This window comes from Talpa europaea, assembly GCF_964194135.1.
Source record: "Talpa europaea genome assembly, chromosome: 13".
Classification (NCBI taxonomy): Eukaryota; Metazoa; Chordata; class Mammalia; order Eulipotyphla; family Talpidae; genus Talpa; species Talpa europaea.
Window position 1 is genome coordinate 45,563,422 of NC_140080.1, and position 144,179 is coordinate 45,707,600.

The following is a 144,179-nucleotide window of genomic DNA, read 5'->3' on the forward strand; positions in this document are numbered from 1 at the left end:
ATCAACGTGGTACCCGGGGGAGGAAGCAGGGGCTTGGTATGGGACAGGGGTACGCGAGGAGTGGAGACAAAGCCAGGATCATAGCCAGTCTCATTTATTCAGGAACATGTACAAGGTTATATAGGGTTCAGAGGGGGAGGTCTCTCGAACAAGGAGAGACCACCAATGCAAACAAGCCACAAGGAGCAAGCAGGGGGAAGGGGTCAGTCGTCACAATAGGAAACTTGAAACCTTCACTCCAGCTAACATTCAGTACCTGCTTCAGGCAAGAACCCGGATGTTCAGGTCTGGGCCCCAGGTCTGGGCCCCGACAGATCCTCCTTTTCTATTATTTCTAATGAGAGAGCGAAAAGACAGAACCCCTCGGGGACTGCGCCTGTCTTAGGTCCTCAGGGGTCACAGACGTGTGGCGATTTAGCACCTCAAGCCATTTTGAGTCTGCCCCCGATCTTACCCGTCATTGGCTGACCAGTCCATCGCACAGGGGAAGGGGGTCTTATTTCTTCAGACTGAGCATACGTCTGAGTAAGAGCCTCCCTTATCTCGTATCTCTGACTTATGATAATGTACCTGAATGGGTTTTGCCTGAAGGGCCTGAATTTGTTGTCTTACAAAGGTGATTATTCTGTTAAAAATGTAAGGACCCACCACAACCAATATCAAAAGGGTTAAGAGGGGACCCATGAGGGGACGAAGATAGGGTAAGAGTCCATTGAGACCAGTCCAGAGTGGATTTTCAGCTAGTTCCTGGCGTCTTCTTTCCAGGTCATCTTGTAACTGTCGGATTTTATTGTGGACGATTCCTGATTTGTTGGCGTAGAAACAGCATTTCTCCTGCAGTGCTTCAGTCAAGGACATTAGTTGGCCTGTGTCTCCGAAGCCGGCGAAGGCCGAGGAGAAAAGTAGCACCTCAGCACAGAAGATGAGCCAGGAAGCGGTCACCATACTGTAACAAATCAAAAGTAAAAGATACCTCAGGGAGGTTGAGTGTCCCTGGGTTGGTGCTTGTGATCAATTTGTCTGACAAGCCGTTCAGGCAACCATCGGGCTGCATCATGAGTCTGTGAGAAGACACATACAGATCCCCTTCCCCAGATCAGAACTGGGTCAGGGGGTACCAAGTATTGTCCAAAGGGTCCTTCCATTTTACCATTGCTAATTGATTTTGCGTTTCCGTATGCCAGAAACGATTGGCCGCACTTTTCGCCTGAGCGTCAAGCCTTAAGAAATTGAGGATGAACAGAGCATGGTTTAGCGTGTTGCGGGGGTTACCTTTAGAGGGGTACCAGGAACCATGTAAAATCTTTTGGATGGTGGTTTTTAATGAAAGATGGGCACGCTCAACTATACCTTGTCCTTGAGGATTATAAGGGATGCCCGTGGCGTGGTGAATGGACAGGGTAGAGCAAAAATTTTTGAAGGCCTTTGCAGTGTAGCATGGGCCATTATCAGTTTTAATACGTTTTGGGATCCCCAAAATGGAGAAACAGTGGAGCAGGTGTGCAATAACATGTCTAGAGGTTTCACCTGTTTGAAGGGTGGCAAGGAGAAACCCACTAAAGGTATCCACAAAAACGTGAATATACTTAAAATTACCGAATTGAGAATTATGGGTTACATCCATTTGCCAGAGGACGCTGGGGACGAGGCCTCTAGGATTAACACCAAAATGAGGCACAGGAAGTCCTGTCTCGCAGGTGGAGCAGGCTTTTACAATTTGTCTGGCTTGGTCACGAGTAATTTTAAATAAAAGCCGTAATGAGCGAGAGTTGAGATGGTGAAGGTCATGAGCAGCCTGTGAGCATTTCAAAAGTCCATGGGTTTCCAGCCCGTTTATTTTCTCGGGCCAGGTCCCTACAGAGATCCTGAAATTTAGTTTTCCAAAATAAATGATCTCCGCTGTCAAGGGCAGCCTTTACTAAAGTTTGCCAATCTAGGGGAGTGAGCCACCCTTCTGCGATAGAATCAAGAACTGTGAGAGTGAAAAGGGCACTAGCACCATACTAGGTAACAGCGGTTTTTAATTCCTTTAAATGTTGAAAATTATGTGGCTGGTGATAGCGGCGGAGGTGGCCTTGAACATCTGGAGCTTCAATAACAGGAAAGACACAAGCCATGGAAAAGGGCTTCTTGGGAGGCGGGAAAGCAGACAAAGTGGCGGGAGCCGGGGGAGGAGTTAAAATGGTGTCCGTGTCAACTCCGCCCCATAAAGGCGGCTTTAAGGTGGTATTGGCGTCACCCCTCCCCCGTAATGGCGGAGCGGGATCTGAGTTGGATGAAGAAGTTAATTGGATCTGTTGAAGCTGAAGGGAAAGTTTATGATAACGAGCCTGTAGGCGCATGCACTCCTCAAGGTGGGCGATTTTGGTTTTAAGGTCGAGATTAGGGTCAGCGAGTTGTGAGGGCGCAGAGGCAACAGCGGCCGTGTAATAAGGAGGAGAGTGGGGATTGTAACGTGCAGCCTCCTCCTCAAGGTTGCTCCAATCTACTTCGCCCGCCTCAGGATCCTTCCCTTTATTGAGAGTGGGGGGAGGTTGCGAAGTAACTTTGATTTCCCTTTTGGAGTTAAGCAGTGGAAAAACTCCGTCCTCTACTTCAGATGAGCAAGGAGGGTTTGTAGCCACAGAAGTAAACTTGCTCAAAGAAGGATAAATTCTGTTTTTCTTTTCTATTTTGGGCCGGTAGGGAGAGGCCCTTTCATTTTTCTCTAAGGGTTCTTTTTGTTCTTCTTTGGATGGATTGTCCTCCGCATCACTGTGAAACGGAATTAAGTCCTCACAGTGATCATTGGGGGATGGGGCCCCTGCCGTGCTGTGGGAAGCACTTCTAAGCAGTTGTTCTGTTTCCCCCACCCTTTTCCATCTTTTTTGATTTATTGTGCCCTTTTGAGGGAACCAAGGACACAGGTCTTGAACAAAATCAAAAAAGTGGAGTAGATCCTTTTTTGTGACCCTGACTCCTCGCGTCCTGAGTGCCTCTTTTAATTGCTTCACATATATCTCATGCTGGCTTATTGCCTGTCCCATGATTCAGACGCTGTACCTGAGCTTACCTTATCCACGACGTAGCAGGATCCCACGTCGGTAAGGCTTCCTCCTGAGCTAGCTAGCTTCCTTTTCGGGTGTCTTCTCCCTCTGTAAGTTCTTCCTGGAAAGTACCCGGGCCCCATGCTGGGCGCCAAATGTCTGGGCCAGCCGGGCAGATCAATGTGAGGTACCCGGGGGAGGAAGCAGGGGCTTGGTATGGGACAGGGGTACGCGAGGAGTGAAGACAAAGCCAGGATCGCCAGTCTCATTTATTCAGGAATGTGTACAATGTTATATAGGGTTCAGAGGAGGAGGTCTCTCGTTATGTCCAACAAGGAGAGACCACCAATGGAAACAAGCCACAAGGAGCAAGCAGGGGGAAGGAGTCAGTTGTCACAATAGGAAACTTGAAACCTTCCCTGGAGCTAACATTCAGTACCTGCTTCAGGCAAGAACCGGGATGTTCAGGTCTGGGCCCCAGGTCTGGGCCCTGACAATAGAGCTACCTTGTCAATTTTTTTAAAAAATAATGTCAATGAAATTTTGTTATCTAGTTGCTCTGGCTATTGCTATGATACTTGAACAGAATAAAAACTCTATTACCAATATGAGCTTACCAGAATACTCTTATATAAAATTGTAAATGAAAATAAAAGTAAAAGGGAAACTGCAAAAGTACTAGTTAAAATTATAGGTGAATTGTTTTATAAGATAAACCAATTATAAGATTAACCAATTAACCATTAAATAAACCAAATAAACAAAGAATTGACTACATAAGAACATACAAGAAAGATTGTTCTTAGAAAGAACAAATTAGAAATAACATATTAGAAATCAGTGTACAAACCCAAGCATAAACAAAATAAAAGGGTACATGTGTGTAGTACCAGGAAGGCACAGAGCAGGCTTTCTATGATCTGAGCAGACCAGACCTGTAAGGGAGAGTCCTGGAGCCCTCCGTGGCTTTCTCAGGCTTTTACATGTAACGCAGCAAACAGTTACAGGGCGGGAGGGTGGCACAGGGCAGGAGGCCAGCCAGCCCCTGGCAAGTCTTCACTCTTTCTGGACTCTCAGGTGCTCTCCTTCTCTCTTACCTCTCTCCTGCCTTTGCTTCTCTTGGTGAATATATCAATATTGCAGCCACGGACCAGAGAAGTAAATAATACAACTGAATATAACAATGTAACAAAATGCAGGTGCCCAGTCAGGCAGGGCAATCCTAATGGCTGAGGGCAGAAAAGCCTGAAAATCATTTACCCTACGTGTGTAATTCACAGCAAAGAAATTTTCTTAACATAGCTGTTTTTACAAAGTAACTTAAAAATGAACTCCCAACTCATAAAATAAATACAATGAGCAAAGAAAATATTAAAAAACAAATGAAAATTGAAACCATTTTAAGAAAATGGGATTTGCGCTTGTAAAAAAAATAATTGGCATAACTTTTTGGGGCAGGTAATTCATAACTTTTTGGGAGGGCAATTTGGTAATATATTTGATATATGTGTAAAACCTTTAAGAAAACACATTTGCTTCCTCTCAACAATAAACTTCCAGGAATTTATTCTGGGGAAATCATTATTCAATTCATGAAAGCATTATATTTATAAGAGAAAGTTGGGAAAGCTGTGATCCATCCATTGGAGGATTTGTTAAATAAATCATTATGAATGAAATAATGGGATAGATTCCTTTATATAAAATGATTAGCATAGCTTTAAGTTTACATATGATGATGTAGAACTAAATTTATTGACATGGAGAGAAGTCACTGAAAACATTAAATGAAAATTCAAGTTAAGAAATAGCCATCAAATGGTAATACACACACTTTTTCCCCCCAAAATACAACTATGTGGTATGGTTTAATATCAGGAATTAGAAACAATTACAAATTTTGACTGGTTTCCTTTGGAGTTAGGGCAGGGTGCATAATGGAGGAGCAGATGACACACACTACCTTCTCTGCTTTCTGTCTTGCCTGAAATAAAGAAACAAGCAAATATTCATTTATAATTTTATTTGTATATTATAAAGATAAATTTATAAAAATAATTTTTATTATCTATAATTATATAATTACATATAAATACATTTACTATTGCACTGTATTCTTTATTTTAATAAATATTATTGTATTGATATGCTATTATTTATGTATGTATTCTAAGTATTGTGTTCATGTACTATTTTTTTTAATTTTTTTAAAAAGATTTATTTATTAATTTATTTATAAATACAAGAACTGGGGTATAGGCCAGAGGTGTGTGGGGGAGTGAGGATTCACCTGAGACAGAGTGGGGAACAGAAAATGTGGAATGACTGAAATACACTGCTGAGGGGAGTGGTGGGTGAGACAGGAGGGGTCTGCTGTGCCATACAGGGGTTAGCTCCCTGACGGGGGATTGAACTCAGACTGTGGCAGTGACAGCGCTGAGTCTTAACCCCTAGGCCACCAGGGAGGCCCCAAATTTTATTTGATATGTGTACATCAAAGTACAATGTGCCCCCTCCAATAATCTGTCTTAAAGTATTTTGTGTAAACAGTAGCTGCTAAAGGCTTCGCTGAGGTTACCTCTAATTTGCATTAATTTGTTCCATGTCCAAACTGGCAAGTGATGAAGAAAATGCCTGTGATGGCTGCTATGAGCCAGATTTCCTCAGGAATGCCTTACAGTTTATTAATATAAGGATAGAGGATTGAGGATTGAATTATAAATAATATGCATGCATAAATTATTGTTAGTTTGATATTTGAGTATACATCCATTAATAAAAATACTGTTGTTTGTATCAATTCTTATGTGATCACCTAAATCACCTAATGAGTTCTTACTTCTGGGACTAATTATTCTCTTGTTCCAAGAAATGAGGATAATTGTTTATTTGGTAGCAAGGGATTCATTACTTTCAGGTCTCCAGAGAATTTCTGCTCCATCTGAAAGTTTGATCTCTTTGAATTCAAATTACAGAGACTCAGTTATTGAAGAAAAAGAAAAATTGAAGAGAGGAACAATATTTTCCCAAGATTTAGGATGGGAGATAGGTGATGGTAGATATGGTTTCCATGTTGGAGAAGTATATTTATGGAGGTAAAAGCACCTTGCCATCACTGATGTGTGGCTGTGAGACCTGAACCTGGCCTTCTGGGAATAGGGAATACTGGCAGGGGCTGAGGGATCACCATAATAAGTCTCATTAACCAGTGTCACTTAGAGTGTTCTCTGGAGGGTTCAATAGAAAACTTTTTAAAAAAATGATATTTACTTTTCTGTGATAATGAAAGCATTCAACAGGGAACTTACAATGGAAGAATCATATTTTTTCAAAAACCAGACTAATCACAGAGTCTCAAGAGAGTAAAACCCTGTGGTTTGTTGATAACTTGGCAACTGATTCAATCAAGATAGATCATGTTAATATATGTCTGTATTCATAGTCATGCACACATACACACTACATATATGCTTACTATTTAGAAAATATTCATATAGAACAAAAAGTTGCCAAAATAACAAAAAAGGTGTATCCTTCAACCAGCCTCTCTTAATGCTAGCATTTTATATGAATAGTACAGTTGTCAAAATAAGGAAGTTAAAGCACAGATCTCACATTTCATAAGCTTTTTCACTGACTTCACAGGATCCCTCCCTGCATTTGAATGACATGTCCTCTTAGTTTCTCTGCATCACAGTCTTTTCTTCTTTTATAACTTTGACACTCTTAAAAGCACCATTTTGTGGCCTAACTTCATGTTTGTTGACTGACTGTTTTCACATTGTTTGGTGATGACATGTATTTTTGGCAAGAATTCCACAGAAGGAATGGTGGGTTCTACTCGGGGGGTACCTGTTTTCCATACATGTTATTATTAATGATGCTAACCTTTATTAGAAAAGATAGGTTTTGAGTTAGGAAATGGTGGGGGGAAATTCACCACCATAAGAGCAATTTCTAGCCTTTTTTAGCCTGTGTGAGTGGTTGGCTGTTGCTTTGGGGAGTCTGTACACTCAGTGCAGTGGGGGGCTTTCCACCATGGGGTCTGGACTGAGCAAAACCCCCATGCCTTCTTCAGGGGTTCAGTGAGGTGGCTGGTCCAATGGAATATACTGGCTTTGGCTTTGTCAATTTTGCTCTCTAAATACATGGTTCTCAAACATTTTTGATCACGACTATAATAATAATAGCAGTAATTAGAATGATAAATGAACAAAATAAATGGCATTGAGCCAAGAATAATACTGAACGTTACACTTAATTAGTTTTAGTCAATTCTCATGCCAGTCTTACAAGGTAGTTACAATTGTTATGTTCACAATTCTTAGATAAAGAGTTGAGAGCTATTGTGATCAAGAAATTTGCTCAAGATCACAAAGCTCTTGAGAAGCAGGGCCAAGATTCATGTCCAGGCTTCTGTCCTGAGTACAGGCCTACATCAGACACCATGCTGCCTCCAACCAACTGAAGGGCAATGAGACTAAATCATGTTGTGAAAGGACCCAGTCTATTTACATACTTACCACACACATTACACATTTATAGTATGTATACCACATACTATACACATACACCACACAAACCACATGCCATGTACACACCACCTCCCCCATATATCATAGACATATCAAATACCACACACGAGCTATACAGACCACACACACAAACCACACATTCTCACATATGGTCACACACACAGATACAAACAAACTCATATAGGTTAAGAGCTGTGCAGAATCATGTAAGTTAAGAGCTGTGCAGAATCTCTGCTGGCATGATGATCTGAAATTTTGTTTTGTTTTCCATTTCATTGTTAAAAGTATTGATTATGCTGACTACATGACTAGAAAGTGGGAAAATACTGCTTGCAATACCCACACTGTCTCCTCTGTGTATCAGCCTTATGCATAATTTTTCAGGAGCTGGACATACTTTGCTACAGACATTTCTGGGAAACTCTGTAATTATGAGTATAGAATATGGATTACGCTTTTTAGGTTTCCCCATGTAAATTTTGAGGATGATTGATTCAGCAATTTATCATCTCTATTGCTTACTAAGAAATGTGCACTCTAATTTGAAGTCATGAGAGAATGGTCTAAGATACTTTTTAAAAGATACTTTTGAAGAAAAGTCCAACTCCTTGCAACCAAAGTCTTTATAATTTGTATTTTTATAGGAGATGATCAACAAAATGAAAACTTCTAAACTCTTTTTTAAAGATTATTTATGCATACAAGAACTGGGGTACAGGCCAGAGGTGCAGGGGGTGAGAGGATTCACCAGAGACAGTGGGGAACAGAATAGGCAGACTGACTGAAATACACCACTGAGAGGAGCAGTGGCGAGTCAGTAGATGTCTGCTGCGCCATGTGGGTAGCTCCCTGGCCTGCAGGGAGATTGAACTCACACTGCAGAAGCTGTGGCTAGTTTCATAGTGCTGTGCTTAACCCTCTGTGCCACCAGGGAGATCCTATAAACTTCTAAACTCTTTGTGAGGAGTTTGCAGTTAGCATTTGACTCAGTAGGTGGGGAATGTCTAAGTCCTATTTACTCCAAAGAAGACCTTGCCTGCCTCCTGGGAGGCATCCTTTAAGTCCTTAAAATACACTGCCTGTTAAGGCATCTTTGTTTATCTGGAGCTTGGGCTATCCCAGATTATTTATGGCAAAATGATTTTTGTTTTGGGCCTTGGGTCATGTGGTATCATCTTAAACTCTGAAGGGATTGGAGAGTAAGGCTGGCCACTCTGGCAGTTTATCATATCTCTGTGAATAACTCCCTGTAGAATTCCTGGACACCAAGGTTCAGGTGAACTTCCCTGCATGACAAGACTCTATCTGTGTCCCATATTGTTGCTGAGAGAACTAAGTGCTGTCTGCTATCCACATGACTTCACTGGGAGAGGATAACTAGAAGCCAGCTCCTTTTTTTTCCTGACCCTGTTTGTTTTACCTTGCAAACTCCCCCATTGTTATTCCTGTTCTATTAAAAATGAATCATTTGAAAGTAACTTGGTGATGGTTACCATACTGTGAGCACATCAGTGCAAGGAAGAGTTCAACTAGAAATTTGTTTTCTCTCTGTATTGTAGAAACTTAAGTTGAATATAGAACTCTGTATTCACTGCTTGAAATTTGTCTGAATTGCCTTGACTTCCTGCCATATCCTGGTGGCAAGTACCCTGTCCTCTCCAGCTTGACAGTGGAGATATGACCTGCATGCACCAGCAAGCATCAAGGTCAGCTTTGGAATCCAAATTTACAGAACAAAGGCCCGTGGCAGGGAGGGCAGGCAGCCTGGAAGGGGCTCCACTCCCACTTTGCAACTCAATCCACTCATCCTCACAGCTGGTTCTCCTACCAAGTCTTACATCCCCTGTTTACTTCTCTAGCCATTACACTTCCTGAACTGCAGACGGCTAGGCTGGCATGTCTGCTAGCCACCTTACACAGAGCAGGTCTCCCTGAACTCCTGATCTTTGCCTCCCCCAATGCTGATATCCTCCTTCCATAGCCATCTTCCTGGTTTTGACTAATGGCACCTTTAGAAATTCCAGTTGCTCAAGACAAAGCCTAAGAATTTAGGATGATCACTTTTGCAATCACAACAGCAAATTTCATCATCTCTACCTTCAAAATATATCTTGAAATCTAGTTCACAGCACCTCCACTACTACCTGGTCCCATCCACTCTCATCTGTCTGGATATCCCTGTAACTACCTCTTTCTTTCCCTGCATCTTCTGTGTGTGTGGTGGTGGTGTCCTGAGACCAGTGTCCAATGTGAGTGTGAGGTAACTTCCTCACACAAACAAGCAATTCTTGAATATCAACAGGATGTTTGTGTCTGAGAATTCAACTAAATTCTGACGCTATCTTCCTGGAGATATGGTCAGGTTTCACAGGTTAAGATGTCAGCCACCCAAGACCATCCTCTACCTTGAATGCAAGATGCAGAACTAGGATACCACCTAGGGTTGGGACCAACCAGCTACAGATGAGAGGTCCCCAAGACCTCTCCCTTAGACTTCATGTGTTTGATGCAAGCCCAGATTATTATCTGTGCTACTAAATGACTGAGTGTAAATCAGACATTCCCAGGACACCCTCCTTAGTTTCCATTCATTTGCTAGAATGGTATACAGAACACAGGAAACCCACTTACTCATTAGATTTATTACTAATTTATTACAAAGATAATAAAGGATGGAAGCCAGGTGGAAGAACGCATTGGACAAGGCATAGGGAAAAGATGCCGAGCTTCCATGCCCTTTCCAGGTGTGTCATTCTCTCCAACTCTCCACATGCTGACCTACCTAGGAGCGTGTCCACCTGGGCTTTTGTAGAGGTGTTACAGGATGTGTTCCCATGGCAGGAGGTGGAGCACTCCCAAGGGTCTGGGAATGAGTGCTATCTTCTCTACTCTCACTTATCCTCTGCCTGCAACTCAGGGGCCTTGGATTACAACTCCCAGCAGGCCATGAACTGGACTTTCTGAAGAGGGAAGGGCTGATGCTGGGAAAGAGGAAAGAAGGAGGTGGCCATTAGTGTGAAAGAGTAAGGAAATAAGGACACGTAGGCAGGCTGCTCCTGATTTTGCTCTTTGCAACTTTAACGCTTTTGGCAGGCAGACTCTTCAGAGACAATGTCAGCTATCATCTTGATATCACGGTGGATTATCCAACTTGGATAGTACACTGTGGATTTTGAGTCTCTGCTTCTCTCTGAGCCCACTGAGGCTTGTCTAACCTCCCAGCCAGGAAGTCCCTCCTTTGCTTTTGGACCTCAGCTGCCCTGCTCTGAGCCTCACCTAATTGGTTGAGCATTTGCGCCCGAGGGGATGAGCGATTGGTAGTTTGACCGACAATCTGCTATTTGAAATCTTTCTCTCCAGTATTCTTTTTCTCTCTTTTTCAAAAATCTTTGAGCACACTACAATCTGATTATTTTCCTTTGTTTGTGGGGGTGGTATGGGCCCTTAGAACAGGCAATATTTTTTTAACCCTTAACCTTTGGGGTCTCTGGGCACACTTGGCTTTGCCTGGTATCAGAGACTTCATAATAGAGGCATAATTAATTAAATCTTTGGCAATTGAACTTAACCTCTAGCACCTCTCCCCTCCCAGGAAATCAGGGAGTGGGAGTGAAAGTCCAGTATTATGTTCTTTACCCTGGCAACCAGTCTCCCTTACTAGGAGCTTTCCAAAAGTTACCTTTATTAACATAAAAAGAGCTATATATTTATTTCTCACAACACTAGGAAAATTTCAAGGCTTTTGGCAACTGTGACCAAATATGTATGAAAAATATGGTTTTTGATCATTTGAATGACCAAAATATGGCAGTGCTCTCCTTTGTTTATTGTCAATATAGCATCTAGAGACCTTATCTCTTTCATGTTTTTACCAAGGCAAGGACACTACATACTATGGGTTGAAGGGCTGATAATTATATTTGAATTTCAGATAATACCTTTGAATATAAGAACATGTACTGAAATATTAAAGGAATGATTTCTTTATGTTCATTGCAACACTTTTATGTGCTATATTTATATAGCATGAAAAAGACATGAAAAAGAATAATTTACTCCTTGTATACCATGTTTCAGTGCATTTCCCCATTTGTATTTGTACTAATATTTATATGTTTAATTTTACATAATATATACCATGTATTATCTTACATAAATATCATGAAGCATATTAATGTAAGTATGTACATTATGTTATTACATAATGCATATTTTGTTTAACTATGCTGATGTTTTTTGTTCCCATGGATATTCTTTATCAACGGTAATTTTTTTTAAGATTTATTTATTTGTTTGTTTGTTTGTTTATACACACACTGGGTACAGTCAGAAGCACGTGAGGGTGAGAGAATTCATCAGAGCCACAGCAGGGAGCAGAACAGGCAGAAGGACCGAAGTACACTGTTGAGCAGAGCAGCGGGCGGCAGGAGAGGTCTGCGTGCCATGTGGGACCCTCACCCGGCAGCCAGGGCTAGAACCGGTGTTTCAGCGGCTGCGGGCAGCTTAGCAACCCAGCGCTCAACTGCTGCGCCACCGGGGAGGCCCAACAATAATTCTTAATGGTTTATAAGATATTAGATTCTTAATCATGTATAATGCCTACTATCAATTCAATTCTCATCATCATGCATATAACATTTAGCATCATACTTTAACAAACAAGCTTCCAAAAACCAGCAACTTCTTGGTTAATGCTCCTCTTCTTGCTCTGAACCCATTAATAGTGGGAACTTCTAGCCTGACACACACTTGACATCTGGCTCATTCTTCAGAGACCTCTTGTCTTAAATCTCCATTCATTTCCTTAAATAAGACATCTTGATGAACAGGTGACTAATATACCTGTGATCCCCATGCAACTGTGGTGTCATGCACATGACATTCTTTTTTTTTTTTTTAATTTATTTATACAAGCACTGGGAACAGTCAGAAACCCAGGAGGGTGAGAGAATTCACCAGAGCCAGAGCGGGGAGCAGAGCAGGCAGAAGGACCGAAGTATGCTGCTAAGGGGAGCAGCGGGCGGCAGGAGAGGTCGGCGCATCTGCGCGCCATGTGGGACCCTCCTCTGGTGGCCGGGGAGCAGCCAGGGATTGAACAGGCGCTGCAGAGGCCACGGGCAGCTTTGCAACCCAGCGCTCAACCGCTGTGCCACCGGGGAGGCCCTGCTATGGTTTATTGAAAGCCTGATGCAATCAAGTAACTTTAGTTGAATATTAATTATCCAAGATCATCAACCATAGAGTGTTATTTAGTCAATTCTGAAGAACAGAAAAGTTTTTTTATGTAAAATTTCACCCACATATATCCATATACCTGTGTACATGTGTACACATGAGATAAACTAAATGATTAAGTAATTAAGTAAAGGTATAGATTTAATCTCTCAAGTCCCTTTTCCTTCTTAAAGACCTCTAACTGCATTTGCATAATCATCATAACAAATTTTTGTCAACCCTCAAAGCTTGTTTATAAAAACAAGTCATTACAAAGTTTATATGAAATTTATTAACTAGATAATAAACATATATTAAGTTGTATTTGTGTTAATTTTGCATAGTAAATACTATGCATAAACATAAAGTACATTATGGGGGGTAGGGAGCGGGGAGGGGAGGGATTGGGGTCAAAATAAGAGGGTCGCAATTTATGGGGTATATAAAAATAAAAAAAAACATAAAGTACATTCATATAATTATTATTGTGTTCTTGATATTATATACTCATGTTTAAACATGTAGACATTTATTGTCCTCATATTCTTTTTTTTAAAGATTTATTTATTTTATGCTTACAAGAACTGGGGTACAGGCCAGAGGTATGGGGCTGAGAGGATTCACCAGAGTGGGGAGCAGAACAGGCAGATCAACAGAAATACACTGCTGAGGGGAACAGTGGGCGAGTCACGAGAGGTCTGCATAGATATTCTTTATCAATAGTAATTTAGGTCTTTTTTTCCAAAATTTTTTTCTTAAAACTTATTTATCTTATTTCTCAATTAATGTCAATTTCAAAACTTTCATTTACACAAAGAATTCTGTTTTTTTTTCCAGATTCCTAATATGTAGGATTTCCCCTCCTTTCCACCCAAAATTTGAAATATTTTTCAAAGATTTGACTTTTAAAAGTTGTTAATGTAGCTTAATTTAAAACAAAGCACTTTATAGATGGGCTCTTTAAACTCCATAAATACTTGATCATTCTATTAACTCTTGATAAAATTACATATGCTAGTTTCCACATTACAATAAGAATGCCTTCTCTAGATCAAAAAGATATGAAAGGAGCAGACACCGAGCACACTATTTATGTAGCTTATCATGCCTTGCTCAATTTACCCCCAGAGAACACAGCAGTAATTAAAAAAAGAGTAAGCAAAAAATGAAGGTTTGACATTTGATTCTTGAGTTCTTTTACCTAAAATCACACACTCCCGCAAACTGGTCCAACCACTATGGAGAGCTGTGTGGAGATTTCTGGACCTACTAAACATAGAGCTTCCATATGATCCAGCAATTCCACTCCTAGGTATTTACCCAAAGGACAGAGAAACATCAATTGCAAAGAGCACCTGCACCCCTATGTTTATAGCAGCACTATTAACAATAGCTAAGCTTTGGAAACAACCCAAATGCCCAAAAATAGATGGCTGGATCAAGCAGATGTGGTACATATAACCATGGAATATTACTCAGCATTCAAAAAAGATGAACACATGCAATTTGCAGCAACATGGATGGAACTGGAAGGGATCATGCTCAGCGAAATAAGCTAGAAAGAAAAAGAAAAATACCAGATGGTCTCACTCATAGCAGGAATCTAGAAAACTTAAATAAGGGACCAGGAAAAAGAATAACTATGTAGGGACAGGAATGGACACAGTGCAGGTTTTCTGATCCCATGCAGACCAGGTAAAGGAGGAGTCAGAGTTCTTAGTGGCTTTTTGCAGGTCTTTTTATTGGGATTTACCTGGTACACAGTAGGCAGGGGTGCTGGGGGGCCTCCCAGCCTCCAGCAAGTCTTCACTCTACTTGGGTTCTCTGGCCTTCTCTCAGCTTCTGCTTCTCTTGCTTCTCTTTGGCTTCTCTTTCGCTTCTGTTCATTCTTGGCTTCTACTGGCGTCCCCGTGACGCCGCCCTTAAAAGCCCAGTCTCAGCCCTGGTGAATCCCATCTACCTATGCCTACACCCTATTCCAGGTGTCCGCCATCAGGCATGCATTCAGGACTTCAAGGATCCATCATCTATCCTGATGGCGGGAGGGCAGAAAAGCCTGACATTTTTCCTTACCCTACAACTATAAGAAAGAAAATATGAAAATCAACAAACAACTATGAACCAGAGGCACTCTATGGGGGTTGGGAGGCAGGGAAAGGAGGGCTTGGGGTCAAAATAAGGGTGTTTAATTGTATGGGGAATATAAAAATAAAATTAAAAAATAAAATAACACACTCCCCTAAATAAGTCACCTCAATGACAGATGATTACTATACCTGTGATCTTACCCAATTGTGGGATTGTGTTATTCTAAGCAGCACACATAAGTGTGACATGCTCGTCAATGTGGTCACATGATTAAATACAATTTGGTATAAAGCATGTTTTAGAGAAGCAAGAGATAAAGTTAAAATTTGACCAAAATTTTATAGTTGACCAAACTATAAAAAGTTCCAGCTGAAATAAAAACAAGCCACAAAAATGACTTCAATATTTTAAAATACATGATATATGGTGTAGGGTAAATGGAAATTGTCAGGTTTTTCCACTCTCCTGCCAATCCACATCTGTGGGCTTACACATGTGCCTGATGGCAGACACCCGGAGTAGGGTGTGTGTGAGCGTGAGTGGGCGCACCTGGGTTGAGAGGCTGGGCATATAAGGGCGGTGTCTTGTGGACGCCAGGAGCAGCAGCAACAGCAACAACGGTAGCAAACAGAGACAACAAGAGAATGCCAGTGAGCCCAGAAAGTGAAGATTCCCCAGGGGTTGGGAAGCCTGCCAGCCTCCCAGACCCCCTGCCTGCTGTGTACCTGGTTGCCATACTACAAATGATGTAAGAGCTCAATAAAAGCCTGAAAAAGCCACTGAGGGCTCCAGGACTCTCCTTTACCCATCTGCTCAGATCATAGAGATCCTGCTCTGTGACTTGCTGGCACTACATATGTGTAGGGTAAATGACTGTCAGGCTTTTCTGCCCTCCCGCCATTAGGATTGATGATGGAACCCTGCGGTCCTGAATGCATGCCTGATGGCGGGCACCTGGAATGGGGTGTGGGCATGAGTAGGTGGATACACCTGGACTGAGACTGGGCTTCTAAGAGTTGTGTCACAGGGAATGGGAGCAGCAAGGGAGAACAAGCAAGAGAAAGAAACAGAAACACAATGTAGGGTAAAGAAAATATCAGGCTTTTCTGCCCTTCCGCCATCAGGATAGATGATGGATCCTTGTCCTGAATGCATGCCTGATGGTGGGCACCTGGAATAGGGTGTGGGCATAGGTAGATGGGATTCAGCTGAGCTAAGATTGTGCTTTTAAGGGCGGCGTCACGGGGACGCCAGCAGCAGCAGCAGCAGCAGCAGCAGCAGCAGCAGCAGCAGCAGCAGCAGCAGCAGCAGCAGTAGCAGTAGAAGCCGAAGCCAAAGCCGAAAGAGAAGCCGAGAAGCAGCAGAACGAACGCTAGAGAGCCTAGATAGAGTGAAGACTTGCTGGGGGCTGGGAGGCCTGCCAGCCCCCCAGCCAGCACCCCTGCCTGCCATATGCCTGGTGAACCCCAAATAAAAAACCTGCAAAACTACTGAGGACTCTGACTCCTCCTTTACCCGGTCTGCATGGGATCAGAAAACCTGCACTGTATCCGGTCCTGCCTTTATACCAGGCACATGGCAGGCAGGGGTGCTGGGGGGCCGGGAGGCTGGCAGGCCTCCCAGCCCCCAGCAAGTCTTCACTCTTTCTGGGCTCTCTGGCATTCTCTGGTGGTCTCTGCTTCTCTTTTGCTCTCTCTGTCGCTCTTGTTCTCTCTGCTTCTCTGCTTTTCTTCTGGTGTCCCTGCAACGTGGCCCTTACAAGCCCAGTCTAAGCCTAGGTGAATCCCATCTACATATGCCCACACCCTATTCCAGGTGCCCGCCATCAGGCATGCATTCAGGACTGCAGATCCATCATCAATCCTAATGGTATGAGGGCAGAAAAGCCTGATATCATTACCCTACAGCCCAGAAAGAGTGAAGACCCAGCACCCCTGCCTGCCATGTACCTGGTAAATCCCAGTAAAAGCCTGCAAAAGCCAATGAGGGCTCCAGGACTCCTCCTTCACCCATCTGCTCGATCATAGAGATCCTTCTCTGGCCCATCTTGCCCCTACAGAGTGGATATATCTTCTGAGATACCAAATATATTCTACAGGGCTAGTTAAAACCTCCAATACCACAAATGAAGTAAGGATTTCTTTATTAAAAAAAAATCCTTTAATGCCTGTAGGGTAAGGTAAAAGTATCAGCTTTTCTGCCTTCCTGCCATTAGGATAGATGACAGAACCCTGCATTCCTGAATGCATGCCTGATGGCGGGCACCTGGAATAGGGTGTGGGCATGTGTAGATGGGATTCACCTGGGCTAAGACTGGGCTTTTAAGGGAGGCATCATGGGGATGCCAGCGGAAGCAGCAAGAAGCAGAATGAATAGTAGAGCAGAGAGAGAACCACAAGAACCAAGAGAAGCAGAGAGACCACCAAAGAACGCTGCAGAGCCCAGAAAGAGTGAAGACTTGCTGGGGACTGGGAGGCCTGCCAGCCTTCTGGCCCCCAGCACCCCTCTCTGTCGTGTACCTGGTAAATTCCAATAAAAGCCTGAAAAGCCAATGAGGACTCCCAGGGCTCTCTCCTCTACTCCATCTGCTTGAGTTACAGAGATCTTGCACAGTGCCCATCCTGCCCCTACAATGCCTCTCAGGGGGCAGTCCATTCAAGGAGAGAACACCTGATACCAAATAAACTCCAAATGGCACTCCATGCTGGCTCCCACAACTTCTTCATTCTCTTTTTTGCTTTCTTCCCCACCTTCTGTCCATCTTTCCATGACTATCCTAATCTTCTATTTTCTTTTAAAGATTTATTTTATTTATGCAAGCACTGGGTACAGTCAGAAGCGCGGGAGGGTGAGAGAATTCACCAGAGTCAGAGCGGAGAGCAGAGCAGGCAGACTGAGGAAGTACACTGCTGAGGGGAACAGCGGGAGGCAGGAGAGGTCTGCGCACCATGTGGGACCCTCACCCATTGGCCGGGGATCGAACTGGCGCTGCAGAGGCTGCAGGCAGCTTTGCAGCCCAGCGCTCAACTGCTGCGCCACTGGGGAGGCCCTAATCTTCTATTTTTGATATATACTTAGTTCTTTATCTCAGGTACCCTTTCCCCAAATCTCTACTGTTTACCTGGTTGCCACACTACAAATGATGTAAGAGGCCCCCACAATAGGGACCTGATAATTCTGGTGATTGCTGTGCTGGTTTATTCTGGAGGAATATTGGCCTCCCATTCTCAGATTTCTCCATCCTCTATCTGGTCATTCGTGAATAAAGAGCCACAGTCTCCAGTGCATATATTGCCAAATGAATAATGAAGTCATTCCACATGTTCTTTCTATTATCTGAGGAGAGAAATTAGGCGTTATAGGGGGAGAGTTTTCAGTGTAATCCCTCTCCAAATTAAATGCTACGAATTAGTGTTGTGCAAGCAGGCACAGAGCAGGTTCACTATGGATTTGGGCAGATGGCTAAAGGAGAGTCCCAGAGCCATCAGTGGATATTTCAGGCTTTAATGCACTCTCAAGGAATCAGGCACACACCAGGCAAGGAGTCAGGCAGGACAGGGCAGGGGGGTGCTGGGAGGCAGGCAGGCATGCAGGCAGGCATCTGAGCCTCCCAGCTCCCCACAAATCTTTACTCTTTCTCTGGCTCTATCATGGTCTTGCTTCTCCTGTAGTCACTTGGCCTCTTGTTCCTGAGTGATGCCGCCCTTATAGCTCTGGCCTCTGGACTCAGGTGTGCACACTTACACATGCCTACACTATATTCCAGGTGTCCACAATTAGGCACACATGCCCTGCACCCATGCTCCCCAGTGCATGCTGCATCAATAAGATCAAGTCCACAAGTGATAGCCATAGAGCCTAGTGGCATAAAAAGCCTGATTAATTCCATTTACCCTACAATTGGCTAGGGGTTGTAAATATTTATATGGGACTGAGGAACCTTAAATTTTGAGCAGAACAATCTATTTTCCAAGCAAGAACTCAGGTTTATCAAGACCACTATAATGCAGGAGAAAATAGCTTAGATGGGGATACTATCTATTCAATAGTAAATAGCATAAAGATGGATATGAATTAAATAGGTGTTAACCAATTTAGAAATGACAAGCCAGAATTTGTTACAGTCACTTCCACTACTTTTCTAAGGCTTGTATAGGGTAAGGAAAAATATCAGGCTTTTCTGCCCTCCCACCATCAGCATAGATGAGGGAACCCTGTGATCCTGAACGCATGCCTGATGGCGGGCACCTGAAGTGGGTACACCTGCGCTAAGACTGTGCTTTTTAAGGGCGGCATCACGGGGACGCTAATAGAAGCAGCAGAAGCTGAAAGAGAAGGCGAGAGAGAAGCAAGAGAAGCAGAAGCAGAGAGAATGCCGGAGAACCCAGATAGAGTGAAGACTTGCTGGGGGCTGGGAGGCCTGCCAGCCTCCCGTGTACCTGGTAATCCCAATAAAGAACCTGCCGAAAACCACTGAGGACTCTGACTCCTCCTTTACCCAGTCTGCATGGGATCAGAAAACCTGCACTGTGTCCTGTTCCTGAACCTATACCTTGTTCCAAAAAGATGAGGATTCTAGCACATGTCTAATATGCCTAACACCAAACTTCTTACTTCCTTTTAAACCTGCTCCTACTGCTGTCTTTTCTGTCTCAGTTGATAACAGTGTTGTTGATAACTTGTAAAGTCCCAAACCATCACTCTTGAGTTCTTTCTGTCATTCTCTATTTAATCTATGAGCAAATCTGCTTGTATTTTACTTTCAAAATATATCCAGAATCCTTCTCTCTGTGTCCACCATGAGCATCCTGTCACTGTCATATCTGGTCTGAACCACTACAGCTCCTGTCCGACTCATTGCTTCTGCTTTAGCCCAGCATGCACTTGTAAAAGCAACATCAGATCATATTCCTTCTCTAATCAAAACCCTGGGAGAAGGCCAAGGCCAGTGGAGATTTACAAGGCCACACACACCTGGCACATTATCACCTCTCAGACTTCATTTCTTTGCTTTTCCTCATTAACTCAGCATTCCTCATGCTGTTCCCCAGAATCTTTCACCTCCTTTTCACCTCAGAATCTTTGAATGTGCCATTCTCCCTTGCCTGTTGTCTTCTACCCTTCCCCCTGAATTCTGCACGTTTTTATCTTTGTATCTTTTATTTTTCTCAAATTTAGTTTTCACAGTGAGACCTTCCCTGACCACACCATTTAAAACTGGATTCACTACCCATCTTCCAAGCTTTGTTATATTTCTGGTAGCACTTTCCTCTTTCACATGCCATGTATTTTACTTGTTTATTGTCTATTTTTCTCACTGGAATGTAGGCACCATGAAGCCAAGAGGTATGTGTGTGTGTGTGTGTGTGTGTGTGTGTGTCCATGTCCCCTTGAATTTTCTAAATGCATTGTGCAGAACAGTGGTTGGGCATAGTGAGCACTGACTAGATAAAAATGTAAGTGGGTCTGAAACAATGGTAAGACGCTGTCTATGGGTTCTTACCAGTTCTTGCACAATTGCAAGGCCACTCAGGCTCGGGGAACAATGGGGATTATTTAACAAATGGGAAACAGACTTTCAAAGGTCATAAGTGGCTGGCTATCTCACCCTAGATATTGTCCACAATGTCCAGAAGTCCCAAATAAAAGGCCGCTCATTCAAGATGGCACCTTCCTGTCAATGAGGGCCTAGAGCTCGTGTCACACCAGCAACCAGTAGCCCAGGATACAACTCATGGTGGCAGCTGGAGGTGCTCACAGGCAGGGCCACTGAGATGATACTGCAGCGGCCCACAGTAATAGTCTGAAGGGTGGACTAGAGAACATTGGACACTGGACTGGACAGAAAAGGAGGCAACAGCATTGGGAGGTAGTGCTGGATGATCAGAAGTGGTGGACAGTACTCAGAGGTGAGCCAGACACAGAGTGTTGGTCAGTGTCAACTATGCTGGATAGTGCTGTTCAGCTGTCTACTACGGCTATAGTGCCAGTTGCTTCTGGTCTCCAGGAGGCAGTGTCAGAGAAACCAGTGTTAACAACTCTGACTCAGACAGAGTGCTGGTAACCCATCAGTGCTGGATAGCACTGTCCAGAAGTACTACTGACCACAAGTCACCAGAAGCCAGTGTCAGAGACAATAGTGTTAAACAGCTCTTTGTGAGTTGTTGGCTTATAACCACAATAAACAACCCTTTGAGACACCAGGCTCAGGGCCTTTGATACTCCTTTTTGGTGATGTCAGAGGGAGGGCCAGAGGCAGGTGCCGCGGCCAGGTCTCTGCAAAGGTCTTCAGCTTCTTCTTTCTTCAGAGGTCAGCTGTTGGATGTTTGTTCTTTCTTTGGATGTCAGCTGCTGATCCATCTTTTTTTGGAGGCCAGGAACAGAGTTCCTAGCTGGCTTCTGCCCTGACTTATATCCTCTTTCAGGGACGCCCACCCCTGAAACCCAATTGGACAATTTTTAATCCTAAGTGACCAGTTGAACTATTTAGGATCAATCAGTCCATTCTTCATTTTTGAATCCAAATAATTAACTAATGAGCTAATTTAAATTGATTGGTTCATTCTATGATCCAGGTGCCAAATATAAAAAGAAAAACTTGATGCCTGCACAGACCCAACCTTCCCTGACCTCAAGGCAGGCTAGTGGGTTCCAAGGACCCCAGCCAGAGCTGGCCTCAATGAGCACAGAGGCGCTCTGCACCTTGTACTCGTCTTCAGTGGGACTGAATATAACCATGAGGGGCAGGGGGCTATAGTAGTGCAGGACATAGGTCCCAGCTGCTGCAGGGTGGGCACCATTGGGAGCCCCCCATGTTGGCCCAGGATTCCACAGACTTCTCTACTGCCAGCACATGGTTAAATGTAGCCCCAAGCTCCTCCCTGGAGCCCTGAACCAGGGTCTCCAAGCTAGTTGCTGCTGCCTATGCCAGAGCAAGCTTGCCACTGCAGCCCCAGTGGGACAGCACGCCCTGCCTAGTAGATGAGCTACTGCTGCCTGCATCGCTGGCCTTTGGTGGTAGCCTGAGCCCCAGTGGGGCCATTGGTAGCAGGCGGTAAAATGTCTGCCAAAGGCTGCCACTCGCACCGCCCACAAGCAACTTATACTTTGGCACTCAAACCTGTTTAGCGTTGGCTGGCCATCAATCCCGGCCCACTGAAATGGGCTTCCATGTAGCTGTCCTAAAGTCTGCAGGATGCCTGTGTGCTACCCAGAAGCAGTGGTCTGGGTGGCCAGTGGGAAACTTCTGCTCAGGAGCCTTAGGGGATCTGGACTCAAACATGGCTGGGGGCGGGGGGGCAGGTAGCAACCCTGGCAAAAGGTGGGAAACTGCCACTTCTACCCTAATGGCTCCTGCTCACAGGCGTCAGTGTTGCCCAACAGCTTGTGCTGTGGGGTTTTGGTTTCAGGTGGGTTGCCAAATGAAATACATGAAATACAAATGAAATACATTTCAAATAAATTCGAAATTTAGATTGAGACAGCCTAAATGAATGAAACTATGAGCTGGTAAGATGTGTTGTCCCAAATCCAATTTGAATAGGCACAGTATATCATGAACTGGCTAGTCCTGTCTAAACATTTTGGCCCACCAACTAACCATGAAGTGCTAGGACAGATAAATGTTAGATCCTGACTAATGGCTTCCTGGAGGGAGAGCTGAGAGCCTGCATGCACAATATAGTCCTCCTGCACATGCTCCCTCCATTGTAGTGTTATAGGACAGGGAGAGGGGCAGCCCAAACCCCGCAAACCTGCCAATTCTAAATGGGTTCTGCCATCCGCCACATCAACACAAAACATATGAGACTTTAATGGGAAGGAACTTTAATAAAACTAGGAAACAATACAGGTAAGGCAAAGAGTCTAGTTTCTAAATGAAGCACCCAAAGTTACCCGTCTCCTCGCGGGTAAAAGTCCATCCATATGGGATCGGCCCAGAGCAAGGCCCCAAAGCCTGCCGCAAGTCTAAAGCATCTTCCAGTGGGGACCCACAGAAAAGGATCAGAAACTACCAGACAAGCCCGGAAGGAAAAGAGCAAAATCAACATCAAGATAAAAGCTGCCATGGTCACCTCCCCACGGGTCTCACCCACATCTGTGTCACCCAGTCCACGACCAAAAGACAAGCACAGTTTCTTCACGTGTCTCTAGGCTCCATGTGCCTCCTCCAGGTCTCCTTCTGGCTCCATCCTGCTTCCTTCCTCAGTCTCTTCTGCTGCTTCTCCTCTTCCTGCTCAGCTCCACCCTCCCTTGGGTGGGGCACGGAACCTCCCCCTTTCCTGGGGACCACCCTGTTACAGTAGCACAACCCAGGACAAGTTTTGATGCATCCTCTTCCTCCTCACCTAGTGGACCTACACTTTAAATATGTCCTCCTAACTCCTTTCAGGGAGCCAGGCTATATTCTCCTTTCCCAAGTGGTCCTTTCATGCATGAGTCTCTCTAATAAAGTCCTGCCTGGTTTAAACATAATTGGTGTTCTTTGGTAAGTTCTTTCCCTAAATGGCAAAGAACCCATTCTTTTGGGGCTGTAACAAAATTACAATTTTAATGGGCGTCCTGTAAATTATCCAGCAACCCTTCCCAAAATACACAAGCTAGGCACCCTACAAAAAGTTATCCCAGCAAAAATGTTTAGCATGTGAAGATTGAGAAACCTAATCACTGAGCAGTGTTTTTTCGCTCAGTTGCATTATAACCACGTTAAGGGCTAATGTGGCACAAACTGCTTGTGCTTGTGCTCAGTATATTTGGGGTGGTTCCCGAAGGATTTGCATTTCTAGTAGGTTCCCAGATGGAGCAGCCCTTGGTTTGGGGAGACACTGGAGAACCACCATGCTGGAGAGAAAAGGATTCCTGCCTTCATGAGTAGGGAGGGGTGAGGAAAGCGTCCAGGGTAACAGAGAGCGGGGCTGGGTGAGTACGATGGAAGCGGGACAGGGGCCTTTCCCGCCGTCCTGCCGCGGCCCGGGCGGCGGCTCAGGGTCCCTCTAGTCAGGGTCCCTCTAGGCGCCGAGGAGGCCCCTCTTCTCCGTGGTGCCGGGATTGGGGCGTGGCCTATGCCGGGGGCGGGGCGCGGAAGGCGCCAGAGGCCGTGTTGCCGGACGTTGCGCCGCCGCGACGCCCAGAGCCCGAGTGGCCGCTGCGCCCTGGACCCGGGGCCGCCTGCGCGGGGCAGCGCGGCTTCCCTGGCTCCCGCCGGTAGCCGCAGGTAGGCGCCCCAAGTCCAGCCGCTCGGCGCCCGCCTTGGGTGCGGGGTCGGCGGGTCCTAGCGTTGCGTTTTCTCAACTTTGTTCGCAGCCAGGCGCCGGCGCCGACGGTGGCGGGGAGGACGCTGACAATAGGCCTCCGGGCGCGTTCCCGCTGGGGTGTCTGAGGACCGGGCTGGCGCGGGGGGAGTGGGGCTGGGGGCGGGGCGGGGACGGGCCGAGGAGGCCGGGCTGGGGGCGGGGGCGGGGCGTGCTCTCGGTTAGTGTGAAGGCTGGGGGGAGGGGGCGCCTGTGGGCGGGGCCAGGGCGGGGCTGAGGCGGGAGGATCATGAGTGGGGCGGGGCCTGCCTGTGCTGTCGACGTGGCCTGGCGAGCGGTGTCGGGTAGACCCTGGGCTGCGGGGGCGGGGCGGGGGCGGGGCGGGGCAACGGCGTGGAGCTGGACTCCTTGCCACGCCCCTCGGGTGGTGGGTGACTGTGCTCCTAGGGGGCTTGGTTGCGGGACTTTTCTGCCAGTTGGCCTGCTTTTGTGATCACTGAGGTTGCCGAGTTTTTGTTTTTGCCTTTTGCTTTTTTTCTTTTGATATGGAGATAGGAAGAAGAAAGGAGGGTACTCATATTTCAAGGCCTTTTCTGAGATATTTTGCTCCTGTCTCACTTTTAGATGCTTATGTTTATGAAATGTATTTTTCGTTTTGAAATAGTGCCACAATTTAAAAATAGAAAACAAAAGCGTGCAAAGAATTTTCATATATTAGTCATCCATATTCTCCGAATGTTAACGTCTTATTTAACAGAACAGCTAGCAAAACCAGGACACTATCACCCACAGCCCTTATTCAGATTTGCCTCCTCCTCAGAGTTATTTCCTTTTTACAGTGGTAGAGGATTCAAGTCAGGAATTTAATTTCATTTAGTTGTTGTCTCACTGGAAAACTTTACATTTTTCTCTTCCTCTCAGTACCCTTCAGACTGGTTCTGGGAGCATCAGGTTTCAGATCACAGAGCCTTTTCATCTAGGTTGGCAGGGCCAAAGGACAGCTTTAGTGGAGATGATCTCTCTCTGCTTTGATCTGTCTACCTCTGGTTGCCCATCCCGTCCTGATTCTCTTCTTACCTCTCAGACTGACCTCCTTCTGCCCTTAGATTGTGACATCAATGAAGATGCTTTTCTTGACCATCTTCTGGACTTCTTTCTTGGTGATCTTTTGTGACTTTGAGGATTCTTATCACACTGAGCATTTAAAACTTCTCAGAAAACTCAGTAGTTTGTTACTCCAGCCCAGACTACTTTTCTGTCCCACACCTGCAGAGTGGCCTACCTGATGCCTTTCTGGTTAATCTTGAAAGCATTTCTGTATCAATATGTGTAAAATGGAGCATTTGTGCACTGACATCTGGGCACCTGCTAGTGCCCCCAGCCTTTATGAATGGTATTGCCCTACTAGCCACTCAGGCCTGAACCTCAGCAGCCTCCCTGATGTACCCTGGCCCTACTCCATTTCCCCAACAATTTAGATTTGTTGATTTACTTTTTGAATCCTCTTTGGGCCTCTCCACAGAATATCTTGCATGCTTGCCTGCTTTGATGCCCTCACTCATTTGTCTATACAATAATCAGAATAAGCTTGTTAAAAAGCAAACCTGGTTGTGTTATACCGTGTCTGGAATTTTTTTCTGTTTCCCCTATGCTCTAGGATAATGTCAAGTTTTTTTTTTTTTTATAATAAATTTTATTGTTATATTCCCCATACAATTGCAGCCCCCCCATTCTGACCCCAATCCCTCCCCTCCCGCCCCCGCCCCCCTAAAAGTGTCTCTGGTTCATAGTTTTTTGTTGATTTTGATTTTCACTTTCTTATAGTTATTCATTTTCCTGGTCCCTTATTTAAGTTTTCTAGATTCCTGCTATGAGTGAGACCATCCGGTATTTTTCTTTTTCTTTTTGGCTTATTTCGCTGAGCATGATCCCTTCTAGCGTCATCCATGTTGCTGCAAATTGCATGTGTTTATCTTTTTTGAATGCTGAGTAATATTCCATGGTGTATATGTACCACATCTTCTTGATCCAGTCATCTATTTTTGGGCATTTGGGTTGTTTCCAAAGCTTAGCTATTGTAAACAGTGCTGCTATAAACATAGGGGTGCAGGTGTTCTTTGGAATTGATGTTTCTGTGTCCTTTGGGTAAATACCTAGGAGTGGAATTGCTGGATCATATGGAAGCTCTATGTTTAGTAGGTCCAGAAATCTCCACACAGCTTTCCACAGTGGTTGGACCAGTTTGCACTCCCACCAACAGTGCAGAAGAGTTCCTTTTTCTCCACACCCTCGCCAGCATTTGTTGTTGCTAGTTTTTTTAATATGTGCCATTCTCACTGGTGTAAGATGGTATCTCATGGTAGTTTTTTTTTTTTTTTTTTTTTATAGAGGCATGTTTTTATTTATTTATTTATTATATTTGTTTGTTTGTTTTGTTTATACATGCACTGGGTATAGTCAGAAGCGCGGGAGGGTGAGAGAATTCACCAGAGCCAGAGCGGGGAGCAGAGCAGGCAGAAGGACCGAAATACACTGCTGAGGGGAGCAGCGGGTGGCAGGAGAGGTCTGCGCACCATGTGGGATCCTCCTCCTGCTGGCCGGGGAGCAGCCGGGGATCGAACCGGCGCCGCAGAGGCCGCAGGCAGCTTCGCAACCCAGCGCTCAACCGCTGCGCCACCGGGGAGGCCCTCTCATGGTAGTTTTGATTTGCATTTCCCTGATGGCAAGTGATGTTGAACATTTTTTCATATGCCTGTTGGCCATTTGCATTTCCTCTTCAGAGAAGTTTCTTTTTAGCTCTTCTGCCCATTTTTTGACTGGATTCTTTTCTTTGTTGTTGTTGAGTCTCATCAGCTCTTTGCAGATTTTTGTGATCAGTCCTTTATCATTAGTGTTGGGTGCAAAAATGTTCTCCCAGTTGGTGGGGTTTCTCTTTGTTTTTGTTATTGTCTCTTTTGCTGTGCAGAAGCTCTTTAATTTGATGTAGTCCCAGCTGTTTATCTTTGCCTTCACTATCACTGCTTTGGGTGATGTGTCTGTAAAGATGTCTTTGATGTGCAAATCACGTAGTGTTTCGCCTATATTTCCTTCTATATATTTTATGGTTTCAGGTCTTATGTCTAGTTCTTTAATCCATTTTGAGTTGATTTTTGTGTATGGTGTGAGGTAGTGGTCAAGCTTCATTCTTTTGCATGTAGCGACCCAGTTTTCCCAGCACCATTTATTGAACAAACTTTCTTTGCTCCAATGCATAGTCTTTGCTCCTTTGTCAAAGATTAGTTGATAATGTCAAGTTTTAACAAGGCATTCTAGGCCCTGAATGGCTGCTCCACTTTCTTGTATGCTTTCTTTTTTGGGTTTCCTGCTGTATAGTGACTGACTTTGTGTTCCCCTTAATTTACTGTTCCCTCTGCCCTGGATTCTGTAGCCTGCCTACTCAGGAAATTCTTATTTTCCCCACATATACCGCTATGTAGTCATTCCTTCCTTCAAGAAGTATTCTGTGACTTCTCTGACTAGGTCCAGGTCCCATTTTGCAAGTCCTGTCTCTTCCCCCTTCTCTCCTTGGTAGCTGTGTTAGAGTGGCAATTTTATACAAACACACCAGCACTTAGTAGACACTTTAGATGTTTGCCAAACAAATGGAGAAGTGGTGGGGGTACTTAATATGACAGCCCAACAAACTCTGGACATTATTCCCCATGAGAATTATTTAGTCGGTAGGGACACTATTTACTCTTTTGTTGGTTCTGTGAGATAGACAGGAAGGATGGAGGGGTCAAGTGGGAAGGGCTAAAGGACTTGAACAAGCAGGACCTTACTCAAGGGCCTTGAGATTTTGATGCAAGCAGAATCTCCATAGGCTTTGAGAGTGGGCTGGTGTTGGGGAATGATGGATTGGGGTAGACATTTTCCAACAAAAGAAAACTTAGAACTTTTTTTTTTTTGGTCCACACTCATAGAATACCAAGATATGCTTGTGGAAACTCATTTTTGTAACACCTGGAGCTTGTGGAATGGTTGGATGATGAGATTTTCTCTTTAGCCATAAAAGAAGTTAAATGTAATGTCGAGTAGTAGAACAGAGAGGAGGTGGGTGGTTGGAGGTGTTGAGAGAATAAGCAAGGTTGCAGGCTTGCTGGGTTTTGAGGGAACTCAGGCTAACACTTTCATAAGGATGTTATAAAGAAATTCTTCATGAGATAATTATATTTGAATTTTCTTCCTTTAACTGTTACATACATGTGCTCTGGAAGACCACAGACTTCTATTTGCCTCTTCATTGTCCCTGAAGATAGTCATATTCCTGATAAGCACTGAGTAGGTCAACTCAGTAGTATTGTTCATGTGGTATGTGCTCAGACACAAAATATGTATTAAAAACTATCAAATGAATAGGAACAGTTAAAAGAAGAATGAAACAACTGAATTCCTCACTCAGTTTAGGAAATAGAACCTTATGAAAACCTTAGAAGCCCTATGTGTCTGTTTGCGTACATGCTCCAATTGCATCTTTTCTCTTCAGAGGTAACCATGGTCCTGAAGTTCTTTTCATCATTTTCTTGCTTTTTTTTAGTTTTACCATGTGTTTGTATATGTCTCCAGATAATATGTTTTTAGTCTTCCTTACATTTTTGGTCTTTATAAAATGAAATCATGTAATAAGTTTTCTTTTTTTCTGGTCTTTCTCTTTTATTTGATATTGAGTGGTGTGTGTGACTGAAATTCTTCATTAGTTTTTTTTCTGTGGTATTACACTGTTTCCATTCTATAATGGGCAAGAGTTAACTTCTTTTCCTGATACAAATCCACATTAAGGTATGGTGCAGGGGCATCCATTTCAAAGAGGGCTAGCTCAAACAAACATGTTATCAGCCACAGACTAATTAAGAGGCTCCCTGCTTCCGCCACTAGGGCAACTTTGATAGATCCTAGTTATAGGTAACTGATCAGTTGGGACTGCCTTGTGAATCTTCCTTTTTCCTTTCTCCTTTCTTTGTCTCTTTCTTAAGCTTTTAATTCCTGCTTGTATTCTTTAAATTTACCAATAAAAGGTAAGTCTGGGAAGCCCTAGAGCCCCCAATACAAGTGTTAAAGTCCCCTAGCCAAAAGAACATGCCCCTTTGCTCTCTAGGGAAAGAATTCACCAGAGAACACTAGGTATAGTTGAACCAGATGAGAAACTTTATTACAGAGACTCATGCATGAGGGAACATGTGTTGAAAAGGACAGTTTAACCTGGCTCCTCAAAGGGAGATAGTGTTATAGAGCAACCCCGATATTGAACGGGTTCACAATAGGAGGAGATATCTAAAGGGTGTTCCTGTTATGGAGCAGCCCCGATGTAAAAACGGGTTGCCTGGCTGTGGGCCCTCACCCACGCACTTAAAAGGGACTTATTTATACTCCGCTACAGGCACACACAAAAGGTTAATAAAAGGTTTATTTAGAAGGGAAAGGGAAATGAGGAAATGTACAACTCAGGGAGAAAATAGGGAAATAAAGTCTTTAATGCGTCCTACCTGATCCGCCGACCTGGAAACCCAAAAAGCACTCTCAGAGCTGGCCGGACTCTGCGAGCTGGCGGAGAGTCAAAATGCGGGACCCCTCCAAAGCCCACGTGTCTGGCTTTATACCAACCTGGCTGCTTAACCCCACCCTCAGGTCCCAGCCACCTTCCCTTTGGTGGTGAAGGGATTTGTCTCTCCCAGTGTCTTTTGGCTTTGGTCTGGAGTGGGGGTGGAGTCCACAAAGCCTGTATGGAATTAGCTTTAGGACATACTTTTCCCCCTAACACTCCCATTGACAGTGTAGTGGAGGGCAGCATTCTAGCTTGTTCATTGCTATACTGGGCAGGAGCATTCCAGCTGTGAATGAGGCTCTTGGCCTTGTGCCTTTAGGATATTGTGAGATCATCTCAACATTTTAGTCTAGTATGGTGTCTTATGCTCAATGTGGCGGGCCCAATTGTTTGGATAGGATTTTGGGACAGCTCATGTTTAGTCAGTCCATCTGTTCAAACAGGACTTCAGGAAACCCTTTGTAGAGTCCAGGAATGGACCAGTGCAGGTTTTCTATGATCCAGCAGACCGGGTAAAGGAGGAGTCAGAGTCCTCAGTGGGTTTTGCAGGTTTTTTATTGGAGTTCACCAGGCATACGGCAGGCAGGGGTGCTGGGGAGCCGTGAGGCTGGCAGGCCAAGTCTTCATTCTATCTGGGCTCGCCTGCATTCTCTCTGCTTCTCTGCTCTTCCGTTCATTCTGCTGCTTCTCTGCTTCTCTCTCAGCTTCTCTTTTGGCTTCTCCTGGCACCCCCCTGATGCTGCCCTTAAAAACACCATCTCAGCCCAGGTGAATCCCATCTACCTCTACTGACACCCTATTCCAGGGGTCCGCCATCAGGCATGCACTCAGGACTGCAGGGATCCATCATCTATCCTGATGGTGGAAGGGCAGAAAAGCCTGACATTTTTCCTTACCCTACACCCTTATCTTACCAGCTTCACAATATCTTCTATCTAGATTGTCTCAAAACAGGAACCCCAGGCCTGTACATGTTTTTTTCTTTTTTTCTACCTGTGTTCTCTCTGTGACCCAGGTGTGCTGTGTAATTTCAGGTCTTTTAAGTAATAATTTTTTATTTTTTTCAAAGTTTGCTGATGATCAATTGTTGATGGACATCTTGCAGTCATAATAAGAACCTCAAGGGCCAGTTAAATCAGACCATTGACGTAAAAGGGGAGATGTCTGTGGGAAACTCACCTGGGCCCAGGTGAGTGCTCCAGGCTTTTCTAGCCATAGTTTATTAATGTACTAAAGCTGACACAAACCTTGTTGTCTGTAGTTTTTGCTACTGATAAAGGAAGACAGGGCTGCAGTGGACAGTGTGTCCTGGTGTAGGGTAAGGAAAAATGTCAGGCTTTTCTGCCCTCCTGCCATCAGAATAGATGATGGATCCTTGCGGTCCTGAATGCATGCCTTATGGCGGGCACCTGGAATAGGGTGTGGGCATAGGTAGATGGGATTCACCTGGGCTAAGACTGGGCTTTTAAGGTCAGCATCACGGGGATGCCAGCAGAAGCCAAGAAGCCAAGAAAGAAGCTGAGAGAGAAGCAAAGAAGCAGAAGCAGAGAATGCCAGAGAGCCCAGAGAGAGTAAAGATTTGCTGGGGGCTGGGAGGCCTGCCAGCCTCCCGGCCCCCCAGCACCCCTGCCTGCCATATGCCGGGTGAACCCCAATAAAAGACCTGCAAAACCCCTGAGGGCTCTGACTCCTCCTTTACCCGGTCTGCATAGGATCAGAAAACCTGCACTGGTCCATTCCTGACCTTACAATTGGCGTAGTTGGCAGGATGATCCATGTAGACAGGTATGGAGCTCTCCAAAGACCTGGAGGACTAAGGAGTAACAGTGTTTGCCTGTGACAATGCTGGAGGCGCTTCCATGTCCAGAAGGTGGACATGGTCCGGGAGCTACAGGACAAGACCTCAGCTGGAGGAGAAGATGCCCGAGAGGACCAGCCAACGACTCCTGAGGCAGCAGGAGTCATCAGGGAGGAGAGAATCACGATTCGGAGCTCGCCAGTGCTGATGCAGGGAGAGGCCAACGGACTTCGACTGATGGACTTGGACTGACAATCCCGCCAGAAGGTGGAGGACCTTGGCAGGTTATGTTTCTTTGGGAATCTCGGGTGGCCAGTGGCCTTGATGGCCAAAAGCAGCCTGTGTATGCCCAGCAGCTAGGCAGAGGAGAAAAGTCAACTGAGAAGGCAAAAGCTGGTGCTGATGCTAAGTTTGGGAAGCCCTGAGTGGCTGTTAAGCACTAAGTAAGCTGAGGAGGGCCAGTGAGTCTCGTAAAATCACCTGTGGGTGATGCCCTGCTCATTCTCGAGTGAGGGTGAGGAGCTGAGGAACCCGTTCTTGGGGGACGGGTGGGGAACATGGCTTGGGGTGGAGCCCAAGCCGAAGAGGGGACCCGAAAGAGGCCACATGTAGACTTTGGATCCCCAACCCATGTGCTTGTGCAGTGGGTTGGCCTGAGTGCAGGGCTCTGCGTGTTGCATTGGTGGCTATGACAGCTGAGTGTTGGAGTGACCGTAGACAGAAACCCTGAGGGTTGGGCGATTACTCCCAAAGAGTAGAGAATCCCCAATCCAGGAGTGAGTGCATCCTGGGGGTGGATGCTGTGTGTGGCTTGTAGCCGAGACTACAGCCAGAAAAGGCCAGGAAGCCTGATGGTTCCTGGTGTGTTACAGTGGATGCCGTGAGTGATTCTCCTCCCTCATATGAGCAGTGCCTTCGGCAGCAGATTTGGTGGCTCGTCTGCTGGTACCAATAATTGTCTTTTGCACTAGGTTGGGACCCTGCCTGGACTTATTTGTGTTCTGTTGTATTTTGTTGTTGTGTTGTGATGTATTTGCTCTTGTGGGCCATGGCTGCAGTGTTTGTTTGCTAAGAAACAAAATTGTATATATGTAGATCGTATGGCAGAAAACCCTGAGGGGGTGGACTGTAGGGTAAGGAAAATGTCAGGCTTTTTCTGCCCTCCCGCCATCAGGATAGATGATGGATCCTTGCGGTCCTGAATGCATGCCTGATGGCGGGCACCTGGAGTAGGGTGTGGGCATAGGTAGTTGGGATTCACCTGGGCTTTTAAGGGTGGCGTCATGGAGACGCCAGCAGAAGACAAGAAGCCGAGAGAGAAGCAAAGAAGCAGAAGCAGAAGCAGAGAATGCCAGAGAGCCCAGAAAGAGTGAAGATTTGCTGGGGGCTGGGAGGCCCCCTGCTTGCCATATGCCTGGTGAACCCCAATAAAAGACCTGCAAAACCCCTGAGGGCTCTGACTCCTCCTTTACCTGGTCTGCATGGGATCAGAAAACCTGCACTGGTCCATTCCTGACCGTACACCTGGCCTCATGGTACACAGGTACAGTTCTTCCAGGTTAGTGTTTCTCAAATGGGGCTGGATGGTAAGGGATAGGGGTGAGAGGAGAATGGGAGGCACTTTTGGTTGTCCTACTTGGGAGGTTGTTTTTAGTGGGTGGAGGCCAGGAATGCTGCTAAGCATCTACAATACACAGTACAGCCCCGCATTTCCTCCAGATCTCCCATATACCAAGGAGTTTTCTGACCTCAATAGCAGTGCTATGGTTGAGAGCCCCTGCTCCAGAGTAAATAGCTGGGGTAGATCTGGAGGAGGGAGGGTTTATGCATTGTCAACTTTACTAGATATTCCCTTCAGCAGTATATGGCTTCTTGTGGTACTCATTGTTCTAACACTTGATAACATCTGCTTTTAAAAATCTGTGCCAACCTGATATCTGAGAAGTGCTATCACATTGTGGTTTTATTTTAATTTCCTGAACAATAGTAAGATTGTGCATCTTTTCATATTTTTCTGTTTGTCTCTTTGCATTTCCTATGAGATTGACTCCTGATAACCTGTAGGGTAAGGAAAAATGTCAGGCTTTTCTGCCCTCCCTCCATCAGGATAGATGATGGATCCCTGCGGTCCTGAATGCATGCCTGATGGCAGGCACCTGGAATAGGGTGTGGGCATGGATAGATGGGATTCACCTGGGCTAAGACTGGACTTTTAAGGACTCTGACTCCTCCTTTACCTGGTCTGCATGGGATCAGAAAACCTGCACTGTGGTCCATTCCTGCCTCTACATAACCCTTTGCCAATTTTCCTATTTTGTTATTCTTAATTATTTTAGGATTTTTTGCACTTACTAGATTCTTTATTTCACTTATATTCTAATCCCTTATTTTAGTTCAGATAACTTCCTCTCATGAGTTTGTTTTGATGAACAAAAAATTTCTTAAGTGTGGTGGTTTATCCCTCATTTTCTTTATGATTAATGCTTTTTATGGACAGGTGTTTCCTGCCTGATCTCTAGGTAGACAAGATTGTCTGACCACTTAAGCAGGACTGGAGCCAGATCACAAGCCTCCTTCAAGGTCCACAACTGTGACTGAGGTCAGCAGGCCTCCCATGGGGGTTTATTTCCCTTTGGTGCCCTGGGAAGGCAAGACTTCCTATGGACTTTGGCAGAGCAGAGCTTGAACTAAGTCTCAGCCACATTGGTACCACTCAGGTAACACTGAGATTGGCAAGCCTGCCACCAAGTGCATAGTCTAATGTCATTGGATCCCTGGGTAAGCAGGACTGAGTGCTTGACTAGAGCTTGGTCACAGGGCTACTTCTGGATCTGTAGTCTGGTCTAAGACTACTGGGCCTGTTACTGATGGATGGACCCATTTCCTCCATGGAACTGGTTGCAAGGCCATGGTGGGCTTGGATGAGCTCATAGTGGGTAGAATTTGCTTTTTACACTTTGTAGGCGGGAAGATGTTTGGTAAGCTTACCACCATAGTGTGGGTTTGCTTTTCGAAGTACCTCCTTGATCTTGGGGTTCATTGGACTTTTGCAACTGTCCACCTTGATTCCAGAGTTCCCACAAAAACATTATTGTCTGTATCAGACTGCCAAATCATTGCTGGGGAAGATGTGAGGTGGGTTCTCCTATTCTGCCATCTTGCTGACTTCACTTCTTATCCTTCCTTAGGATGGATCAAATGTGTCAGTTTTGCTATTCTAGTCTGTTTCATTGTCAGTCACTGAAGAGCTGTGCTGAAGTTTCTCACTACTAAGATGGATTTGTCAATTTCTAAAGTTCTGTTCATTTTTGCTCCTTTTTTTTAAGAATTCTCTTTTTTTTTAAATAAGTTTTGCATAGAAGAACTGGGGCATAGGCCAGAGGTTCAGGGATCGAGAGAACTCAGAAGAGATAGAGTGGGGAGCAGAACAGGCTGATTTTACTGAAATGCACTGCTAAGGGGAGCAGCGGGCAAGACAGGAGAAGTTTGCTGCACCATATGCGGGTTAGCTCCCCAGCTGGGGATCGAACTCAGGCTATAGTAGTGACAGCGTTGAGACTTAACCCTAGGACATCAGGGAGGCCCCTGCTCTGTATTTTAAAATTGTATTGTTAGAAATGATAAGGGAAAAATAATCAATGATCAGAAGAATGCAATTGAGTCCCTAGAGAGGGAAAACAATGGTCAGAAGAAAGAAATTGAGTCCCTAAAGAGGGAAGTAAAAGAAATGCAGGAGATCAAAGAATTAATGGAAGAACTAAAGAATTCTGGGAAAAGCAATGAAAGCAGAATAGATGAAATGGAAGAACGAATAAGTAATCTTGAAGACACAGAAATAAAAAGAACCAAAACAGAAAAGGAAAGAGAAGTACGAAGGAAAAAGAACGAAGAAAGACTTCGGGAACTATCTGACTCCATGAGGAAAGGAAATATAAGAGTTATAGGAATACCAGAAGGAGAGGAGAGAGATGTAGGAACAGAGAAAATATTCAAAGAGATAATTGAAGAGAACTTCCCAAATGTGAAGAAGGAGCTGAAAATTGATATACAAGAAGCAAGAAGAACACCAAACTTCCACGACGAAAGGAAAAATACAGCAAGACACATAATAGTAAAGCTCCCAAGAATCCAGGACAAGGAAAAAATAATGAAGCTGACAAGAGGGAAGAAACAGATAACATTCAAAGGAAAACCAATCAGGCTGACATCAGACTTCTCCGAAGAAACACTACGGGCAAGGAGAGAGTGGAGGGACATAGTCAACAGACTCCAAGAAAACAGATGCCAACCAAGAATACTCTATCCCGCAAAGCTCTCCTTCCTCTTTGAAGAAAGAATATGGACCTTCCCAGACAAACAGAAACTCCGGAATTTCATTGCAACTAAACCCCCACTCCAAAAAATACTACAAGGAGTCCTAAAGCCAGAACCTCAGAGGGACGAATAACAATGAAAGAAGGCCAAAAAAAAAAAAAGTTATTAAAAGAATAAATAAATAAAATCAAAGGAAAGACAAACACAATGGCAAATACAGATGTTAACATATCAATATTAACTCTAAATGTAAATGGACTAAACTCTTCAATAAAAAGACACAGAGTTGCAGCCTGGATTAAGAAACAAAACCCAACCTTTTGCTGTCTCCAGGAAACACATTTAGCTACAAAAGATAAAAATAGGCTCAAAGTTAAAGGATGGAGAACAATCCTACCAGCTAATGGACCAAAAAAGAAAGCAGGAACAGCTATACTTATATCAGATAAAACAGATTTCAAACTCAAAAAGATAAAAAGAGACCCCAGTGGTCACTACATTATGATCAAGGGGACAATACTTCAAGAAGAAATAACACTCATTAACATATACTCACCAAACGAAGGAGCACCAAAATATATCAGACAACTGTTGTCCTCTCTGAAAACAGACATCAGAGAAAACACATATGTAGTGGGAGACTTCAACACACCACTATCAACAATGGATAGATCAACAAGACAAAAAATAAGTAAAGAAACCAAAGCTCTAAATAAGGACCTAGAGCAATTGGGCTTAACAGACATCTATAGAACACTAAACCCCAAAAAAACGGAGTACACATTTTTCTCAAGCGCACACGGATCATTCTCCAGGATCGATCACATACTGGGGCACAAGACAAACATCAACAGATACACCAAGATTGAAATCATATCAACCATCTTTTCTGACCATGAAGGCATCAAACTAGAAATAAACCATAAAAAGAAGGCAAGGAACTTTCCTACCTCATGGAGATTAAAAACCACACTACTGGAAGACCATTGGACTAATGAGGAGATCAAAGAAGAAATTAAAAAATTTTTTGAATTGAACGACAAGGAGGACACCAATATCCTAAATGTATGGGATGCAGCAAAAGCAGTAATAAGAGGAAAATATATAGCAATAGAAGCTCACATCAAGAAACAAGAAAGAACGCAAAGGAACAACCTAATCTCGAAGCTCTAAGATCTAGAAAAAGAACAACAAAAAAACCCCAAAACCAGTAGAAGAAAAGAAATAATAAAAACCAAAGCAGAAATAAATGAAATTGAAACTAAAAAAAACAATCCAAAAGATCAATGAAACCAAGAGCTGGTTCTTTGAAAAAATCAATAAAATAGACAAACCCCTAGCCAGGTTCACAAAGGAAAAAAGGGAGAAAGCACAAATAGGATCATCAATGAAAGAGGAGAAATCACAATGGACACAGCAGAAATCAAAAGAATAATCAGTAACTACTATGAACAGTTATATGGAAACAAGTTTAACAATCTAGAGTAGATGGACAAATTCCTACAACTCTACAATCACCCAAAGCTAGATAAAGAAGAAATAGTACACCTAAACAGACCAATTACAATTAGCGAAATTGAAATGGTAATCAAAAACCTCCCCAAAAACAAAAGCCCAGGACCTGATGGATTTACAAATGAATTCTACCAAACATTCAGAGACGAATTAGTGCCTATCCTTCACAAACTCTTCCAAAAAATTGAGAAGGAAGGGACAATACCAAACACGTTTTATGAAACCAACATTAAACTAATACCAAAACCGAACAAGGACAACACAAAAAAGGAAAACTACAGGCCAATCTCCCTAATGAACACTGATGCAAAAATCCTCAATAAAATTTTAGCTATCAGAATCCAACAATGTATCCATAAGATAATTCACCACGACCAAGTAGGATTCATTCCAGGGACACAAGGATGGTTTAACATCCGAAAATCAATCAACGTTATCCAACACATCAACAAAAAGAAATATAAAAACCATATGATAATATCAATAGATGCTGAGAAAGCTTTCGACAAAGTGCAACACCCATTCATGATAAAAGCCCTTGAAATTCTTGGGATACAAGGAACATACCTCAACATCATAAAGGCCATCTATGACAAGCCAACAGCCAGTATCATTCTCAATGGTGAAAAGTTGAAAGCAATTCCATTAAGATCTGGAACAAGACAAGGATGTCCACTCTCACCACTGCTTTTCAATATAATACTGGATGTCCTAGCCAGGGCAATAAGACAAGAGAAAGACATCCAAGGAATCCAAATAGGAAAAGAAGAATTCAAACTATCACTATTTGCAGACGATATGATATTATACATAGAGAACCCCAAAAACTCCACAGAAAAGCTAATTCAACTCATCAATCAGTTCAGTAAAGTGGCGGGATACAAAATCAACACGCAAAAGTCAGTAGCCTTCCTATACACAAACAATAAATCTGAAGAAGAAGAAATCAAAAAAACCACCCCTTTTGTTATTGAAACAAAATAAAATCAAATATTTGGGCATAAATCTAACAAAAGAGGTAAAGGACCTATACAAAGAAAACTATAAAACACTGTTAAAAGAAATAGAAGAAGACACAAAGAAATGGAGAGACATCCCCTGCTCATGGATTGGAAGAATAAACATTATTAAAATGGCCATCCTTCCAAAAGCAATATACAGATTCAATGCTATTCCAATCAAAATTTCAATGTCATTCTTCAAAGAAATAGAACAATTATTGATGAAATTCATATGGAATCACAAAAAACCCCGAATAGCCAAAGCTCTCCTGAAAAAAAAAGAAGGAAATGGAGGCATCACACTCCCAGACTTCAAACTATACTACAAAGCCATAATCATCAAAACTGCATGGTATTGGAACAAGAACAGACATACAGACCAATAGAATAAAATAGAAAATCCAGAAATAAACCCACAGATTTATGGTCAACTAATCTTTGACAAAGGAGCAAAGAATATGCATTGGAGCAAAGAAAGTTTGTTCAATAAATGGTGTTGGGAAAACTGGGTTGCTACATGCAAAAGAATGAAGCTTGACCACTACCTCACACCATACACAAAAATCAACTCAAAATGGATTAAAGAACTAGACATAAGACCTGAAACCATAAAATATATAGAAGGAAATATAGGCGAAACACTACGTGATTTGCACATCAAAGACATCTTTACAGACACATCACCCAAAGCAGTGATAGTGAAGGCAAAGATAAACAGCTGGGACTACATCAAATTAAAGAGCTTTTGCACAGCAAAAGAGACAATAAGAAAAACAAAGAGAAACCCCACCAACTGGGAGAACATTTTTGCACCCAACACTAATGATAAAGGACTGATCACAAAAATCTGCAAAGAGCTGATGAGACTCAACAACAACAAAGAAAATAATCCAGTCAAAAAATGGGCAGAAGAGCTAAAAAGAAACTTCTCTGAAGAGGAAATGCAAATGGCCAACAGGCATATGAAAAAATGTTCAACATCACTTGTCATCAGGGAAATGCAAATCAAAACTACCATGAGATACCATCTTACACCAGTGAGAATGGCACATATTAAAAAAAACTAGCAACAACAAATGTTGGCGAGGGTGTGGAGAAAAAGGAACTCTTCTGCACTGTTGGTGGGAGTGCAAACTGGTCCAACCACTGTGGAAAGCTGTGTGGAGATTTCTGGACCTACTAAACATAGAGCTTCCATATGATCCAGCAATTCCATTCCTAGGTATTTACCCAAAGGACACAGGAACATCAATTCCAAAGAACACCTGCACCCCTATGTTTATAGCAGCACTATTTACAACAGCTAAGCTTTGGAAACAACCCAAATGCCCAAAAATAGATGACTGGATGAAGAAGATGTGGTACATATATACCATGGAATATTACTCAGCATTCAAAAAAGATAAACACATGCAATTTGCAGCAACATGGATGGCGCTGTAAGGGATCATGCTCAGCGAAATAAGCCAAAAAGAAAAAGAAAAATACCGGATGGTCTCACTCATAGCAGGAATCTAGAAAACTTAAATAAGGGACCAGGAAAATGAATAACTATAAGAAAGTGAAAATCAAAATCAACAAAAAACTATGAACCAGAGACACTTTTAGGGGGCCGGGGGCGGGAGGGGAGGGTTGGGGTCAGAATGGGGGGGCTGCAATTGTATGGGGAATATAACAATAAAATTTATAAAAAAAAATGTATTGTTAGATACATAAAGTTTAAAATCATATCTTTCTCATTAATTAAACTTTTTTTGTGAAATCATCCTTTTTATCTTTGAAAATGCTTCTGATTTTTATCTCATTTTTTTGGTCATTTTTAATGATATTTACAATATATAAAAATAAAATATATAAAATAAAAAATATACATTTTAGTGGTGTTAAATACAGTTGAACCTTGAATAACACAGGTTTGTACTACACTGGTTCACTCATACATTGTTTTTTTTTTTTCTATCCACTGTTTCCCTGTTAATAGGTACAACCAATCTCATGTAGGTTGGTTGAATCTTTGGATTGGGAAGAGGGTCTACTATTAAACATTAGTGGATTTTCAATGCTTGGGACAGTTGATGCCCCTCTTCTCCCTTTTTTGTTCAAGATTCAACTGTATATTGACATTACTGTGCAGCCAATCTACAAAATTTTTGTATCCCTCCACCTACCACTTGTAATCACCATTTGTAATCACCATTCCACAATCTCTTGTAATCACTAATTTTTGTTTTTTATAATTTGACTACTTTAGATCCCTGGTATAAATGGAATCATACAGTATTTGTCTTTTTGTGACTATTTCACTTGGCATCATGTCAGATTTCATCCATGTTATGCCGTGTGACAAGATTTCCTTTGTAAGACTGAATAATATTCCATTACAGGTATGTACAGCATATATTCTTTTGATTGTATTTTTTTATTGAGGTAACATTGATTTATATCACTTTCTGTGATTCAGAGGTATAGGTCCACACCACACCTACCACCAAGGCACCCCCCATCTTTCCCCTCTTTAGTTCATTGGGTCACCTCCCTCCTAGTTCTCTACCTTCCCCCATAAATTTTTTAAATTATTTATTTTTCTTTATGAACTTTGCTACTTTATTAAAATAATCTTTTTAAATCATTTCAATTTTTTAACTTAGATTATATCTATGAAATTATGGGTTATGAAATTATATGATAATATTCATTTTCTAATACACATTAAGAGAAACACAAATATTAAAATTTTAGAGTAGCCTCATAGAATACCAGCAAATTCTATGCTAAATAATGGGGGACATTGACCTGGTCTGTCCCGTTCACTTTAAAGTTATAGTAAGGCTCTTTCAAATTTATGCTGGTTTGTACTTAACACTCTTTGGGCTCTTGTATTATTTAGCAATTGATTTTGTTCAAGTCATAACTCTCCAATTCATCCATCATGGAAGAATGGGTCAAATGTTTTGTTAAAGCAAAGCACTTCATGTCTGTGACTGCCTTTCTCTAGTTAAGTGCTATAAAATATGGTAGGGATTTCTTCAAAAATGCGAAATAGAAGACATTTGTAAACTTTTTTCCTTACTTTATGAGAACAGGTTAAGCACTTGGAGGATTATTTTTAAGTATCCAGGTGGGTTTTAAAAATGAAAAGCAATAGTTGTAATTTTTGACAGCAAGAACTCAAGGAGTAGGATTGAGCACAAACAGCAACATGGGACACTGATTTTCAATACAACCCTCATTAAGTTTTTGCTGTTTATCAACATTGGCTATGCTGATACAGTCATTCCTGAGTATCAATTGTTAGATCATGGTATTCTTCTCAGCATCACCAGTCACTTTTATAGGTGTGGAATGGTTAGGTCTGCGATCTAGACATGTCCACTGCAGCAGAACAGACACCTGAGGTGCTGATCCCCGTGCAGATGAAGAAGAATTAGATTGGCAGGTAAAGCTGGTTCTGTGATGGGTAGTGCCCTTGAAGGAAGTTTGGAAAGGAGGATACCAACCTTGTAGAAACCTCAGTGATATTGAAAGTGGAATTGGGGGATGGGATGGAGGGCTGTTGGTGGGGTGAGAGGAGGCCCAGAAGTAGAGAGGGCAGACATTTCACATTATGGAGGGCTTAGAAGACAGCAAGTAAGACACCATGAATCTGTCAAGACTGAGTCAGGACTCAGTCCTAGCATGGTAGAATCAAGCATGGTAGAGACAGTGTATAGAAGACATAGGGAAATCAAAGCAGAGACCTAGTAACAAGAATTTGGACACATTGGTTAGGAATTGGGAAATGAATAACAGCATCAGAGTTGGAAATCATGCCAGGGGTAATCTAACCAATGGTGCAAGTTGTTGCCAAGCCTATGTTGAGCCATTGTACTTTTCTTTTGTCCCTTACATTCACATCTAGTCAGTGCCTTGATGACAGGTGGGTGAGGTGAGCAGCATCTGCCTCACAGAGGATGTATTTCTGGTCCTCCATGATTGAGAGTCAGATCCTGATATATGGGATCTACCAGTGGTTTGAGATTCTCTATGGCAGAAAAAGCAAACTGACACATCATAAAAGCACCTGCCCTCACTCAGTTTTAAGGTCCATTTCCAGGGGTTGTTTTGGTTGATTTTGTCTGACCCTTTGTTTCTCTATAGTCCCATGAGTGAAAACCATCAATATATACCTGTCTCTTGACTTACTATGCTTAGCATAACCCCTTCCAGTTCCATCCATGTCATAAATGGCGAGTTCATCTTTTTTTTTAATAACTGAGTAGTATTCTATTATGTATATATGTCACTTTTTCTTTCATTTATTATTTTATTTTATATTTTTAACATAATTTTTCATTTTTGAACAGTGTATACGTTTTCATCTCAGTTATAGTCCCCATGAAATTCCCACCAGCCATTCACCTGTGAACTATCACCATGGTTCCTTTGATCTTCCCACCCCTGTTTTGATCCTATTCCCTTCTCTCCACCAGCAGAATGTCTCTGGTTTATAGTTGCCTGTTGATTTTGATTTGTACTTTATTATCATTACTTTTTTTTCCTGATCCCTTATTTGGATCCTCTATTTTCCTCCTTAAGTGAGACAATCCAACATTTTTTCTTTTTTTTTTTCTGGCTTATTTCACTAAGTATGATCCCTTCCAGCTCCATCCAGGTTGCTGCGAATGGCAAGACTTTTTATCTTTTTTGATTGTTGAGTAATATTCAATTATGTATACATATGTACATCTTCTTGAGCCAGTCATTTATTTTTTTGGCATTTGGATTGTTTCCATAGCTTACCTATTGTAAAATAGTGCTGCAATAAACATAGGGGTGCAGGTGTCATTTTGAATAAATGTTTTTGTGTCATTTGGGTAGATACCTAGGAGTGGAATTGCTGGATCATATGGAAACTCCATTTTTAGCAGTTTGAGGAATCTCCAGACAGCTTTCCATAGTGGTTGGAGTTTTTGCATCTTTCAGGTAGAAACCTAGCAGTCAAATTGCTGGGTCATATGGTAGATAGATCTATTTTTAATATTTTACAAAACCTCCATATTCTTTTCTGTAGAGGTTGGACCAGTCTACATTCTTAGCAACAGTGTTCTACGAGGAATTCTGTTTTCCACACTACGGCTAGCATTGTTGTTTCTTATCTTTTCAGTATGTGCCATTCTCACAGGTGTGAGATGGTATTTCATTGTGATGTTGACTTGCATTTACTTGGTGATAAGTGATGATGAGCATTATTACATGTACCTATTGTTTATGTATTTTTTTGAAAAGTGTATAGATCTCTTCCCATTTTTTGATTGGGTTATTTCCTTTTTGTCAAATGTGTGATGTGCAGATATTTTCTCCAATTCAGTAGGATGTCTGTTTTGTTGGGATTTTTATTTTTCTGTGCAGAAGTTTTAGGTTTGATGTACTCTTCCCAATTATTTATTTTGTTTTCTTCCCTTAACATTGGAATTCGAGACCACAGGACATCCCTGAAGCCAATGTTATGGAGTGTTTTGCCTATGTTTTCTTCATTGTATTTTATAGTTTCAGGCATTACATCCAATATTTTAATCCATTTTGAGTTAACTTTTTTATACAGTGTGAGATAGTGGTCTAATTTTATTCATTTGCATATGATGGTCCAGTTTTCCCGACACCATTTGAGACTTTCCTTTCTTCAGTGTTTACTTTTGACTACTTTGTCATAGGTTCACTGATGTTTGGATTTGTTTCTGGGCTTTCAATTCTATTTCATTGGTCTCTGGGTCTATTTTTATTCTAGTACCATGTTGTCTTGTTTACTGTAACATTATAGTATAGATTGATGTCTGGGTGTGTGATAACCTGTCCTTTTTTTTTTCTTTTTTTAAGATTTATTTATTTATTTATACAAGAACCGGGGTATAGGCCAGATTCACGGGAGGGTGAGAGGATTCACCAGAGACAGAGTGGGGAACAGAACAGGCAGATTGACGAAATGCACTGCTGAGGGGAGAAGCAGGAGAGACAGGAGAGGTCTGCCGCGCCATGTGGGACCCTTGCCGGCCAGCTGGGATCTAACCCATGCTGCAGAGGCTGCGGACAGCTTCACAGCTGCGCTCAATCTCCTGTGCTACCAGAGGGGGCCCTTTTTTTTTTCTTTTTAGTTTTAGCTACCATTTATTTTTTATTTTTGAAATTTATATTTTACATCATTGTTCAATTTTTAAACAGTATTTGCCCCCCCCCCCCGCCCCGGGTTTAGTCCTCATAGAATTTCCTTCACCAGTGCACCTGTGCACCATCACCACAGTCCCCTGTGCTCCTGTCCTTTTTTGTTGGGATTGTTTTGGCTATTTTGTGTCTTTTGATAGGGATTGCATTGAATCTGTATATTGCTTTGGGTGAAGCAGCTATTTTAACAATGTTAGTTTTTCAAATCCATATGCAGGGGATATTTTCCATACTTTTGTGTCTCCTATTGTTTATAATAGTGTTTTATAGTTTTCCTTGTATAATTCCTTTACCTCTGTTGTTAAGGTTTTTCCTTGGTATTTAATTAACTCTTTGTAATGCAATAATAAATGGGATTATTTTTCTTCTGGTTTATTGTTTGCTTTTAGGAACACAGTCAATTTTTGTATATTGATTTTGTACTCTGCCACTTTGCTGCACTGATTTTTTTTTTCTAATAGCTTTTTTAGCCAAGTATTTAGGATTTTTCTATGTGTATTATCATGTAATCTTCAAATAGTGTTAATTTTACTTCATTCCCTATTTTGATTACTTTTATATCTTTTTCTTGTGTGATTGCTCTAGCTAGGGCTTCCAATACAATGTTGAATAATAATGGTGAGAGTGGATACCCTTGTCTTACGCCTGATCATAGAGGAATAGTTATGATTCTACTTTTATTTATTTGTATTTATTTTTTAAATTAAATTAATTTATTTTTAATTGAGGTAATATTTGGATACCCCCATCAGGTATTACCACATAGTGCACCCACCACCAAATTGCCCATACGATAGCCTATTGTTATTTTATTTTTGTTAATAGATGCTTTATATATTTTGATGTTCTTACATTTAATGCGTTTATATTGACAAGTGTTAAATCTTCCTGTTGTATTGATTTTAATCATAATACAATTTTCCACCCTTGTTACTTACTACCATATTTAGTTGAATGTCTGATTTAGCTAATATTATTGTGGCGTTCCTTACCTTTTTTTCAGCCCCATTTGCTTGTATAATTGGTATCTGAAGATTTATTTTATTTTAATTTATTTATTTTTTAAAGATTTATGTATTTATTTATTTTATTTATTTTATTATTATGCGCGGGAGGGTGAGAGAATTCACCAGAGCTGGGAGCAGAGCAGGCAGAAGGACTGAAGTACACTGCTGAGGGGAGTAGCGGGCGGCAGGAGAGGTTTGCGGGCCATGTGGGACCCTCCTCTGGTGGCCAGGGAACAGCTGGGGATCGAACCGGCACTGCAGAGGCTGCAGGCAGCTTCGCAACCCAGCACTCAACCGCTGCGCCACCAGGGAGGCCCATGCTATCTGAAGATTTACATTAAGACTATGTTTATCTTTGAGGCTCAGATGAGTATCCATGTGACAACAGAGAGGTGTTTTGTTTCATTTTTTTACCTAACCAGTTACTCTGTGCCTTTTGATTAATAATGAGTTCAGTCCATTTATATTTAGGGTGATTCATGCTATATGAAGATTTGCTGCTGACATCTTATCTTTAGTTTTAGTCTTTCTACATCCCTGTTCAATTTTTTCTGGCTTTTCTGCAGAGCTACTTTTAATATTTTTTTTGTAGAAGAGGTCTAGTGTTGGCAATTTCTTTCATCTTCTGTTTCTCTGAAAAGGACTGGACTTTATTTTCCCCTATATCTCAAGGAAAGCATCAAAGGATATGGTATTTTTTGGATGGCATTTTTTTATCTTCAGATATTTTGAATGCATTATTTCATTCTGTCCTTGCTCATGGGATTCTTCTGAGAACACTGATCTAAATCTGGTTGGAATAGCTTTATAGGCTACCTGCTTTATCTCCCCCACTGCCACCTTCAATATACTTTAATTATCTTGAAGTCTTGATGGTTTCATGAGTGTGTCTTGGTGCAGATTTTGTTATGTTTAGGTAACCAGGTGTTCCTTTATATCTTCATGAACTTGTGTATTTTTATCTCTTTTCCCAGTTTGGGGTGTTTTCCTCTCTTATTTCTTTGAATTAAGCTCTCCATTTCTCATTTTCTCTGTGCCCATTATTCTTGTGTTGCCTTTCCTAATGGAATTGGATTGTCCTCAAATTGTTCATTTATTTCCCCTTCATATATCTCTTTCTTGTTTGACCTTCAGTCTTGTATGCATTTGTGTCTTCAAGGTCACTGATTAGATCCTGCATTTTGTCAGTTCTCTTCTGAAACTGAGCAAACCTAGGATGGATGACCTGGCTTATAGGTCCTTACCTGCATGCTTACAATTGAAGGACATGACCCAAGAGCAGACACAGTGTGAAGCAGTAACAGGATTTATTTATGCAAGGAGTGAGAGAAAAGGAGAGAGAGAGAGAGAAAGCATAAATGAATTTACAGATTGGGACATATATAGCTGCTTTCTGTCCTACCCCAACTATCATCTGAGCAGAAACCGAGGTCCAAGCCAGAGTGACAGATGGCAAACTGGTGGGTTCTCCAAAGACACCTTTCCTTACCAGCATTTTAACTCAGCAAAAGCCCAGAAATTTCTCTGGTCAAAAGACCCAGAAGGGGGCCTCTCCTGGTGGCGCAGCAGTTGAGTGCTGGGCTGTGAAGCTGCCCGCAGCCTCTGCAGCACTGGTTCTATCACCAGCTGGTTCAGGCAGCCTCTGCATCTTGGTTCGGCCACTGGGCAAAGGTCCCACGTGGCACGCAGACCTCTTCTGCCGCACCTGCTGTTCCCCTCAGCAGTGTATTTCGTCAGTCTGCCTGTTCTGTTCCCCACTCTGTCTCTAGTGAATTCTCTCACCCTCCCACACTTCTGACAGTACCCAGTGCTTGTATAAATAAATAAATAAATCTTTAAAAAAAAAGACCTAGAAAGTTGGGCCTCCCTGGTGGTACAGGGGTTAAAGACAGCACTGTCAGGTCACTGCCAGCCACTGCAGCAGGAGTTCGATGCATGGCCAGGAGCTACTCACATGGTGCAGCAGACCTCTCCTGTCTCACCCACTGCTCCCCTCAGCAGTGTATTTCAGTAGATCCGCCTGTTCTGCTCCCCAGTCTATCTCTGGTGAATTCTCTCACCCCCCACCTCTGACTTACATCCCAGTTCTTGTATGCATAAATGGATAAATCGTTGGGAAAAAAAAAAAAAAGACCCAGAAGGTTAATTGCCCCAAATTCTCAGGAGTTCTTTTTCATTTTTTCCCCAAATGTGATAGATTAATTTTATTTCACTTTGATGCAAAACCAAATTTTCCACTGTAGCACCGAGGCCAATAGATTAAAAGATCATTAAAAAGTGATGTGGGACATGCAGGATGTGATACACAAACTGTAGGAGTGGATCATTTCCTTTATAACATGGTACTGAGGAGCACATTTACAAATTACACTGTAGATCCGAACTGAAATGTGTCAAAAACATGACAACTTCCAGTCAAGCCTTCTGAAACCTCTCGTAGTGTGGATTTGCAGTCTCTAGACCTCAGTAGTGGGGATTATATTCTTTGGAAGAATGAAAAGTTACACTTTTGAAATTTCTCAGAATAATTTTTTTAAGACCAAAGCATAGTGGGTTCATTTCTCATCTTCAAGGACAAATTTGATGCTTTACTCACAACCACATTAAGCTTCTAGTTCAATCCCCAACCTTGTGACCTCTTGCATATTCATTACATCAATTAAAGCTGATAGGGTCATTTTGACTCCTGGTCAAAGGATTTGAGTATAACCCAGTCCAATCAGGCTGGTATTACTTTAGCAAATAGAGAAGTTCTATAATCCAGCATACATTTAGCAGCAGTACCAAAAGGGTGTCATTACTGCCAGCTATCCAAGCAAAGTTTATTGTTGTTTCAGTCTTCTCATAAATCTTCTGGTAGATAGACCCTCCAAGTTCTGTGCCAACTATACACATGTGTGTATAGTTGGAAATCTGCAGCCTATAACACAGGGCAAAATTATTCTGTGACAGTTTGGATTTGGCTGTGTCAAAACATATGATAACCAGGTGGCCAACCTTTAAAGGCCAACATAGCCCACCCATAGATGGTTGTGAAACAGGAGTGGTCAGGGCAGGAGGATGTGATAGGACAGAATGGCTGCCCACCTGTCTGGGCTCGCAACAAGAGAGCCACCAAAAAGCCCCAAAAGGCCAAAAACCAAAACCAACGGCTATAGCAAAACAATACCCGTAAATAGGGGCCTGTGGGCTATATATGAGCCTAAGAACAGTGCTTTAAGGACAAATAAGAGGACAGATCACTGTCTGTGGGTTCTCACCCACACATACAATTGAAGAGACATCAGGTCCCAGGAACAAAAACTATGAGGTTTATTTTATAAACGGGGAAACAGAACTTACTGTAGCCACAAGTGGCCTGCTATCTGACCCAGATAGAGTCCACCAAAAGTACAAGTAGAGTACAGGTCACCTGTCCACAGAGCTAGACCACAATGGCCAGTAGTGATGGTCACTACTGATCATCAGGAGTGCTGGACAGCACTGGCCAGTATTGATGGTCACTACTGGGCTCCCAGAGGTGGTGTCAGAGACACCAAATGTTAACAACTTTCTGTGAGTTGTTGGATTATACCAATAACAAACATCTCTTTCAGACACCAGGTCTGGAATCTTTGTCTCCTCTGGAGACAGGACCGGAGACTGAGTTTCTGACAGAGGTCTTTGGCTGTTCTTTCCTCCTCAGAGATTGGCTGCCAGATACTACTTTTCTCTTTTCTTCTTTCAGCTTCTGGTCCATCTTTCTTTCTTTCTTTGAAGGCTAGAAACAGAGGCTTCCCCTTTGTTCAGAGGATGGATAGTCTGTCCTTTAGCTCCCTCTGACCCTTGCTTATATTCTCTTTGAGGGTACCCCACCCATGAGTATGATTGGATCATTTTTCAATCCTGTGGCTGATTGGACCACTTAGCACACCAATTAGCTCATAGCTTGTACCTGATTGGTACACTCCATGATCAGGAAGTACACATAAAAGGGCGGTTGCTGGGCTTTGAGGAGCCACAGCCAGGATTGGCTTGTGGTGGAGCATCAGGTTGAAAGACCAACTCTTCTAAGGTGGCTCCCACCACAGAGGGCTCTATTCCCATAACAGTTGGCCCAGAAAAATCTGTGTCAGCATTACTGTTAGGACTGGACCATTCCCACTTACAGGAGGCCTTCGACTGACTTCCAACCCTTCTTTCCTGTGTTTGGAACTAATGTGATATTAAGAGTCAATTTCAACCTTTCAGCTAATTTTATTCTCCAAAGAGATTTCTGCCTCAAGAGTATTATCTGTGTTCCATATTTGGGTGAATATAAGTCCATAGTTCCAAACATTGTATTTGGTGTCTAGGTTGTCTGACACTTTTCCTGTATCAGTATAATATGCATAACCAAAAGTAGAAAATTCCACTCCACTACAAGACTTGGTTCTAAGATCCATTTTGACTATGCCAAGCCCATACCCTTTATGGAGGACATCCTTGGCAACTTTTTCTAGGTCGCAGTAAGTCAGTGTTTTCCACCAGAGAGCCTGACTCTGTTCTGTCAGGGCAACGCTCGAGGTCTTCCAAGACTCAGCAATTCTGACTGCCCCAAAGCCTCACCAGTCAAACTATGGAAAGCCTCAGCTCCAACCCTATTTCCCATCAGCCCCTGTGTAGGGAGTGGAATTTGAAAAGCTTCACTTTCTACCATTGAGTGTACATCGCAGGGTAGAATCTAGAATATTCTTTCCGTCATGGAGTTGGCTATGAGCACCACCTACTAGCTCAGAGGTTGATCCTCACCTTTCATCTCATAATTTCTTAGGTTTATCTAAATTTTTTAAAACATCTGTTGAACTTTTTACATCCTGAATCTGTTACTTCATTTTTTTTAATTTAAAACTTCAATTTCTATTTTCTGTTTATTACATTTTTCAGGTCATTCATTCATTTTTCTGAATTTTGTTGTAAATCTTTGATTAGTTTTCCTGAGTTCTCTTGTATATCACTTTGATTTACTTTCTGCATTTCCTTTCATCTCTTTAATTTTCTTAATTGTGACAATTTGAGTTCTCTGAGAGGAAGATATAATCTTCATGTGTTTGTGGTTTGATTCTGGAGAGTTGTTTTCTTCTTGTTATGTCAAATTCCCTTGAGATCTCAGGATTTCATGTGTTGTATTTTTTTGTCTATTTTACAGCTTTTTACTTTCCTATGTTTTAAAAATATCTGTAACAGTAACTTAGATGATGACCTGTTTACTTTTCGAACAGTACACTACATATTCTTTATCCATTTATCTGTCATTGGTCATTTGAATTGAGCATACCTCTTGGCCATTGTGAAAATGCTGTTGTGATCATGGATGAATCAAGAGAGACCCTACCTTCAATTTTTTTGCCTATATTCTTAGAGATGGGATTCCTAGATCATATGACTATTCTTTTTAATTTCTTGGGGAGACACCAGACTGCTTTACATAGTAGTGCAATATTTTACTTTCCCACTAGTGGTAATAAGTTAGGTTTAAATCTCCCCTTATATTTTCTATCATTTTGTTATCTTCTTTTATTTTTGCTTAGGCAATAAGCATCTTTTTAAATACTTTTGATCATTTTTTTTTTTGTGTGTGTGTGTATATATATATATATATATATATACTATGCGCATATCTACTATGCGCATATCTACTTTGGAGAAATATCTACTCAGTTTCTTTGCTCATTTTGTATTTGGATTACTTGTTTTTGTTGTAAAAATTCTTATGTCTCTTCATTTTAACCAGTGGAAACATTTTTGATTTTTACAACTGGGGATGATGAGTGTTCTACTACTATCTAGTGAGTAGAGGCCAGGGCTGCTGTTGAGCATCCCATGATATACTGGACAAACACTCCAACAAAGACTCTCCCAACCCAAATTGCAAGTGATCATTTTAACCATGCCAAACCCTGCTCTAGTAAGTCATGTATCACGAGATGTGATGTGGGGGAGCTTGTTCTTTCTCCCCCTGACTAGCCAGTAGACTAGACACCACTTCCTATATGTTCTCAATCAATTTCACTCTGGTTGTTGGTAAACCTTTTCTTTTAATTTTTTCATTTTTTAAAATATTTTATTTTATATAATTCTTAATTACATCATTTTTTCATTTTTGCACAATGTATGCATTTTCATTTGGTTATATTGCCCATACAATTGCACCCCTCCCCCCTTATTTTGACCCTAATCCTTCCTCTCCCTGCCACCCCCCATAGTGTGTCTCTGGTCTATAGTTGCTTGTTGATTTTGATTTTTTTCTTTATTATAGTTAGTCTTTTTCCTGATCCCTTATTTAGGTTTTCTAAATCCCTGCTATGAGTGAGACCACCCAGTATTTTTCTTTTCCTTTCTGGCTTTTTTCGCTGAGCATGATCCTTCCAGCTCCATCCATGTTGGTGCAAATTGAATGAGTTTTTTGATTGCTGAATAATATTCCATTGTGTATATGTACCACATCTTTTTGATCCAGTCATCTATTTTTGAGCATTTGGGTTGTTTCCATAGCTTAGCTATTGTAAATAGTGCTGCTATAAACATAGGGGTGCAGGTGCCCTTTTGAATTAATGTTTCTGTGTCCTTTGGGTAAATACCTAGGAGTGGAATTGCTGAATCATATGGAAGCTCTATCTTTGTTAGGTTGAGGAATCTCCACACAGCTTTCTATAGTGGTTGGACCAGTTTGCACTCCCACCAGCAGTGCAAGAGAGTTCCTTTTTCTCCACATCCTCGTCAACATTTGTCGTTGCTAGTTTTTTTTTGATGTGTGCCATTCTCACTGGGTAAGATGGTATCTCATTGTAGTTTTGACTTGCATTTCCCTGATTATAAGTCATGTTGAACATTTTTTCATATGCCTGTTGGCCATTTGCATTTCCACTTTGGAGAAGTTTCTTTTTAGCTCTTCTGCCCATTTTTTGACTGCATTATTTTCTTTGTTTTTGTTGAGTCTTGTCAGCTTTTTGTAGATTTTTGTGAATAGTCCTTTATCATTAGTGTTGTGTGCAAAAATTTTCTCCCAGTCAGTGGGGTTTCTCTTTGTTTTGGTTATTTGGCACGGCCCATGCTACTCTAACAAAGGTCCGGGCATGGGGCAGATTTCTGAAAAGTCAGAAAACTGCATGGCTGGCTCCTGCTATTTCCTTTAATTTGTTTGTGGCAGTTATTGTAACCATGGAAATTTTCTATAAGCTTCAGAATAACACAATGAGTGTTGGCATCAATGCCAGTTTTGGTAATGCACACTGCAGTAGTTTGAGAAATGTACCTTCCAACATGATTGATATGAAATGATTCCAGGTAATTCTCCACGTCCTCCAATTTGTAATTCAGTTACTATGAGTAACACTGAGGTTTTTTTTGAACAATGAAGTTTTTTTTTATTTTTATTTTTAATTCATATAATAGGAACTTTCTTTTTTTGTCATTAATTTTTTTAATTTAAATTAAAAAAATTAAAATTTAATTTAAATTAAAAAAAATTAATGACCAAAAAAAAAAAGAAAGTTCCTATTATATGAAAACTCAGTGTTACTCATAGTAACACTGAATTACAAAACTCAGTGTTACTCAGTGTTACTCATAATACAAAACTCAGTGTTACTCATAGTAACACTGAATTAACAAATTGGAGGACGTGGAGAATTACCGGGAATCATACAATTACAACCCCCTTATTTTTACCCCAAGCCCTCTTTTCCCAGCAAGCCATGCTTGATAGAGCTGTTGGAACCAAGCCCGGCAAAAGTCCCCCACCAGAGAAGGCCCTGAGGTGCCCCAGGAGGCAAAATGGTCTGAGAAAAATACACTACATACTGTTCCCATGGCACCGGGACCCCTTGGTTCTATATAGAAAATAGAAGCCTGCCCTCAGTCTTACAATGCCTGTATTAATTAATTAATTAATTAATTAATTTTTACAAAATCTTTAAAAAACGAAAGGGATGGTTTTCTTGATTTCTTCTTCAGATTTATTGTTTGTGTATAAGAAGGCTACTGATTTTTGCGTGTTGATTTTGTATCTTGCTACTTTACTAAACTGATTGATTAGTCTAATTAGTTGAAACTTTTCTTGGCATCTATTGATATTATCATATGGTTTTTATATTTTTTTTTGTTGATGTGTTAGATTGCAACTGATTGATTTTCGGATGTTGAACCATCCTTGTGTCCCTGGAATAAATCCTACTTGGTCAGGGCCTCCCCGATGGCGTAGTGGTTGAGCACTGGGATGCAAAGCTGCCTGCACCCTCTACAGCGCCGGTTCTATCCCCAGTTGCCTCGCGAAGGTCCCACATGGGGTGCAGACATCTCCTGCCGCCTGCTGCTCCCCTCAGGAGTGTACTTTGTCATTCTGCCTGTTCTGCTCTCTGCTCTGGCGCTGATGAATTCTCTCACCCTCCCGCACTTCTGACTATACCCAGTGCTTGTATAAATAAATAAATAAATCTTTAAAAAAAAAATCCTTCTTGGTCATGGCGAATTATCTTGTGGATACATTGTTGGAATCTGATAGCTAAAATTTTATTGAGGATTTTCACATCAGTATTCATTAGAAAGATCGGCCTGTAGTTTTCTTTTTTTGTGTTGTCCTTGTTTTTAGTATTGTCGTTGTGTTTGGTTTTGGTATTAGTGTAATGTTGGCTTCATAGAACGTGTTTGGTATTATCCCTTCTCAATTTTTTTGAAAGAGTTTGTGAAGGTTAGGCACTAATTCATTCTAAATGTTTGGTAGAATTCATTTGTAAATCCATCTGGTCCTGGACTTTTGTTTTCAGAAGAGTTTTGATTAACATTTCAATTTCACTGCTTGTAGTTGGTCTATTTAGGTGTTTTATGTCTTCTTTATTTAGTTTTGGGTGATTACAGAGTTGTAGGAATTTGTCCACCTCTTCTAGATTGTGGAGCTTGTTTGCATATAACTGTTCATAGTAGTTTCTGATTATTCTTTTGATTTCTGCTGTGTCTGTTGTGATTTCTCCTCTTTCATTTGTGATCCTATTTATTTGTGCTTTTCCCCATTTTTCCTTTGTGAGCCTGGCTAGGGGTTTGTCTATTTTATTTATTTTTTAGAAGAAGCAACTTTGGGATTGTTTTTTAGTCTCTGTTTCATTTATTTCTGCTTTGATTTTTATTATTTCTTTTCTTCTTCTGGTTTTGGGGTTTTGTTGTGCTTTTCTAGTTCTTTGAGCTGTAAGATTAGGTTGTTTCTTTGAGTTCTTTATTGTTTCGTGATGTGAGCCTGTATTGCTATATATTTTCCTGTTATTGCTGTTTTTGCTACGTCCCATACATTTAGGAAATTGGTGTTCTCCTTGTCGTTCAGCTCAAAGTATTTTTTAATTTCTTCTTTGATTGCCTATTAATCCAGTGGTCTTCCAGTAGTGTGGGTTTCAATCTCCATGAGGTAGGAAAGTCCCTTGCCTTCTTTTTATGGTTTATTCTAGTTTGATGCCTTCATGGTCAGAGAAGATGGTTGGTATGATTTCAGTCTTGGTGTATCTGTTGATATTTGTCTTGTGTCCTAGTATGTGATTGATCCTGGAAAATAATTCGTGTGTGCTTGAGAAAAATGTGTACTCAGATTTTTTTCAGTTTAGTGTTCTACAGGTGTCTGTTAAGCCCATGAGCTCTAGATCCTTATTTAGAGCTTTAGTGTCTTTACTTATTTTTTGTCTCATTGCTCTATCCATTGTTGATAGTGGTGTGTTGAATTCTCTTACTACATATGTGTTTTCTCTAATGTCTGCTTTCAGAGATGATAATAGTTGTCTGATATATTTTGGTGCTCCTTCACTTGGTGAGTATATGTTAATGAGTATTATTTCTTCTTGAAGTATTGTCCCCTTGATCATAATATAGTGACTGCGACCGTTGGGGTCTCTCTTTTTTTTTTTTAAGATTTATTTTTATTCATTCATTCATTTATTTATTTATTTATTTATTTATTTATTTATTTATTTATTTATTTATTTATATAAGCACTGGGTACAGTCTGAAGCGCGGGAGGGTGAGAGAATTCACCAGAGCCAGAGCTGGGAGCAGAGCAGGCAGAAGGACCGAAGTACACTGCTGAGGGGAGCAGCGGGCGGCAGGAGAGGTCTGCGTGCCATGTGGGACCCTCCTCTGGTGACCGGGGAGCTGCCGGGGATTGAACCGGCGCTGCAGAGGCTGCGGGCAGCTTCGCAACCCAGCGCTCAACCGCTGCGCCACCGGGGAGGCCCTGGGGTCTCTTTTTACCTTTTTGAGTTTGAATCTGTTTTATCTGATATAAGTATAGTTGTTCCTGCTTTCTTTTTTGGTCCATTTGCTTGTAGGATTGTTTCCATTCTTTTACTTTCAGTCTGTTTTTTCTTTTGTAGTTAAGTGAGTTTCCTGGAGACCCAAAAGGTTGGGTTTTGCTTTTTAATCCAACCTGAGACTCTGTGTCTTTTATTGAAGAGTTTTTTTCCATTTACATTTAGGTTAATATTGATATGTTAGCGTATGTATTTGCCATTGTGTTTGTCTTTTCTCTGGTTTTATTTATTTTTTTATTTATTTAATTTTTTTTTGGTCTTGTTTCATTCTTATTTATCCCTCTGTTGGTTCTGGCTTTAGGTCTCCTTGTAGTATTTTTTGGAGTGGGGGTTTAGTCATAATGAAATTCCAGAGTTTCTGTTTGTCTGGAAAGGTCCTTATTCTTTCTTCTTTGAGGAAGGAAAGCTTTTTGGGCTAGAGTATTCTTGGTTGGCATTTGTTGTCTTGGAGTTTGTTGACTATGTCCCTCCACTCTCTCCTTGCCCTTAGTGTTTCTTCAGAAAAGCCTGATGTCAGCCTGATTGGTTTTCTTTTGTATGTTATCTGTTTCTTCCCTCTTGCCATCTTCATTATTTTTTCCTTGTCTTGGATTCTTGGGAGCTTTACTATTATATGTCTTGCTGTATTTTTTCTTTCATCATGGAAGTTTGGTGTTCTTGCTTCTTTTATGTCTATTTTCAGTGACTTCTTCATGTTTGGGAAGTTTTTCAATTATTTCCTTCAATATTTCTCTGTTCCTATGTCTCTTTCCTCTCCTTCTGAGATTCCTATAACTTGTATTTCCTTTCCTCATGGAGTCAGATAGTTCCCGAAGTCTTTCTTCATTCTTTTTCATTCATACTTCTCTTTCCTTTTCTGTTTTGGTTCTTTTTATTTCTGTGTCTTTGAAAGTACTTACTCGTTCATCCATTTCATCTATTCTGCTATCATTGATTTTCTCAGAGTTCTTTAGCTCTTCTATTTATCCTTTGGTCTCCTTCATTTCTTTCACTTCCCTCTTTAGGAACTCAATTTCATTCTTCTGATCGTTGATTATTTTTCCCTTATCATTGTTTTCCTTAATGACTTCTGTCAGTTTTTTAATCACGGCAATTTTAAATTCTCAGAAGTTCTTCTAAGTCACTGTTGTTGCAATCTGGTGGGTGATTTTCTTTTTGTGGTGTGTCTTTTCCCTGAGGACTTGCTTGGTTGCTTGTAGTTTTTCTTCTCCCTACTGCTTGTTTTCTAATTTGTCCAATGCATTCGGACACTGTGTTGTTGGTACTGGCTGGCATCTCTTTGGTGTGCTCTTTCTGAGATATCGGAATCTGGTAGTCCAATCGAGTCAAATACTGTTATGCCAGAAGTCCAGTAGGGCAGTGATACTATGAATATGTTAATGTTCACTTTCACAGAATATCTTCTCCTTCTGTATTTGTTTAATTCCAAAGGTGTGTCTTGAAGTCCCACAGACTGCCCTGGAGGTGGGGTGGCTGGATTGCTCCCTGGGCTCCAAATCGCTGGATCCCCCTCTGAGCTCCAACTCCCTGCCTGGTGGGACCTGGCTTGTAGGGGCCTTCAGCTCACCTCTGGCTGTGGTGGCAGCCCTCTCCCAGTTCCAAGCAGCCTTGGTTGAAGCAAAGGTACCTATTCTAAAATGGCAAGTAGGAAGCGCACTTCCCTGCGCCCACAGTCTGCCCCAGTGGCGGCTGCAGAATCCCCTCTGGGCTCCAACTGCTGGTCAGACAGGGCCTGGTGTGAGGGTGCTTCACAGCTTACCTCTGGCTGCAGAGGCAACCCTCTTCCAGTTTCAAGCAGTCTTTGTTGAAGCAAAGGTCCCTATTCTAACATGACAAATTGGAAGCGCACTTTCCTGCGCTCGCAGGCTGCTGGAACCCCGACTGCTGGCCAGAGGGGGCCTGGTGTGAGAAGGCTTCCCAGCTCATCTCTGGCTGCTGGAGGCGGGGGCAGGGGTGAGGGGTGGGAGTTTAAGCAGTCTATGTTGAAGTGAAGGTCCCTATTCTAAAATGGCTCCTCAGAAGCACTTTCCTGCACCCGCAGTCTGCCCCGGCCGCGGTGGCTGCCCCAAACCTTTTCCTTTAAATTGCGAAGTAGAGAGGTATAAAAAACCCTATTGCCTTGTTTATTAAGATACAATATTTTAAATATGGACTTCCTTTGTTTTTCAGATTCTTAAGCTCTGTGAGTAAAGATAATCTTGTGTTTCCAGTTCACCATGGCTTCTGCCTCAAGGTAGGAGTGCTGTTTGATGAAAGACATCATGAAACCTGCATGGATAGGGCAAAAGGGCAATAAGTCAGGAAGCCTATTGGAAGGATGGAATGGCTACTCATCTGCCCAGACTCTGAGACCAGAGAGCCACCAAAAAGCCCAAAAGGCCAAAAACCAAAAAAAAAGGGCCATAGCCTAACAAAAGACAGTGCCAGATAAAAGCACAGGTCACTGTCTGTGGTTTCTCACCTGCACACACAATTGCAGGAAACCTCAGGCTCCAGGAACAACAACCATGGGGTTTCTTTTACAGACAGGGGAAACAAAGAGCTTACTATACCCACAATTGGCCAGCACTCTCAACCACCCAGTGATGGTTGCCACCAGTGACCAGGAATGCTGGACAACACTAGCCAGTGGTGATGGCCACTACTGATCCCACAGAGGTGGTGTCAGAGACACCAAGTGTTAATAGCTCTTTGTGAGTTGTTGGGTTATACCAACGACAAACAGCTCTTTCAGACACCAGGCCCAGGACCTTTGGTGCTCCTGTCAGGCAATGTTAGGGACAGGAGTGAAGGCCCAGTCTCTGACAGAGTCCTTCGGCTTCTCTTCCCTTCTCGGAGGTCAGCTCCTGGATCCTTCTTTTCTTCTTTCTTTGGAGGTCAGGAACGGAGTCTTCCTCTTCTTTCTTCTTAGGAGGCTGGCGTTGTCTCTCCCCTCAGCTCCCTCCAACCCTGGCTTATATCCTGTTTCAGGGTGCCCTACCCACAAGTCTTATTGGACCAATTTTCAATCCTGTGGCTTATTGGGCCCTTTATCAATCAGCTTATAGCACCTGATTGGTCCATTTCATGATCCAGGAAGTATACTGTTAAAAGGTCTCTGAGGAGTAACTGCCACAGCAGACTTGTGGTAGAGCAGCAAGGTGAAAGAATACCACTGCTCCTGCAAGCTCCTGCTGCTGAGGAGGCTGGGTCCTGGTAACAAAAGTCTGATTGGACCATTTTTCAATCCTGTGGCTGATGGGACTAAGAACCAATTTAGAACCAATCAGCTCATAATTGCATTTGATTGGCCCATTCCATGATCCAGGAAGTATACTGTTACTTAAAAGGTCTCTGAGGAGTAAATGCCACAACTGACTTGTGTTGGAGCAGCAGGGTGAAAGAACAGCACTGCTCCTGCCAACTCCCAGCGCTGAGGCAGCTGGGTTCTAGTAACAATTACATAAGCTTTTATTCTTCTAATTTTAAATGGCCAAGTCTATGACAATTTAGGCCTTTATTCCTCCTGGCTTCATTAACCACTTGATGTTTAAGAAGCAAAAATGAGAAGAAGTTAAGAGATAGGGACAAGATTACAGAAAAGATACCAGGATGTGTGTGGTAGTGGTCTGATGATATTGTACCAGTATCTATCTACACTTGATCTCAAAATACCATTTACATTGCTCATCTTTTAAGACTTAAAGACAGCTGGCCTCAGGGCTGCTACAGTCCCTGCAGGATTTCTTTCCTACACCAGGTTTTGAATGCCATGTGCAGAAGATGGTTAGGACCTGGGAGCCAACTGCAGCTCTGGTGGTGAGACTGTGTAGAAACCCCAGCTGGCCATGTCTGGATCTGCTGCTAGTAACCTGGTGAGGTCAGGGAAAGAGAGGTATGAAGATGGTTGCTGAGAATTTCGCTCAGTTTGACTACCATGGCTGATCTCTTTTTCTGGTCCACTAAGAGCTTGTTGAATTCCTCACTTCTTCAGAGGTCAGACCTGTACCTCATCCTCCAGCATGGAAGCTAGTGTAGTCAGTGCCTGGAAAGTGAGGTTAAAGTGAACCTTTAATGCATCTAAACTCCAAAGTCTTCAGAGAGGTAACATCTGTATCCCACCCCCCCCCAAGAGTGGGGCTGTTTTCACATAGAGGTCAAAGCCTGAAAAGGGCACAGGCCAGCAGCAGTACCCATCTTGGCAGACCATTCCATTCTCATAGACAGAGTGATGTTTCCAATTCCTCACTGCTCTGTTCCATCCCCTGTGATGGCTATATATAGTCAGGCATTCTGACCAGAGTCTCTTAGCCACTAAATATGTTCTGGCCACCTGTTTTGCTCTCTTCTCCTCACTTCACTCTCTCTACCTGGAACACCCTGTTTCTATCTGTAGAACCCACTCCCTCATCTTTCCTAGACCATCGGCCCTGTGAATCTCACCATTTTCTGTCTACAATAGTACCCCTAGTCCTACTCCTTTACTGCCCTCTCCATCCCTTATCCAGAATAAAGGATGGCCTTCGTCCCCACCTAATAGCATCCTGCATAGCTGTTTGTTGTTGACTTGTGGTCTGTGTACACTTAGAGTAAGTGCTGTGCAAGTGTGGAATAGAGAAACCCCATGTCAATGCTTGGGAAGTGCCTGCTCATGGTCAGCACTCATTAAAAACAAGAACCTCTTACCACCCTTTTGGTTCCCATGGCCACCAATGATAGTTTGAGTAGCAGAAAGATGTCATATATCAAGAAAACCACCTGAACATCCATATAGGCCCTGAATTTGAAAAATGAGAGTTCAGATAGGGAGATTTCAAAACTTTGGGATGTGAGGAAATTTATATTGCCAAATGAATAAGAGAAAGAGAAGGGATGGGTAAAACAGAAGTATGAAGGCAGAGATGCTGGGGCCATTGACTGAGGGCCACTGAATGACTGTTGCCCTTAGATTCACTCTCTATCCTAAATACTTTATTTTAGAAGGACAAGAAATACCCAGTTTCTCTTTAGCATGCCTTCCCTCAAATATAAACTTCTGGAAAACTCACTTATCTGGCACTGTGCCTGATGGTGTCAGGTCTGAGATACCATTCAAGCTTAGATGCTATGCAGTGTTCTCCTCTGGAGTGGTGCTTTAACCTTTTTTTTTTTTTTTTTTTTTTTTGCTGAAGCACTGGCTCTCCTGAATGGCTCCCTCTTCTGTTTCCTGTTGTTGCAGTGGACTTACTTCTGGGAGTGGTACCGGTTTAAAGTTGAAATCCAAGAAGCTGCTTGAGATTCTGAATGCTCTGGAGGAGGAATGTGGCTACAGCAAAGAGGAGATCTTCATTGCCCCACCTGATAATGCTTCAGGGGACTTCACTGATGAGGATTCAGGTGATGAAGATGGCTGGCAAGATGCCCACCTGCCTGGCAGTATGCTGCATGCCTCGGTTGTGCCTGAGGATCCCAGCCCTGGGAAAGATGAGGATGACCTGCAGCTACAGCCAGCCACAAAGAGACTGAAGGCAATAGTTGAACCTCAGCGTGTCTGGACCAAAAGAGATATCCAGCCAGACTTCAGCAGTTGGACAGCATCAGATCCTCACATGGAGGATCTCAAAAGTCAGGAGCTGAGTCCTGTAGGCCTCTTTGAATTGTTTTTTGATGAAGGAACAATTAATTTCATCGTTAATGAAACCAATAGATATGCTTGGCAGAAAAATGTCAACCTGGGTCTCACCATCCAGGAACTGAAGTGTGTCTTGGGTATTTTGATTTTAAGTGGGTATATCTCTTATCCAAGAAGAAGGATGTTTTGGGAAACATCTCCTGATTCACATCATCATCTTGTGGCTGATGCAATTAGAAGGGACAGATTTGAACTGATCTTCTCATACCTGCATTTTGCAGATAACAATGAGCTGGATGAAAGTGATAGGTTTGCCAAGGTCAGGCCTCTCATTGTCCGGATGAACTGCAATTTCCAGAAGCATGCTCCCTTAGAAGAGTTTTACAGCTTTGGTGAGTCCATGTGTGAATACTTTGGCCATCGGGGTTCCAAGCAACTGCGTATGGGGAAGCCCATGCACCTCGGCTACAAGATCTGGTGTGGGACCACCAGCACTGGCTATTTAGTGTGGTTTGAGCCTTCACAAGGCACATTGTTCACCAAACCAGACAAGGGCTTGGATCTAGGAGGCAGTATGGTGGTGAAGTTTGTTGATGCGCTTCAGGAGCGTGGCTGTCTGCCATACCACATATTTTTTGACAAGGTTTTTACAAGTTTCAAACTGATGTCCATTTTGAGGAAAAAGGGGATAAAGGCCACAGGAACTGTTCGTGAGTACAGGACTGAGCATTGCCCCCTTAAAGATCCCAAAGAACTGAAGAAAATGAAGAAGGGAACATTTGATTACAAAGTTGATGAGTGTGATGAGATTATTGTGTGTCGCTGGCATGATAGCAGTGTGGTCAACATCTGCTCTAATGCTGTGGGCATAGAGCCTGTGGGGCTGACCAGCCATCACTCAGGAGCAGCCAAAACACGGACCCAGGTCCATCAGCCATCTCTGGTGAGGTTGTACCAGGAGAAGGTAGGAGGTGTTGGTCGGATGGACCAGAACATCGCCAAGTACAAGGTGAAGATCCGGGGCATGAAGTGGTACTCAAGCTTCATTGGCTATGTCATTGATGCCGCCCTCAACAATGCATGGCAGCTGCATCGGATATGTTCCCATGATGCCCAGGTGGACCTGCTGGCCTTCCGGAGATATGTCGCCTGTGTGTACCTGGAGAGCAATGCGGACACATCATCCCAAGGGAGGCGAAGCAGGCGCCTGGAAACCGAGAGCCGTTTTGATATGATTGGACACTGGATCATCCACCAGGAAAAGAGGACCCGGTGTGCCCTCTGCCACTCACAGACCAATACCCGCTGTGAGAAGTGCCAGAAGGGAGTCCATGCCAAATGCTTTAGAGAGTATCACATCAGGTGATGCCTGAATGTGCCTGTGGGTGTTTGTTTTATGAATTGTAATACTTGTGTTATTTTTGTGTAGGGAAAAACACACCTGGGTACCTGATGATTTGGTTTTATATTTTCTCCCCACCTTCATTACCATTATATTTTCATTGTCCTCAATTATACTTCCTTGTCATTTAAATTAATATTTATTTTAGTTATTTTTAATATGTTAAATCTGTATTTTATACTTTATTTTAATTTATGGGCCCCTTTTTATTCAAATAGACAAACAGATATAACCAAAAACTTTAGAGAAACTTATGTGAACAATAAAAGACTTTTAAGCTTGTATGCTATTGATTACAATCTAAGATATAGGTAACAGTTTATTAATATTGTATAAATATGATGAAAGATAATCTGCATCATATTTACTTCTTTGTGTGTGTGTGTTAAAGTTTTCAACATTCTTGTTCATTTTTTCACATTATAGCTTTTTCCCTCCAGGTGTGGTCACCATAGATTTCCCACCACCAAAATGCCCACAATCCTGTACCACCCTGTACCAAGCTTTCTCTACTTTCTCCTTTTCCACCCCTACCCCTCCTGAGTGTCTCAGATCTGTATTCTCTTTTCGAGGATCAGTCTTACAACTTGTCTTTGTCTGATCTTTTGTTTGGCTTTTCTAGATTCCACATATAAGTGAGCCATCCAATATTACTTAGAATAATCCCTTCCAGCTCCATCCATGTTGTCACAAATGGCATGAGTTTATAATTTTTGATCACTGAGTAGTATTCCATTGTGTACATGTACCACATCTTCTAGACCTACTTTTCTGTTCTGGGCATTTAGGTTGTTTTCATATCTTGGCTTTATAAATAGTGCTGCAATAAACATAAGCATGTAGGTTTCTTTGTGAATGAGTATTTTTGTGTCTTTGGGTAGATACCTAGGAGTGGAATTGCTCGGTCATATGATAAATCTATTTTTAGTACTTTGAGGAATTGCCACACTTCTTTCTAGAAGGGATGGACCTGTCTACATTCCCACTAATAATGCGAGAGGGTTCCTTTTTTGTCGCACCCTTGCCAGCACTTGTTTGCAGTTTTGTTGATATGGGCCATTCTCATAGGTGTGACATGATATCTTGTTTTGATATGCATTTCCATAACAGTAAGTGGTGATGAACATATTTTTTTCCATATGTATGTTGGTCAACTACAAGTCTTCATTGTAGAAATGCCTATTTAGCTTTTCTGCCCATTTTTTTTAATGGGTTTTCTTTTTGTTGAGTTGTGTAAGTGCTTTGTAGATCTTCAATAGCAATCCCTTATCAGATGTGTGATGTGGAAATATTTTCTCCCATTCAGTAGTGTGTCTTTTTGTTTTGGTCACTGTCTTGCTGCACAGAAATTTTTTAGTTTGATATAGCCCTGTTTGCTTATTTGCCCCTTTATTTTCCCTGCTGCTGGAGATGAGTGTTTTGCCTATGTTTTCTTCTATGTATTTTATGGTCTCAGGTTTCACATCAAAGTTTTTTGCCCATTGACTTAATTTTTGTGTGTGATGTGAGTTAGTCACCTACCTCACATTCGTTTGCATGTGGCAGTCCAATTTCCCCAGCACCATTTATTGAAGAGACTTTCCTTGTTTCAGTGTGTATACTTTGCACCTCATATATTAGTTTTCCATAATGTGTGGATTTATTTCTGGGTTTTAAATTCTAGTCCACAGGTCTATATGTCTGTTTTTGTTACAGTCCCATGCTATTTTGATTATTATAGCTTTATAGTATAGTTTGAATTCCAGAAATGTGAAACCTCCATTTTTCACTATTTTAATCAGGAGAGCTTTGCCTATTAGGGTGTGTGTGTGTGTGTGTGTGTGTGTGTGTGAAGAAATGGTTGGGATTTTTGTGATAACATTGAATCTGTACATTGTTTTGGAAAAAATGGAATTGACAATGTTGATTCTTCCCATCCATGAGGAAGGTATCTTTCCATTTCTTTCTGTCTTATTTATTTTAACAGTGTTTCATTGTAATAGTCCTTCATGTCATTTGTTAGGTTTATGCCCAGGTACTTAATTTATTTTTGGTGAGATAGTAAATGTGATGGCTTTCTTAATTTCCTCTGCTAGTTTGTTATTTACACATAGGATGGCAACTGATTTTTGCTTGTTGATTTTGTATCCTGCCATTATGATGAACTGGTTTATTATTTCAAATAGTTTTTCCATTGGGTCTCTGAGTGTTATCTTTGTATATTGTATCACCTGCAAATAATGATAGCTTTACTTATTTTCCAATTTGTATTCCTTTTATTGCTCCTCTTGCCTAATTTTTCTAGCTAGTACTCTTAATACTATGTTGAATAGTATTAGTGAGAGTGGACATCCTTGTTTTGTACCCGATCTTAGTGAAAAGGCTTCCAGTTTTTCACTATTGAGATTGATACTAGCTCTGGATTTGTTATGTTAAGATATTCCATTTACCCCTAGTTTTTCAAGGGTTTTCATTATAGATAATGAATCTTATCAAATGCTTTCTCAGCATCCAATGATATGATCATGTGATTTTTTTTGTTGTTGTTGATATGGTGTAATATATTGATTGATTTTCAGATATTGAACTATCCTTGTGTTCCTGGTATAAGTACCACTTAGTTATAGTGTGTAATCTTTTTAATGCATTGTTGTATTCAGTTTGCTAAGGTTTTATTGAGTATTTTTGTGTATTCATTAGGGAGATCGGGCTGTAGTTTTCTTTCTTTGTGTTGTCTCTGTTTGGTTTTGGTATTAGTGTAATGTTGGCCTCATAAAATGTATTTGGAGGAATTGCTTCTCTCTTGATTTCTAGACTTTGAACCGGATAGATATTAGTTTATCTTTGAAGGTTTGGTAGAACTCACTTGTGAAGTCTTCTGCTCCTGGACTTTTGGGGGCAGAGAGTTTTGATTACTGTTTCAGTTTCCTTGCTTGTGATTAGTTTGTTCAAGGTGGACAAATGTGTAATTCTAAGAATCTGTCCATTTTGTTGTTGAATTTTTCTGCATATAAATGTTTAAAGTAATCCTTTGTTACTCTCTGAATGTCCAATGTCTGTTTTAATTTCTCCTCTTTCATTCTAGAGCGTATTTGAGTTTTCTCCCCCCTTAGTGAGCCTAGCTAAATGGTTACCTATTTTGTTTATTTTTCAAAGAACCAGTTTTTGGTTTCATTGATCTTTTGGACTATCTTTTTGATTTCTGTTTCATTTATTTCTGTTCTAATTTTTATTATTTCCTTCCTTCTACTGGCCATTTTTTTCTTTTTTTTTTCCTCATTCCTTAAGATGAGAGACAAGTTTGTTTATTTAAGCTCCTTCTCGTTTCTTATTGGCATGTATTGCTTTTGCTGTGTGTCATACATTCTGAAAGGCTGTGTCCATATTTCCATTTGCCTCAAGGTATTTTTTTATTTCTTTTTTGATTTCCTTACTAACCCTTCCTTAATAGTGTATTGTGATCTCTATGTATTAAAGTTTTTCCTTATTTTCTTTTTGTAGTTGATTACCTTTATGGTCAGAGAAGATACTTGGTATGATTTCTATATTCCTGAATTTGTGAATGTTTGTCTTGTGACCCAGTATTGGTCAATCCTGGAGAATGACCCATGTACAGTTCAAAAAATGTGTATTTTGCTTTTGGTGGGGGGGGGGGGAGTTTAGTGCCCTTTAAATCCCTTTAAATATCTGTTAAATCCATGTGTAGTTCTTTGTTTAGGGCAACTTTGTCTAATTTGCTTTCTCATTTATCTATCTATTTGTGAACATGGGCTATTGAAGTCTCCAACAACATATTTGTTTTCAATGACTGTTTTCAAATTTGATAGCTTCCTGATGTATTTTGGTGCTCATTTGTTTGGTGGGCATATACTGATGAGTGTTTTGTCTTCTGTGTATTGTTCTCTTGATCATTATACAGTGCCCATCCCTGTCTCTTTATCCTTTGTACTTAGATGTGTTTCCAGGCAGCAGAAGGTTGGATTCTGCTTCCTCATCCAATCATATGCTCTGTGTCTTTTTATTGGTGAGTTCAGGCCATTAACATTTAAAATGATTATTGACATGTAAATGTCATCACTGCCATTTTGTTCCTAGCTTTGTGGTTCTATTTAATTCCTTATTCATTTTTTTTTGTCTGTTCCACTCTCAGCTTTAGAGCCTAAGACTGAATATTTCTTGGGGGAAGGGGGAGGGTTATTAGATGCTAACCCCCTAAGATTTTCTTTGTCTGAGAAGGTCCTTATCTTTTTATCACACATGAAAGAAAACCATGAAGGATAGCGTACTCTTGACTGGCTTCTTTTTTCTTGTATTATTTTGAATATGTTATTCCATTCCATATTTGCCCTTAGATTTTCTTTAGAAACGTCAAATGTTAGTCTAATTGTGTTCCTTTATAGGTTATCTGTTTCTTCTCCCTTACCAGCTTCATTTTTTCTTTGTCTTGGATGCTTGGGAGTTTTATTATGTATCTTACTGTAGTTTTCCTTTCATCTAGGTAGCTTGGTGTTCTTTTTGTGTGTGTGTTTGTATTTTTATGTTTATTTCTTCAAGTTGGGAAGTTCTCCACTATTTCCCTAAATATTTCCTCAATTTTCTTTTCTCTGTCGTCTTCTGGGATCCCTATGATTCTTATGTTTTCTTTCCTCATGGTGTCAGATAATTCTCAATATGTTTATTCATCCTTTTCCCTTTGTTTCTTTCTTTCCTATCTTACCTCTTTTTCATCTTTGAGATCATGGGTTTGTTCTTCCATTCGATTTATTCTACTTGTATGGCTTTCTCCTGATTTTTTTTCCCACCTGTGATCCTGTTATTCTCTTGTTTAAAGTTCAATCTTCTGTTTGTTGATTGTGTTTCTCATAGTATTCATTCCTTTCTCTGAGGTTTCTTTGTTGTTCCCATTCTTAAGATTTTTTTTAACCATGGTCATCTTGAATTGTATATTTGTTAGGTAAAGAAGCTCTTCCATGTCTTTGTGGTTTGGTTCTGAGATTTTGTTTCCTTTCTGTGGTGTTTTTTCCCCCTGAGAGTTCCTGGACCTTGTTCTTGTGGCTGGGATAGTTGGGGAGGAGCGCTGGATCATGAGGCTGAGTCACTGGGACCTCACCTTGCATGACTGGGGACCTGTGGTAAAAAGCTGGACCCTACAAAGTGCTGAAGGGTTTATGTCTGTCCCCAAGGAGCTGGTGGCTGGGCCTGGAGTCAAGAGTGTTTACTGGGAGGTTTCTAAGCAACCATGTTGTAATGTAGGGCCTTGTGAGGTCCAGGTTGGGGCACAGGTCTGCTGGAAGGCATAGCCACTTGGCAATAGTAGAATGTACTTCCTGGGTGCAACTGGGGGCCTATGGTGAAAAATAACGCTCTACAAGGCCACACTGGGGTTTGTGTCTGTGTTCTCATTTAATTTAATCCAGTCCCAGCAAACTGTCTATTGACTGATTATCTGCAGTATATTGTGCAGAAAGCTATAATTGTGGAGTTTGTATTTTCTTGATAAGAATATTTTTCTAATTCATGTATATCTTGACCCCACCCTCAGGTCCCAGCCACCTTCCCTTTGGTGGTGATGGGATTTGGAGTTTCCCAGTGTCTTTGGCTTTGGCCTGGGGTGGGGGTGGAGTCCACAAAGCCTGTATGGAATTAGCTTTAGGCCATCCTTTTCCCCCTAACAGAATCACTCTTTATAAATAGTGTGTGAAAGGTACTGTGCGGTAAAGAATAGCCAGGCCAAGCTTCCTCGGGGGAAGGGAAAGTTTATTGCTCCCTGGTGGACCTCACAGACCCAAGGCGGGGGTCTGTGGAGTCCCTCACGAGAAGGTTCCTGGGGCAGGTAGAGGTTCTTTGTCTGAGAAGAGACTCTTAGGGGGAGGGGGAAGGCTCATTGAATCCTCCAGGCAGGTATCCCCATTCCTGCCCCCCAGGTGGGCTTCCTGGTTGGCTTTTGCATTCCGGCCTCCTGCATGGACCTTTCAGTGTGAAGTGGATCTGTTACTTTCCCCAAATGGGTGGTCAGCATCATTTAAAAAAAAAATTATATGTATGTATTTCCCCACTGATTTAATTCTACCTTTATAAATTCCTTAACTCTGGTGTGCCGTGATCCAGCCACAGCAGCCTCAGGGGTGTCAGGAGTTCCTGAAGGATGGGACAGCATGGAAGCAATTGTAGAAAATGAGGGGGAGGGGGAGTGCCGAGATGCAGACACCTGATCAGGGTGCAGACATCATCCTGCTGAGGGTCTCAGCAGCCCTTTATTTATATATTTCAAGCAAACTGTGAGCTGCTCCATAACAAGAGTGCATAAGCATATGTATTAAGGTAGGAGGATAGCAATCATCACATCTTCTTCAAGAACAGCCAAGGGTCTATTTGCCCTCCTGCAGAGGTCCTGACATTTCTTTATTTTAAAGAAGGCACAGTTGCTAAACAAGTGTTCTTAGACTAGTCTTTTACCTTAAACAGTCACTTTATTACTAGCAAAAAACTTAATGTGACTGAAACTAACATTTCTGTTTGCCATAGTGAATGATTAACTAAGGGCTAAGGGAAACAAAGGACAGGAAGTTACCTGGGGGAAGGAAGATGCATTGACTTTTCCCTAGCCCCAAGCTTTCAATTAAGGGAGGAATTTTCCTAATCTACAAAAAGAGTTTTTTACCTATTACTCCTCTAATTATCTAGTCAGCCTAGTTTCTGTATCTAACTTTAAGATCATGGGAAAATTCCTTTTTCTGTAGGATTGCTGATTGTTGTTTTAAGGAACTACAAATATTTCATCAGAGGCAGGGCCGGAGATGGTTATAGCTTTTGGTTCCCGGAATGGTTAATACGTGACATACCGTTGTAATATTGACTATTTCCAAGTGCATTATTTGTGCTGCCATGGTTATTAACTCAAGCAGTCACAAAATTGTTGACTTATTCTTGAATGCATACTCTAACAGCTACCATACTGAAAGGTCCATGCAGGAAGCCTGAATGCAGGAGCCAACCAGGAAGCCCACCTGGGGGGCAGGAATGCTGATACCTGCCTGGAGGACTCAGACAATGAGCCTCCCCCCTCCCCCTACAAGTCTCATCTCAGACAAAGAACCAATACCTGCCCTACAAACTTTTCCTGCCATAGGAGCCCAACTACCCACCTGACCTCTCCTCGCCCTATAAAACCCTGCTTCCCCCTAACAACTTGCGCGACTCCACTAACCCCCGCCTTGGGTCTGTGAGGTCCCACCGGGGCGCAATAAACTTTCCCTCCCTTTGAGAAATGTACCCTTTGAGAAATGTAGCCTGGCTCTCCTTTTCTTTACCGCGCCAAACCTTTCATCTTGGTGCTGCAAACCTGGGAAGGCCGTGTCCCCTGGCGCCGGGGCCGCCTTCTCGTCCCTGGGACCTCTCCTCTCCATTGCAGACATCTCACACCCACCACCGGCCTTGATCCTTGGGGTAAGTCACTGCCTGACCCTCCTTCCTGGGAGGCCCTCGCCTCTGGCTATTCGGCTCCTCTCCTGACTCCCGTACCTTACCGTGGTTGGCTGTTCCGTAAACCGTGGGCCCACGTCAGCCAACTCCCGTACACCTAGACCCTGGATCTGGGGACGCCCTTCCAGACTAGGTGCCCGAATCCTAGGCGCAACCGAGCGGTGGAGACGTCCCCCTCGCTTGTCTGCCTCCGTTCCGAAGGCCAGGACCGATTCGGGGCCTGCGCCCCCGACGGCCAGTTCAGGTTCGTGGGACGCTGCGTCCTGACTCTGTGCCCCTGTTAGTTGGGAAAGGAGCCGACTTAGTCATGGGGTCTGCAAATTCCAAGCCAAATTCTGGCCACTCCACTGGGATGCCTTCTCTCAAACCTCGGTCCGTTGGGACTAAGGCCACATAACGCCCTATGCGTCTCATCTTTTACTGCAACAGGTAATGCCCTAAGTGTCTGGTCTTTCACTACAACACTACGTGGCCTCAGTATCAATTGGACAATGGCTCCCACTGGCCCAAACATGGCACTTTTGACTTCTCGGTCCTTTACAGACCTAAACAATTCTGTCACCGCAATGGAACATGGTCAGAGATCCTTAGGGCCAGGCTGTCTTTCTCTTGCGCCCCGCCCCTTTCCTCCCTCCAAAAAACCTGCCTTACTTTCTAAGTCTCGAGACTCCTCTCTCTCTTTGCCCTCTCCAGATCCCTCTTCTACATTCTCTAATCCTTAAATTCTCAGTCTTCACCTCCTCCAGCTCCCCAATCCAGGCCCTCCCCCCCTTTCTTTTCACCTCCCAGCTGCCACACCCTCTCCCTGCTAATCCTCTTCTCCCTCCCCACAGGTAAGTGGGTGGGACTGAAGGAGGAGTTAGAATCCATGTTCCTTTCTCTGTCTGATCTCTCCCAACTTGAAAAGTGTCTTGGCTCTTTCACAAACTATCCCACTACCTACACCTAAATTTCATGATCTTACCCAAGCCTATGACCATACATGTCATAATTACATGTTATCTTCTCTTCCACCCTGACCTCTGACCTGTCCCCTAGCTGGTCTCCAACTGGCAGCGCCTAAACCTATAAATTTTCATAAGTTCTAAAAAATTACCCAGTCTTCCTCAAAAAACCCTCCTGACTTCCAAAGGCTGAAAATGGTCCTCAAACCCCTATCCGGGATCTGCTGAACATGGCCTTTACAGTATTTAACAACCAGGAGGAATGGGACAGGGCAGAGAGGGAACTCCGCAGTTGCCAGAAGGCTGAGCTTCAAGCTCAGGCCCCAGTAGCTGCCTTGAGACCGCCAGGCCCTGCTCCTCCAACGACCGCAGCGCCTGCTGCCCAACAGAGGACAACAATGGGCCCCATGGGCCCCAACCAACCGACCGCCGCCGAAGCCTGCTTCAAATGTGGCCAAGAAGGCCACTGGTCCAGACAATGCCCCAACCCCCGCCCTCTGCCAGGACCGTGCCTCATCTGCAACGTCCAGGGTCACTGGAAAAGTGACTGTCCCTCCACACCTGGCTGTGGTGGGCCAGTCCTTCCAGCCCCTGCAACTCTTGCCACTGGCGGTCTTGGGTTTGGCGGCTGAGGACTGAAGAGGCCCGGACTCATCAACTCTGATAACCTTCGAGGAGCCCAGGGTAACGGTCAAGGTAGCAGGTAAGTACATCTCCTTTCTGGTTGACACGGGGTCTACCTTCTCTGTCCTCCCCTCCTATTCCGGTCAAGTTTATCCTTCTCAGGCCTCGGTTACGGGAGTTGACGGCCTTCCTTCTCAGCCCAGGACCACTGGTCCGCTCTTTCCTAGTCATGCCTCCTTGCCCCACACCACTCCTGGGTCACGATCTTCTGACCAAACTCAGGGCTACTCTCTCATGGTTCCAACACCCTAGCGCTGCTCTCATCCTCCCACGACTCCAAACATCTCCTAATCCTTCTCAGGACTCCCCGCTGTCTCCTTCCACTGTCAACCCCCTGTTCTGGAATATCTCTATCCTGATTATTGCCACCCATCGTACCCCAGTCCTCATTCACCTTAAGGATCCCTCTTCTTTTCCCTCTCGCTCCCAGTTTCCAATTTCTCTCACTCACCGTCAGGGTCTCAAACCCATCAGCCAACAACTCCTGGGAAAGGGACTCCTTATTCCTATCAACTCGCCCTGTAATACTCCCATTCTCCCTGAAAAAAAGCCTGATGGTTCTTATCCCCTAGTTCAAAACCTTTGCCTCATTAATGAAGTGGTGGTGCCTATCCATCCTGTAGTGCCAAACCCCTACACCCTTCTGTCTTATATACCATCTTCTACCCCACACTTCTCTGACCTCAAAAATGCCTTTTTTACCATCCCTCTGGATCCTCAATGTTACTTACTATTCACTTTTACTTGGGAAAATCCAAACACACACCTCCTAGCAACTGGCCTGGACAGTCCTGCTTTAGGGTTCCTGGGACAGCCCTCATGTGCTTGGTCAGGCATGAGCTAGTGATCTCTCGTCATGTCATACTCCACCCAGCACTCTCCTCCAGTATGTTGCTTATCTCCTCCTCTGCCGTCCTTCTCTGCCACAATCTCAGCAACGCACTGCACAACTCCTCAGCTTCCTGTGCTCCAAAGAATACTGTCTCCCCATCCAAAGCTCAACTTTCAGTTCCCATAGTCATCTATCTGGGTCTTTGACTAACTCCTTCCTCCAAACAGGCCATCTGGGACCTTCCCTCCTCTGAATCGACAAAACAAATCCTTTCTTTCCTAGGTTTGGTTGGATTCTTCTGACACTGTATCCCTAATTTTGCTTCCTTAGCCAAGCCACTGTATGATACAGCAAAAGCCTCCCTGAAGGACCTCTCCAATCCCCCGGAGAGTCCGCAGGGTCACACATATCCTTCTGAAGACACCTGTCCTTACCCTTCCTGATCCAGAAAAGCCTTTGCTCCTATTCACAGCCGAACGTCGGGGTATGGCGGCAGGTGTCCTTTCCCAGCCTCTGAGCCCAGCTCTACGTCCTGTCGCTTATCTCTCCAAGCAGATGGATTCCACTGTCAGGGGCTGGCAACCCTGCCCTAGAGCCCTGGCAGTGGCTGCCCAACTCACCCGAAAATCCCTCAAACTTACTCCGGAAAGACCTACCCAAGTACATTCCTCGCACTGCCTTCAGGCCCTCCTGTCTCCCTGCTCGCTCTCCACTCTCACTCCTTCCCATTTACAGGATTTCCATGTGCTCTTCATTGAAAATCCCCTGGTGAGTCTCACTCAGTCTAATTCTCTCAACCCAGCCACTCTCCTGCCTGTCTCTGGCCACCTTCTGCCATTCATTCATGTCCTAAAATCCTGGAAAAAATGCAAACCTCCAAACTGATTCTCCTTTGTCAGATGCCTCCTGTGTTTGTAGACTGGCAGCTCTTGAAAAGGTGAGCGAGGTCAGCGGAGGGCTGCCTAGGCCACTGTTACCATTGATCAGGTAATCGACACAAAAAAAAACTGCCCGGAAGAACCACCTCCCAAAAGACAAAACTCATAGCACTTAACCAGGGACCTTACCCTCACCAAACATAAAAAAGTCAACATCTATATAAATTCAAAATATGCCTGCCTTTTTGCTCACAGTCATGCTGCGATTTGGCAGGAAAGGGGATTCCTTTCCACCAAGGGGTCCCCCATCATGAATGCTAACTTATCCTTAAGCTTTTAATAGCCTTGCAGCTTCCAACTAAAGTCGCCATGATCCACTAAAATGACACCAACTGACAATTCTTACCGTTACCACAGGGAATAACAAGGCGGATGCAAGGGTTTTCGCTCTCACAACTGACTCTGCTGCAGACCCTTCCCCTATTCTCTATCAGTCCCCTCCATCACTCCGACTTAGGAGCCTAATGAGCGCCAATTCCTGAGTCTTCTCTTCTTCCACCCCTCCTTGAGTGCAAAAGTCTGACAAATATGTTCCTGTCGTCAAACCTATGCTTGCATGTCACCTCAAAGGGGAGTTCGCCTACCCTCTTTTGCAGCTCACCAACTGCGTGGACACCTACCGGGACAGGATTGACCTCTCCCTACTCAGCCAACTGCTCCGGGAACACACAGACCGGTACTTACCCAGTCCTGCCTTGGATCTCGACCCCCTCAACCAACCTTCCCTACCACTACATCCAGGAGACCAAGTCCTGCTCAAATCGCTTCAGCCAAAGCCACTGCAGCCTCGGTGGACCGGCCCACACACGGTTATTCTCACCACGCCTACAGCGGTAACACTTCTGGGACACCCCTCCTGGCACCATCTATCACGGGTCAAACGTGCCCCTGAAGACAAACAGTATGTATGTTATAACCTGGGTCCTACTAGGATGTGCATTTCTTGTCAAAATCTCCCCTAGCTCAGTGTCCTGGGTATGGAAATTCAAAGTTAGGGAGACCTTTGTCTCAGGATCCACTGAGACCACCCACTAGGTGGGTACTGCGGAGTGCCCACAGGCCAGATGCACAGCACTTATCACTCTCACCCTCTCTTTCATCGATTACTAACCCTATAAACACCTTGTTTTGTTTCTTTACCATCAAACCTTAGATCACTACAAAAATACCTATAAAAATATGGGGGGTGCCCTTACCAGTCATGCACAGTGCACCTTCCAGACAAAGGCCAAATGTTCTCTCTGGTCCGTCATAATATGGGCTTCAATATGAATCAAGTTAGCTATGCTATTTCAGATCCTTGGGACCAACGTTGGGTACAGGGAGTCCAAGCCGCAGGGTACACTGGCTGGCATTCCTATCCAGTGGCAACACTGACTCCAATCACAGCTACCCCTGCTATCAAACTGATGCCCTTGTCAGCTTTCATTCCTGTTCTTCTAACCTTTCGGTTACTTCTGTACTCCGAACAACAGCAAAGGGAAACTTTTTCTGGTGCAATGGCTCTCTCTCTCAGTGTATTCATTCTGCTACTCCAGGCCCACGTACTCTCTCGTGGACCCACAGTTAACTCTGTACAGACGGTCTGAGTTAGGTTAGTTATTCTCACCACATCGGACTAAGCGGGCAGCCTTTCTTCCAATCATGGTTGTAATCAGCCTGGCATCATCGATAGCAGCTGCAAGTATGGCAGGTGGGGCCCTGGAACACAGCCTGATTTCTGCCCAGAAATTTTATAAAAAAAATACCTCCTTACAAAAAACCTGTGTGTCTTTAGCATCATTAAAAAGACAGCTCACCTCCCTGGCACAGGTCACTCTCCAAAACCGGCGGGCTCTGGACTTGTTAACAGCTAATAAAGGGGGTACCTGCCTGTTCCTCAAGGAAGAATGTTATTACTAGTAAAACCGGGGACTCCAACTCTCCGCTGACATGGTTTCAAAATCCTATAGTGTCATGGCTCCTCCCACTCTTGGGGCCAATACTAATGATAACCTTATTTTTTTCTTTTCGCTCCTTGTCTCCTAAAATTCATACAGGCTCGCATTCGGGAAGTGTCTCCTACCACCTTTAACCAACTCCTTCTCCACCCATATTCTCGCATCCCTGCAGAAGACCCTCATAACCAGGCCTGAGCCACCCCCTTGGTCTTCGCCCCTTTTCAGCAGGAAGTAGCCAAAGAAAAAACCATTGCCCCTTTTCCTATCAACAAAAGGCTGGTATGAAAGGTCCATGCAGGAAGCCAGAATGCAGGAGCCAACCAGGAAGCCCACCTGGGGGGCAGGAATGCGGATACCTGCCTGGAGGACTCAGACAATGAGCCTCCCCCCTCCCCCTAGGAGTCTCATCTCAGACAAAGAACCTCTACCTGCCCTACAAACTTTTCCCGCCCTACAAGCCCAACTACCCACCTGACCTCTCCTCACCCTATAAAACCCTGCTTCCCCCTAACAACGTGCGCGGCTTTACTGACCCCCACCTTGGGTCCCTGAGGTCCGCCCGGGGCGCAATAAACTTTCCCTCCCTTTGAGAAATGTAGCCTGGCTCTCCTTTTCTTTACCGCGCCGAACCTTTCAACCCCTTCCCCCTGCTTGCTCCTTGTGGCTTGTTTCCATTGGTGGTCTCTCCTTGTTGGAGATAACGAGAGACCTCCTCCTCTGAACCCTATATAACATTGTACACATTCCTGAATAAACGAGACTGGCTATGATCCTGGCTTTGTCTTCACTCCTCGCGTACCCCTGTCCCATACCAAGCCCCTGCTTCCTCCCCCGGGTACCGCATTGATCTACCCAGCTGGCCTGGACATTTGGCGCCCAGCGTGGGGCCTGGGTACGAGGAAGAACTTACAGAGGGAGAAGACGCCCGAAAAGGAAGCTAGCTAGCTCAGGAGGAAGCCTTACCGACGTGGGACCCTGCTACGTTGTGGATAAGGTAAGCTCAGGTACAGCGTCTGAATCATGGGACAGGCAATAAGCCAGCATGAGATATATGTGAAGCAATTAAAAGAGGCACTCAGGACGCGAGGAGTCAGGGTCACAAAAAAGGATCTACTCCACTTTTTTGATTTTGTTCAAGACCTGTGTCCTTGGTTCCCTCAAGAGGGCACAATAGATCAAAAAAGGTGGAAACGGGTAGGAGATGCTTTAAATGACTTCTATGAAGCCTTTGGCCCCCAAAAAATTCCACTGACGACATTCTCATACTGGAATCTAATTAATGATTTAATTTCAAAAAAGGAAGCCTACCCTGATATTAAAGATGCCATTTGCCAAACAGAACAACTGCTTAGAAGTGCTTCCCCCAGCACGGCAGGGGCCCCATCCCCCAAAGATCACTGCGAGGACTTAATTCCGTTTCACAGTGATGCGGAGGATGATCCATCCAAAGAAGAACAAAAAGAACCCTTAGAGAAAAATGAAAGGGCCTCTCCCTACCGGCCCAAAATAGAAAAGAAAAACAGAATTTATCCCTCTTTGAGCAAGTTTACTTCTGTAGCTACAAACCCTCCTTGCTCTTCTGAAGAAGAGGGCGGAGTTTTTCCACTGCTTAACTCCAAAAGGGAAATCAAAGTTGCCTCGCAACCTCCCCCCACTATCGCAAAAGGGGAGGATCCTGAGGCGGGCGAGGTAGATTGGAGCAACCTCAAGGAGGAGGCTGCACGTTATGATCCCCACTCTCCTCCTTATTACACGGCCGCTGTTGCCTCTGAGCCCTCACAACTCGCTGACCCTAATCTCGACCTTAAAACCAAAATCGCCCACCTTGAGGAGTGCATGCGCCTACAGGCTCGTTATCATAAACTTTCCCTTCAACTTCAACAGATCCAATTAACTTCTTCATCCAACTCAGATCCCGCTCCGCCATTACGGGTGAGGGGTGACGCCAATACCACCTTAAAGCCGCCTTTATGGGGCAAAGTTGACAGGGACACCATTTTATCTCCTCCCTTGATGGCTCCCGCCGCTTTGTCTGCTTTCCCGCCTCCCAAAAAACTCTTTTCTGAGGCTTTGGTCTTTCCTGTTATTGAAGCTCCAGATGTTCAAGGCCACCTCCGCCGCTATCACCAGCCACATAATTTCCAACATTTAAAGGAATTAAAAACTGCTGTTACCCAATATGGTGCTAGTGCCCCTTTCACAATTCTTGATTGTATCGCAGAAGGGTGGCTCACTCCCCTAGATTGGCAAACTTTAGTAAAGGCTGCCCTTGACGGCGGAGATCATTTACTTTGGAGAACTGAATTTCAGGATCTCTGTAGGGACCTGGCCCGAGAAAATAAACGGGCTGGAAACCCATGGACTTTTGAAATGCTCACAGGCTCTGGGGATTTTGCTACGTCTGAAGCTCAACTTGTGGCTGATCCCGGCTTTTTTGCTCAAATCTCTCCTGCGCCACCAGAGCATGGCGCAAACTTCCTGCCAAAAACAATACTGGAATCCCACTGATTAAAATAAGACAGGGTACTGGGGAGTCCTTCTCTGATTTAGTTGACCCTCTACAGATTGCAGCAGAGCGCTCCCTAGGCTCCACCGCTGCCACTGCTGACCTGGTGAAGCAGTTGGCTTTTGAAAATGCCACTTCGGCTTGCCAAGCGGCTATCAGGCCCATTAAAAGACAGACCTCGGATGTTTCTGACTACATCCGCATTTGTGCTGACATTGACCCTTCATATCAACAGGGTTTGGCCATGGCGGCAGCATTTAGCGGTCAGACTGTGGCTAATTATATTAAGTCAAAAACAGATCCTTCGCGGAATTGTTATAAGTGTGGCAAACCTGGCCATTTTTCAAAGGCTTGTCCTTTGAACCCCGCACAAGCCCAGCAAAAGGTCCCTGGGCTGTGCCCCCGCTGTAAGCGCGGCAAACACTGGGCACGAGACTGTAGGTCAAAAGCAGACACTCAGGGACAACAATTCCTGTCCCAGTCGGGAAACGAGAAGAGGGGCCAGCCCCAGGCCCCGAAACATCCTCTTGGGGCAATCCCCTTTGTTCCAGCGACACCCACAAATCCTTTTCAAAACTCCACAGAGCAACACCAGGAAGTGCAGGATTGGACCTCTGTGCCACCTCCAATACAATATTGACCCCTGATATGGGGCCCCAGGTCTTAAGGACAGGGGTTCATGGCCCTTTACCACAGGGTATGTTTGGCCTTATCATCGGCAGAGGCAGTGTGGCCTTATACGGTCTTAAGATTTTCCCAGGTGTTGTTGATAATGACTTTAAAGGTGAAATAGGAGTTATCGCTGAGTCAAAAAATGTTCTTTCTATCGCTAAAGGTCAAAACATTGCTCAGCTAGTGCTGTTCCCCTTGGTGCCCACAGATCATGTCAGCCTCTCCCCCTTTAGAGGGAATAAAAATTTCGGCTCCTCAGACGCTTTTTGGGTTCAGCCCATTACTGCTAACAAACCCTCACTTACCCTTATGTTAGATAATAAGCCTTTTACAGGAATAATTGACACAGGAGCAGATATCACCATCATTAGACAGGAAGACTGGCCATCTACCTGGCCAACTGTTGCCACCACAACCAACCTTCGGGGTATAGGCCAAAGTCGTAACCCTTGCCAAAGCTCAAAATATCTTTCTTGGAAGGATCCAGAGGGCAATTCTGGTCTTATAAAGCCTTTTGTTCTTCCACACTTACCGGTCAACTTGTGGGGAAGGGACTTGCTTTCTCAGTTGGGGATGGTTATGTGCAGCCCTAACGACATTGTCACTGCCCAAATGCTCAATCAAGGTTTTGTCCCGGGACATGGATTAGGGAAAACGGGCCAAGGTATTCGACAGCCCCTCCCTGCCACTGGACAACAAGACAGGAAGGGACTAGGAAATTTTTAGTGGGGGCCACAGACAAGCCTGCACCCCTTAGACATGCCAATCCCATTGTTTGGAAGTCAGAAGACCCTGTCTGGGTTGATCAGTGGCCCCTTTCTTATGAAAAGTTACTTGCAGCCCTCCGGTTAGTGCAGGAACAAGTGGCGGCGGGACATGTCGTGACCAATTCTTCTCCCTGGAATATACCTATTTTTGTTATTAAAAAACAATCAGGGGCATGGCGACTCCTCCAAGATTTAAGAGCTGTCAATGCAACCATGGTTCTCATGGGGGCCCTTCAACCGGGCCTCCCTTCCCCGGTTGCCATCCCAAAGGGTTTCTACAGGGCGGTGATCGACCTCAAAGTTTGTTTCTTCACCATCCCTCTCCATCCTGAGGACCAAAAAAGGTTTGCATTTAGTCTTCCTTCAATTAATTTCAGAGAACCCTTGTAACGGTTCCGTTGGACAGTTTTGCCCCAGGGCATGGCTAACAGCCCTACTCTATGTCAAAAGTTTGTGGCACAGGCCCTTCAGCCTATTTGTGATTCTTGGACCCAAATGTACATAGTCCATTACATGGACGACATCCTTGTGGCTGGTGCTGATGGCCAGTCGGTTCTGCAATGCATAACCCAATTGCAGGATCATTTGACAGCTGCAGGACTACATATCTCATAAGGTCCAGCTTCAGGACCCGTATACCTATCTAGGTTTCCAACTTTCCGGGCCCACGATTACTGTCCGCAAGGCGGTTATCCGCAAAGATCACCTTAAGACTCTTAATGATTTTCAGAAACTTTTGGGTGACATCAATTGGCGGCGGCCATATCTAAAACTTACTATGGGTGACCTCAAGCCCTTATTTGATGTTTTACAAGGAGATTCTGACCCGAAATCCTGTAGGGCCCTCACCCCTGCAGCAGATGGGGCATTACAATTGGTGGAACAGGCCATAGCTGATCATTTTGTCTCAAGCATTGATTATTCCCAGCCTTTTGTGTTGCTGATATTCAACACTACCTTTTCGCCCACTGGACATTTTTGGCAAAATAACCCAATTCTCTGGGTTCATCTACCTTCCTCCCCTAAAAAGGTTCTCCTTCCATATTTTGATGCCGTGGCAGATCTCATCATTCAAGCTAGAGAGAGCAGCCTCAGGTGCTTTGGGAGGGAGCCTTCCTCGATTGTTCAGCCATACTCCCGTACTCAGGTGAATTGGCTTTTACAAAACTCAGACTCCTGGCTCATCGCATGCGCTTCCTTTTCAGGCGAAATTGACAATCATTACCCTCCCAATAAGCTCCTGCAATTTTGCAGGTTGCATGATTTCATATTTCCCGCCTAGTTCATAATGAACCCCTCAGTGATGCGTTACTCATCTTCACTGATGGATCTTCTACAGGCCAAGCTGCCTGTGTCTGTGAGGGTAAGGTCACACGCTTAAGCACCCCCTTCTTTCCCGCCCAACTGGTGGAATTGCAAGCCATTATCACGGTGTTGTCCACTTTTCCAGATAAATTACTTAATATTTACACTGACAGCGCCTATTTGGCAAACTCTATTCCCCTGCTGGAAACGGTTTCCTATATCAAACCAGTTTCTTCAGCTGCACAACTGTTCTTGACCTGCCAACAACTTATTCAAAAAAGGTCGGTTCCTTTTTTTCTGGGCCATATCCGCGCTCACTCGGGCCTGCCTGGTCCCCTGTCAAAAGGAAACCTGTTGGCAGATGAAGCCACACGGACGGTGGCTACAGTCCTGACTTGTAATGTTCAGCAAGCCCAGGCTGCTCATGACCTTCACCATCTCAACTCTTGCTCATTACGGCTTTTATTTAAAATTACTCGTGACAAAACCAGACAAATTGTAAAAGCCTGCTCCACCTGCGCGACAGGCCTTCCTGTGCCCCATCTTGGTGTTAATCCCAGGGGCCTCGTCCCCAACGCCCTCTGGCAAATGGATGTAACCCATAATTCTCAATTCGGTAATTTTAAGTATATTCACGTTACTGTGTATACCTTTAGTGGGTTTCTCCTTGCCACCCTTCAAACAGGTGAAACCTCTAGACATGTTATTGCACACCTGCTCCACTGTTTCTCCATTTTGGGGATCCCAAAACGTATTAAAACTGATAATGGCCCATGCTACACTGCAAAGGCCTTCAAAAATTTTTGCTCTACCCTGTCCATTCACCACACCACAGGCATCCCTTATAATCCTCAAGGACAAGGCATAGTTGAGTGTGCCCATCTTTCATTAAAAACCACCATCCAAAAGATTTTACATGGTTCCTGGTACCCTTCTAAAGGTAACCCCCGCAATACGCTAAACCATGCTCTGTTCATCCTCAATTTCTTGAGGCTTGACGCTCAGGCGAAAAGTGCGGCCGATCGTTTCTGGCATACGGAAACGCAAAATCATTTAGCAATGGTAAAATGGAAGGACCCTTTGGACAATACTTGGTACGGCCCTGACCCAGTTCTGATCTGGGGAAGGGGATCTGTATGTGTCTTCTCACAGACTCATGATGCAGCCCGATGGTTGCCTGAACGGCTTGTCAGACAAATTGATCACAAGCACTCAACCTCCCTGAGGTATCTTTTACTTTTGATTTGTTACAGTATGGTGACCGCTTCCTGGCTCATCCTCTGTGCTGAGGTGCTACTTTTCTCCTCGGCCTTCGCCGGCTTCGGAGACACAGGCCAACTAATGTCCTTGACTGAAGCACTGCAGGAGAAATGCTGCTTCTACGCCAACAAATCATGAATCGTCCACAATAAAATCCGACAGTTACAAGATGACCTGAAAAGAAGATGCCAGGAACTAGCTGAAAATCCACTCTGGACCGGTCTCAATGGACTCCTACCCTACCTTCTTCCCCTCATGGGTCCCCTATTAACCCTTTTGATATTGGTTGTCGTGGGTCCTTACATTTTTAATAGAATAATCACCTTTGTAAGACAACAGATTCAGGCCCTTCAGGCAAAACCCATTCAGGTACATTACCATAAGTCAGAGATGCGAGATAAGGAGGCTCTTACTCAGACGTATGCTCAGTCTGAAGAAATAAGAGCCCCTTCCCCTGTGCGATGGACTGGTCAGCCAATGACGGGTAAGATTGGGGGCAGGCTCAAAATGGCTTGAGGTGCTAAATCGCCACACGTCTGTGACCCCTGACGTCCTAAGACAGGCGCAGTCCCCGAGGGGTTCTGTCTTTTCGCTCTCTCATTAGAAATAATAGAAAAGGAGGATCTGTCGGGGCCCATACCTGGGGCCCAGACCTGAACATCCGGGTTCTTGCCTGAAGCAGGTACTGAATGTTAGCTGGAGTGAAGGTTTCAAGTTTCCTATTGTGACAACTGACTCCTTCCCCCTGCTTGCTCCTTGTGGCTTGTTTCCATTGGTGGTCTCTCCTTGTTGGACATAACGAGAGACCTCCTCCTCTGAACCCTATATAACATTGTACACATTCCTGAATAAATGAGACTGACGATGATCCTGGCTTTGTCTCCACTCCTCGCGTACCCCTGTCCCATACCAAGCCCCTGCTTCCTCCCCCGGGTACCGCGTTGATCTGCCCGGCTGGCCCTGACACTTACTGCACCGCAGCTCGCTGTGGCCCCGGACATCTACCCCTTCTTTATTTAAGTGTGAACCTGGCCTGTCTTAGGTCGAGGCATTCACAGTATCATCCTTACCCATCATAGCAGCTGCTGTGTCTGCACAACGGTGCTGTCTTAGGTTGGTATGCCCGCAACGCCTTCTTACCCGTCATTGGCTCACAGGGCGTGGAAAGCAATGTTTATCCAGACATTATCTGGTTGTGCCGGGGCCCATTGTGCCTGTTGTAGAGCCATTCTTAACACGCTATGGCGTTGGACATGGCGAATCAACAAGTACAATGCCACAGACAAGCTGACAAGAAGGACTGCAGCCATTAGGCCCAATCCACTCCAAACCTTCATGAAAGAGAAGGCTCTGGAGAGCCAGTTGGTGAACTTGCCAGGATGAATGACCTCCACTTTGGTGGAGTTCATGGTGACTATCTGCTTAGCAAGGTGTAGGGTATAGTTGAGAAATTGCTGACTCCAGGGGCCACGCAGAGCAGCATTAAGGGTTTGCACAACGTGCAAATGAGTATGTAGAATAACTGGCATAACACAAGTATACTGGTAGGTAGGCATACAAGCAATATGGGAAATTAACATAAGCATGTTTATCTCTTCTTGAAGCAATTCTATCTGCTAATTTAAATTCAACATTCCTACATGGATATGATTGTTAATGGAATTTTGGGTAGACAGAGCGGCCGCAACCTATGAGAATAAGGTGTTGAGTGTCTGCCTATGGCCACAGTATTAGACAAGGCCACCACGGCTCCTGCCGCAGCTGCTGCAGAGACGGCAGCGACGGCTATCAAGGCTGCGGTAACCCGAAAATCGTGCTTATGACGGATAACGATGGCTGTGGCCGGGTTGACTGGCAACAGCAAGGTATTGGGAGAACGCATGAAAACCAGCGTGTGTCCTTGTGACACGTTCCAATCATGATCAAAGCTGACAAGGGAAGGCAGAACAATTAAGGGTCCTAGAAGTATCAAAGGGGTAGTATTGGCTACCAGAAGGTAGTAAGGGGGTTTCACACAGAGTCCACTCTGAATAGGGACTGTCTGGTTGCTTGTGATATTGACAGTACTCTCAAAACCGTGAGAACAGCAGTTGCAGTCAAAGGTGCTGTTGAGGGCTTGAGCGCTTTCCCCTGCAAAAAGGAATGGCTTCCAATCAAGGCAAGATCTGTTGTAGCAGTGATACCATCCGGTGAACGCATCCAGAGCCTGTGGTTTGGGGCACGGAAGACCCAGGGGAAAGGGACCTGGGACGTGTTGTCTGGGGGAGGTCTAGGACCCCAGAACACCAAGCCATCACGGGTGAGGAACTGATTGCCTCGGGGAATATAATGATGCCAACGCATGTTACTCCTGTCTAACCAGGTATTATCAGTATCAGAATCCCAACATGGTCCAGCCGGAGGGGCACTCCAGCCATACACCGTGTGATTCTTTGCCTTGAAAGGGGACAGGACCCCGGACAAACCTATCATAGTACCCACAGAGCAGCTCCCCTTGAAATTCCCTATTGACACATTAGTCAGAGCAATACATGAAAGGTTGTCAAGCATGCCCTCTGTCCAGTTAACCTGGGGAACATATTGAAAGCAATGGGCATCCGTGAAATTCCAACTCGCGGTGATGTTGGTGACTGAATCCTCGAAAGGAATAGAGGGAAGACCAGTAGATAGATTTGTGGCAAAGACTTGAGGGAGTAAGCCATCATGTCGGTGAATCGGAAGCAGGAACGGCGGATGGTGCGTCATTGCCCCGCGGATCCCCCCCGACACTGTCACGGTCAGGGTCATCAAGAGCAACATCAGGATCAGCGGGTACATAGGTTGCATCTTCATGATTCACCGGGGGGTGGGGAGAAACCAGACCAAACATGACGGTAACCAGATGGGACGGTCAGCCAACCTAGGGAAAAGACAAACACTGCCTGGTATTTGGGTTAACACCAGCATGGGTGGTTGCCAATCCCCTGAAGACGGGTCTTTTCACCTGGCAGTATGTAAGGGAGGCAGGCCATTCGGCGTCCAATGACAATCTGCCGCCGAGCGGGAAGAAGAATCCAGCATTAAAAAATTTAAGGTAAATAATGCTAAGGTTAATCTGTCCTTAGGGGATCGGTACTCCCCCTTTAGTTTTTCAAGCATGGACTTTAGGGTGGTGTGCATGCGCTCCACGATAGCCTGACCCTGGGGATTGTAAGGAATGCCAGTGCGATGTTGTATAGCATGCTGACTGCAAAAGGTAGCAAAAGCCTTGCTGGTATAACCAGGGCCATTGTCGGTCTTCAGAGCCCTAGGGCGGCTGAGGGCTGCAAAGGCAGAGAGCAAGTGAGATATAACATCCTTGGTGGCCTCGCCAGCATGGAGCGTGGCAAAAATGAATCCGGAGAAGGTGTCAACAGATACATGGATGAAAGCTAAATGTCCGAAAGCAGAAAAATGCGTTACATCCATCTGCCACAAATCATTTGGTGAGAGCGCATGAGGGTTTGCCCCTCTGGGGGGCAGGAGTATAAGGAGCACACTGCTCACAGGCGCGGACGATATCCCGCGCCTATGCCCTGGTAAGACCGTAACGAGCAGCTAGTGAGCGGACATTGGTATGTAAGAACTTGTACTCTTCAAGAGTGCTCTGCAATGCAGGGCAGTGGAAATGAGTGAGGGAGTCCGCAACATGGTTACCTTCCGTGAGCGGACCAGGGATGGTCAAATGGCTACGAATGTGCCCAGTGAAAAGGAGGTGTGCTCTCTCCCATATGAGAAGCTGAATTTCGTGGAGTAGAGATTGAATGGGGCTCTGTGAGGAAATGCATGCCAAGGTCTCTAAAAACAGGACTGACACGGCCAAATATTTACTGTCAGTATAAAGGTTCATAGGTGTGTCTGAAAAATGCCGCAGCGCATGGATAATGGCCACAGCCTCTACCAGCTGCGTAGATTTATGTGGTGTCGGGATTTGGGTGCTATAAGTCTGTGAGAACATGGCGGCCATCCCTGTGGACAAACCATCCGTAAAGACTGTGTATGCCTCCGCAATAGGAGTGGTGGAAATAGCCTTCGGGAAGCAGACGGGATGAGCTTGGAAGAATGGAATAAGGGGATGACGAGGGTAATGACTGTCAAAAGATCCTGAGAATGTACAGTGCAGGATAGTCCAATCAGTGTCATGGCGGATGAGCCATTCTAATTGCCATTTGGTGTAAGGGACAACAATCTTGTCTGGCAGGGTGCCATAGATTGAGGCGCTGAGATCTAAAGCTATCATAATGAGCTGATGAATCGCCATAAAACAAAGGCCAATTGTTTAACAAGGGGAAGAGACGCCTCAGTATTGCCCAATATATGGCCCGTGGCCGTCATCAATCGAGCCACGAAATCGGCAATTGGCTCCGAGGCTCCCTGCACTATACGAGTTAGGTTGATGTCATCCCCTCCCCGATCGCCTATGGCTCGCCAAGCTGCCTTTGCTGCCACCGCTACCTGAGCGATAACAGCAGGATCGTAGTCCTTTTGCACATCATTTCCTGAATGCTGACCCTCTCCGGACAGCGTGTGTTTATTTCGGATGGGAAAACCCGCCGCAGCATTTTAGTGAGTGGTGTGCTCGCAATTCTCAAAGAAAAGTCCCTTACAAATAAGATAGTATCCAGGAGTCATAACTGCTCGGCATAAGTTTTTCCAGTCATCAGGTGTCGGATGTTTGTGTACGAATCTAACAGGGACTGAGTGAAAGGGCTCTGCAGGTCATACTGTGACACACTTTCCTTCAGCATCTTTGTGTCCTTGAAATCTGTAGGCTGATGGACCCGTTGGCAGACGCCTTGAATGTCCACTTCATGTACAGGTAAAAAAGCGAGGAGGACATAAACATGTCCTTCATTGCTCGCATAAGGTCGGCAATGCCAGTGGTCCCCGGTCCTTCATGAAAAACGTGGTTCAGGGAGTGTCTACTGCCAGGTGCCGTAGGCATTGCAAATGGCGGCAGCTGCGGGTCATAAGATGGCGGCGGCTGCCCAGGCTCTAACTTGGGCGTTGGCCGCGTCTCTTCCTCATCCAATTCCTTCTCCGAACTGGATTCGGAGGAGGAGTCATCGGATGGGATCGGCGGCCGGGCCTTCCACTTCCCTCTTTCTGGCAGCCCTGTCTACTCAAGAGCCCATCTTGGCTGCACCCCACCGGTGTTGCTTTCTGACTCCTGGGCAGAGCAAAGGGCAGCGGTAGCCATGGCGCAAGACTCCCTGCCGCCCATCTGCAAGGCATCCCTAACTAGCCGCCATAGACTACCAACTGTTGGGGGAACAGCATCCCGACCATACAAATCCCTGTGTAACTGTAGGTCTCCCCCCACCTTGATCCACCCATCTAATGTCACGCAATCCTGTTTCAGGAACCAAAGGCTCATCTGACTTAAGGTGTCCACCAAGAGTCCACCAAGAGTTGCACAGCCCGAACCTTAACTGGGGTGCTATAATTTTCAAGTAATATTTGTAAGGCACGCACCGGTTGCCCCTTGGACACACTGGTGCCCGTGATTCCCAGTCTCCCCCTACTTACTGTAAATGCACGGTTGTCTTATCCGGAGACTGGTCCCTCAGCGAGTCCCTCGTGTCCATGCCCCACATTGGACGCCACCTGTCCCGACCCGCTGGATTCGAGAGGCACGGAAGAGGGGCTGGGAATGAAATGAGAGGCTTACACACTGGATGAGAAGCTGCAAAATGGGGGACCTTTATTTCCTCTAGCACATGCCTTTTATATCCTGTGCTGCGCCTGCACTTTGCCTGTGTCTCATGTTCAGGCTGCATGCTTCTTTTTGGTTGGTACTTTCCCTGCATGCCTGGCTCATGCACATATCGTGCTGTACACATGCGTTCATCCCATTGGCTGCTTTGTCCCATTGGCTGCCTGCTTAATGATATGAATTCTTAGTGTGCCACAGCTCGCCGCGGCCCCAGACATTGGACTTACTATATAAAGGATTTAAATAAGCTATTATTCAAATTATGTTCAAGCTAATGGAAATCATGTCTAGAAAATATATAACAGTATGGTCAATGAGAAGTTATCAGTAGAAACAGAATTATATATAAAAAATTAAAAAATTCTAAATAAGTAACATGAAAATAATAAATGAAAAATTTACTACAGTGATTTAACAGCAGTTGGTGAGGGAAAAGAGCAAGAAAACTTGAAAACAAGTTCAATGGATTATAGACTCAGATGAGAGAAAAAGAGATAGACAAGAAGAGACCTGTGAGACACCATCTAATGTACTGACATATGCATATTGGGAGTCCTAGAAGATGGCAGAAAGAATATTTTAAAAAAATGATAGTCAAACACTTCCCAAGTTTTTTTTTTAAATTAACACAATGAGATCATTAATTCCAAATTATCATACTTCCTTGGTCTCAACTAATCTTGAATAATTCTTCATTCTTTTAACTCTTGACAATATCAAAGATTTGCAGAATATCCCTAAACTTGGGTTGTTTCATATTTTCTCTCATGTACATAAAGTCTGAATGGCTTCCTAAGATCTGGAAGCCCTAATGCTGGTGCTGAGATCAACTTTATTTTTATTTCATCAAAGGCCTTTTGACATTCTGGAGTCCAAGACAAAGGTTTAGAGTCCAGGCTTTTGAGAGCATCATATAAGGGTTTTGCTATTAGTCCAAAATTAGGAATCCAAATCCTACAACTCCCAGCCATACCCAAAAATCCGCGCAACTGTCACCGGTTGCTGGGGACTCTAAGGGCTGAAATTCCCTGTTTTCTTTCCCGTCATAAGGCTCCATCTGCCTTTCTTAATTTCAAACCCCAAATACGTCACTGTTTGTTTACAGATCTTGCCTTCTGAGGTGACATCTAGTAGCCACATTCTGCCAGGTGGTTCAGTAACACTATGGTATTTTCCAGACAAGATTCGTAGTCTGGACTTGCAATCAATAAATCATCTACATATTGCAATAAGACATCCCAGTTTAATTGAACCTTCCTGAGATCCCTGGCCAGTATTTCCCCAAAAATATTTGGGGAGTTCTTAAATCCCTGTGGAAGCACAGTCCAGCACTACTGGAGATTGCTCTTGGACTTAGAGTCCTGCCACTCAAAGGCAAAAAGCAGTTGATTCTGGACATCTATTGGGATACAGAAAAAGGCATCCTTCAGGTCTAATATCGAAAAACAACCAAAGTTACCAGGTATGGCAGTTAATAGGGTGTACAGATTAGGCACAGTGAGATATAAATCCTGAACAATGTCATTAATAGCCCTTAAATCTTGGACAAAACAGTACTCGCCTATATGGGGTTTCTTCACTGGCAGAATCAGAGTGTTGTACGGTGAGCGGCAGGGCCGAATGAGTCCCGACTGAAGGAACCTTTTCAATACTGGCTCGATTCCCCTCAAGGCCTCCTCCTTTCAGGGGTATTGTTTCCTCCTCAGGGTTTTGCTCCCCTCTATCATTTCTATCTTTACAGGCTCTGCATTTTTCGCACGTCCTGGAGGTACCATCAGCCCATACCCATTTACTTACTTTTTCAACAATTTCTGGAGGTAAAATTTCACATTTTGGTGGAGCATATTGAGTAAGTAACATCTGGAACCACAGAGCATGTTCTGGAGGTAACTGTAGGTGAAGCCTCTGATTTTTGGGTGAGAATATAATTTGTGCATTGAGCTTACTTAAAAGGTCACGACCAAGTAGAGGGATTGGACACTCTTCCATGTACAGGAAGCTGTGCTGGAGCTGTGTGGTGCCTAGCTGGCACTCCAAAGGTTGTAAGAAGGCTTTCTGTTGTGGCCTCCCCATAATCCCAGTGACTGCTGCAGTCTCTTTGCTCATTTTAGTTAATTTCGAATTCAAAACTGAGTATGTCGCTCCAGTGTCCACCAAGAAATCAATCAGACAATCCCCCACAGCGAGGGTTACCCAGGGCTCTGAGGGGGTTATTTTAATGAGCTTAAGAGCTAGTGGAGCCCCCGGGCACCCCTATTCTTCATCTAAACCTTCTCTATGAACTATCATTTGTCTCCTTTCCTCCGCACTTGGCTCCAGATTCCTTCTACTCTGTCTATATTCCCTCCTATCTTCACCTGAGGCTCTACTCTGTGCTATCACTTGTCTCCTGTCCTCTGTGCTGGGCTCTCAATTCCTTTTCTGTCCGTATTTTCTATCATCATCTGAGCCTCTACTCTGTGCTAACATTTGTCTTCCTTCCTCTCTCCTTGGTTCCTGGTTCTGTGTACTCCTTCTATGTTCCTTCCTGTAACCCCTGCAAGAATCATACTGCCATGGTTCCTCAGTCTTCTATCCTACCTTCTGTAATTAATGCATCTGCCACTTCCCTGTAGCCTGGAACAACTGTACTTCCAACGTCCCTCTTCCCTACAGAAAGCACACTGATTTCTTCCTAGGGGTTCTATTTCCCTGAAACCCTGTCTTGTGCTCTCTTTGTACGAAAACAGTCACAGGTTTCGGTCTCCTGTCCTCTCTCCTGTCCTCTCTATTATTATAAACCTTAAATGCTAAGTCCACTACCTGGGAGGGACTCATGTCTGTGACGCCATCTACCTTTGTTAACTTTTTCCTTATGTCTGGAGCACAATATGTGATGAACGCCATAGTGATCAAATGAGCATTTTCTGGGGCATCTGGATTTATATCCATGTGGTTTGTATACGTCTGAATAATCCTCTCAAGGAACTCTGATGGATCTTCATTAGCCCCTTGTGCAAGTTCTAACATTTTGTTAAGATTTTTTTTGTTTGGGGATTCCCTGCTCCAGTCCTACCAATAAACATTTTTTATACAGGTCCAACATCGCCATTCCTCCGCTGTTGGGGTCCCATCCAGGATCTACCTCTGGGACAGCAATCTCTGGCTCTGGGGATTGGCTATCCTGTTGGCAGAGATGGTCAGCCTCCTCCCTGGCTTTCCTGACTACCATCCTCCGCTCATCTAGACCTAGTAAAGTATGTAACATTGACTGTATATATGCCCAGTTAGGGAGGTGGGAGATGAAGATGGAGGCAAACAAGTTCGCCATCCTCTTAGGAGCCTGCCGGTACAGGGGAACAGAGCTCCTCCAATTTAGGAGGTTCCCAGTGCAAAAAGGATGATGCGACCAAAAGCACCCAGCAGGTCGCCTCTGTTCATTCAAGCCACCCATCAGCAACTGGCAAAGAGGAAACTGTCCTGCCTCAGGGTGATCCTTCCTGCCAAAATGGGTGCCACGTCTAGTGTGGGGAGGAGACGCCATTTTAGTTTCCTCCCAGGAGGGCAATGGAGGCTGTGAAGCCTCAGGAGTCTCCTCGGGAGGGGCCTCCAGAGGGGCCTCATCAAGTGGTGAAGGCCTTTGTCCTGAAGTGTTTAAGGTATTTAGCAAATGATACTCCTCCTCTTCTAACCTCGCCCTCCTACAGTCCTCATGGGAAGGAAAAGGTTTCTCTTCTCTGTGCCATCAGCCAAGCCTCTGCCATATCCATTTTATGGAGGGTGGCCTGTATCTGGTCCTACATACTTTTAAAAGCTGACTCAAAAACATTATGGTTTTCATCCCTCATACTCTTAGTAGTTAAATCAAAAGCCTGATTTTGTTGTTGCATAGCTAAGAGCTTGAATTTGTTGCAGCACATTCTCAGTATGTGAAGTAGAACATCTACCTCTCTTAGAAATAAGAATGTAGCAAATGGCGCATATGCACATTACCAGAAAAACACCTAGAAGTACAGACTGTAAAGGGACAGCTTGTAAACCACCCACATACGTATACAGAAGTAAAATTATGTGCCATACACTAGGTTTAATCCAATTATTTACACTTATAAAACTGGTGGTAATATTTAACGGAAAAAGGCTATTTAAATTCAAGGCTGGAAAAAAACGGAAAGAACTCAAGTTAGGGATAAAACCGCTTAAGCTCATAGTTGAGGCCACGTGTGGGTCAAAACCACACCCACAAGAGCCTTATGCACGGGAAAAAAAACCCAGACTTTTCTTTTTTTTTTTTTTTTCAAAGAGGCATGTATTTTTATTTATTTATTTGTTTGTTTGTTTGTTCACACATGCACTGGGTACAGTCAGAAGCGCGGGAGGGTGAGAGAATTCACCAGAGCCAGAGCGGGGAGCAGAGCAGGCAGAAGGACCGAAGTACACTGCTGAGGGGAGCAGCGGGTGGCAGGAGAGATCTGCGCGCCATGTGGGACCCTCCTCTGGTGGCCGGGGAGCAGCCGGGGATCGAACCGGCGCCGCAGAGGCCGCGGGCAGCTTCGCAACCCAGCGCTCAACCGCTGCGCCACCAGGGAGGCCCAAAACCCAGACTTTTCAAGACGTGAAACAAAGATTTTCACTGTGAGTCCTGCTGACCTAGTGCGCTTTATGGTGACCAATGCAAGGAAAGTTACTTTGGGCTGGTCAACCACAGGTGTAGCTTGGAAACCACGTTGGGCGCCAAATTGTTATGGAGCAGACCGATATAAAATGGGTTGCCTGGCTGTGGGTCCTCACCCGCACGCTTAAAAAGGGACTTATTAATACTCCACTACAGGCACACACAAAAGGTTAATAAAAGGTTTATTTACAAGGGAAAAGGAATTGAGGAAATGTACAACTCAGGGAGAAAATAGGGAAATAAAGTCTTTAATGCGTCCTACTCGATCTGCCGACCTGGAAACCCAAAGGCACTCAAGCTGGCAGGGGGCCAAAATGGGGAATCTCCCAAAGCCCACGTGTCTGGTTTTAGACCAAACCTGGCTGCTTAACCCCACCCCAGATTCCAGCAACCTTCCCTTTGGGGGTGATGGGATTTGTAGTTCCCAGTGTCTTTTGGCTTTGGTCTGGAGTGGGGGCAGAGTCCACAAAGCCTGTATGGAATTAGCTTTAGGACATCTTTTTCCCCCTAACAGGTGGACTTTTACCCACGAGAGAACGGGTTACATTGGGTGCTTGATTTAGAAACTATATTCTTTGCCTTTTCTGTATTGTTTCCTAATTGTATTAAAGTTCTTTCCCATTAAAGCCTCATATGTTTTGTGTTGATGCGGCAGATGGCAGAACCCATTTAGACAAGGCAGCTTTACGGGGTTTGGGCTGCCCCTCTCCCTGCCCTGTAACAATAGTGAGACAGGGCAAGCTAGGGTTATTAGGCAGTTTTAGGGATAGTGCAGGAGGGGACCTCTGAAAAATTTAGGGAGGCTTCAGAGATAAGGACAAGCAAGGGAAAGTAACCCATTCCATTAGGAAAAACAAACATGCCAGGACCAAGGACAACATTGTTAACGCTGGTCCAGGTTTCCTTCAGGTGGTAAAGGGAGGCGGAGATTGGAGAAATGGAGAGTGGTTTAATTTATGGTCACATTAGAAGGGCAGCTGTTTAACTTCAATGCAGGGATGCCCATCCAGAAGACTGGGCCATAAATTTAAAGATGCAACTAATGGGGAAAGAGAAAGCTGTTAGATAAGGAATGCGAAGATCCCCACTCAGTAGCAAATTAAGTGAGACAGGCGAAAACTAACCAATCACAAAGAGACTGGTGAAGTTTTAGAATAATGAGGGAAAAAAAGGTATATATTCCCTAAGACACGACTCTACTTTGGCTTCCTTGCCCCTCCCAGGCCTGGTTCCCTGGCCTGGGAGTCCCACTTTATTTCTGCTCTTTTTCTCCTCAATAAACTTTTTCTTCTTCTAAACAAACCTGCCTCTTCTCGCTTGCTTGCCTGAGCGTCTGCGAAGTTCCTGCTGCGGCTTCGTGAGACACCAACCCGTGGGGGTCTAGCGGCTGGGGCTCAGCGCTGCCCTGCAGCCTGAAATCCAATCCCGGCTAGGAGACTAGGCCTGACAATTCCGGTATCAATAGGAGGACCTGTCCCTTCTTCCCCTTTTATTTATTTAGATTAATATGGAGAAAACATTTGCTTTATTCAATGGGTATCAACTATTTGTAAAATTTTGGAAAACCCTTATCAAGTTGCCTTCAGAAACTTTGTACATATTTACATTCCCTCAGGTATTGGATGAATTGGCCACCTTTCAACATCCATCCCAACAGTCAACAGTATCTACAAATAACAAGTACATTTGATTTTAAAAAAATAAAAGAGGATCTCAGTAGTTGCTTCAATACTTTCCACCAGTGCTGGGAGCCATGCTACTCATGCCGTCTGAGAAAGTGTTATAGAGCAACCCCGATATTAAACGGGTTCCTGGCTGTGGGTCCTCACCCGCGCGCTTTAAAGGGACTTATGAATACTCTACTACAGACACACACAAAAGGGTTAATAAAAGGTTTATTTACAAGAGGAAAGGAAATAAGGAAAATGTACAACTCAGGGAGAAAATAGGGAAATAAAGTCTTTAATGCGTCCTACCCGATCCGACGACCTGGAAACCCAAAGTCACTCTCAGAGCTGGCCGGACGCTCCGAGCTGGCCGAGAGCCCAAAAATGGAGAGCCCCCCAAAGCCCACGTGTCTGCCTTTTGTATCCACCTGGCTGCTTAACCCCACCCTCAGGTCCCAGCCACCTTCCCTTTGGTGGTGATGGGATTTGGAGTTCCCAGTGTCTTTGGCTTTGACCTGGGGTGGGGGTGGAGTCCACAAAGCCTGTATGGAATTTGCTTTGGGACCGCCTTTTCCCCCTAACAAAAGGTCTGGGCATGGGGCAGATTCCTGAAAAGTCAGGAATCTCGTTAGCTGACTCCTGCTAGATTCTCCTCATTTGTTTATGGCTAGTTTCTACCATTGTTAAAGTATGCATTTAAAAGTAAAACTGTGAATGCTTTTTGATCAATTACTGAATAACCAATTTGATGGCAAATGGCACTGCGTGATACAAATATTACATTTTTTTATAAAATTAGTAATTCTCTGCCAAAAGGCACTAATTCAACAATAGGCCTTACATTAACCAGTGAAAAAACTACTGGAAACAAAAGGCTGTAAACATCCCTTGGCCAAGTCTTTAATATGGATATGTGGTCTTTTGAGGCAAGGACTAATTGGATAAGGAAATTCTTTTACTTTAAAGTTAAAGATAGCAGTTGGGTGGCAGACGTGAGCCATGGTCCAAGTATAAGAAAATTCCTGATAAGCCAGGAGGCGCCATAGCCGGCTCCTGCAAAATTCTTTCTGTTTGTTTAGGGCTGATTCCCCTGGATGTGACAATTGATATGTGAAAGGTTCAGTGCAGTAAAGAAAAGGAGAGCCAGGCTACATTTCTCAAAGGGAGGGAAAGTTTATTGCGCCCCGGGCGGACCTCAGGGACCCAAGGTGGGGGTTAGTAAAGCCGCTCATGTTGTTAGGGGGAAGCAGGGTTTTATAGGGTGAGGAGAGGTCAGGTGGGTAGTTGGGCTTGTAGGGCGGGGAAAAGTTTGTAGGTCAGGTAGAGGTTCTTTGTCTGAGATGAGACTCCTAGGGGGAGGGGGGAGGCTCATTGTCTGAGTCCTCCAGGCAGGTATCCGCATTCCTGCCCCCCAGGTGGGCTTCCTGATTGGCTCCTGCATTCTGGCTTCCTGCATGGACCTTTCAGGGGTCAGTGGTCTCAATAGGAAACTTGAAACCTTCCCTGGAGCTAACATTCAGTACCTGCTTCAGGCAAGAACCTGGATGTTCAGGTCTAGGCCCCAGGTCTGGGCCCCAACAAGTAAGAACGCATATCATTAAGCAGGCAGCCAATGGGACAAAGCAGCCAATGGGATGAACACATGTGTACAGCATGATATGTGCACGAGCCAGGCATGCAGGGAAAGTACCAACCAAAAAGAAGCACGCAGCCTGAACATGAGACACAGGAAAAGCGCAGGCACAGCACAGGGTATATAAGGCATGTGCTAGAGGAAATAAAAGTCCCCCGTTTTGCAGCTTCTCATCCAGTGTGTCAGCCTCTCATTTCATTCCCAGCCCCTCTTCCGTGCCTCTCGAATCCCGCGGGTTGAGAAAGGCCAATATGAGGACTTACTCAAAGATAGTAATATAGATATTTCCCCCTCTCTTTGTGAGTGAGTCACTTAATAATTCTGATTAAATATTGTATATTTTAAATAACACAGAAGGGCATATTTCGAAATCAGCTCTGTCCCTGTCACCAGAGTTTGTTGTTGCAGTTGTTATTTTCTGCTTTTTAGTGATTTTCTTGCAATGATTTTTTTATGAAGTACTTTTTTTGTTACATCATTGCTAAATTTCAGATAGTATATGATTCCCAGGTGTGCTCATCATAATTCTCCTACCACCAACGTACGCATAGTCCATCACCATAGTCTCTTGTGTTCTTACGCCCCTCTGTTTTCACCTCTTCCCTCCATCTTCCCTCCTGGATGCCTCAGATCTAGGGACAGCTTTTAATGTTTGTCTTTTTCTGACCCTTTGCTTTGTTTCTCTATATTTAACATGTAAGTGAAACCATCTGGTATTTATTTTTGTCCTTCTGACATTTCATTTAGCATAACCCTTCCAGCTCCATCCATGTTGCTGCAAATGGCATGAGTTTATTTTTTCATCACTGAGTAGTGTTCCATTATCTACTTATACCACATCTTTATCAATTAATCAGTTTTGGGTCATGTAGGTTGTTTGCATATCTTGGCTATTGCAATAAACAGGAATGCAGTTTTCAAATTAGTGTTTTTTGCATTCTTTGCATTCTAGGAGTGGAATAGCATCTGGGTCATATGGCAGATCTATTTTTATTTATTGTTTATTATTATTTTAAGGAAACTCCATGCAGCTTTCCATGATGGATGGACCAGTTTAAATTCCCACCAGCAGTGTAAGAGTGTTCCTTTATTCCCACATTCTCCACCACCCCCCCCCACCTTTCGTTGTTTGTTTTTTAATACAGGCCATTCTCATTGTGATTTTGATTTGCATTTCTTTGAAAAATGATGAACAATTTTTCAAATGCCTGTTGGCCGTTTGCATTTCTTAGGAAATATGTCTATTTAGCTACTCTGTCTGTATTTTGATTGGGTGGTTTGGTTTGTTTTTGTTGAGTTGTATGAGCTCTTTGAAATATTAGTCTATTATTAGATACATGGTGTGCAAATATTCTCCAACCCCCGCTGCCCCCCATGCACTAGGATGTCTCTTTGTTTTGTTTTGGTTACTGTCTCTTATGCTGTACAGATACTTTTTAGTCTGATGTAATTCCAGCTGTTTACATTCTGCTTTATTTTCTTTGCTTTTAGAGACAAGTCCTCAAAGATGACTTTCCTGTTTTCTATACATTTCATCATGTCAGGTCTTACCTCCAAGTCTTTTATCAATTTTGAGTTATTTTTGTGTATGGTGTGAGATAGCAGTCTAATTTCATTCTTTTGCATGTGGCAATCTAATTTTTCCCAGCACCATTTATTGAAGAGAATTTTCTTGTTTCAATGTATATTCTTTGTTCCTTTTCCTTTGTTCCTTAATTGACAGTATATATGTGGTTTTATTTCTGAGCTTTCAATTGCACTAATTTTGTAAAGTCCATTCTGTCATATGTGGCCACTGAAGTGTGTTCAATTATCTTATTTGTCAGCTAAATGTTTCATAGTTTTTTTAAGTTCCTGCAATCAATTAGTTTCCTAGTTTTTCTTGTGTGCCTCAACTGGAACATGCCTTCCAACACTCACTCTGGCAGTACACAATCCCACTTCAACCCTCCCTTTCTTGTGCTCTGTTTCAATGTCAGGGAAACACACAGCTCTGGGAATGTGCAAAGTTATATGAATGCATGTGACTTTCAGTGAAATTCCTAGGAATATGGTAGAACTTTTCAAATTCCACTACAGACCATGTTTTCTTTTTAGTATTTTGTTTAATCAAATATCCTCCAACTGTTACCAGTTGGCAGTCATGATGTTCAACTATTGCTTTGGGTGTTTTTTTTAAATACCCTGGGACTGGGCCTCCCTGGTGGCACAGCGGTTGAGTGCTGGGCTGCAAAACTGTGTCGCAGCCTTAGCAGCGCTGGTTTGATCCCTGGCCATGGCGCGCAGACCTCTTCTGCTGCCCGCTGCTCCCCTCAGCAGTGTACTTCGCACTCTGCCTGTTCTGCTCTTCACTCTGGCTCTAGTGAATTCTCTCACCCTCCCATGCTTCTGACTGTACCTAGTGCTTGTATGAATAAATAAAGAAATCTTTAAAAAAAAAAAAAAAGAAAGAAAAGATTAACATGTAAGAAAATAAAAGTTTAAAAAATAAATAAATACCCTGGGACTGGGCCTCCCCTGGTGTCGCAGCGGTTGAGCGCTAGGCTGTGAGGCTGCCTGCAGCCTCTGCAGTGCTGGTTTGTTCCCCGGCCGCTGGCGAGGATCCCAGAAATAAATAAATAAATAAATAAATAAAATAAAATAAATACCCTGGGACTTATTTTGTAGTGGGTGAGCACTACATTGATCAAATAATGACAATGTTCCGGGGAATCAAAAAAAAAAGAAAAAAGGATTAAAACACGATAATTCTCTAGGGATAAGGGTTTGGAAGGGATCTAGTCCTCTCTTGCCCGCCCCATGACTGCCCAGCTCCTCTTTTTCACCTTCATTGTTGATTATTGTTTTTCAAGGTTAGAACAGAATAGGAGAAAGGATAGGAATAAACAAATTGAAGCATCATAAAGTTCACTTATATTACTAAGATTAATTTATTTTTTGCTTGAATAAGTACTCCCTGGATTGCTGAAATATTTTCTTCAATTTCTAGAATTCTGAAAAATTTTATCCTGGATTTTTTTCAATGTGTTTGTTGCAAAACTTTATAGAAGTAAAATTTATTTTCAGAGTTCTTAACTCTGCTATTTTTTTTTTGTGAAGACTTTTGAAAAGGATATATTTTGGTGCATACATGGTTCTGTACAAGAATCTTTTTCTTTTTGCTTATCAGTGATTTTTTTTAAAGATTTATTGTTTATTTATACAAGCACTGGGTACAGTCAGAAGCACAGGAGGATGAGAGAATTCACCAGAGCGGGGAGCAGAACAGGCAGACTGATGAAGAAGTACACTGCTGAGGGGAGCAGCGGGCACGGCAGGAGAGGTCTGTGCACCATGTGGGACCCTCGCCAGTGGCGGGGGATAGAACAGGCACTGCAGAGGCTGCAGGCAGCTTTGCAACCCAGCGCTCAACTGCTGTGCCACTGGGGAGGTTCTTATCACTGATTTTAAGCAATTTTATATGATGTACCTTGATATAGTTTTCTTCGTCTGTCTTCCTGTTGGTTTTGGCTATTTTAACTTCATGGGTATGTGAGTTTGTAACCAGATCTCCATGGTGACCCGAGGTCACAGGGCAAGGCAATTTTGTTGGGGCTGAGAGATCAGCCCACCTCCTGCAGGTGTTTCCCCTCCCTTGGCCCCAGGGAAGCCATCTCTGGCCATGCCTCTCTGGAGTCCACTGACCCACAGCCTGCCCTAACATGATTGCAGGTGTAGACATGATTGCAGGTGTAGACATGATTGCAGGTACAGACATGATTGCAGGGGCAAGGATTTTTTCCCTTTCATATCTAAATGGGCCAAACATGTTTGAGCTAAATGGATCAATGAGGTTCAGCTTCTCCAGCTGTCACTCAACCTTTAATTAATATATTCAGATTGAAAATGGAAAATGAGCTGATTAGTGTTAAGTGTCCAATAAGATGCTTAGGATTGAAAATGATCCAGTCAGTCTTGCTGGGTGGTGGGAACCTGAAAAGAATATAGTGTAGGTCAAGAGTCAGCTGGAATTAATCATCTGCTAGCCTTCAAAGAGGAAGCATTCATCAGATCCTTCAAAGAAGAAGTAATTCTGCTTCCTGTCTCCACAGAGAGGTCAGTCCACAGCCAGTTCCTAAAGAGAGAAGACGGAGTAGGCAGCCAGCCTTCAAAGAGGAAGTATTTATTGTTTTCTCTTCAACGAAGGATTCTGGTCCCAGCCTTTGAAGAGAGAAGAGCTTTAAGAATTGGTCCTCTGTGGGATTCAGTGAACCTCTAGATCTCCAGACCTCCATAGACTTCCAGAGATTCAGCCAGTGCTCTTGCCTCTGGCCCTGCTCTGACATCACCTGCAATGAGCATGGTGGGGCTCAGCCCAGTGTCTCATAGAGCTGTCCACAGCCAGTGGTTCTCTGGCACTGTAACCAGGGTTGAAGCCAATGACTGTTATAGGGGGCGCCCCCCTGGATGGGGGCACAGGTGAGGAGAAATAGCCCCAGGAGAAATATAAACAAAGAATTGGTGGGGGTGGAGACTTTGATAGGAAATATAAGGGACTGCAGAAGCAGCCCCCAGGATTAAGCAGTTTTGGAGATTCAGCATTTTTGAGGACCTTCAGCTATTCCAGGGTCAGCTATTACTGCCCCCATTATGCTGATCTTCTAGAAGGCTGTTGCCTGCCTCTGAAGGATGTGGAGAGGTCTCCAGCAGCTAACCTCAGAGGAGAAAAGTTGAGAGGTTTTGAAGGTAGCTGAATGACTGAAACTCTTTCCAGCTTTGCTGCTGTTAAAATGCAGAGGGGAAGGGGAAGACCTGGAACTAGGCATCTCACTGGGCTATTTGAGTATGGGCATTTGTCAGGTCATTCAGCTGATGCAACTACTATTTCCAGTGTTGCTTATCTGATACTGTGCTGGCACATCTTGGCAGCAATGTGTGCATGTCCTTTTGTGTCTTCTGCTGTCACTGTGAGTTGGATCCCAACCTACTGTCTGGTTGCCACATGCTCCTGGCAATCTTGACCTTTCTGTTTGGAATAGGGGTTCCAGTTCTTCAGTGGCAGAAAGATGCCATTTTGGGAGCATGGTCTTTTGTTTGAGATAGGTGTTCCATGTATTCAGTGGCAGGAAGACACCATGTTTGATGCCTTTTATTTAAGACTTCAAAACACTGAACACTACTTGGGGTGATATAACTGGCTGCTTGTGGCCTCAGTGATCTTTGTTTCCTTGTTGGTTCAATAAATCCCATTATTGTTCCCTGAACTTGAGTGGTTTTGCAATTGTGCAGGTGGGTGACAGTGACCAGTAAACTCTTTGGGCACTGTCCTTGGCCAGTTTTAGTGCCCCTTATTGCCTGGTATCAGCACCACCTCCTGGTGCTGTTGAATCTGTAACTCTCTTGTCCTTTGTCTGGCTCAGCCTTCAGACTGCTGCTGTGGGCTGCCACATCTTCTACAAGTGAACTTTGCTTGGGACTTTTGGATACTATAGATACTATCTGGGATGAGAAATCCAGCCACTTGTGGCCTTAGAAACTCTTTCCATTTCTCTAATCTCCTATTTGTTAAATAAACCCTGTTGTTGTTGGACCCTGAGTCTGAGTGCACCCATTGAAAGATACCTGTTTCTGCACCCTTAGCACTGTTTAAGCTCTCTTTTGTACTGTTTCAAGTTCATAATTTTCATAAAAAGTTTTGTTTAAATATGTTGTTTAATACTCTCTTCACAAATGTCAGTAGCTCCTTTTTTTTTGGACGGTACATGAAGGATATTGGCATATGGGTGCTATCAGGAAAAAAAGATGTCTTTACCTCTGGAGACGTGTGTTTTCTATGGTTGGGGATTTAACAGTGGCTGGTCAAGAGTAGAGGCTCAGCACACTGGAGGGTGAGGAAAGGTCATATACAGTATTGTTCTGCACTTGGGGGAAGTTCTTTTGGGGATGGGAGAAATATAAGATACAAAAATGACAAAGCCTGAAACCCAAAAGCTTTCTGGAAGGTATATCTTTCTCTTTTTTTAATAATAAATTTTATTTTAAAATTCCCCATAAAATTGCAACCCCCTTATTTTGACCCCAATCCCTCCCCTCCCCCCGCCCCACCTCCCATAGAGTGTCTGGTTCATAGTTGTTTGTTGATTTTGATATTTTCTTTCTTTTAGTTATTCTTTTTTCTGGTCCCTTATTTAAGTTTTCTAGATTCCTGCTATGAGTGAGACCATCCGGTATTTTTCTTTTTCTTTCTGGCTTATTTCCCTGAGCATGATCCCTTCCAGCTCCATCCATGTTGCTGCAAATTGCATGTGTTTATCTTTATTGAATGCTGAGTAATATTTTGTGGTGTATGTGTACCACATCTTCTTGATCCACTCATATTTTGGGGCATTTGGGTTGTTTCCAAAGCTTAGCTATTGTAAATAATGCTGCTATAGACTTAGGGGTGCAGGTGCTCTTTGGAATGGATGTTTCTGTGTCCTTTGGGTAAATCCCTAGGAGTGGAATTCCTGGATCATATGGAAGCTCTCTGTTTAGTAGGTCCAGAAATCTCCACACAGCTCTCCATAGTGGTTGGACCAGTTTGCACTCCCACCAACAGTGCAGGAGAGTTCCTTTTTCTCCACATCCTCGCCAACATTTGTTGTTGCTAGTTTTTTTAATATGTGCCATTCTCACTGGTGTAGGATGGTATCTCATGGTAGTTTTGATTTGCATTTCCCTGATTACAAGAGATGTTGAACGTTTTTTCATATGCCTGTTGGCCATTTGCATTTCCTCTTCAGAGAAGTTTCTTTTTAGCTCTTCTGCCCATTTTTTGACTGGATTATTTTCTTTGTTGTTGTTGAGTCTCATCAGCTCTTTGCAGATTTTTGTGATCAATCCTTTATCATTAGTGTTGGGTGCAAAAATGTTCTCCCAGTCGGTGGGGTTTCTCTTTGTTTTTGTTATTGTCTCTTTTGCTGTGCAGAAGCTCTTTAATTTGATGTAGTCCCAGCTGTTGATCTTTCCCTTCACTATCACTGCTTTCGGTGATGTGTCTGTAAAGATGTCTTTGATGTGCATATCATGTAGTGTTTTGCCTATATTTCCTTCTATGTATTTTATGGTTTCAGGTCTTATGTCTAATTCTTTAATCCATTTTGAGTTGGTTTTTGTGTATGGTGTGAGGTAGTGGTCGAGCTTAATTCTTTAGCATGTAGCCACCCAGTTTTCTCAGCACCATTTATTGAACAAACTTTCTTTGCTCCAATGCATAATCTTTGCTACTTTGTCAAAGATTAGTTGACCGTAAATCTGTGGGTTTATTTCAGGGTTTTCTATTCGATTCCATTGGTCTGTGTGTCTGTTCTTGTTCCAATACCATGCAGTTTTGATGATTATGGCTTAGTAGTATAGTTTGAAGTCTGGGAGTGTGATGCCTCCATTCCCTTCTCTTTTTTGTCAGGAAAGCTTTGGCTATTTGGGATTTTTGGTGGTTCCATATGAACTTCATCAATAATTGTTCTATTTCTTTGAAGAATGACATTGAAATTTTTATTGGAATAGCATTGAATCTGTATATTGCTTTTGGTAGGATGGCCATTTTGATAATGTTTATTCTTCCAATCCATGAGCAGTGGATGTCTTTCCATTTCTTTGTGTCTTCTTCTATTTCTTTTAACAGTGTTTTGTAGTTTTCTTTGTATAGGTCCTTTACCTCTTTTGTTAGATTTATTCCCAAGTATTTTATTTTTTTTTGTTTTGATAATAAAAGGGATGGTTTTTTTGATTTCTTCTTCTTCAGATTTATTGTTTGTGTTTAGGAAGGCTACTGACTTTTGCATGTTGATTTTGTATCCTGCCACTTTACTGAACTGATTGATGAGTTGAATTAGTTTTTCTGTGGAGTTTTTGGGGTTCTCTATGTATATTATCATATCATCTGCAAATAGTGATAGTTTGACTTCTTCTTTTCTTATTTGGATTCCTTGTATGTCTTTCTCTTGTCTTATTGCTCTGGCTAGGACTTTCAGTATTATATTGAAAAGCATTGGTGAGAGTGGACATCGTTGTCTTGTTCCAGATCTTTTTTTTTTTTTTTTTTTGTTCCAGATCTTAATGGAAATGCTTTCAGCTTTTTGCCATTGAGAATGATACTGGGGGGATTCCCCGGTGGTGCAGTGGTTAAGCGCTGGGTTGCGAAGCTGCCCACAGCGTCTGTAGCACCTGTTCGATCCCTGGCTGCTCCCCGGCCACCAGAGGAGGGTCCCACATGGCGTGCAGACCACTCCTGCTGCCTGCTGCTCCCCTCAGCAGTGTATTTCGGTCCTTCTGCCTGCTCTGCTCCCCACTCTGGCTCTGGTGAATTCTCTCACCCTCACGAGCTTCTGACTGTACCCAGTGCTTGTATGTATAAACAAATAAATAAATAAATCTTCAAAAACAAACCAAAAAAAAAAGAGAATGATACTGGCTGTTGGCTTGTGTTATGGCCTTTATGATGTTGAGGTATGTTCCTTGTATCCCAAAAATTTCAAGGACTTTTATCATGAATGGGTGTTGCACTTTGTCGAAAGCTTTCTCAGCATCTATTGATATTATCATATGGTTTTTGTATTTCTTTTTGTTGATGTGTTGGATAATGTTGATTGATTTTCAAATGTTGAACCATCCTTGTGTTCCTGGTATGAATCCTACTTGGTCGTGGTGAATTATCTTATGGATACATTGTTGGATTCTGATAGCTAAAATTTTATTGAGGATTTTTGCATCAGTGTTCATTAGGGAGATTGGCCTGTAGTTTTTTTTTTTTTGTGTGTTGTCCTTGTTCTGTTTTGGTATTAGTGTAATGTTGGCTTCATAGAAGGCTTCTTTCATAGAAGGAAGGTATTATCCCTTCCTTCTCAATTGTTTGGAAGAGTTTGTGAAGGATAGGCACTAATTTGTTTCTAAACGTTTGGTAGAATTCTTTTGTAAATAATTCAGGTCCTGGGTTTTGTGGGAGGTTTTTGATTACCATTTCAATTTCGCTGCTTCTAATTGGTCTGTTTAGGTGTTCTATTTCTTCTTTGTCTAGCTTTGGGTGATTGTAGAGTTGTAGGAATTTGTCCATCTCCTCTAGATTGTTGAACTTGTTTCCATATAACTGTTCATAGTAGTTACTGATTATTCTTTTGATTTCTGCTGTGTCTGTTGTGATTTCTCCTCTTTCATTTATGATCCTGTTTATTTGTACTATCTCCCTTTTTTCCTTTGTGAGCCTGGCTAGAGGTTTGTCTATTTTATTTATTTATTAGAAGAACCAGCTCTTGGTTTCATTGATCTTTTGGATAATTTTTTAGTTTCAATTTCATTTATTTCTGCTTTTGTTTTTATTATTTCTTTTCTTCTACTGGTTTTGGGGTTTTTTTGTTGTTCTTTTTCTAGATCTTTGAGCTTCGAGATTAGGTTGTTTGTTTGAGTTCTTTCTTGTTTCTTGATGTGAGCCTCTATTGCTATATATTTTCCTCTTATTACTGCTTTTGCTGCATCCCATACATTTAGGAAATTGGTGTCCTCCTTGTCATTCAATTCAAAGAATTTTTTAATTTCTTCTTTGATCTCCTCATTAGTCCAGTGGACTTCCAGAAGTGTGGTTTTCAATCTCCATGAGGTAGGAGTGTCCCTTGCCTTCTTTTTATGGTTTATTTAGTTTGTTGCCTTCATGATCAGAGAAGATGGTCAGTATGATTTCTATCTTGGTGTGTCTGTTTATGTTTGCCTTGTGTCCCAGTATGTGATCGATCCTGGAAAATGATCTATGTGCGCTTGAGAAAAATATGTACTCAGATTTTTTTGGGTTTAGTGTTCTATATTGATGTCTGTTAAGCCCAAGTGCTTTAGATCCTTATTTAGAGCTTTAGTGTCTTTACTTATTTTTTGTCTCGTTGATCTATCCATTGTTGATAGTGGTCTGTTGAAGTCTCCCACTATGTATGTGTTTTCTCTGATGTCTGTTTTCAAAGATGACAATAGTTTTCTGATATATTTTGGTGCTCCTTCGTTTGGTGAATATATGTTTTTGAGTGTTATTTCTTCTTGAAGTGTTGTCCCCTTGATCATAACGTAGTGACTTTTGAGGTCTCTTTTTATCTTTTTGACTTTGAAATCTGTTTTATCTGATATAAGTATAGCTGTTCCTGCTTTCTTTTTTGGTCCATTCGCTTGTAGGATTGTTTTCCATCCTTTATCTTTGAGTCTATTTTTATCTTTTGTAGCTAAATATGTTTCCTGGAGACAGCAAAAGGTTGGGTTTTGTTTCTTAATCCAGCCTGCGACTCTGTGTCTTTTTATTGAAGAGTTTAGTCCATTTACATTTAGAGTTAATATTGAAATGTTAGCATCTGTATTTGCCATTGTGTTTGTCTTTCCTTTGATTTTATTTATTTATTGTTTTAATAACTTTTTTTGGGCCATCTTTTGTTGTTATTTGTCCCTCTGAGGTTCTGGCGTTAGGATTCCTTGTAGTATTTTTTGGAGTGGGGGTTTAATCGTAATGAAATTCCAGAGTTTCTTTTTTTGTGGGAAGGTCCTTATTCTTTCTACATATAGGAAGGAGAGCTTTGAGGGATAGAGTATTCTTGGTTGGCATCTGTTTTCTTGGAGTCTGCTGACTATGTCCCTCCATTCTCTCCTTGCCTGTAGTGTTTCTTTGGAGAAGTCTGATGTCAGTTTGATTGGTTTTCCTTTGAATGCTATCTGTTTCTTCCCTCTGGTCAGCTTCATTATTTTTTTCCTTGTCCTGGATTCTTGGGAGCTTTACTATTATGTGTCTTGCTGTATTTTTCCTTTCGTCATGGAAGTTTGGTGTTCTTCTTGCTTCTTGTGTATCAATTTTCAGCTCCTCCTTCACATTTGGGAAGTTCTCTTCAATTATTTCCTTGAATATTTTCTCTGTTCCTACATATCTCTCCTCTCCTTCTGGGATTCCTATAACTCTTATATTTCCTTTCCTCATGGAGTCAGATAGTTCCCAATGTCTTTCTTTGGTCTTTTTCCTTCGTACTTCTCTTTCCTTTTCTGTTTTGGTTCTTTTTATTTCTGTGTCTTCGAGAGTACTTATTTGTTCTTCCATTTCATCTATTCTGCTTTCATTGCTTTTCCCAGAGTTCTTTAGCTCCTCCATCAATTCTTTGATCTCCTGCATTTATTTTACTTCGCTCTTTAGGGACTCAATTTCATTCTTCTGATTGTTGATTATTTTCCCCTTATTATTATTTTCCTTTATGACTTCTGTCAGTTTTTAATCATGGCAATTTTAAATTCTCTTTCTGGAAGGCTCAGAAGTTCTTCCAAGTTACTGTCATTGCATTCTTGTGGGTGGTTTTCTTTTTGTGGTATGCCTTTTTCCTGAGGAGTTTCTGGGTTGCATGTAGTTCTTCTACTTCCTACTGCCTGTTTTCTAATTTGCCATATGCCTTGGGACAGTGTGATGCTGGTACGGGCCAGCATCTTTTTGGTGTGCTCTTTGTGGGGTTCAGGAACTGGCTATCTAATGAGTCAAATACTGTTATGCAAGAAGTCTAGTGAGGCAGTGGTACTTTGAGTATATTAATTGTCGCTGTCCTAGAATATTTCCTCCTTCTGTGTTTAATTACAAAGGTGTGTCTTGAAGTCCCACATACTTCCCTAGAGGTGGGGCAGCTGGTTTGCACTCTGGGTTCCAAATCACTGGATCCCTCTCTGGTTTCCAACTTCCTGCTAGGCAGGACCAGGCTTGTGGGGTCTTTCAACTCACTTCTGAGTGCACAGGGAACCTTTCCCTCTGGTTCCACAGGGAGCCTTCTGCCAGTTTTAAGCAGTCTTTATTGAAGAAAGATCCCTGTTCCAAAGTGGCTATGCGGAGACACACTCTCCTGCATGCCCAGTCTTCCCCGGTGGTGGGTGTTGGCTCCCCTCTGGGCTGGGACTGCTGGCCAGAAGGGGCCTGACTTGGGCAAACTTCCCAACTCACCTCTGACTCTTCCAGGAGCCTTCTGCCAGTTTCAAGCTGTCTTTACTGAAGAAAGGTCCCTATTCTAAAATGGTGATTCGGATACAGGCATACTCTTCAGCGCACCTTGTCTGCCTTGGCCCTGGGTGCCCACTCCCCCTCTGGGTTCGGGCTGCTGGCCAGAAGGGGCCTGGCATGGGCGAACTTCCCAGCTCACCTCTGGCTCCTCCGGGAGCCTTCTGCTGGTTTCAAGCAGTCTTTATTGAAGAAAGGTCCCTGTTCTAAAAAGGCGATGCGGTCTGCACTCCCCTGCGCTCCTGGTCTGCCCCGGCCTTGGGTGCCCGCTGCCTTCTGAGCTTGGACTGCTGGCCAGAAGGGGCCTGGTGCCGGGGAACTTCCCAGCTCACCTCTGGCTCCTCCAGGAGCCTTCTGCAGGTTTCAAGCAGTCTTTACTGAAGAAAGGTCCCTTCTCTAGGGGTTATTGGTGATTTCTATTCTGGTCACTAGATGGCGCCAGAGATCTCTCCTAGTGTCTGGAAGGTATATCTTTCAAAGTTAGTTTTAGAAAGGCAGTGTTCACAGAAGAGATGATAAAACTCCTTTAAGATACAGACAGAGACAATGATATGCTGGTAAATTAGCTCTCCCAGTCCCCAAACAATCCAAAACCAAATGGGTAATCAAAACCCTTATTAGTAGTGGTCACCTTTTCTCATACTCTAAAATACTTCCACCATGGCCAATTGTAAGTTACCAGTAGCTTCACAACCAACTTGTGAAATTATTGAAACTTTAACAATTGGCTATCATCCCAGGAAAGGGGGAGGTTCCCTGCCCCACCCAAGGGAGGGTGGAACTGAGCAGGAAGAGGACAAGCTGCACAAGAGACTAAGGAAGGAGGAAGCAAGATGGAGCCAGGAGACCTGGAGGAGGCGCGTGGAGCCTAGAGACATGTGAAGAAACTGCGCTTGTCTTTTGGTCGTGGACTGGGTGACACAGATGTGGGTGAGACCCGTGGGGAGGTGACAATGGCAGCTTTTATCTTGATGTTGATTTTGCTCTTTTCCTTCCGGGCTTGTCTGGTTGTTTCTGACCCTTTTCTGTGGGTCCCCACTGGAAGATGCTTTAGACTTGTGGCAGGCCTTGGGGCCTTGCTCTGGGCCAATCCCATTTGGATGGACTTTTACCCACGAGGGGATGGGTAACTTTGGGTGCTTGATTTAGAAACTAGATTCTTTGCCTTACCTGTATTGTTTCCTAGTTTTATTAAAGTTCCTTCCCATTAAAGTCTCCTATGTTTTGTGTTGATGCGGTGGATGGCAGAACCCATTTAGAATAGGCAGGTTTGCAGGACTTGAGCTGCCCCTCTCCCTGTCCTATAACAAATTTGGCGTCCAACGTGATTTAGGACAGAGCCATCCGTGGTTAGTCAGCCCCATGGGGGAATTGGGCTTCCCTATGGCACTGGCTACCATAAGCGCAAATGTGATTTTTGGTTTCTCCAGTGTGTTTGTTTCATATGTCGATTTGCTGTTGAAAAACTGGCTTGGGCTTTGTGAAAATTCTGTGTGTTTGTGTGTAATTTGTTTGTAGTGACTTGCTAAGAGATTTTAATTTGTGGAAATTGTTCTGTGCCAGTTTTACTCAAAAGATTAGGCAGTACATTGGACCATGTGGCTAGATCAAAGATGGCGTCTGAGGCCACTTGGCTGGCTTTTGTAAAATTCAGAGATTCTTGTTGCTAGGACTTTGGAACTTTTTTTTTTCTTTCTTTTTGTAATCTCTGCTGTCTCATTAGCATTTCTAAAGGGAATAATGGTTCTTCACTGGTATGTTGCTTTGTCTTTGGCAACTTCCTGCTCTCTGCCTGATGGATTTTGCAAGCCAATTGTGGAGCAGTGGTGTTTAAATTAGCAAATGTATGCCTGGGTGTTAAGGAAAGAGTAGCCTTAAGCTGTAACTGGTAATTGCTGGTAGCCTTGATGGATTCTTGGAGATAACTTGAATTTTTGCAAAGTCTGGATCAGAAAAATTAACAAGATTTTTTCTGAGTCTGAAAGGATTTGCTGCTGTGAATTTTGTCTACACAATTTGTTTTGGGCATGTTTGCCATTTTGAATCCTGAATTTGTTCAATTGCTGGTGTAAGACAAGATTCTAAGTTTCTGCTTCCTACTGAGGAAGATGTGGTACATATACACAATGGAATATTACTCAGCAATCAAAAAAGATAAACACATGCAGTTTGTAGCAACATGAATGGAGCTAGAAGGGCTCATGCTCAGTGAAATAAGTCAGAAAGAAAAAGAAAAACACCAGATGATCTCACCCATAGCAGGAATTTAGAAAACCTAAATGAGGGACCAGGAAAAAAACTAATTAATACAAATTAAAAGTCAAAATCAACAAGCAACTATAAATCAGAGACACACTGACGGGGAAGAGGATGGACTAGGGTTAAAATAAGGGGCGGGGGTGCAATTGTATGGGGAATATAACCAAAATGAAAATGTATGCATTGTGCAAAAATGAAAAATGATGTAAGAATTATATAAAATAAAAAAAAAAAAAACAGTAAGAGTTCCTTACAAAAAAAACAAAAGGCAGTTGCTGGGCTCTGAGGAGCAACTGCCATAACTGACTTGTGGTGGAGCAGCAGGGTAAGAGAACACCACTGGTGCTGCTGCTGGCTTCCACTGCTGAGGTGGATCCTACCAATGAGGTGCTTGGGTTGTGGTAACAAAAGTGATTGAGTCTTACATTTCTCACCCTGTGTGGTTTTTATTTATTTATTTATTTATTTATTAAAGATTTATTTATTTATTTATACAAGCGGTTGGTATAGTCAGAAGTGCGGGAGGGTGAGAGAATTCACCAGAGTCAGAGCAGAGAGCAGAGCAGGCAGCCTGACGAAGTACACTGCTGAGAGATGCAGCGGGCGGCAGGAGAGGTCTGCGTGCCATGTGGGACCCTCATCTGGTGGCCAGGGATCAAGTCGGTGCTGCATTGGCTGCGGGCAGCTTCGCAACCCAGCGCTGAACCGCTGCGCCACCGGGGAGGCCCTGGACATCCTTGTCTTGTATTAGATCTTGTTGGAAAAGTTTCAACTATTTCACCATTGAGCATTATGTTAGCTATGGATTTGTCATATACAGCCCTTTTTATGTTAAGATGTGTTCCATCTATTCCCACCTTTAAGGTCTTTTAATCATAAATGTATGGTGATTCTTATCAAATATTTTCTCTTCACTTATTGATAAGATCTCACTCTTTTTGTCTTTCCTCTTATTTTGGTGGTGAATTACATTGATTGGAATTTGGATGGTGAAATATACTTGTGACCCTGGAATAAATCCCTCTTATGATATATGATCCATTTTATGCATTGCTGAATTCACTTTGTTCAGATTTTGTCTAGGCCTTTGCAATTGTATTTGTCAGGGATATTGGTCCTTAGTTTTCTTTTTGTGATGCTTTTGGAAGCAGGGTAATGTTGACCTCATAAAATGTGTTTGGAATTATTCCATCTTTCTCCATTTTCTCTATGCATTTAGACATATAGGTATTAGTTTGTCTCAGTAGTTTTGGTAAAACTCATTAATGAAATCTACTTTTGGATTTTTAAAAAATATTTATTTATTTATACAAGAACTGGGGTACAGGTCAGAGGGGTGGGAGGGTGAGAGAATTCACCAGAGACGGAGCGGGGAGCGAACAGGCAGAAAGACTGAAGACACTGCTGAGGGGAGCAGTGGGCAAGGCAGGAGAGGTCAGCCATGCCATGTGGGTTTCTCCCTGGCCAGCTGGGAATCGAACCTGCACTGCAGAAGCTGCAACTTCACAGTGCAGCGTTCAACTCTCTGCGCCACCAGGGAGGCCCTACTTTTGGATTTTTGATTTTGGGGGAGAATTTTGGTTAGTATTTCAATGTCCTTGGTAGTGATTTTTTTGTTGTTATCCAAGATTTTCATTTGTTCCCTTTTCCATCTAGCTATTGAATTTGTTAGTGTATAAATAGTAATTTGTTATCATTTTCTGAATTTCTGCAGTGTCCCTTACAACTTTTCTTTCATTTTTAATACTATTTATTTGAATTTTCTCCCCTTTTCACTTAGTAAACCTAGCTAGAGGTTTGTCTACTTTGTTTATTTTTTCAGAGTGAGATTTGCTTCTTTGGTTTTTTTTCCCCAAAGAACATATTGATATGCTTGACTCTCTTTTTATTTCTATTTCATTTTTATATTCTCTGTTTTTTTTTTTTTATTTCCTTCCTTCTACTAGCTTTTGCATTTTTTTGGTTCTTTTTCTAGTTCCTTGATATGAGAGGCAAAACTGTTTATTTGGACTCTTTCTGGTTTCTTAATGTGTGCTCATATTGCTGTATATTTCCTACTTAATACTCCTTTTGCTGTGTCACATAAGTTTTGGAAAGTTGTATCCTTATTTGCGTGTCTGGAGGTATTTTCTGTTTTATTCTTTGATTTCTTTATTATTGCAATAGTCTTTTTTTCATTTTTTAAAATAAATTGTATTTTTATATTCCCCATATAATTGCAACCCCCTTATTTTGACCCCAATCCCTCCCCTCCCCGCAGGTGATGTTGAACATTTTTTCATATGCCTGTTGGCCATTTGCATTTCCTCTTCAGAGAAGTTTCTTTTTAGCTCTTCTGCCCATTTTTTGACTGGATTATTTTCTTTGTTGTTGTTGAGTCTCATCAGCTCTTTGCAGATTTTTGTGATCAGTCCTTTATCATTAGTGTTGGGTGCCAAAATGTTCTCCCAGTCGGTGGGGTTTCTCTTTGTTTTTGTTATTGTCTCTTTTGCTGTGCAGAAGCTCTTTAATTTGATGTAGCCCCAGCTGTTGATCTTTCCCTTCACTATCACTGCTTTGGGTGATGTGTCTGTAAAGATGTCTTTGATGTGCATATCACGTAGTGTTTCGCCTATATTTCCTTCTATGTATTTTATGGTTTCAGGTCTTATGTCTAGTTCTTTAATCCATTTTGAGTTGGTTTTTGTGCATGGTGTTAGGTAGTAGTCAAGCTTCATTCTTTTGCATGTAGCCACCCAGTTTTCTCAGCACCATTTATTGAACAAACTTTCTTTGCTCCATTGTATATTCTTTGTTCCTTTGTCAAAGATTAGTCGACCATAAATCTGTGGGTTTATTTCTGGATTTTCTATTCGATTCCATTGGTCCGTGTGTCTGTTCTTGTTCCAATACCATGCAGTTTTGATGATTATGGCTTTGTAGTATAGTTTGAAGTCTGGGGGTGTGATGCCTCCATTCCCTTCTTTTTTTTCAGGAGAGCTTTGACTATACAGGTTTTTTGGTGATTCCATATGAATTTCATCAATAATTGTTCTATTTCTTTGAAGAATGGCATTGAAATTTTTATTGGAATAGCATTGAATCTGTATATTGCTTTTGGTAGGATGGCTATTTTAATAATGTTTATTCTTCCAATCCATGAGCAGGGGATGTCTTTCCATTTCTTTGTGTCTTCTTCTATTTCTTTTAACAGTGTTTTATAGTTTTCTTTGTATAGGTCCTTTACCTCTTTTGTTAGATTTATTTCCAAGTATTTGATTTTTTTTGTTTCAGTAATAAAAGCGATGGTTTTTTGATTTCTTCTTCTTCAGATTTATTGTTTGTGTTTAGGAAGGCTATTGACTTTTGCATGTTGATTTTGTATCCTGCCACTTTACTGAACTGATTGATAAGTTGAATTAGTTTTTCTGTGGAGTTTTTGGGGTTCTCTATGTATATTATCATATCATCTGCAAATAGTGATAGTTTGACTTCTTCTTTTCCTATTTGGATTCCTTGTATGTCTTTCTCTTGTCTTATGCAATAGTCTTTTAATAGTGCTATTCAGTTACTATGTATTAACTGATTCTCCTGCTTTCTTTTGATAGTTGATATCTAATTTGATACCTTAGAAAACATGCTAAGTATGATTTCAATATTTGTGTATGTGCTGATATTTGTTGTGTGATATGCATTGTGGCCTCTTCTGAAGGATAGTTTATGGTCACTTGAAAAAAAAAATATGTATTCTATATTTTTGTAGCTCAGTACCCTGTAAAAATCTTTGAGGTTTATATGGGCTAATTATCTGTTTAAGGTTATTATGTCCATGTTATTTGTCTATTGTGAAAGCATGTTGTTGAGGTCCCCTGACACAAATGTGTTTTTTCCAATGGCTCTTTTCAGAGTTAATATTGGTTGCCTAATGTATGTTGGTGCTCCTTTAATGGCTGTATATATGTTAATGAGTGTTATGTCTTCCTGAAGTATCATTCCCTTAATCATTAGATAGTGTTCTTCCCTGTCTCTCATTACCTATTTTAGCTGAAAATCTATTTTTTTCTGATATAAGTGTGACTGTCTCTGCCTTCCTTTGGGTACCATTCACTTGTAGGATTGTTTTCCTACCAAAAGCAATTCACAGATTCAGTGCAATTCCAATGAAGGAAAATCAGAGGTAATCTTCAAAGAAACAAATATTGTTGAAGTTCACATGGAATCATACAAAACCTCAAATAGCCAAAGCTGTCCTTACTAAAAAGAGGAAGAATGGAGGTGTTACACTCCCATACTTCAATATATACTACAAAGCCTTATAATAATTAAAACAGCATAGTGCTGGAACACATACAGACACACAGACCAAAAGAATCTAATTGATATTCAGATAAAGCCATATGCATATGGTCAACTAATCTATGACAAAAGAGCAAAGAATATGCACTGGAATAAGGATAGTCTCTTCAACAAATATTACTGGGAAAGCTGAAATGTCACATGCAAAAGAATGAAACTAAACTACTTATAGAACTGAGACATATAGTAGGGGAAAGGTAGACAGGGAATCAAACAGGGGAAGGAAGAGCACAAGGATCTAAGGTGATGACTCATGGGTAATGTTGTGGTGGGAAATTTATGGGAATTACATCTTATGGAAAAAAAGTAAATATTGTTCAAAAATGAACAATGAGGTATGAAAATTAAAATAAATAAATAAAATATATATTATTGATCTTTTTCCTTAAGGAATGCCATTGTGATTTTGATATAAATTGTATTGAATCTGCAAGCCCTTTTTGGTAACATGCCCATTTTAATAATGTTTATACTTCAAACCCTTGAACATAGGGTATCATTCCATTTATTTTTATCTTCCTCTATTTCCTTTGACAGTTTCTTATAGTTCTCAGCATGGAGGTCCTACGCCAACTTTGTTAAGGTAATTCTCAGGACCCATCATTTTTGGTGTGAATACAAGTGGGATTTTGTAAAAAAAAAAAATCTCTTTTACCTAATTGACTGTTTACATATAGATATAAAACATATTTTTGTATACTGATATTTTCATAATTTATTTATTTCTATATATTTTGCATCACTGTTCATTTTTGTACAATGTTTGCTTTCTTTTCTCAGTTGTAGGCCCCATAGAATTCCCACAACCAATTCACCCATACATCATCATAGAGTCCCTTATGCCTTTCCCACCCTGGTTTTGATCCCTTTCCTTCTCCTACTCCCACAGAATATCTGATTCATAATTGCTTGTTAATTTTTTTATTCTTATGTTTTCCTTTATTTGGTTCCCCTGTGTTCCTCCTATAAGTGAAATCATACAATGTTTTTCTTTTTCCTTCTGACTTATTTCACTTAGTAAAATATCTTCTAGTTCAGTCCACATTGCGGTGAATGGCATTGGTTTATCTTTTTTTAATTACTATTTTATTTTATATAATTCTTACATCATTTTTCATTTTTGCACAATATATGCATTATCATTTTGGTTTTATTCCCAATACAATTGCACCCTCCCCCCTTATTTTGACCCTAATCCTTCCTCTCCTCTAACCCTCGGGGTGTGTCTCTGATTTATAGTTGCACTGCTGAGGGGAGCAGCGGGCGGCAGGAGAGGTCTGCGCGCCATGTGGGACCCTCCTCCAGTGGCCGGGGAGCAGCCGGGGATTGAACTGGTGCCACAGAGGCTGCGGGCAGCTTCGCAACCCAGTGCTCAACTGCTGCGCCACCAGGGAGGCTCTCTTTCAAGTCTTTTATGGTTTTGGTTTTTATATCCACTTCCTTAATCCATGTTGAATAAATTTTTATTTTATTAAGTAAAGTATGGATCTAGTTTTATTTGTTTGCATGAAACTATCTGTTCCTTTCTAACATCATTTGTTAAAAAGAATTTCTTTTCTCCATTGTTTGGTCTAATTGGGGTCTTTTATGGTTCCATATAAGTTTTATAATTATTTGTTCATTTTCTTTGAAAAAAGTCATTGGGATTTTGAAAAGTATTGCACTGAACCTATAAATTGCTTTAGGTAGCATAGCTATTTTAATGATTTTTTATTTTATTTTATTTATATATTTTTACATCATCTTTTCATTTTTGCACAATGTATGCATTTTCATCTGGTTATATAATTTCTATACAATTCCCACCCCCCTTATTTTGACCATAATCCATCCTCTCCTACTCCCCCCACCTCATAATATGTCTCTGGTTTATAGTTGCTTGTTGCTTTTGATTTTTACTTTACTATAATTTGTCTTTCCTGGTCTCTTATTTAGGTTTTATAAATTTCTGCTATGAGTGAGACCATCCAGTATTTTTCTTTTTCTTTGTCTTATTTCACTGAACATAATCCCTTCCAGCTCCATCCATATTGCCCAACCACTATGGAAAGCTGTGCGGAGATTCCTCATCCTGCTAAAGATGGAGCTTCCATATGATCCAACAATTCTAGTCCTAGGTATTTACCCAAAGGGCACAAAATCATTAATTCAAATAGGGGCACATGCACCCCTATGTTTATAGCAGCACTATTTGCAGTAGCCAAGCTATGGAAACAACACAAATGCCCAAAAATAGATGACTGGATCAAGAAGATGTGGTACATATACACAAAGGAATATTACTCAGCAATCAAAAATATATATATTTTTGCAATCTGTGAGGACAGGTTATCTTTCCATTTATTTCTTTCTAATTTTCCTTAATAGTGTTTTACAGTTTTCAATATATAGATTCTTCACCTCCTTTATTAAGTTTTCATCCTCCTTTGTAAGAATTTCATTCCTTTTGGTATGATTGTTAGTGGGATTGTTTTCCTTATTTTTCCTTTCTTCTAATATATTGTTTGCTTACAGAAATGCAGCAGATTTTTGTGCATTGATTTTGCATTCTGCCACTTTACTCTATTTATTTATTTATAGTTTTTTTTAAGATTTATTTCTTTATTTATACAAGAACTGGGTACAGTTAGACGCGCAGGAGGGTGAGAGAATTCACCAGAGCCAGGGCGGGAACAGAACAGGCACACTGATGAAATTCACTGCTGAGGGGAGCAGTGGCGCAGCAGGAGAGGTCTGTTGTGCCATGCGGTACCCTTGCCAGTGACCGGGGATTGAACCGGCGCTGCAGAGGCTGCGGGCAGCTTCGCAGCCCAGTGCTCAACCACTGCACCACCAGGGAAAGCCCAGTTTTTGGTCTTTTTTGATAGTCTTTGGGTTTCTAAATATTGAGATGTCATGAGTAAATTGTGAGTTTAACTTTCTGTTTTCCAATTTGGATTCCTAATATATATCTTTTTCTTGCCTAATTGCTTCAGTTAGGATTTCCAAAATGATTTTTAGTGATGATATCCTTCACTTGTTCCTAATCTTAGATAAGTTCCATTTGTTCCTGTTTTATCATAAATGGATATTGTATCTTGTCAAACACTTTTTCAAGCATCTATTGAACTGATCATATGATTTTTAACTGTTTGTTGAACTTGTGATTGATTTGCATTTGTTGAACTATCATTGTATCTCTGGGATGAAGCCTACTTGATCATGATGAAAAAAAAAGATCTTGAAGAACTGAGTTCTCTGTTCTTCATTGAGTACTTAAGACATTGTCTCACCTTCAGATATATGGATCTATATAACATAGCACTCCCTTTCTGCATGTATTGTTCTGAGTAATTTACATATGCTAACTCAGCTAATTCTTTCAACAATGTCAAGAGGTAGGTACCTCTATTTTATTACCATTTTTCAGGTTGTCAGGAAGAGGTTCTGTCGCTGTTTGCATTGGATATTGATTATGAATTCAGAAGAACGAGGGGGAAAGTTTGCTGGATGCAAGTGAAAAGATTCAGGTGTACCTATTGTTCCTTATAAGAAATGCTGACTATTGAGTTCCCAGTGTGCAACTCAGTTAAAATCTGCTTTTGGTAATTCAAGGTAGATTCAGACAATCTTAATGCCATGTCAATAAAAAGTTATGCTTTTTCTGACAACCCTGAATTGTGATTCTCTCATTGTTCTGAGTAATAGACCATACATTCTTCACAGGTATGTTTGGGAAAATGAGTACATTGGTGACTTTGGTGTATGTGAGCAACAAATCAATGTTATTTTAAAAAGCAGGGTGCTTCAAGACTTTTGATGAGAGAAAATGACTTTTTTGATGGTCCTTTAAGGCCATGGAGTGATTTTTTATATGCTACTTTTATTTCCACACATAAATAACATTGACTTCTAGCATTTATAGGTCTTAATAACAAATGACTTCTAACATTTCTATAATTCTTATGAAAGAATTTGTTAAGTACTATGTCTCCTTGAGCAATTCAAATAAATATGCTAACATGAGCTTATAATCAGCTATAGTAACCCAGGTGACTTTTAATATTTTGCAGGGAACATCTACTGATGATCATACTCTTCACAGCTGCTATTACATCCTTGTTTCTCAAGCTATAGATAAGGGGGTTAAGCATAGGGGTAAGGATTGCATTAAACATAAAGAGAGACTGGTTTAATTTGGGTGTCTTAGAAGATTCAGGTCTCATGTAGACCAATATGGCAGGGCCAAAGTAGAGACCGACCACACAGAGGTGGGAGGAGCAGGTGGCCAGAGCCTTGTTCTTGCCTTCAGGTGAGTTCATGTGGATGACAGCAAAGAAGATGAAGGTGTAGGAGGTTATGATAAGACCCAGGGGAATGAGGACCACCAGAAAACTTGAGACCACCACTGATTTCATATAGGTTGAAATGTCATCACAGGTGAGTTTTAGAAGGGCCATGACCTCACACAAAAAGTGTGGGATCTCTCGGGGATGACAGATGGGGAAGTGCATGGCATAAGCTGTGTGACCCAGGGAAGTTATTGCCCCTCCCGCCCATGATACAATGACCATCTTTTTACAGGTGTTATGGCTCATGATGACTGAATAACGCAATGGGTTACAGATGGCAATGTATCGGTCATAGGACATGAGTGTAAGCAGAAGGCATTCAGCAATCCCCAGGGTTAAGCTGAAGAAGATCTGGGTTCCACAGCCAACTTGTGATATGGTTCTTTTCCCTGAGAAGAAGTTCACAACCATTTTGGGAACAGTAGTTGAGATCAAGGCCAAGTCAATGAGGGAGAGCTGACTGAGTAGAAAGTACATGGGAGAATGTAGTCGGGTATCCAACCATATAAGGAGAATGAGAATACCATTGCCCAGGACAGCTATAAAGTAGACCAGAATAATGAGGCAGATAAGAAACACAAGGTGACTGAGCTCAGGCCAAAGACCCAGGAGAATAAAATCCATGGTAGCAGTCTTATTGTTTCCCTCCATGACTGAATATCATTGTTCAGAAAAAAATGGTAAGAAGATTGCTCCATCTAGTGATGAATTAATATCACATCTTCTGCCACCCCTACTCCCAGAACTCTTCTGAATATATTAATATGATTTCTTTCCTTGTTGCTACTTCTCCATAATTATGGATAGCTTCAAAGTATACAAAATTTTCATTATTTCCCATGTGTTTCTTTATAAAATACTATTTACAATCTTTATATACTATTATAAACTGTAACCTCTGATATTAACTGCATAAAAATACAAGCACATTTTAATATTCTGTCAACAAAAAGACAGTAAATTCTATGTCAATTTATCATGTGTATTTCTTAAAGAATTAGTTTAAGCATCTGCTTTTAGTCAACAAACTATTATACTTCAACAAGAGTTAAAATCACTTTAGATGTTGGAAAGCAACAGATTCAGTCAGTATTATAAGGCTTTTTGGAAAATGAAGATTGTCTTGAAGATGGGATTTGAAGGCCTTGATTACCTGAGAATATAAAATCATATTCAAAACTTAGTGTGGTCTGTGCTCTCCTTTTTGCTAACACTTTTTTCCTAGAGAGTATTTTCTCATTTGTCCACAAGTCATCCTTACTCTGATCCCAACTCAAGTATCTTAAGTCAGCTGAACAGCAGTAGAATAACTAATCATACCACCCATACATAAGGAGGGACCTCACAAATATTCTTGTCAGTTTCACACAAATGCCCTTATTATGCATGAAGTCTGAATCTTCCATTAAAGTAATTAGGGTGCTTGCTGATGCTGCACAAAAAAAAGGACAGAAGACCATGTTGGAGAAAATTGTTAGGATTCAGCTTGCAAGAGGTAACTTATTTTAAGGTAGAAGGTATTCTGTTTAGCAAAGGTTTGTTTATGCTTATAAACTGTAAAAACAGACAGCATTGTGGATTAGTTAAAAACATAGCCTCTAGAGGATCATTACCAGGCTTTGAAAATCCCTTTATCAAATGACCACATTTACTAGTCTGATGACCTTGGTCTAATGGATCATCCTACTGAACCTCTCTTCCTTCCTTTATATAATAGGACTAAGCCATATTCACTGCACAGGGGTAAGTGAAGATTAAAATAATAAGTGTAGAGATTTTAGAACATTGTCTGGTCAGCAGTGTCAAATGCCTATATTCAGTATAATTGGAAGATTTCTTAAAATAGTGGCTGAACCAGTGCCTTCAGGTCTCTTACTACTCACAGAGCTGCATTTGGATGTACAATGTATTTACATTTGCAACTGCATAAGTAAATATAGATATGAAGAGCCACAGAGACTCTGCTATGTTTCTCGCAGATTCACACATATCTGTAAAACTATGTTAAGTATAATAATTTATAACAAACATGTGAGTGGGTAAGTGGATGAGGTGAGTTGTGAATAATCCATTGGTTTGAGGCATGGTTTAAATAACAGTGAAAAAGTAAAATAAAAACAAATGAAATATAAACCACACATAAAAATTTTTAAAAGGAACAGTGAATAAAAGAGCAGTCCAGTTTTACTTTAATTGTTAAAGCATATTACTTATTTCAAAATTTCCAGCTCAATGTTCCTCCATGGTTGCCCCATAGACTTTCACCTTTCCTGTCTTCTTTCATGTACATTAAGGTATACGTTATCATCTACTTTATACCCAGTGACTTCTAGAGAAATTTCCTATTTCTTACCCCTGTAGATGGTTATTGTTCCCAGAGGTAATATTTTTTCTTAAATACTTTGAACTCTCAGAATTATCTTGCCTTGTATCTTGAAGAGGTAGGTAATAAACAATTGTGTGAAAAGGTGAATTTTGTCCACATTTTTTTTTTCTGATTTGTAGCTTCTGAGAGGTTAGGAATACAAAATTTAATTCTCAGTTTTATGGAATTCATGAAATCAAACGTTCAGTAGTTACTTAAAGTTGCTTGATAAAACATAGCTGGGATGCTTATGGAATGTTAAAAATACATATTTCTCCAGAACAATTAAATTGTTTTTAATTCTTATAATCAGGCATCATAGAGTAACATTAATGTAGTACTTGACCAATTTGATGCAGTGTTATGCAGTAAGTGATAGCTCACAGGGAAAGTCAGTAAGACTCAAAATCTATGTGTCTTTCAGCTACATGAGTGCTTTAGTGTAAGTTATTTGCAGAAAAATAAAAAAAATCTTACTTTTCCCATCATTTTTGTCTTTTTTTTCACAGGACACATCCTCATATGACTATGTGGTCACTTGTTGGGCTTAACTAATATTTATGAAATAGGTAAATTCAAGATTTATATATTAACAGATTTGGAAATTAATTCCTCATGTTTCTCCATGGCTCATTCAGTCATTTTTTCACTATACACATGTCTGTTGAATTTAATATCTCCTGGAGAAACTTTATTCTAGACTATAAGAATTTATGGATGAATAGGATTTCACTTCTGGCCTTAAACTTTAGGGGAACAGATGCTTTCCCATTACAGCAAAATGAGAGGTCTTTTTTTAAAAAAAAAAAAACATGGTTCAAAAGCTGCAAGTAAATAATGGAAGTTTTGGGAGTGGAGGTGATATTTTAGCTGCGTATTAAAGGATGATTAATAGCTTTCCAGCTTGAGAGAGGCATTCCAACTGTCAGGAACATTATGAGAAGTGAAGCAAGCAAGCACCAGAAAATAGTATTATGGGAAGTATTTGTGGTTAGGACTCAAATTTCCTTCAGAAAAGTGGGAGGAAATAAGATGTAAAGTTAGAAGTGGTTTATTATTAGTAAATGGAAAGATAACTGATCATCCCTATGTGATCATTCTAGTCAGGAAATACAGTGGACAGTGAAGAAGGCTGATGACTTTAATAATGATTTTCTGAAGTCAAACTTAAGCCAAATTCTGAAACATTGCAGATATTCAATGCATTTTTTTTCTGATTGCTGGTTATTTTCTAACTGTAAGTGTCAGGTACCCTCATGATATGTTAAGCTGCTGATGAGCATTTATAGTGCCCTCTGTAAGGTTGTTACCTTAGACAGGAAGCTACTTGGCTTATCACAGAGTCATACTAACAATGGCTCATACAACATTCAAACAAATACATTTAGTTGATATCTGGCTCTTAGAACTATTGTAGTCCATGGAAGTAGCTGTGCCACTTTCGCTATTTGTACCATACAGAATGATTTGTAGGGATCCCAGGGGAAAGGAAACAATCTAAGTTCACTGATGATGATATGCACACATACGAACCATGAGAAAAATACAAAATTTTGGTCATATCTTCAGGTGGTTTCCCTGGCCCATCTCAGATGCCCAACACTTTAAAATTTTCTGATACTTTCGATGTAACTCCAATAATTGACCTAGTAAATATATCACTCTACTACTAAATCTGATGCTTAATGTGGAGTTGTGGGGACATCACATTTTTATCAGCAGAAAAAGTCTTCAAAAAAAGAAGGGTTTTAATACCAGAATGTAAAGCATTAAAGTCAGACAAATGGGGAACTTGGGGTCTTCTGAGTCCTGCTAAGTTGTGCTAGATATAAGGAGCTATTCACCCCCATTAATATGAGTGCACATAACACACTTTTATTTGTAGTTTTCCTATATTGCAGTCTTATTTCCTACCAATATTCCTTTACCCACTTAACTTTCTGCCATCATTTTTAATCCCTGTATCATCTTTTCTTCTCATCTAGAAATTGGCTCTTCACATAGTTTCACTTCTGCCTTATTATTCTTCCCTTTCTTCCAAGGTCTAGTATAGGTTAAGAGTCAAACAAGGAGCCTGACTATGATTTTTTCTGAGATTGCCTTTAATCAAGCAATCATAACCAACTTAGAAATACACTCTTTCACTCAGAAATGCATAATACAATATATGTATACGGGAGACACAGTGTTTCTGCTGATCAATTTATTTCTACTCATTTCATGTAAGACTTGATATTTGAGTTTACCTTTGGTCATTCTAAATATTTTAATCAATTTGCATTGAGACAAAGACATCTTGGGAATATTTAGTTTAAAAAATGGAATGATGGAAATTAGATTGATGAATTTAAATGCATTTTGGCATTATTCAAAGGCATCTAGTACAACTCATCACCTTAGCAACAATGGTAGCAATAAAAATAGTAACAATAATAATAATAGTAATGATTGTTCTTGATCTCAGTAAATGGTAGCATTTGCATGCACTACTATATAGTTGAATTTTCTAACAATCCCTGCTATAAAAGTTAATTTATGTAAATTAGTAATTTTACACCAATTTTAAGAAAATTAGAACTCATAGGGACAGGGTAATTTTCTAAAGAGCAGAGGACCATAAAGTAACCCTGGCATTTTGATTTTAGAGCCCACATTCAACCTAACCAGCATTTCCTAAACTTACCTGATCATCAGAATCAAAGAAGAGTCCTGTAAAAATGAAGAGTTTTGAACCACAACCTAAATCTGCTGGCATGGGACCTGGGATATTAACCAAGCCTCAGTTAAGTCTTAAGATCTTATGATTAAAAAATCTTCAGGGAACCACAGTGCTTCAATGTCATACAATACATACGTGGTTGCAAATAATATATCTGCATATTTAATCCCATTTCCTGAATTGAATCTTTCCATTTTCTCAGTGCTTTCTTTTAGGCGTTTATCTATTTTCTTGAGAATGCCAGGTCAAAAAGTCAGATTTGGAGGAAGTACAGCCCTATTGTATTGTCTTGGAATGAACAATGGACATGTTCTGGAAACTTTTGATTAACTTGTTTATGAAATGCTATTTGTGAAGGTGTCCTGAGACCCTCATGAGACATCTCCATCTACTGTGTCCTCTCCTTCAGGGACCCAGAAGAATGGAGAGTGAATGGAAATTCCATACACTGTTTTGGCTGGGTCCAGTTCTTACCTCCTTAGCTTTGCCTGTGCTCAACTTCAAAGCAATCCTGATAACTCTGATACACAGGAGGTATCAATAAACATCACTACATGGCATTCCTTGATGTCCAAAACAACTAGCTGACAGGGGGCATGCCTGTCTTTCTTCTCTCCTCATGTTGGCAGGGACAGAAAGAAAAATCAAATCAAGCCTATCTCACCCATAGTGACTTAGGATTCAGCATGACTTGCCAAACACTTTGTGTAAGAAAAGAACTATTGCACTGGATGGTGTGGTGATTCACACATAAATATGCTTTTATAAATAAATTTTTAAAAACATTTTGGATTATCTTTTGATTTCTGTTTTGATGTTTATTTGTTTGATAGATTTAAATAAGTTATATTTTTAACGTTTTCACATAACTGCAAACCAGTCAAAATAAACATCTTGGGGAAAAACTAGAAGGGAGTTATATAGATTCCATTGTTTCAATACATATTTCATTGACTAGAGAAAAAATAATGATCCTTTATTACCTCATTTTGCTAAGCAGTGTGCTCAGTTCTTCAGACACATTGAGTCTCAATGACAACACCGACAGATGGGTGATCTTGATAGACCAGTATCAAATGTCAAAGTCAAATTGTAGAAGGTTTGCTCTTTGCCCTATGTTGCAGAGTATGTAGGTGATGGGGTTGAATCTTTAACTCAGTGTTATTGGATTCTGGAACTCATGGCTGTAACAACCATCATTTTTATAAGACTTTTGTTACCCAGGATATCCCTAACACTCTCTATTATCTAGCTTATGAAGATAAAATTTTCTGGAGATAAAAAATTAAAATCAAACCTACCATTTTTAAACCACTAAATAAAAGTCTTTACATATAATCTGAAAAGCATGGGTATCCACTCATACAATCATGCTCTGTTTACTAAGTATTACTTCACTATTTTTCCTGTGTGGTCATCAGAATTAATACCCATTAGACAATTAAAAAATTAGATAGCCCTTGATTATCATCATTAATGCAAAACAACCATCAAAATATTAATATGACTGTATTTTCAGAAATATAGGAAAACTTCCAGCAACTGTTAGCTTTTCCTTGAGTAAATTTTAAATTTGACTACCTCATAATTCTGCCATTTCTTTTCTTTGTTGCCACCTGGAAACCTAGGTGTCTGCAGTGCTGTAACCTGGGTGAGAAGTGTTAGGTTTTTCTTTCTTCTCTCAGAACTGAAACGAAGAATTTGTTGATGGGCTGAGAATATAGAGGCTCATTTTTCTTCCAGATTGGGTTTCACAAAAGCTTATCATTAATATATAAATTGATTATAGTTTTAATGTTATTACCATAAGTTGCTGGTCAGAGGCAGGGCACATCTGACTGACATAACACAGACCCTTTGTTAATTAAATACCTCAAGGGGGAATGTCCCGGAAGCTTTTTATCCCTAGACTTTAATTAACATGACTTTGTACCATCAAATATAAATCTTTACAGTTATTCCCCAAAGAAAAATAGCCACTGTACATGAGATCACTGTCATTTTCCTCAGGTTACCACAAATCTACTTATCATTTTTGTTTAGCTGAAGCTCTCTACTAACCCATTCTTAGACTCATAATTGTAACAAATAAAGGAGAGAGGTTAAATGGAATTCCTGGTGGTCATGTTTCCAATGTATTTAGCATAAAACTGAGATTCTCACTATCCAAACCTATAGGGGGAGGTAAATGTCTAATGGAAATTATGGAAAGAAGATACAAGTCAGTGCATTTTGTGGTTTGTCTTTATTGATCACTGAGTAGTATTCCATTGTGTATATTCCACAACTTTTTGATCCATTCATCTGTTTAGGGGCATTATTTCCATTTCTTAGCTATTTAAACAGTGCTACAATAAACACACACACACACACAAACATATCCATTGTTTACAGTGGCCAGGATCAGCCAACTCTAAAGGACATCTCACAATCATAAAAGTATTCTTCTTCTATATCAATGCATGTAATAAAAAATGAGCCTACATTGGGCCTCCCCGGTGGTGCAGCAATTGAGCGCTGGGTTGCGAAGCTTCCCACAGCCTCTGCAGCACCGGTTCGATCCCCGGCCGCCGGCTGAGGGTCCCAAATGGCTCATAGACCTCTCCTGCCACCGACTGCTCCCCTTAGCAGTGTACTTCGTCGGTCTGCCTGCTCTGCTCTCCCCTCTGGCTCTGGTGAATTCTCTCACCCTCCCGCACTTCTGACTGTACCCAGTGCTGGTATAAATAAATCTTAAAAAAAAAAAATGAGCCTATTTTGTTTATGAAATGTGAGTAAAGACTAACTTCTGGGCTGGGTAAACCCTTCAGAAATGAGGTCATGGGGAGGAGATTGAGTTTATACAGGGCAATAAACAATAAAGGAGCCCCTCCTTTGGCAGATTTCAGCTGCACTCTCCCTAAACTCTCACCCAAAGAGTTTGATCTGTGACAGGATGGGGTCAGGTTGGACTATGGAAACAAGGCCAGCCCTGGATGAACACTACCACTCAGAAGCACAGAGAGCGGGGGAGAGATTATTTGGAACAACTAGCATTAATAGAATCATCTAAGACTGAAAATATAGGGTTTTTCCCAGTAACCAACTGGCCGTATTACCTTTCAACTTCCCTTGCTTCAGTTTTTCTACTCAAAAACTTAAATATTGGTTGGATCTGAATAGTCCTTATAGCCTGGGGTAGACACAGAAATATACATGTGCCTCTGTAATAAGAAGCTATGGCTGGAAGCAGAATTTTCTGAAATAAGTTCCAGAGAAGACTCATTCTATGTGAAGCCACTGAAAAAGGTTAAATCACCTGGAGACACATTGCCTGCTGAGCTCCCTGTGCAGATAGAGGTATAATGCACATCATTATATTCACTATTCTGAGAAGACTTTTTTTTTTAAGATTTATTTATGCATACAAGAGCTAGGGTACAAGCCAGAGTTGTGGGGGGTGAGAGGATTCACCAGAGACAGAGTGAGGAACAGAACAGTGTATTCAGATTGACTGAAATACACTACTGAGGGGAGCAGCAGGCGAGTCAGGAGAGGTCTGCTGTACCATGTGGGTAGCTCCCTGGCCGGGAATCGAACTTGTGTTGCAGTGGCTGCGGATAGCTTCATAAGTTGCATCTTAACCCCTTGCACCACCAGGGAGGCCCCTGTTTCTTAAATATATCTTCTCCTTTCTCATTCTCTTCCCACTCTGATATTCCTATTATTATTATTTCTACAATTTATTTTTTTACATTGTTTATTTTTGTTCAGTAATTGGTTTCTCCCCTTAAGTGTAATTGCCATAGATATCCCCCCTCCATGTCACCTGTGAATGATCAGCATATTCCCTTGTGCTCTTTCCTCCCCTGTTTTAAATCCATTCTTCCTCCTCCTTTTCTGTGCACCTCAGATCTATGGTCAGTTTGCAAGTTTTGTCATTTTGTATCTGTATTTCACATATAAGTGAAACCATCCAATATTTATCTAATCTCCTCCAGCTCCATCCATGTTGCCATAATGCCATGTTTGTCTTTATTGATCACTGAGTAATATTCCATTGTGTATTTGGTGGCATTTGGTTTGTTTCCATATCTTAGCTATTTAAACAGTGCTACAATAAACATAGTGGTGCAGGTTTTTCCTTTTCTCTGATTTAGCATTTTTGTGTTCTTCAGGTAGATTTTTAGGAATGGAATCACTGGATCATACTGTAGATCCACTTTTAGTGTTTTGAGAAAACTCCACATAGCTTTCCATAGTGGTTGGATCAGTTTGCATTCCCACCATCAATATAAGGAGGATACTTTGCCCCCCACATATTTGTTAGCATTTGTTGTATTCAGATTTTTTTTTGAAAAAATAAAAAATATTTATTAGTTTTAGTATGAAATAGTTAAAAAAGATATACAAAAGTCAAATTTCTTATTAAATTCACTAGATATAAAATTGTATGTCAGTAAATATAACCAGTTCTAACATTACATAACTAACAGAAATAAAATTTATTTTTTTATTTATTTATTTATTTATTTATTTATTTATTTATTTATTTATTTATTTATTTATTTATTTTATAAATTTTATTGTTATATTCCCCATACAATTGCAGCCCCCCCATTCTGACCCCAATCCCTCCCCTCCCGCCCCCGTCCCCCTAAGAGTGTCTCTGGTTCATAGTTTTTTGTTGATTTTGATTTTCACTTTCTCATATTCATTTTCCTGGTCCCTTATTTAAGTTTTCTAGATTCCTGCTATGTGTGAGACCATCCGGTATTTTTCTTTTTCTTTTTGGCTTATTTCGCTGAGCATGATCCCTTCCAGCGCCATCCATGTTGCTGCAAATTGCATGTGTTTATCTTTTTTGAACGCTGAGTAATATTCCATGGTATATATGTACCACATCTTCTTGATCCAGTCATCTATTTTTGGGCATTTGGGTTGTTTCCAAAGCTTAGCTATTGTAAACAGTGCTGCTATAAACATAGGGGTGCAGGTGTTCTTTGTAATTGATGTTTCTGTGTCCTTTGGGTAAATACCTAGGAGTGGAATTGCTGGATCATATGGAAGCTCTATGTTTAGTAGGTCCAGAAATCTCCACACAGCTTTCCACAGTGGTTGGACCAGTTTGCACTCCCACCAACAGTGCAGAAGAGTTCCTTTTTCTCCACACCCTCGCCAACATTTGTTGTTGCTAGTTTTTTTTAATATGTGCCATTCTCACTGGTGTAAGATGGTATCTCATGGTAGTTTTGATTTGCATTTCCCTGATGACGAGTGATGTTGAACATTTTTTCATATGCCTGTTGGCCAAGAAATAAAATTTAAATCCAACTTTTCTTTTCTTACTATATTACACTCTCTAGAATTTCATTTAAAATGTTCTATAAAAAACAGAGAAAGATGACTTCTTTGACTTGATTCATTTTTTTTGTAGTGTATTTTATTATTCTGCCAGAGTCATAGAGTATAATTATACAAATCTAGGTACAGTCAGACTCCTACCTGTTCATGTTAGATGGTACAGCATATTGGTTCATCATTGACCAAAATATCCTTAAGTGATGCCTGATTGAATATACCACATTTCTATTCAATCATCCATTGTTGAACACCTAGACTTTTTCCAGCTCTTGGCTATTGAGAATAATGCCACTGAGAATATAGTGCATAATTTGAAAATGTCTTCTCAAATTAGTGTTTTTGTGTTCTTTTTTTATTTTTAATTAATAAATTTTATTTTTATATTCCCCCATACAATTGCAAACCCCCCATTCTGAACCCAATCCCTCCGCTCCCGCCCCTACACCCAAAAAAGTGTCTCTGGTTCATAGTTTTTTGTTGATTTTGATTTTCACTTTCTTATAGTTATTCATTTTCCTGGTTCCTTATTTAAGTTTTCTAGATTCCTGCTATGAGTAAGACCATCCTGTATTTTTCTTTTTCTTTTTGGCTTATTTCGCTGAGCATGATCCCTTCCAGCACCATCTATGTTGCTGAAATATGCATGTGTTCATCTTTTTTGAATGCTGAGTAATATTCCATGGTATATATGCATCACATCTTCTTGATCCAGTCATCTATTTTTGGGCATTTGGGCTGTTTCCAAAGCTTAGCTATTGTAAATAGTGCTGCTATAAACAGAGGGGTGCAGGTGTTCCTTGGAATTGATGTTTCTGTGTCCTTTGGGTAAATACCTAGGAGTGGAATGGCTGGATCATATGGAAGCTCTATGTTTAGTAGGTCCAGAAATCTCCACACAGCTCTCCATAGTGGTTGGACCAGTTTGCACTCCCACCAACAGTGTAGAAGAGTTCCTTTTTCTCCACAACCTCGCCAACATTTGCTGTTGCTAGTTTTTTTAATATGTGCCAATCTCACTGGTGTAAGATGGTATCTCATGGTAGTTTTCATTTGCATTTCCCTGATTACAAGTGATGTTGAACATTTTTTCATATGACTGTTGGCCATTTGCATTTCCTCTTCAGAGAAGTTTCTTTTTTGCTCTTCTGCCCATTATTTGACTGGATTATTTTCTTTGTTGTTGTTGAGTCTCATCAGCTCTTTGCAGATTTTTGTGATCAGTCCTTTATCATTAGTGTTGTGTGCAAATATGTTCTCCCAGTTGGTGGGGTTTCTCTTTGTTTTTGTTATTGTCTCTTTTGCTGTGCAGAAGCTCTTTAATTTGATGTAGTCCCAGCTGTTGATCTTTGCCTTCACTATCACTGCTTTCGGTGATGTGTCTGTAAAGATGTCTTTGATATGCAAATCACGTAGTGTTTCGCCTATATTTCCTTTTATGTATTTTATGGTTTCAGGTCTTATGTCTAGTTCTTTAATCCATTTTGAGTTGATTTTGTGTATGGTGTGAGGTAGTGGTCAAGCTTCATTCTTTTGCATGTAGCAACCCAGTTTTCCCAGCACCATTTATTGAACAAACTTTCTTTGCTCCATTGCATAGTCTTTGCTCCTTTGTCAAAGATTAGTTGACCCTAAATCTGTGCGTTTATTTCTGGATTTTCTATTCGATTCCATTGGTCTGTATGTCTGTTCTTGTTCCAATACTATGCAGTTTTGATGATTATGGCTTTGTAGTATAGTTTGAAGTCTGGGAGTGTGATGCCTCCATATCCTTTTTTTTTTCAGTAGAGCTTTGGCTATTCGGGGTTTTTGGTGATTCCATATGAATTTCATCAATAATTGTTCTATTTCTTTGAAGAATGACATTGAAATTTTGATTGGAATAGCATTGAATCTGTATATTGCTTTTGGTAGGATGGCCATATTAATAATGTTTATTCTTCCAATCCATGAGCAGGGGATGTCTTTCCATTTCTTTGTGTCTTCTTCTATTTCTTTTAACAGTGTTTTATAGTTTTCTTTGTATAGGTCCTTTACCATTTTTTGTTAGATTTATTCCCAAATATTTGATTTATTTTGTTTCGATAATAAAAGGGATGTTTTTTTTTTTTTATTTCTTCTTCTTCAGATTTATTGTTTGTGTATAGGAAGGCTACTGACTTTTGCGTGTTGATTTTATATCCTGCCACTTTACTGAATTGATTGATGAGTTGAATTAGTTTTTCTGTGGAGTTTTTGGGGTTCTCTATGTATATTATCATATCATCTGCAAATAGTGATAGTTTGACTTCTTCTTTTCCTATTTGGATTCCTTGTATGTCTTTCTCTTGTCTTATTGCTCTGGCTAGGACTTCCAGTATTATATTGAAAAGCAGTGGTGAGAGTGGACATCCTTGTCGCGTTCCAGATCTTAATGGAATTGCTTTCAGCTTTTCACCATTGAGAATGATACTGACTGTTGGCTTGTCATAGATGGCCTTTATGATGTTGAGGTATGTTCCTTGTATTCCAAGAATTTCAAGGGCTTTTATCATGAATGGGTGTTGCACTTTGTCGAAAGCTTTCTCAGCATCTATTGATATTATCATATGCTTTTTATATTTCTTTTTGTTGATGTGTTGGATAACGTTGATTGATTTTCGGATGTTAAACCATCCTTGTGTCCCTGGAATGAATCCTACTTGGTCGTGGTGAATTATCTTATGGATACATTGTTGGATTCTGATAGCTAAAATTTTATTGAGGATTTTTGCATCAGTGTTCATTAGGGAGATTGGCCTGTAGTTTTCCTTTTTTGTGCTGTCCTTATTCAGTTTTGGTATTAGTGTAATGTTGGCTTCATAGAACGTGTTTGGTAATGTCCCTTCCTTCTCAATTTTTTGGAAGAGTTTGTGAAGGATAGGCACTAATTCGTCTCTGAATCTTTGGTAGAATTCATTTGTAAATCCATCAGGTCCTGGGCTTTTGTTTTTGGGGAGGTTTTTGATTACCCTTTCAATTTCGCTGCTTGTAATTAGTCTGTTTAGGTGTTCTATTTCTTCTTTATCTAGCTTTGGGTGATTGTAGAGTTGTAGGAATTTGTCCATCTCCTCTAGATTGTTGAACTTGTTTCCATATAACTGTTCATAGTAGTTTCTGATTATTCTTTTGATTTCTGCTGTGTCCGTTGTGATTTCTCCTCTTTCATTTATGATCCTATTTATTTATGCTTTCTCCCTTTTTTCCTTTGTGAGCCTGGCTAGGGGTTTGTCTGTTTTATTGATTTTTTCAAAGAACCAGCTCTTGGTTTCATTGATCTTTTGGATTATTTTTTAGTTTCAATTTCATTTATTTCTGCTTTGGTTTTTATTATTCCTTTTCTTCTATTGGTTTGGGGTTTTTTTTTGTTGTTCTTTTTCTAGATCTCTGAGCTTCGAGATTAGGTTGTTTCTTTGAGTTCTTTCTTGTTTTTTGATGTGAGCTTCTATTGCTATATATTTTCCTCTTATTACTGCTTTTGCTACATCCCATACATTTAGGATATTGGTGTCCTCCTTGTCATTCAATTCAAAGAATTTTTTAATTTCTTCTTTGATCTCCTCATTAGTCCAGTGGTCTTCCAGTAGTGTGGTTTTTAATCTCCATGAGGTAGGATAGTTCCTTGCCTTCTTTTTATGGTTTATTTCTATTTTGATGCCTTCATGGTCAGGAAAGATGGTTGGTATGATTTCAATCTTGGTGTATCTGTTGATGTTTGTCTTGTGCCCCAGTATGTGATCGATCCTGGAGAATGATCCATGTGCGCTTGAGAAAAATGTGTACTCAGATTTTTTTTGGGTTTAGTGTTCTATAGATGTCTGTTAAGCCCAAATGCTGTAGGTCCTTATTTATAGCTTTAGTTTCTTTACTTATTTTTTGTCTTGTTGATCTATCCATTGTTGATCGTGGTGTGTTGAAGTCTCCCACTACGTATGTGTTTTCTCTGATGTCTGTTTTCAGAGAGGACAACAGTTGTCTGATATATTTTGGTGCTCCTTCATTTGGTGAATATATGTTAATGAGTGTTATTTCTTCTTTAAGTATTGTCCCCTTGATCATAATGTAGTGAACATTGGAGTCTCTTTTTATTTTTTTTGAGTTTGAAGTCTGTTTTTTTCTGATATAAGTATAGCTGTTCCTGCTTTCTTTTTTGGTCCATTCGCTTGTAGGATTGTTTTCCATCCTTTAATTTTGAGCCTATTTTTATCTTTTGTAGCTAAATGTATTTCCTGGAGACAGCAAAAGGTTGGGTTTTGTTTCTTAATCCAGGCTGCAACTCTGTGTCTTTTTATTGAAGAGTTTAGTCCATTTACATTTAGAGTTAATATTGATATGTTAGCATCTGTATTTGCCATTGTGTTTGTCTTTCCTTTGATTTTATTTATTTATTCTTTTAATAACTTTTTTTTTTGGGCTTCTTTCATTGTTATTCGTCCCTCTGAGGTTCTGGCTTTAGGATTCCTTGTAGTATTTTTTGGAGTAGGGGTTTAGTTGTAATGAAATTCCGGAGTTTCTGTTTGTCTGGGAAGGTCCTTATTCTTTCTTCATAGAGGAAGGAGAGCTTTGCAGGATAGAGTATTCTTGGTTGGCATCTGTTTTCTTGGAGTCTGTTGACTATGTCCCTTCACTCTCTCCTTGCCCATAGTGTTTCTTCAGAGAAGTCTGATGTCAGCCTGATTGGTTTTCCTTTGAATGTTATCTGTTTCTTCCCTCTTGTCAGCTTCATTATTTTTTCCTTGTCCTGGATTCTTGGGAGCTTTACTATTATGTGTCTTGCTGTATTTTTCTTTTCGTCGTGGAAGTTTGGTGTTCTTCTTGCTTCTTGTATATCAATTTTCAGCTCCTTCTTCGCATTTGGGAAGTTCTCTTCAATTATCTCCTGGAATATTTTCTCTGTTCCTACATCTCTCTCCTCTCCTTCTGGGATTCCTATAACTCTTTTATTTCCTTTTGTCATGGAGTCAGATAGTTCCCGAAGTCTTTCTCCGTTCTTTTTCCTTCGTACTTCTCTTTCCTTTTCTGTTTTGGTTCTTTTTATTTCTGTGTCTTCAAGAGTACTTATTCGTTCTTCCATTTCATCTATTCTGCTTTCATTGCTTTTCCCAGAGTTCTTTAGTTCCTCCATTAATTCTTTGATCACCTGCATTTCTTTTACTTCCCTCTTTAGGGACTCAATTTCATTCTTCTGACCATTGTTTTCCCTCTTTAGGGACTCAATTTCCTTCTTCTGATCATTGTTGTCCTTTATGACTTCTGTCACTTTTTTAATCATGGCAATTTTAAATTCTCTTTCTGGAAGGCTTAGAAGTTCTTCCAAGTTACTGTCGTTGCAATCTGGGGGGTGGTTTTCTTTTTGTGGTGTGCTTCTTTCCTGAGGAGTTGTTAGGTTGCATGTGGTTCTTCTACTCCCTACTGTCTCTTTTCTAATTTTTCGTATGCATTGGGACACTGTGTTGCTCGGACTGGACGGCATCTTGGGTGAACTTCTCCGCTCCCCTCTGGCTCCTCCAGGAGCCATCTCTGGCTTCTGGGGGAGCTTTCTGCTGGTTTTAGGCAGTCTTTACTGAAGAAGTGTCCCCAATCTAAAATGGTGAAGCAGGACGCAGTCCCTGTGCATCTGGTCTCAGGCACACTCTTCTGCGCGCCCGGTCTGCCCCGAACGTGGGTGCCTGCTCCCTCTGTGGGCTCAGACTGCTGGTTGGAAAGGGCCTGGCGTGGGCTAACTTCCCAGCTGGCCACTGGGTCCTCCAGAAGCCTTCTGCCCTTTTCAAGAAGTATTTTCTTAAGAAATTTCCCTGTTCTATGGTGTGTTAGTGACTTTTTTTTCTGGTCGCTAGGTGGCGCCAGATATCTCTCCTATTGTCCTTGGGGGGCTGCTTTTCAACGCGCCCCCCCCCCCGTGGGACAGGGAATAGAGTGAGAATGGTAGGGTAAACCTCAATGGCTTTGGGGTGCTGTGTCTGCCCTGTGCCCCACCGTCGTGGAGAACCCACACCCCGAATTTCGTGCCCCGGGTCTCCGTTCCAAAGCCCTCAGGTCCAGGACGTGGGCTATAGCCCAGTTCAGTGGCGCGAGAATGGCGCCTTTTGCACCCGCTCCCGTGCCTGGGCGCCTGGTTCCTGCTTACTCAGTGAGGGACTTTCACCTCAGTGAGGGCCTCCATGTGTCTCCCCGCAAGCCTAGGTCGCAGGCGCAGGGATCTGGGCAGCCGCGATCCCGATCCGCGTTTGCTTTTCAAGGCGCCAAGCGTGCCGCTTTTCCACGCAAGCTTACCGGCCGGCCCGGGGCTGTGTGCAGGTCTCCCGGGGTCTTTGTTCTTCTCTAATGGCGCCAGGAGCCATTTGCTCACCTCCGCGGCAAATCCTGCAGGGTTCTCCATAGCTCCCGTTCATGGGGTGTGGTGGCTGCAATAGTTCCTTTCCACTCACAGTCCCGCTTGCTGCTTAGTTTGTTCTTGTTGGTCGTTTTAGTTTGTTTTTTCCCTCCTCTCTGCTGGTCGGAGAGTGCCGACTTTGTGGGCGGGGGAGGAGAGCAGGGTTCTGCGCTTTCCTCCTTTCTGGTCCTCTTTTATGGCAACTTTCTTCTTCGGGCAGTTTGCTGGAGTCACCCGTTTATATTCCGTGTCCCAGTTCTCACTGGGACCTGCCGCTTTTCCTCCCTATTAATTTTTTTTTAATGGGAGATCTTACTCGCCTGTATTCAGATTTTTTTAATATGGGCCATTCTTACTGGTATCAGGCGGTATCTCATTGTGGTTTTGATTTGCATGTCCCTGATAGTAATGTTGAACATTTTGTTCATATTATTAGACATTTGCATTTCTTCTTTGGAGAAATGTCTTTTTAGTTCTTTTGATCATTTTAAAAATTAATTTGTATATATTTTTTATCCTTTTTCATTTTTTTACAATGTTTGTTTTCTTTTCTAAGGTGTAGTCCCCATAGAATTTCTACCACCAGTTCATTTTTTGACTAGGTTGTTTGCTTTGTTTTTGTTAAGTTGTGTGAACTCGTTGTAGATCCTTGTTATCTATCTCTTACCCTTTTTTATTATGTGCAAATATTTTATCTCATTCAATAGAATGTCTCTATGTTTGTTTGTTTGTTTGTTAGATGTAGTCCCAGAGGTTTATCTTCACCTTTGTTTTTCTTGCTTTGAGAGATGAATCCTTAAAGATGTTTCTGAGGTTTACATCATGGAGTGTTTTGCCAATGTTCTCTTTTATATGTTTTTGGGTGTCAAGTCTTATATTCAGGTGTTTTATCCATTTTGAGTTGATTTTTGTTCATGGTGTGAAATAGTAGTCTAGTTTCATTCTCTGGCATGTAGAAGTCCAGTTTTTGCAACACCATTTATTGATGAGCCTTTCCTTGTTTCAGTGTATATTCTTCTTCCTTTGTCATACATCAGTTGACCATATAAATGTGGTTTTATTTCTGGGCTTTCAAGTTGTTCCATTGGTCTGTGTGTCTGCTTTGTCCCAGTACGATGCTGTTTTTATTATAATGGCTTTGTAATATTGTTTGAAGTCTGGGAGTGTAATACCTCCATTCTTCCCCCTTTTATTCAGGAGAACTTTTGCTATTTGGGTTTTTTTGTGATTTCATATGAATTTCAATAATATTTGTTTCATTTCTTTGAAAAATACAATTGATATTTTTACTAGAATTGCATTGAATCTGTAAATTGGTTTTAGTATGATGCCATTTTGATAATGCTAATTCTTCTAATCCATGAGCGGAGAATATCTTTCCATTTCTTTGTGTCTTCTTCTATTTCTTTTAACAGTATTTTGTAGTTTTCCTTCAATAGATCTTTCACCCTTTAGTTATGTTCACTCTCAGGGTTTTTTTGGGGGGTACAATTATAAATGGGATGGTTTTCTTTCTTTTTTTTTTTTTTGTGGGATTCTCGCCATTGGCTGGGGAACAAACCGGTGCTGCAGAGGCTGTGGGCAGCCTTGCAGCCCAGCTCTCAACCGCTGTGCCACCAGGGGAGGCCCTGGGATGGTTTTCTTAATTTCTTCCTTTTCAGACTGATTTATTTTTTTGCATATAGGAAGGCTACTGATTTTTTGTGTATGAATTTTGTAACCTGTTAATTTACTAAACTGATTTATTGCTTTAATTAGTTTTCTGAGGTTTTTTAGGATTCTATATATATCATTTGCAAAAAATAATAGTTTTATTTCTTCTTCCCTGTTTGGATTCCTTTTATTTCTTTCTCTTACCTTATTGCTCTAGCCAGGACTTCCAGCAGTTTGTTTGTTTGTTTGTTTGTTTGTTTATTTATGCATACAAGAGCTGGGATGTGGGCCAGGGGTGCAGGAAGGAGTGAGAGGATTCACTGGAGACAGAGTGGGGGGAAGAAAAGGCAGATCTACTGAAATACACTGCTGAGGGGGAGCAGTGGGCAAGACAGGAGAGGTCTGCTGTGCCATGTGGGTCACCTCTCTGGCTGGGGATTGCACTCATGCAGCAGTGGCTGCAGATAGCTTCATGGTGCTGTGTCTTAGCCCCCTGTGTCACTACTGGAGGCCCCTCCAGTAGTATATTTAAAAGCATTGGCGAGAGTGAACATCTTCTTGTTCTAAATCTTAATGGAAATGCTTTCAGTTTTTCACCATTGAGAATGATACTAGTTATAGGGTTTTTTTTTTAAGATTTATTTTTATTTATACAATAGCTGGGGTACAGGCCAGAGGCGCGGCAGGGTGAAAGGATTCACCAGAGAAGGAGTAAGGATCAGAACAGGTAGACAGACCGAAAGCAGTGCTGAGGGGAGCAGCTGGTAAGACAGGAGAGGTCTGCCGCACTATATGGGAATCTCCCTGCCTGGCCGCGAATCGAACCTGCACTGCAGAGGCTGCAGACAGCTTCACAGCACTTTGCTCAACCTGCTGCGTCACTGGGGAGGCCCCAGTTATAGTTTTGTCTCATATGGCTTTTATTATGTTAAGATATGTCTCTTTTACTCAGAATTTTTTGGATGTTGAACTTATTAAATGCTTTTCCAGCATCTATTGATATGATTGTATGGTTTTTATTTTTCTTTCTGTTGATGTGGTGAATTACATTGTTTTTTTAATGATTTATTTATTTATGTATACAAGAGCTGGGGTACAGGCCAGAGATGCAGGGGGTGAGAGGATCCACCAGAGACAGAGTGGGGAACAGAATGGGCATCTTGGCTGAAATACATTGCTAAGGGAGCAGCGGGTGAGACAGGAGAGGTCTGCCTCACCATGTGGGTTTCTCCCTGGCTGGCCCGTGATGGAACTTGTGCTGCAGAGGCAGTGGGTTGTTTCAGAGTGTGATGCTTAATCCCTTGCACCACCAGGGAGGCCCTATTAATTGATTTTTAGCTGTCAAACTATCCTTGTGTCCCTACAATAAATCTCACTTCGTCGTCGTGTGTGATCTTTTTGATGCTTGTTGGATTCCATTTTGCTAAAATTTTATTGAGAATTTTTGCATCCATTTGTGTTCATTAGGGAGATTGATCTGTAGTTCTCTTTTTGTGTGTATTGTCTTAGTTTTTGGTGTTAATTGGTGCAAGCCAGGCTATCAATGCTGTTTGACAGGGTCCGGGCATGGGGGAAATTCCTGAAAGGTCAGGAAGCTCCGCAGCTGGCTCCTGCTTCTTCCTTTCATTTGTTTATGGCAGTTATTGAAAACATGGGAATTTTCTATAAGCTTTAGACCAACAAATGAGTGTTGGTATCAATGCCAGTTTTGGTAATGCACACTTCAGTAGTTTGAAAAATGTACCTTCCAACATGATTAATAATGAAACCATTCCCAATATTTCTCCACATCCTCCAATTTGTAATTCAGTTACCATGAGTAACACTGAGTTCTTTAACAAACCACGCTTGATAGAACTGATGGAACTGAGCCTGGTAAAAGCCCCCATGGAAGGAGACTGAGGTGGCCCAGAGATGAAGTGGTCCAGGAAAAACGCACCACATACTGTTCCCATGGTACCGGGACCCTTTGATTCTATATAGAAAATAGGAAGCCGCCCTCGATCTTACAATGACTATTTAATCTTTAGTTGGTTAACTGGCTTGACCGCATTAATCACACTCTGCCTAGCAACTGTTTCTATTTCTGAGAAGTGAACATTAGGTAGGGAAATAATGTAGTCAAGTTAATCATAGACAAGGAGAATTGAAAAGAGGGGCTGTGCACTGATTGATGATCAAAAATAAATTCTGAAACAATGTAAAAATAAAATCGCATGATTGCATGATCAAACAAAAATTTTCTTTTCTTTTTTTTTTTTAAAGATTTACTTATTCAAGCACTGGGTACAGTCAGAAGCGGAGGAAGGTGAGAGAATTCACCAGAGCCAGAGCAGGGAACAGAACAGGCAGACTGATGAAATACACTGCTGAGGGGAGCAGCCAGGTATCGAACCAGCGCTGCAGAGGCTGTGGGCAGCTTCACAGCCCAGCGCTCAACCACTGCGCCACCAGGGGAGGCCCACAAAAAAATTCTGATGTATAAATAAAGCTCCGCTGAGGCTATTAGTAGGAGATGATTGCCACCTTATCGAGCGCCTGTGTCTCCTCATTTCCCCCGCTGCCATCTCATCCTTCTGTTATAGGGCAGCCCGATATTGAATGGGTTGCTTGGCTGTGGGTCTTCACTCGCGTGCTTACAAGGGACTTATGAATACTCCACTACAGGCACACACAAAAGGTTAATAAAAGGTTTATTTACAAGGGAAAAGGAAATAAGGAAAATATACAACTCAGGGAGAAAATAGGGAAATATAGTCTTTAATGCGTCCTACCCGATCACTGACCTGGAAACCCAAAAAGCACTCTCAGAGCTGGCTGGACTCTGCGAGCTGGCGGAGAGTCAAAATGGGGGACCCCTCCAAAGCCCATGTGTCTGGCTTTATACCAACCTGGCTGCTTAACCCCACCCTCCGGTCCCAACCACCTTCCCTTTGGTGGTGATGGGATTTGTCTTTCCCAATGTCCTGATGGCTTTGGTCTGGAGTGGGGGGTGGAGTCCACAAAGCCTGTATGGAATTAGCTTTAGGACATCCTTTACCCCTAACACTTCGTGAACCCTATCTCGGCTAGAGCTGGACTCCAGCAGTTAATGTAATATTGAGTTCGTAATATATATTGGGCAGTATTCCTTCTTTCTCATTTTTTTAAATGTAGCTCTTTTTTTTTTTTTTTGAAGATTTATTCATTTTGTTCATACAAGAGCTGGGGTACAGGGCAAAGGTGTGGGGGGTGAGAGAATTCACCAGAGACAGAGTGGCGGCAGAACAAGCACATTGACTGAAATACACTGCTGAGGGGAGCAGTGGGTGAGTCAGGAGAGGTCTGCTGCACCATGTGGGTCACCTTCCTGGCTGAGGATCTAACTCATGCTGCAGTGGCTGTGGATAGCCTCATAGTGCTGTGTCTTTGTTATGGGGAAAAGGATGTCCTAAAGCTAATTCCATACAGGCTTTGTGGACTCCACCCCCCACTCCAGACCAAAGCCAAAAGACACTGGGAACTCCAAATCCCATCACCACCAAAAGGAAGGTGGCTGGGACCTGAGGGTGGGGTTAAGCAGCCAGGTTTGTTATAAAGCCAGACACTTGGGCTTTGGAGGGGAATCCCCCATTTTGGCTCTCCGCCAGCTCGCAGGGTCCCACCAGCTCTCAGAGTGCCTTTGGGTTTTCAGGTCAGCTGATCGGGTTGGACGCATTAAAGACTTTATTTCCCTATTTTCTCCCTGAGTTGTACATTTCCTTAATTCCCTTGTAAATAAACCTTTTATTAACCTTTTGTGTATGCCTGTAGTGGAGTATTAATAAGTCCCTTTTAAGCACGCAGGTGAGGGCCCACAGCCAGGCAACCCATTTTATATCAGGGTTGCCCTATAACATCTTAACAACTTGTGCTGTTATAGAGCAGCCCCGATATTAAACGGGTTCCTAGCTGTGGGTCCTCACCCGCGCGCTTAAAAGCGACTTATGAATACTCCACTACAGACACACACAAAAGGTTAATAAAAGGTTTATTTACAAGGGAAAGGGAAATAAGGAAAATGTACAACTCAGGGAGAAAATAGGGAAATAAAGTCTTTAATGCGTTCCCCCTAACAGTGCCACAGGGATGCCTTCTTTCTCAATTTTTTAAAAGACTTTTTTTTTTTTGTACAATTGGCAACAGTTCAATGTTTGATAAAACTCATTTGTGGAACCATCTGGTCTTGGGGTTTTATTTTTTTGGAGGGTTATTATGATTACTGTTTCAATTTCATTGCTTTAATTGATGAGTTTTCTATTTTTTTTTTGGTTCAGCTTTGGGTGATTATATAGTTCTAAGAATTTGTCCATCTCATCTACTTTGCTGAACTTATTTGCATATAAGTGTTTATAATAATCTCCAATTTGCTGTGAGCCCGCCACAGCAGCCTGGGTGTCAGGGTTCCTTGAAGGATGGGACGGCTTCGGCAAAGTTCCAAGGAAAGGGGGAAGGCGGAAGGAGTGAGGAGACACAGACACTTGATCAGCAGGCAGGCATCATCCTGCTGAGAGTCTCAGCAGCTCTTTATTTATACATTTCAAGCAAACTGGGAGAATGCATAAGCATATGTGATACAGTTAACAAGTTTGTCTTTTCCCCATTTCTTGCAATTCCCCCTTATCTAGCATTAACAGGATTAATAGCTTGTCTTTCCCATTTGTTGCAGCCTCCCCCTCCCCTTGAGAAGAAAACCAAGCTGGCGCCCACTGATTTCATGCAGACCCTTCCCCCTCCCCCTAAGGAAAACAACCTGGCGATCACCCTTCTCTGTGCTGACACCTTCCCCTTCCCTTAAGATGAATGAGTTGACACTCATCGGCCTCTGTGAAGACCCCTTCCCCTTACTCCTCTCTGTGCTGACACTTTCCCCCTCCCCTTGATGAAGACCAGCTGGCACCCATCCATCTCCCTGTTGAGCTTGTCTCTGTGCAGATCCTTCCTCCTCTCCTTCGCGGACCCCTACCCATCTCCCCCTAGTATAAATACCCATGCCCACTGCCAAAGAGCAGGACAGTGGTCTTTCGGACATGAGTCTGCCGCCCTCCTCATTTGTCGACAAATAAAACCGCTTTTCTTTTCCTCAAACTCAGTTTCCTTTTATTGGCTGAGGGAAACTGAGGCCAGCATTCAGTAACATATGCATTTTGGGAAGATATCAATCACATCTTTCCCAGAATAACAAGGGTTTATTTACCCTTCCGCAGAGGCTGTGACATTTATTATTTTTTTATTTAAAGGAGGGACATTTGCTAAACAAAAGTGTCGCCGAGGTTGTGACATTTATTATTTGATTTAAAGGAGGTACATTTGCTAGGAAGAAGTTTCTCAGAGTGTTATAGGACAGGGAAAGGGGCAGCCCAAACCCCGCAAACCTGCCTATTCTAAATGGGTTCTGCCATCCGCCGCATCAACACAAAACATATGAGACTTTAATGGGAAGGAACTTTAATACAATTAGGAAACAATACAGGAAAGGCAAAGAATCTAGTTTCTAAATCAAGCACCCGAAGTTACCCATCTCCTCATGGGTAAAAGTCCATCCATATGGGAATGGCGCAGAGCAAGGCCCCAAAGCCTGCCACAAGTCTAAAGCATCTTCCAGTGGGGACCCACAGAAAAGGGTCAGAAACAACCAGACAAGCCCGGAAGAAAAAGAGCAAAATCAACATCAAGATAAAAGCTGCCATTGTCACCTCCTCACGGGTCTCACCCACATCTGTGTCACCTAGTCCATGACCAAAAGACAAGTGCAGTTTCTTCACGTGTCTCTAGGCTCCATGCGCCTCCTCCAGGTCTCCTGGCTCCATCCTGCTTCCTTCCTCAGTCTCTTCTGCTGCTTCTCTTCCTGCTCAGCTCCACCCTTCCTTGGGTGGGGCAGGGAACCTGGAACCTCCCCCTTTCCTGGGAACCACCCTGTTACAAGAGTAGTCATTTACTGTAAACAACTAGCAAATGGCTTAAGCTGCTGCAGGAACATCTCTGTGTTTACTATAGTGAAGGGATTAACTAGAGGCTAGGAGAAGCAAAAGGGTAGGAAGTTACCTGGGGGGGAGGGAGAATCATTTCTCCCTAACATATAGAAGTCATTATCTATAATATATTGTTTTAATATTGATTGAATATTAAGGAACTAAGGACCTGGAGGGCATTGAAGCCAGGCAAGCTGCACTGACTCTTCCCTAGCCCTCAGCTCTCAAGGGAGAAATTCTCCTAATCTAAACAAAGAGTTTTCTACCTATAACTCTTCGACTTATCTAGTCAGCCTCGTTTTCGTATCTAACTTTATGATCAAGGGAAAATTCTTTTCTCTGTAAAATTGCTGATCGTTGTTTTTAGTTATAAGGAATTACAAATATTTCATCAGAGGCATGGCCAAAGATGGCTCTAGCTGGCTCTACCAGTCACAAAACTGCTGTTGATTTATTCTTGAATGTATACTCTAACAGCTACCATACTAATTGCTACATCCTTGGGAATTAGGCCTAGATAAACAGGAATAATTTAGCAGGAGTCGACTATGGCACCTCCTGGCTTATCAGGAGTTTTCTCATACTAGGAGCCTGGCTCACCTCTGACACTTAACTGTTATTATTAACCTTAAGGTAAAAGAATTTCCTTCTCCAACTAGCCTTTGCCTCAAGGGCCACATCTCCATACTAAAAGACTAGGCTGAGGGATGTTTGCAGCCTTTTGTTCCCAGAAGTTTTTTCACTTGTTAATGTCAGGACAAATGTTGAATTGCTGCCTTTTGGCATAGAATTACTAATTTTATAAAAAACATAATATTTGTATCATGCAGTGCCATTGGTCATCAAATTGGTTATTTAGTAATTGATCAGTGTTTGTAGTTTTACTTTTAAATATGTATATTTGCAATGGTAGAAACTAGCCATAAACAAATGAGGAGAATCTAGCAGGAGTCAGCTAACAAGATACCTGACTT

The 144,179-nt window shown here is 42.2% G+C and overlaps 2 protein-coding genes across 2 annotated transcripts; one reads left to right on the plus strand and one right to left on the minus strand.

The window, feature by feature from the left end:
* Positions 1–2,251: 2,251 nt before the first annotated feature.
* Positions 2,252–62,785, plus strand: PGBD2 (piggyBac transposable element derived 2; the record flags this gene model as incomplete). Its single annotated transcript, XM_084252669.1, has 3 exons — positions 2,252–2,332; positions 3,034–3,083; positions 61,027–62,785. 3 exons carry the CDS (start codon positions 2,252–2,254, stop codon positions 62,783–62,785), a joined length of 1,890 nt encoding a protein of 629 aa, XP_084108795.1.
* Positions 62,786–118,429: 55,644 nt separating this feature from the next.
* On the minus strand, positions 118,430–119,398 carry LOC311183318 (olfactory receptor 2M3-like; the record flags this gene model as incomplete). The annotated part of the gene is made up of 1 exon (XM_084252670.1): positions 118,430–119,398. The coding sequence occupies one exon, from the start codon at positions 119,396–119,398 to the stop codon at positions 118,430–118,432; it is 969 nt and encodes a 322-aa protein (XP_084108796.1).
* Between the last annotated feature and the right edge of the window lie 24,781 nt (positions 119,399–144,179).